We start from the raw sequence: 128,082 nt of genomic DNA, 5'->3' as shown, positions 1-128,082 counted from the left end.
ACTGTCTTTGCAAGTCGGAACAGGTTCATCACAAGGGAGGCCAGTATAACGGACTTGCCAGACCCGAGTTTGCCCGTCACCCATAACGTACGGGAGGCTGAGGACTCTTGCCATTGTATGTACTCGTCCGTCTGCAGCATCCACGTTGAGGTACCCTTTTCACAATAGTACCTTAGATCGAGCGTGTGCTTGATATCGCCTTTGCTAATCGCCTTTGCCACTTTGTGCTTCCACAGATCCCGACTCCCCTTTGTAGTGACCAGGTCCATGTCCTTGAGTCGACACATTATCTGCCCCAATTTGCTTTTGGTATCCCTATGTCCTTCTTGGCTGAGACCAATGGCCTGGGTGTTGGCGGCTTCGCTGATGGCGGACGCGATGGACTGCAGATCCTTCTCCAGAGGCCCGAACCTGGTATCGAACGTCGAGCCGAGCGCAGACATCAACTGCGAGGGCGCCGACTTGTGGGCGTACCGGATGACTTCGGTGCAGATGGCAATCAAGCCAGACAGGTATTGGAAAACGAGAGCCTTGAGTCGTGGGTCTGCGGGGAATAGCACATGGTAACTGTCGTTGGCATGGGTGAAGCGCCCAATCCGCGACAGCATCTCGGAGAGTTTATCGTAGAAGAACATCAAGGTCAATGATACCTCGCGCAGTCAGTACATCTTCCGTGAAAGGGCCCAGCAGTTGCACACTCACATCGATAGCAATCCGAAGTGCCCCCCATGCACCGCTCACGGCCATGTTCTGCGCGCCGCCGACGAAGACATCGCCTACAGAGGCAAAGTCCTTGATCCGCTCGAGACATTGACCGCAGCGGCGCGCCCACTGATACGAGTTGACCGGCTGTTTCCTGGCGATGCTGTGCGCAACTTCTTGAATCGCCGCGTGGATGTCGGCCGCGTCGAGCCACCCGTCGCGGTGCAGGCCTGCTCAAAGTCGCGGTGCAGGTTCTCATTGTACTTTCGCAGCACGCTGCTGAAGCCCTCCAGAGCCTGTTGGTAGCCCTCGCGAGCTGCGTCGACCTCCAGCTGTACTCTGGCCGCGGTGCTGGACAAGGCGAATATCCGAGGGGCGCCCACGCGGGTCACAGCAGAACTCGACGCCATGATGGCACGCGAGGCGAGCGACGATGAAAGTGGTTGCGTAGACCATCATGGCCGATGAACAGTTGGCACGGAAGATGGAGGGCGGGGAAATGCGCCTCAGCTGAGGTCGAGGCATTCTGCACATTGAGGTGCATGAGGGTGGCGCAAGGCTCAAGCCGGGGGAAGGCACGGTATATGAGGGTCTTTCCTCGGGGATGTTCACGTGAACCTGGGAGCAAATCACCGCAGCATTCATCTACCCAAGAACTGACTATGCTCGACAGACAACATTGAAGCTCATCAACAGGAAACCCTTCTATGACTTCTTCCCAGGCTTTTCCACGGGGTATTTCTCCAACGCCTCATACCAAAGCAGCGCACTGCCGACGAAGAAGGCAGCGGACGCCCAAAGCAGCGTGAGCTCGCCCTGATATTCGCACCAGCTCGCGGTGCAGTATCCAAACGATGCCGACAGCGTCCAGCCGACGGAGCCGATCATGTTCCAAAGGCCAATGTGCCATCCGAGGACGTGCGGCGCCGGGGTGTACCAGTTGGGCTGCGTCTCGAGCATGTAGAGGGCGGAGGAGAAGATGAACAGAACGCCACCGACGAGGTACGTCAGCCAGTATACACCCCTGGCCACGCCGACACTCATGTTTTCGTATATACCTGGCAGTGCGCAGATGCCGGAGACGTAGAAGATGGTGGCGCCAAGGGAGAGGGATGTCGAGGCGACGAAGCCAATTTCGCGAATGTAGTGCGTCTTGAGCTCGTACCAGGACGGCCACCACCTCCAGCGCCATTTCGACGGAGATTCATTCACGGAGCTTTTGGGTCCACGGCGGCGCTGGTGATGGTGATGGCACCCGACAGGATCTTCTTGGGCCAGCATCATGCCACGGTGAGGGGTGCTGTGTTCATCCCAGCCCATTTCGTGGAGCGCCTGATGGAGGGCCCAGCCAAAGCAGCCAGTCTTGTCCTCATTGCAGGCTTCGAAGACGAGGAGGACAGCCCCGATCTGGAAAAGGGTGGCACCGACAAAAGCCGTTACGCCGCCCGCAACCGTTGATTCCCCAGGGAACTCGTAGCGGGAATCGACCAGAGGGAGCCAGTAGAAGAGTCCGCAGGCAATGAAGATGAGGCAGCCAACTGTGAAGGAGACGGCGACGAGGTACGAGACATCCCAGTACGGGCACTCGGTGGCCATGCGACGCAGGCCTCGGAGGACGGCTCGCAGCGTAGCCGTGTGAGCAGCGCCGCCCTTCTGCTCCTTGCGATCGATGAGGAGGGCATGTCGTCCTGTGGAGGCCGGAAGGATACAATGTCAGCTTGTTCTGCCAGGCTCAAGGAGATGTCGACGACTCTTGCGCATCACAAACCTTTTCTGTTGTCTCGTGAGCGCCAGCGGATTTCGGTACCGGGGATGAAGATATCGGCGCCTGGGGCAGCCTCTTCAGCTGTGGGCTTCCAGTCCTTCTGGGCGGACTTTTTGACGCGAAAACGGGCGTCGGTCGGATTGAAGAAGGGAAGGGGACCGTTGATGGTTCGGTCGTCAATCTCGAGGTTCGCGTCGCTCGAGAAGGGAGTCGGGCGACCAGGCGAGGCGAAGGCCTTGTTCCGCGGCATGCTGCAGCAGAAGCGATTGCGATCGCAGAATTGACGGTACGATAGAAGAATCAAATGAGACGGACAAGTGGAAATGTCTTCTACTCGCGTTTGCCGATTGTCTTCACGTGAAACAGTGGCTCATGACGGTTGGTTTGTCTGGGACTCTGGGTGATTCTCGCGCACTTTTTGTCGTTCCAGCATGGTCAGCGCAGTAGATTGCCAGGGAATAATACTGCTGCTGGCCCAGTCACGGTTTTCATCGTAAAGAAGTATTCTCGATCATGCATGACCATAAAGGACGTCAAAAGGTTTAGGAAAGGTTGAGGCCTCACACACGTCATAATCGGAAATACGGCACGCTGCCGCGTCGCGGAGTCAGACCCGACTCGTGGCCATGATCCATCACGAACAGTTATCTATCCGTAATGACGTAAATTTCACCAAATCAATCATTCACGTCGGCACGACGTGGAATATCCAATGGGAGGAATAAGTATAATTGTCAACTACGTAGTGGGAAGCAATAGAGTGGCTGCGAAGGGAGTCGTCACTTCAGCACGGTATGAGCGCGACGGGACAATGACCTGGACCACGACGCGCCCCTAGTACTCGTTGGTTGATGAATATACTACGAACTACTAGTCCGGGGAGTGCGCGACGGCGTGGATTTACTTTGACTAGCTTATACCCATTTCGTAGTCGCACTACTCTATGATAGGTCTATAATAGGTCACAATCTTCTCCTGAGTAGCACATGGCTCCGGAGAAGCAAGTCTGGCGTTTCATCTTCAAAGACACGTCTATCAAATGGTTTGAAAAGTCCGGGTACAAAAGGCGATGCTCACCACCCAGCTCAGGGCGCCTGGCTCTCCGCCCACGCCGCGCGTTTGCGGTAGATGTCGTGTCGAAACGTCTGCTTCAGCTCCGCGATCGCCTGCCCATCTACCGGCAACTTGGCCTGCAGCGCGCCTACGCCGCACAAGTCATTCTTACGGTCGATAAACCACGCAAACGTGAGCCCGCCACCCCAGGTCAGCGTGCGCTCGCCGTACCAACCCTCGACATCCTCCAGCGTGAGCAGCCCGCTGAGGCCGTAGCCTGCCTTGGCATCGAGCGCGGTGCCGACTCGGATAAAGGGGCCCAGCGGTGTGGAGGACACGGCTCCGAAGGACGCGGCAGAAGCGGGCGAGAGGTGGTTCTCAAACATGTCGTCGACTGTGGATGGTTTGAGGAGTTTGCCATCGTTGGCGAGGATCGACTGCAGGATCTTGAGATAACCGGGCACCGTCATGAACAGCCCATGCCCCCCGAAATCCCCCTTGGACCACCTGTTCATATCACCGCCGCCACCGAGGACCGCTCGCCCTAGACAGCCCGGATCATCGGGATTCAAGTCAACAAGGCGCTCGCGCAGCCTCTCATCTAAAACAGGGTAGAACTGGGCGTCCGTGATATCCAGAGGCGCAAACATGCGCTCGTGCATACGTTCACACAGCGTCTTGCCCGTGGCCCTCTCCACGATGCGACCAGCCCAGTCCAGCCCGGGCCCGTACATCCACCCCTCGCCAGGCTGGTATCTTAACGGATACGAAAATGTCTCCTCGACACGCAGCTTTGCGTCTTCCCCGGGATCAGTGGGCCTCGAGACAAACTTGGCGTGCCATCGAGCGAGATCAGCATCGGCGAAGTGGTAGTTGAGGCCCGCGCTGTGCGTCAGCAGCATCTCCAAAGTGATGGATTTCTTCTGGGGTTCCATCACAGGCTGGTCGTCGTCAGACCATCCGGTGAGAACCTCCTTGTTTGCAAGCTCAGGCGCCAAGGCAGATACATCGCCCCGGAGTGTGAGCAGCCCATCCTCGACGCACTGCAGCGCGGCAATGGCCGTCAAGAACTTGGTCGCGGATGCGAGGTACACCACGTCGTCCGATTGGTGTGGGCGCTTCTCGCCCGAGAGAAGCGTGCGCTCGCCAAATAGCTTCTCGTAGACGAAGCGGCCTTGGGCATCAGTGGCACTCAATAGCGCACCGTTGAGTTTGCCTGCTTCGATTGCCGCCGGAATGCTAGTGTCGATGCTATCAGCGGCCATGGTGAAGGTGAATTGTGAGCTAAATTGTAACGAGATGTTGAATGAGCTGCCGCCTTAATGATCAGACAGATTGAAATCCATGAGAAGGTAAGCATTGCAGGCGATGGGATTTTTATTTGTCCGACGTAGATACGTCGGCGGAGAGTTGCTAGGATTGATCATGATTCCCGCCGTCGCGGACTCAACTCGGGGCATTTATTCAGGTAGTCTGCCACGAAACCCTTAGCACCGCCGCTCTTGCTCAGGCTTTGATCGTCCTTGCTTACTGAGCGTCACTTTTGATCACCTTTGCACCTTAACCTCGCCTATCCCTCCCGCGGGCTGCACGCCAACCTATCACCTCTTACCCACGCGATATTGAATTTGCACTGTATCATCTGGAATTTGCGCGACCTTTGCTATAGCTTAGGATCCGGTTGGACGCGCTAGGGGCAAGGTGTAGGCAGAGCTTGCGATGAGCCTGGTTTTTAGCGACCCTCTTTATTCTCTTGAAACTTGGATTGCGGACCTGAGTATTCACTGTATAAAGGCTTAGGATCTCTGCCTCTTAGATAATACACTTGGAGTGGAGAGCTAGTATTCTTAAAGAACCTTTTTTCAAGAGCATGTCCTTGAGATATACCCATGGAAGCATAGAAATAGCTATAGTGCTTAGCAAGAGGCTTTGCGCTCTTAGCTTTTATGCTGGGTGTGCCTGCTCGCTGACTATTCACGACTTTAGAGCTGAGGGCCTGTATTAGATTAGTATGTATATTCTTATTCTCTTCGCTTGACCTTAATCTATAGCTTTACTAACGATTCCCTAGACTAGCTCTACTCTGTGGCTTAGACGATAAGCATGCGGGCTAAAGAGATACTAAGACATATCATAACTATTATATGCCTAATAATAGCGGTACATGTATTTAAGGTAGCTACTTTAGCACAGAAGTGCGCACCGTTATTAATAACCTTTTTTGTGGCTTATTTATTATTTAAAACCTATATCTAGCGTAGTCTTTTCTAATAAAGGAAAAGGACGCATTATACACCAGCCCTAAGTTTATGGCTATTAAAGAAGAGCTAATAAGCCTGCGAGGGCAAGAAAGTAAGAAGTAAACCTTCTGCTATAAAAAGCTTTATCTAGAGAAACAAAAGCTAGTAGATTAAGAATCCCGGGAACGGCGGAAGACTTAGCTATATCGACTTGTCACAGCCTTTATTAAGAAGTTCCGTTTATGCTATTACTAAAGTATATTTAATTGTGTTAGATTCCTTATGCTAGAGCAGGACTTTCTTATACAGAATCTGTTCTTGACTAGCACCTTGTGAAGCTTGACTGGACTTTAGATACTCTGCGATATAATTGCTCTATGCGAAATAGATACTGAAGTGAAGTTTCGCCTAGAACTGGAACCAGACCTGTGCTAATGTGGCAAATTAATACACGGACGAAAACTACCTGAATCTGCTTACGCTGCTAAAGAACTAAAGTCTACTAGCAAGAGTTAATAACAAAGCTGCCAGTCTACATGTGTGGTTCCAGCGGACGGTAAGGGTGAGGGAAGTTGTCATCTTCCTCCTTGCACATCTCCTCCTTGATGACAATGCCCTCAGTGATGAAGAAGGACTCAAGGGCAAGACGCAGCCAAAGGACTCCTGTTGGAAGACAAATGGCTCACGGTGCTCAGATCCCGGGCGTTTGGCAGACAAGTGTGCGAACCACATTGCACATGCAATTGCCTTTTGACACGTCAGACGGACGCCTTGGTCTAGGACCCTCACTATTACTTAAGCGTGGGACTTACTAAGCCTCGCTCAACACTTTCCAGGATTCTCTCACCGCAGCTGACTCTCCAACTCTGCCTATGTCATCCGCGAGCCCTGCGCAATAAGTCACATGAGATGTTCCTGGCACTTCCTAGAATATCTATGGAAGATGCCCGCTAACACGTTGGAATAGATGTTCGAACTTCAGCAATGTTCTCGATCTATCGCCATGGAATGGCTGATCCGCAGATGATCTCTACCTTTCTTAACTGTGCATCACCCTCATCAGTGTAGATCTCTTCCATTATTTTGTGTTACAACGGGTACATTGGCTGGTATAGTTATTATACAACACGCTGGACAAGAAGCTGTCTGATGCGCAATGTGGCTCTTTCAAACACTCTTCCTGAGAACGAGCTTGAAGGCATAGATGATGCCACGAAAGAGTCCCGAGGGATTGAGCATTTCCAAGAAAGCACGCCACCCGAGAAAGCCGCCTTGATAATGGGGGACTGCGCTGTTTGACTCATCATCTGCTCTGCGAGACTTGGAGTATGTACCCCAGTGGTAAGCCCAGACAAAGAATAAGGAGAGAGGCACCATCTCCAGGCATGGAAGCATGTTGGGGATGCCAATGTGAAAATCGGCCCATGTCATAGTTGATGAAGGGTTCATAACATCGGTATGATCTTCCAGGATCCAAAAGATGATCTACGATACGGTCAGTTCTTTGGGATATCATGGTGAGAGTCGGTGACTTGAAGTCATAATTGACACTCACCGACTGAACAACTGTCAGGAAGATTATAATCTTGAACGCAATGAACTTAAGCATCGCGTTGTGGACAGCGAGCTCAGGCTTGAGGTGCTTGAAAACCTGGAGGAGCGTCAAGAACACGAGAACTAGTGATATCATGTTGAAGAGATGCAGCCAGAATTTGGCGAAGTGGATGCCTCCAGAAAATATGCAGTAAACACCAGCCGCCTGGGTGATGTCCGTCAAGATGGCGATGAGGAATGCGACAACCGGGTATTGGAAGACGAGGATCCATCGAACCTGTGGAGAACATCTGTCACTTTACTTGTCCGTCGCTACAATTGTCAAAGATGGGCGTAAGATTGGCGTACCTGGAACCATTTATGCCCCCGCATGGTGCCCTTCTTCTTGGGGATGTTCTTTGCAGCAAGGTAGGCGTCTCTCTCCCTCTGATTCGGTGCCAGATATTCAGAGAGCAGGAGGAAGAATGAGCAGAGACTCCAAGCTTCGAAAACGTGAACCCAAGGTTTGATGTACGGATACACTACCGGGAAGGCCAACGAGAGCCAGCTGATGAGAACATAGATCGGAATGAACAGCGAGACTCTCATGATGCTGTTCACGAGGAAGGTCAGCCAAAATACAGCATTTCTGTACATCAATGCTTGCACATGATGGTGCTGACACTTACTTTCCCTGGTGCTTTGGGTTAGAGAAGTGAGTCACATGCATCATCATGAATGCCAAAATGACAAGAATGACAAAGGCGGCTGCTGCACCGGATATGATCATGTTGAACGTATAGAAGGACATGCCGCCGACGGCAGGCTCCTGGGCCTGCTCTGAGAGGTCTTGCGTAGGACAGCTGTGCGCCCCGTCACCGCCTTTCTTGTTGAAGAGGCCCATTGTGAGATGGTTATGGTTGTGATGGAACGATGATGCACGAGAACGAGGGTCTCAGGAGGGGCAGGCGTGTCTGGCACTGCAATAAAGAGTGGTAAAATAGTTGCCTCGTTCGCTTCAAATGAGGCCGGATTTTTGAATAGAAAAAAGGTTCAAGAAACGGGGACGGTGGCTTATACGTGATGACCACGCCGCGCTCGATTTCGAGGGACTTGACTTGGTGATCGTTCCAAGATGAGGGTTGAGGGTCTGAGCGCCTATGCCTGGGTCAAACTTGCAGACTAGGATCGTTCTAGGAGTGTCGGAACTGGGAAGAAGCCAGGAACCTTGGCTTAAGCTCGCGCAGCCCGATCAGACCTCCTGACCATCGCCATACGTGCTGCGCCATTCGTAACGAATCGCCGGAAACGGGCTATTGCTGAGTTGATAGTTCCTTTCGCACAGCATCACAGGGTCCAGCATCCGTGCTTCATGTGGCCCGAACGGGCACGGGCATGCCGTAAGGTTCACTACTTGTCAAGCCACTCTCTTGGCACCAAAACATCAATGCTTCAGGATCGGCGAGGTCGCGCCCCCGTCTTGACACAAAATCGAGAGATGGTGATCTTTCAAGTCTAAGTCCTTACTGCTTACTGACCGTTCACCAACACGGTCCTCTCGATATATCCGCGACGTTCGAAGAAACGAGACGACGTTCTAGACATAGACTGAAACTGCAGCCTTTTCGAGACGGGGGTGCTGATCCGAGTAACGACCGGGGGCCTTTTAGAGTCCCTGTGGCGCTTGTGGGACCAAACGAAAGCGAAAAGGTTGCACGTGCAGTATGTGATCTCTAGGCCAACTCTCAAAGACGGGACAGATATCTAGGACTCAGCCAGTGGCGCCTTAATTAGACGGAGCCTCAGCCGCAGAAAAGCTATCCCGCATCTTGGGACTCACGGCATTCCATCGACCCCTAATCTGGCTTCGGCGCATTCCAGTGCCACTGGCACACAGGAATTCGGGTGGGGATTCTGGGGAACCTTGTCAATTAGCCTCGAACGACTAGGCATCATGTGAGATATGCTGAAAGTTAAGCCTATCCATTGATTCATTGCGTGGCACAGTCGCACTTGAGCATGTTCGCCAGCATTCCTCAGTAAATCCGCCTCGAACATCTCATGGCCTTCCAGGACAGAGCTTACTTATATGAATGAATGCGTTCCTACCTTGGCTGTAACCCAAATCCCGCAGTCAACTTAACCAACTGAAAGACGCACCACTTTCATCACGACTTTCTGCCTTGTACCTGTTGCAACTGCTCTTCTGAGACTTTGCGACTGGTGGCCTGTCCTCCCTCTTTGCAGTCTTCCAAGGCCATGAGCGAACGCATCCCGGGTCCCAAGGGCCTGCCATTGGTCGGTAACCTCTTGGATATACAAGATGAGGTACCTTTACACGCCATTGAGCGCATCTCCGATATATATGGTCCTCTGTACACTCTGAATTTCCCCGGCGGCGGGCAGAGATACTTCTGTACAGGATTCGAGCTCTTCAACGAGCTATGCGATGAGACTCGCTTCTACAAGCTCGCCCCGAAAACCTTGCAAGACCTGGGCAAGTCAGGGAGCCAGGGCTTGTTCACGTCTGTATCAGAGCATGATATAGACTGGCAAGTTGCGCATCGAATTCTCTTACCGGCTTTCGGACCGCTTGCCATTGAGAGCATGTTCGACGGTACGCCAACCCTCCTGCTATCTCGGTCTCAAATACTCCTGATTTGCACGAAACTGACATGAAAGACCAGGCATGTACGATATCGCATGCCAATTGACCCTGAAATGGGCACGTCTGGGGTCTGAAGTAGTCATTGGTGCCACCAGTGACTTCACCAGGCTCACGTTAGATACGATTGCCCTCTGCGCCATGGACTACCGCTTCAATTCCTTCTACCAAGAAGGCTTGCACCCTTTTGTCGCAGCCATGACTCGTGTCCTGAGGGCCGGATCGGAGGCAAGCCAATTGACAGGAATCCTTAAGAGCATGATGCCCTCACATGCAGTTGCTCTGCAGAAGGACAGAGACATACAGAAGCGAATAGCCATGGAAATTGTGCAGAAACGAAAGGACAACCCCGTCGATACAAAGGACCTGCTCAACGCAATGATTTATAATAAGGATCCGAAGACAAATCAGACGATGAGTGACGACCTGATTGCTGCGAACATGCAGACATTCCTCATTGCCGGTAAGTCCATAGCCTTAGAGCTCTACTCCCATCTTTTCCCATACCCCCAAATGCTTCGTGCCCACACAGCATTGAGATGACTGAATCTGACATGTATGAATGAAGGACACGAAACGACCTCTGGACTTCTCTCATTTGCCTTTGCCCTTTTACTCAAGAACCCCGCTACCCTGTTCAAAGCGCAGCAGGAAATTGATAAAGTCGTTGGCACAAGCAAGATTACCGTCAAGCATCTCAGCCAGCTTCCCTACATCACGGCCGTACTGCGTGAGACACTACGTCTCTATCCCACGGCCCCAGCCTTCAATCGCGGGCAGCGTCCTGAGAACAAGGCGAAGGAGCCGATCCCTACTATTGGAGGCGGCAGGTTTAAGGTGCCTGAGGAGGGCATCACCTGTCTCATGTCTAAAATCCACCGCGACTTCACTGTTTGGGGTGCGGACGCTAACGACTTCAATCCTGATCGAATGACTGACGGCAAGTTTGAGAAGTTGCCCCGAAACGCATGGATGGTACGTTCTTCCTCTATCTACCTCGACTTCCTTCACCTGTTCTTGAAGTGCAGCAAGCGTGGCCCAATCTCGTTGCTGACGATGCTGCAGCCTTTTGGTACTGGATCCCGATCATGTATCGGTCGGTCGTTTGCCTGGCAGGAAGCCATGCTGGTTCTGATTATGATCCTCCAGAACTTCGACGTTCGACTCAAGGATCCCCAATACGAGATCAAGGTTGATCAAAATCTCACCATCAAGCCCAGAGACTTTGAGATCCGCGCCGCTCTACGTGCAGGGCTCACTGCTTCGAATCTTCAGAATCTTCAGAATCGTCTCTACTCAAATGGTCCGTCAAATGGCGACACCTCCAATGACACTCATGGCTCGCATCAATCTGATAGTAACGGAAAAAAAGGGAAGCCTGTTCAGATCATGTTTGGTACGACTACGGGCACGACTCAGCACCTGGCAACCAAGCTTGCAGCCACCCTTTCAGGCCACGGATGGGCTCCCAAGGTTTTGGACATGGACGAAGCCGTCAAGAAGATCAACAAAGACGCCTTGCAAATCTTCATAAGCAGCTCGTATGAGGGTATGCCTCCCGACAATGCGAACCTATTTGTATCTTGGCTGCAGTCCATCGAAGACTCACAACTGTTCGACGGTGTCGAATATTCAGTCTTTGGGTGTGGCCACAGCGATTGGAAGCATACGTTTCAGCGCATTCCTACGATCATTGATGATGCCATGGCGGCGGCTGGAGCTAGGCGCGTAGTAGACCGAGGGTCATCAGACGCAGCCAAAGGTGACATTACTGGTCAATTTGATGACTGGGCAGACAACCAGCTCCTACCGGCTGTTGTATCGTCTGGCCCTCACTCGTCTGCTTCAAGTGGTCAACAGGTACCCACTGTCGCTCTGACCTCCGCTGTGGCAATGGAGCTTAAAGAACAGGGTCGTGCGGCTCATCTTCAGCAAAAGGTCGACTGGGCAGTGATCAAGGCAGCTGGATGTCTCACGCCACCAGGAGAGCCTGAGAAGAGACATCTGGAGATCAAGTTGCCTGAGGGTGTCTCCTACAGTGTTGGCGATTACCTTATGGTTCTCCCTCGCAATTCCGAGAGCCAGATTCGCCGCGTCATCCGAAGGTTCTCTGTCCCTTCTGACTCTGTCATCACTATCTCGGACGGAGGCTCGACAACTCTTCCCGTCAACGTGCCACTCCCCGTCTCTGAGCTACTTATGGGATATGTCGAGTTGACGCAGCCTGCGACTAAAAAGGACATTGCCACACTATCATCTCACACCAAGCCTGGACAACAGAAGGAATATCTACAGTCGCTCACAGCAACCGAGGACACATACACTTCCGAAGTGTCTGACAAGCGAATCAGTTCACTTGACCTATTGGAGCGATGTAATGATATCGAAATCCCGTTCGCGGGCTTCCTTGCGTTACTGCCTCCGCTTAAGACTCGGCTATACTCCATCTCAAGCTCACCACTAGCGAGTCCGAACACGTGCAGCATGACCTACACTGTCATTAATGCACCTCATCTCTCTTCGCGAGCATCTGACTCGCAGTCCATTGAGGATCGCGAGCTGTTCCATGGCGTGACCGGAACTTATCTGCGTGACCTCAAGGCAGGTGATCAGATCCAGGTCGCGATCCGGTCCTCCAACAAATATTTCCGGCCGCCGGTTGATATGACGGCGGTGCCGATGGTCATGATTTGCGCAGGAACTGGCTTAGCTCCATTCCGGGGCTTCGTTGAGGAACGCGCTGTTATGATCAAAGATGGGCACCGTGACCTGGCTCCCGCTATCCTGTTCGTTGGCTGTCGAGCTCCAAGCAATGACCAGCTCTACAAGGACGAGTTCGATGAATGGGAGCGCATTGGAGCTGTCAAAGTACGATATGCTTTTAGTCGTGCTCCTGATGCCAGTGATGGATGCAAATATGTACAGGACCGCGTCTGGCACAACCGCGAGGAGGTATCTGAAGCATGGCAATCTGGTGCAAAGTTCTACGTCTGTGGAAGCAAAGAGATGGCAAAGAGCCTTGGTGAGGTCGCCCAGATGATAGTGGCTGAACGCCAGGCAGGTCAGCATGATGTGAGTAAGGCAGATACGGAGGCGTGGTTGGATCAGATGAGGAATCAGCGGTTTGTTAGTGATATCTTTACTTAGGAGTTCGAACTCGAGCCGGTTAAAGAAGGATTGCAATGCTTATAGGCAGTTCGTCCGTATGTATACCCCTAGAGATACCACGTATCTCTCGAGCCCCTTTACCTGAACTCGACTAGGCTGTGACTTGTACGGGATGATGACAACATTTTAGCTGAGTTTATGGTCTCTAACGTCACTAACACCGTCGTAGCTTCACAGCGTAGTAAAGACTTCACGCGCTTTGACTCTATGCCTTGTTGCTGCGCTTTCCGCAAGTCATACAGAGTCGAAACACAAGACCCATGCACTGTCGCAACCTGCACGAGTAGGTTTAGTATATTGGGCTTAAGTAGGTCATGCAATGTATTCACCTTAAGCTTACTAATTATATGGAGCTGTTGTACAAGTTAGCCCTGATGCTCTGAGCGTGGACGGCGCGGATGTCGCCCTGACGGTTTACAGCGGTGGCTTCGAGAAGGATCCGTGGAATCACGCCTTTAATGATTACAGGTGAGCATCTCTTGAAAGGTTTAACTGAATTAATACTAGATCTAAGAATAGGGTAACTTGCATGTTCTCTGCATAAGGTTCTTGTGGACACTCCGCACAAAAATAGATACTCGTTTATGTTTACTTAAAGTTATTTATCCAGACATCTAATATTGCAAGGGCGCAAGCTCACGACATTATTTATGATAAACTGCTTTCAGCTCTTTATAACTCTTTATTAGCAGCATGAGAGCCTAACAGCCTTTATATTTACTCTCTCTTCTTAGAAACTACTACAGACTTTATTATAGCTTATGTCTTTAGCTTAGGAGGCAGTATAAACTTGATTAAAGAAAAGGGATACTAACAGCATTAGCTGCATCTCTAGAACAGCTACAACGATCATTATTTCTGGTCCCAGGAGCTGCCCTGGCTTACTAGTGTGCTGAAACGCATTAGCACGTAGCTCAATAGAGCGAACCATGTCGTCAGCCGCGCTTGTTTCAACCCGCGCCATTTAAGAGGTCGACCTTAACAGCCTGCTGAGATTGGTCTCATTTTAACGGGTTCTTAGATGACCTGTCGTTGTAAGCGATCTAGCTAATCTCGATTATGTTGTGTGTCGCCAATGCCAAGATCCCAGGATTCAGGAAATAGTTATATACTTGCTCTTAAGCTTCTTTAGATAGAGATTCTAAAGTCTTAATTAAAAAGATATAGAAGACAGAAATGAAGGTATTAGAGTGAATATCTTAAAGTTCTTATATATTGGACTAAGAAAGATCTATAAACTGCGAAAGCTAGTACGATTATAGCTATAGTATATGCACCTACCCAACCCCTAGATTTCTTACACAAACGATATAACTATAAATTCTAGCTCTTCTAATATCTAAACGCTAATAGAATATTCTAAGTAGTTTAATTAATTAAATTTAATATAAAGTTAATTTATTTACTTTAATATTTTACTTATTTACTATTTGTATCTCTTAAAGGAAGTAACTTTACTAGGAAAATCATGCGTGGTAGAATAGGTTCGAGTACTATGTGATAATAAGCTAGCTAATCCTAACGGTTACCTATATATAACTAACTTGAAATCCTAGCGAATTTAGTTCAAAAGATCAGACACTAGTACGATCTCACTTAGAGCAAGAACAAATCCTAGCTCTAAGTTATTACCGCGCATCCTTTGGATATAGGCTTATTCAGAATAACCGCGCCGCTAGACAGTTAGATCTAAGCACTCAGGGAAGGCTTTTTAAATACAGAGCCAGTATAGCGGCAACGCGCCTTTGTACGTGGTTCGAAAGACCTATTAGCACGCAAAATATCCCAGGAATCTGCCCAGGAATCTGGGAACATATCTGATGTGCAGATTGCTTTATTAAAGAGAATGTTTAATAACAGGTAAGAGAATTGTTCTCTCTAAACGTGTTCCCACTGGTACACAATGTGTCGCTCTCCAAGTACCGACTTTAGCACTAACAGCAGATCATCAACTGCGGTTAAGAACTTGAGGTGCCAGATCATAGCAACGCAGTAACGTCGATGGTGTCCATCGCCAATATGCATCTTGGGGGCGATAGCAGCCCTCAACTTCGTGGCGGCATACGACTCGACGGCTCGAGCGATCAATGGGGTAGGTAGCCTTTCGGGGAGGGGAGATCCTGTTCTGAGTGCCTGTTCAATGATTGCCAGTACGGCCATGATATCTCCTATCGCTCGATCATCCTTGATGCCAGTTGCATCAGTCAGGACTTCCTGAATCTCCAACGGGAGCTCTGCTGCGAGCTCTAGGAGGCCTCCAAGTGCCTGGTTGATGTTCTGACATTGCTCCTGAGCTTGCTTGAGGGTATTCTGGTTGAACGGGCTAGAGCTGAGCTCCAATTTGAGGTTGGCGATGGTTGGGTCTAACGCCAGCAGTCTGCTAGCCACCTTCAAGGTGATCTGGCCAGAAACAACAGCTAAAGCATGAGTATTCTTATCTGACCGCCCCCAGTGCGATACCAGAAGTGCGTAGTGATCTGAAAGGGTACGGATTGAGTTTGCAAGAGTTTTGCAGGCATGTCTCGTGGCTGAGGGTGGTCTAGGGATTACCTGAACAATTGAGGCCGCCAAGAATCCAATGAGCACGGTCACAACGCGCTTCCAAAAACACTCGTAGCCTGTTCCTGGAAGCCCGTATTGCTGAAGGTGGCCTTCGTCCCAGCTGAAACCTATGACAAGGCCAAAGGTAGCTGAGCCCATGATGATTGCCGTGGTAAATGCCGGAGGCATGTACAGTCGGCACCATACTATAGGCAAAAGCATTGCTCCAGTGATGGCTGCCATTCCATAAGGGTTTCCAGGACCATTGCCGGCGCCAATGTACCATGCCACCATTCCCAAGGCGCCGCCAAAGATAGTTCCCAGCGTACGTGTGACGAGTGAGAAGGTGAAGTCGGACATGTAGACAAGCAGCACAAGCTGAGCGCTTATAACAGCCCATATACCTTTTTCGCGATAAAAAAAACCAGCTGTAGCAGGGAGCGTAGCAGGGATAGTCAAGGCGATTGTCACGATCACCATGCGCAGGGAATACATCCCAGCTGGATTCGTGAGCCATCTGTAGGAAGCGCTGACTGTACGACTGAACTTGTTGCGTCGAGCTGAGGAGCCTTTGAGTCCCCGAGTGGTCTCAAGTCTTCGGCGAATCTCTTCAGTGTGTTCCAAGACCTCATCGGGGTCTTTGTCCATCCCGGCGCTGCTCTCGCCTGCTGCAGCCCCTTCGGGTACAGCAACCCCTCCGTGACGTACCCAGCTGAAGGCGTACTGTAATCGTGATGGAAACCATACTCGGGGAGTTTGGCGACTCGAGCAAAGTCGTTCAAGGTGGTCTAGCAACTGCTTGGTCGCTGTTGCAAAGCTGTTGATGCGCTCTTCGAGGACCATGGCAATAACCATACTAGGCAGCAACGGACTCTTGTTGTCCACGACCTTGAGCATACCCTCCTCGTCAAACAGTTCTCTGTGTGCTTCCTTGACACGGTTCACTGTCATCTTGATGCTCTCCTCCTGCAACACCTGAAGCTGTTCTCGCTTGTTGCGCAGTTGGACTACAAGAGAGTCGAATCGAGCTGGCTCCGGCTTTCTGAACCATCTGCAAGAATTCCCGGTATGGATGCAACCAGCAGCAAGCTCGACGGCCTCAGAACTTATTTGAAGTATGTGTTCGGTCGACTCCTGCATGGCACGGCGCGTCTCTACTTGTATGTCGTGCTGCTCGGGACGCTGCAATGCAAGCAGGATATCCTTAGATTCTTGCCGATGACGTTGGCCGATTTGATATGTATTTGAAGTGATGTTCGTGTCGTGAGCATCCTCGCTCTGCAGCTCATCCTTTTCCTTCAGCATCTCAGCTGCGTTGAGCCTAGCGATATGGAAGTCGATCAGGTACAAAGAAGAGAACATGAGCTTCCTGACATGCCTCTGGAGGCTTTGAATGTCATCTGCGTTCCATACGCCGCGTGAAACGTCGAGAGGTAGGAAAGCCATGTGAGGCTGCACTGCTTTGAGTGTTGCAATCATTTGTCCTCTTAGCCTCTTCGCTTCGACAATAGTGACTTGGCGATCGTGCAGCCGTGCTAGGGTGACTTGAAGCGCGCTTTTCGATAGGCGTGTCAGGTTTTCTGCCATCGTAAGGGCAATGTGCGACGTTGATCGAGGCCAGATCAAAAGGCTGGAGACCGCCCCGAGGCCAATGCCAATAGCTGCTGGCTTGACCAAGACGGATGGTATGGTTCCATTGAAGCTCGGTAATGACGTTCCAAACTCCATGAAAATGTCGGTAACAATGATGCCGAAAACCTGAGTCAGGGTGAATTTCGGGTTCGCACATCGCAGCCGAGACACAGCGTAGATGAAGATGCATCCCATCACGTAGAAGATGATCGTGACTCGAGTGTCCAGCATGAACCCATCGTAGACCATAACTTGTGCCTCCCAGGCTACCGACTCACCCGTCTGATTTGCCGTTGCGACAGCCTGTTGTTGCAGCTCTGCTAGCTTAGCATTGGTTGTTGAGTCTGGTCTCGCTGCCAACGCAGCTTTCATTGTGACAAGTCCCCATGCCCACGCAAGGCACATGCCCAATAGCAGAGACAATGTTGCAAGCAGATAGATGAGGACGGTACTAGCTGGGGGTACAATAAAAAGCACCATAGTCGCCAGGAATGCAGCGAGGCCAATGTGATTGAGAGCAGGCTGAATGAAGATGAGCAGCATCGACACCCATACTGCCACCCAACATCTTGCAAAGACTTTGAGGTCAGCCGCATTGAAGTGATTCAACCACTGAGGCAGGCGATGTCTCTGTTTTTGTGGAGAGGGATGCTCTCCGTTCTGGTGTCTGTGCATTGCGACTTCGAGCTAGACGCAGCATTGATCGTTGCAGCTCCTCACTCAATCATGCATGAGTTTCAAGACCATCTGAGGCGAGGGATGGAGTGTTCATTTAATCTGATCCTTGTGGAATTGGCTTTCTTCTTAAGTGAAGTGAATGATGGCATCCGCTTTGCGCGTAGTCGCGAACCTTAAGCAGTTGCCCGCCTTTTAAAGCTGGATCGGCTAAGCCAAGTCCGGAGCTTTGGAAAGAGCGGCCGAATTAACCTGCATAGCCTTGTGCCATCACTGCCATGTGCGCGTGAGCCGCGTGACACCCACCACAGATGCCAAGGAGCCTGGAGCCTGGAGCTAGCCCGAGCCGGGGTCATGGCACACAGTATTGCATGCCAGTAACTGTGTGTAGGGGCCAGAGGCAGGGGCTAGTCACTCAGCTCAGGGTTTGATCACCTCCAGATGTCCTTGATCACCTCTGCTCAGGGTAAAGCAGCGGCAGCTCAGGCTTGGCGCCGAAAACGGACTAGGAAAGCAAGGTCTGTCGGGGATGACTATAAAGGTTGTTGGGTTTTACCAATGGCGAGTTGGAGAGCAAGGATTGCGAGGCGATTGATAAATCTATATGCAATGAAGCTGAAAGGGATATCTAGCGTCGGGATTTTATATTCTACCGTGGCCTGAATATGGCTCACAGTTCCAGAACCTGCAATGTCAGCCTCCAGACGCAATCGAGATTGGTGCAATGTCAAGGTCACTCACCATGTCGTACCAGCCGCCGCCTCCGAAGTTGCATGGGCTGGGGCCGAGGTTTATAAAGCCAACGCTCTCATAGAATTGCAAAAGGTGGTCGTGTGCGATGATGGCGACGCACTCGGCCTTTTGGTCCAAGTTTCTCAGGTACTCAATGTACTTGTTCAGCAGAGATCGACCGAGGCCTTTCTTCTGGTGCTCCGCGACGATGACCAGACCGTGGACGCCGATACCACTCCCATTCGCGTCGTTGCCAATCACCAGGCCGTCATCAGCTTTGACGACTTTCCGCGAGCCGTCCCAGTCCTGAGGCATTTCCATAGAGTCATCGGTGACCCGGTCCGATGTGATCCTGGTGGCTATCACGTGCCCTATGAGCTCATCATGGCCCTCTTCGTTAATGAAAAGCCCGAGACAGAGTTCAGGAGACACAGTGAGGCGGTATTTGAACTACAGAGAGCGAGTGTGAGTGCTTCTCGGGTCACGACGGCTCACGCCTCGGGCAGATATCAAACTAACTTTCTCCTCAGAGCATCGCTCTGGCTCTGGGAAGGTGGACTCGACACGAACGCAAGCATCCACGTCCCCGACGGTCAGGGGCCTGACAAAGGCCGTTTTGCCGCTGAGGCCAGGAAAATTGACAGTCTCCATGGCTTGGGGCCTGTTGCTGAGCGAGCCAGCAAGATCGGTGCTTTGGAGGTTGACTGGCGCGCTTTGCTAATTTGTCGAGGACTAGAAGTTCCAGTCCCTTCTCTGAAACGTTACGATGCAGGTGGACGTCCTGTGGGAGAACGGATGTCATATGTTGAAAAAGTACGACAAAACAAAAGCGCGTACCTCTTTTGATGTTCGCGAAGTGGCAGAGACATGCCTACCCTATATCTTTCAAGACCCCTCAAACAAGCAGCCCCTCTTCCGATCACGTGTCCACCCACTTGCGTTACACCGTGATAGCTTGCCTTGGACAAAGTGGCCCAGCTGCTCTCTTCCAAAATATTGGGGGTTGAATTCAAAAAATCAGTCCCCTTCCGAGATCGAAACGAATTGTGGCGGAGGACATACCTGGCTTGCGGGACCCAGGAATGGATAATGCAGATGTCCCCAAAGACCCCAACTCAGGAATATACGCTGTGTCGCGCTCGCGTGGCAAGCAGCCAGGCGAATCTCGTCTCACTGCTAGAATCAGGGAAAGGAGAAAGGCCGATGGGAAAGCTCGCTCTTCGGATGAGTCAGAGGCTGAGGATGAGCTTGCCTCAGGTTGGTCCGCAGGGAGCGTTGATTCTGTGTCATAACGTCCGTTTAGCTAACGAGTAGGCGCTGTGGTACTGCACAAATTATTCAACCGCAGTGTCGTTCTATATCCCAACAACACTGTCATCAAATCAGGGCATCGCATAGTGCTCGGAGAAGCAGAGGCGCTGAAGACGGCCGCGCGCGCTGGGGTCCTGGTGCCTACTGTCCACAAGGCATACACAGCGCCAGATGGACGAGTGAACTTATGCATGGATTACGTCCCAGGGGAATCCCTCGACAAGCTATGGCCAGTCATTTCTGATAACGAAAAGATCAACATTGCGCACCAGCTACGGGCAATTCTTGAAAGAATGAGATCCGTGGACCCGCCTCGTGATCTCATCAGTGCCTGTGACGGGACCGAGATCCGAGACTCGCGTGTGTACTTTACGTACCATGCGCCCGCTTGTCGTGGCGAGCATGCTTTCAACGAGTATTTGTTGTCATCCTTAGAAGCGCCCACGCCGCCACTCGTGCGAGAAGCGCTCTCTCGAGGACTACGGACGGACCATCGGATTGTTCTATCCCACTGCGATCTTGCGCCACGGAACATCATTGTGCAAGACGGGAAGATCACCGGGCTGGTGGACTGGGAGGACAGCGGGTGGTACCCTGAGTACTGGGAATACGTCAAGTTCTTTCAACGCCCGTCAACCCACGAGTGGAAGCGGTACGCCGAGCACATATTCCCAGAGTTCTACCATGACGAACTGATACAGTACTTTGCCATGGCGAGGTGGCAGAGCTCTTAGCCAGCGTTTTCTTGGATACGAGTGAGATAATTTCAAGGTTCTCTTACCTATGCAGATTTCCATATTTTCTTTGCAATTCGCAGCTGTTCTCGTGTATCGTGACAACGCCTATTGCGAGACGCTGCACTGGCCAAGTGATCAGTTCGCGGGGTCGAAGTACATGTATGCGGAGAACGCTCTGATTCCCACAGTGGAGTCATTTTTCTCTCATTCCCTTGGGCAAATGTTAGAGAGCCCAAATCACTTCAAGAGACCGTCCGCGACGGGATCCAGAAGTGGCAGTTGACTTTGTGATCTCGCGACTGATTAATGCCGTCTGAGTCGTGGCCATGACGGCATGTGTGTGGGGTTCGGGGTCTTGGGGAAGTGGGGGGATGCTTCGGGTGATCGACACGATGAACGATAGGATCCCAGGAAACTTAAACTGCAACTGTGGAAGAAACAATCTCCCCCTTCCCAGACGAAAAAAAATCCCCATTGTACTATCGGAGAGGCCCTTGTATAGACCAGAATCAGAAACTTACGAATAGTAGCGCAATGTTCCGATATCTACCAGGCTCTGATCTCGTCATGTCTGTCCCTGCCAAGCTTTGTGAGTGTGGGGTATAGCTTGCTACGATGCAGGAGGGGATGGACAACATTTCGCATGAATAGCGATGATCCATCTTCCTCTTGAGGCACGATAATTAACCTCAGACCCCAAAATTCAATTCTGCACATGCACAGTTGGCCACGTCACATGGGAATTCCCGAATATCGAGGGCAGAAATCCAGGAACCAGAGAACGATGACGGCATGGCTGGCGGTTCTCGAACATTCAAGCGCGCGGAGCATCTGGTCCGCCATCGCTGATTCGCCAATGGCACAAACTACCGAAAACGGCAGGCACGTCATCCATGCGTACCTGTAGCTCGGCTACCGTCGTCATCAGCTCACCTTGGACTTGGTCTGGGCTACAATTTTTATTTATTTCCTCTCCCTTTTCTTGAACCGTACTCCCACCTCCCACACTCACTCCAACACACCTCATCACACCACCACAACAAGACCACCTCCATCACCATGATTTCCTCTAGAGTCGCTGCTCGCACCGCCCGCCAGACGGCGGTGCGGTCGACGCGCCTGCCCTACCGCCAACCCGTTCGCTTCCAGTCGACCGCCTCTTCCTCCTCCTCAGGCGGCTCCTCCTCCAGCGGACACCTCGCAGCTGGTCTGGCCGGTGGTGTCATTGGCGCTGGCGTTTTCTACTCCCTCTACACCTTCACCCCCGCCGGACGCACTGCGTCCACCATCAACAAGACCGCCATGGAGGCGAACAAGAAGTACAAGGAGGCTGCCCAGAAGCTGCAGGAGAAGACCCCCAACGCCGACCAGGCCGTCGACTCGATCAAGCAGTTTGCCTACTCCTACGTTGCCTGGATCCCCGGAGGCCGCGCCTACGTGGATACCGCCTTTGACGACTGGGAGAAGGTCCGCCAGAACCACAAGGAAGAGGCGGACAAGCTTGTCAGCGATGCGTACAAGCAGTTCCAGGACGTGGCCAAGTCGGGCCTGAGCCTCGAGACGGCGTCCAAGGCCTACGAGGTCCTGGCCGACCTCGCCAAGAAGGTCGCCGACCTCTCAGGTGATGCCTTTGCCGACATCCTCGACAACCACCCCCAGGTCAAGGAGAAGCTCGGCAGCAATGTCGACCAGCTCAAGCGCATGGGTGAGGAGTACGGCCCCGAGGCCAAGAAGCAGGTGGACGAGACCTGGAAGCAGCTCAAGGACATTGTCGCTGGTGGCGTTAGTGTCAGCAGCCTCAACAAGGCACGCCAGCTGATCGACGACAAGGTCAAGCAGGTCAAGAAGCTGGGCGACGAAGCCTGGAACAAGGCCTACGAGCAGGCCAAGCCTGTTCTGGACAAGAACCCCAAGGTCAAGGAGATTATCGAGAACAACGCCGATGCGCTGAAGCAGGGCAACGCCAAGGAGCTCTTTGAGAAGGCCAAGTCATCCATTGACTCGGGCAACGTCGACGACCTCAAAAAGTACGTCGACAGCGCCGTCAGCAAAGCCAAGGACAAGGCCTCGTCCGGCTCGGGCGGTGGCATCTGGGGCGAGGTGGAGAAGTACGTCCAGATGATCCCGCAGGCCGACGAGATCTTCCCCAAGCTCAAGCAGCTCAGCGAGGTGGCCGAGAACCACAAGGAGGAGGGCGAGAAGCTGCTGCGCGAGACGGCCGAGGACCTCAAGAAGCTTCTCGAGGAGAAGTCGAAGAAGGGGGAGGAGATTGTCGAGAAGGCCAAGAAGGACGCTAAATGAGCGCTCCCTGAAGATTAGACTACTGTACTCTACAAATAAGCATCGGCCGGCGTTGGTGGAATGCAAACTGTTATTTTGTCAAAATTAGAGGTTCATCGATGTTCCCCTCTTGGCTTTGAATCTTAAGTTGATATGTACAAAGACAGAGAATGCAGCAACCCCTTTCCAACGCCCACAATCCTTAGTTACCAAGGTTGATATAAATGTCGCCACCATTATCCCACCCGTAGCACCCTCCCTCAGGGTTACCATTCACCCAGCCCGTCCCGGAATCGGGGTTGACGTCCGGCGTGCACCTGAGCAGGTCATAGGAGCCCGACTCACCACACTCACTCAGACCATTCTTACACTGAAACGAGCACCACTCCATATCCGCCAGACATCCTGCCACGCGAACTGACTGTGGGTTTCCATTCATGTTGACAAGTCGACTGACGTCGATCGTCGCCGACCCCGGCCAGCCATTGCCTGTAGTAGCCTCGCCCCAGGTGTTGAAGATCTGACCCCAGCGCGAGAGCGTCGTCTGGCGGTTATTAAGCGTAGCGTAGCCGAGCGAGATGCCACTGCCGACAGAGATGGTGACAGAGCTGCCAGAGCTGGGTAGGGAGTAGGAGATCTTGGGGCGGCGGACGTTCATAAAGGAGGATTGGTAGTCGCCGTCGGCAAAGTCCCACAGGATGAGAGTCCTGGGCACGCCACCCGTGTTGGTGAACCGGAACCTGTTGGATCCGTCGTCGCCGATCCAGATGTAGCCGTTGTTCCAAAAGGGGTTGTCGCCCATGCCGGCCATGCCAATGTTGTTCATGTGCAGGCAGTCCTCAAAGGACAGGCCGGCCACGGGGGCGTTGCAATCGGCTGCTTGTAGGGAGATGGTGTCGTTTCTAGAGGTGGTGTCGTTTCTAGAGGTGGTGTCAGTGAAGCACGGGATGGACATAGAGATGCTGTTCTATCGTACTTGGAAGTTGTAGAAACCGGTGCAGTAGCAGCTAAGCCTGCCAGCACGGCCAGAAATAGGAGACCAGAGAGCAACATTGTAATGAGTGAGGGGCGACGGAAAGTAAAGAGTGACAGTCAATGAAGCATGAATCAGAAGTTCAAAACGTTGGTAACAGGCTTGCCAGAGCACATGGCTCTCCAGCAGCTGTTACAGCATCAAGCCTCTGGTTATTTATACACTCCCCTGGGGCACGTAGTTACTGCTGAATATTCTGATGATCATACACGAGCGAGTGCCCCTGTCTCGTACATACCTCTGTTGCCTTTCGCGCCGAGCTTCCTTCCAATAATTCGGCAAGGGCCCTAGTCCTGAGGAAACGTTACCATGTTACTTACGTGAAGCCTACATCCAGACTCTACATCAGTCAGAACCCTTGAGACATGCTTGAAAGTATTGGGAAGCCTACAACAACCTTTATTGAGTGACTATGCGCGGGGACTGCAGGCAGGGACGGCGGTAATTTCCGAGTGGTAAGGGGTCGATTCCTTCGACGCTGTCAGGTCCATACAACAAGCTCAGCTGTGGCACGCCCAGCCGAGGAAATTATGCACTATAAGAGCTGACGACCTAAAAGGGCCGGAGCTCGGCAGCCTGCCGACCGTGGGAGGGGCCAAGAAATACACTGAACCCTGCCAGGGGTCGAATCTGACAGGACAAACTGGCTCACGATCTACCGTATTCGGCTGCTACCGAGAAGCAGCGCCAACTGCGTGTAAGTGGCATGGCTAGAGAAGATGTATGAAATCAAAGTTCATAAAATCATATACACGTATGTTTAGAGAGCCTCGTTGATCGCCCAAGTACTGGTTACAACCATCTTCTCAGCCTTGACGTCCAAAACGGTATCAAGGCCGGATCACAACGCTCCTCTGCAGTCTCGACTCAAAAAACAGAAAGATGTGGCCCAACAGGAATATTGACAGGGGCCGAATGAAGAGGGTGGTTACCTTGGGATGCTTAGTATGGCCGAGTGCCAAGGGTTTCGGGTCGTCTGATTACATGCCATTGTCGCATGGCTCGCAAAGCCTCCCAGGAACCTTCAGGTTGATGGTCTTCTCTGGCTGATAACGAGGCATAAAATTTTACTATAAAGTTATTCTTGATGCCTCGCCTTAAGGGGCATCTTGACTACTAAGACCACGGCCTTCTCCTTTCTCCTTGCACCCCGACTTGACTGCCCATCTCCAGCCCACTTGCACCCTGTCTTCCTCACCATGGTCAATATTCCCCTCTCTTCTGTCATTGTGGTGGCCATGCTCACCCCCGGAGCCTTGTCTAACCTGATGATCAACAATTGGTGCGGAGCCGGTGTCAGCATGGTCAAGTCCAAGTATGGCAACTGTGACCATGGTCCCGACGGCCGTTGCATCAGGGACGGCGGAGTTCCATGGTATATACCCCCAGGATCTGGTCAGTCCATCCTCAGCCACGCCTGGGACGGCGAAACGGTCAGCCTGAAGCTGTCCAAGGACGGTAGCCCCCCCGGTGTACTCCAGTTCGAGTACTCGCAGACCTTTGGCGAGTGGGGAGGTATCTGGTGGGATCTGAGCGACCTCGACGGGAGCGGCAATGGTCTGGTCGGTACCCCTTTCCGGAACGACAATGTGGGCGTTACGCCGACGGGCAGCGGCTCTGGTCAGGGGACGTGCGTCAAGATCCGCTGTGGTGCTGGCAGCGTCTGCCTCGACAGCTACCAGCATCCAGACGACCCCAACACCAAGTACTGTCCTCTCGACACGGGCGACATGTGGCTTGATCTGTGCATGCCGCCGGATCTGTTCTACCAGCAGAGTCTGGTGGTTCTGGATGAGAAGGACAAGAAGAACTTGACGGATACCAAGCCGCCGCCGAGTTTGGAATATCGGGTCAGGCCAGGCAGTGATCATGCCCGTCGGGGTGGCGGTCACAGGATGTATTTTGAGTCTTAGATGCGTCCAAGGGTACAGTTCGCACACTTTTTAGCTTGGAACTTGGATGTATTCTCTCATATACTTTGAGACAGACTCCCGGTCCCATCCTTGAAGTCGCAGTCCAAGAAACATGCACTGAAGCACCAGCTGTGCAAAATGACCAGCGTGAAACCGAAAAACACAAAATGCCTAGTCGATTGGCTCGAGGATATACCTATTGATCTCCTCTCCTCACATTTGCTACTCCATGGCATGAGTGCGCGCCTCTCTTCATTCTTGGGGGGGCTCCAAGTGATCATGATAGTGATTCGCCGGCTTCTCAGGAGCGACACACTACATTCAATGTAGTGTGGGATATCTAGAGGAGCAAGCGCCACGCTAGATAGAACATGGACATGGGCCTGTCCCCTGAACTGACACAACATCAAGATGTCCATCTTCCCTTGCGTTTTCTCTCTTCTTTCAAGCCCACTTTCCTGCACGCCTTGTCGTTTGGCGGAAAGTGATGTGCTCCCAGACTCTGGGCTCATCATCATCGCCGAGTCCTGGGCAGCCAATACTGGTTCGCGGACATGCCCAGCTACCGGAAGTCACCGACGGTTGGACATGAATAATTGCGCCATCGGCAGTTCATTCACGAGACTGCAAGGGACCTTTGACTCGCAATCTAACTAGGTGTGTCAAAGGGCCCAGACGGTAGTTCCTCGTCATCTTTGCCAGTCTTGATGATTTCTGCCAATGCCGTACTTCAGCTCGTCGCGGCTGTGTGGTTGGTGAACACTGCCGAGGCTCTCACCAGTTAGCACTCGAGCTCATTTCCGTGAGATGGCGTGTCAGTTGGAGCAGATTCCCTAGGGGATGTCCTTTTTCTCCTGCTCTCTGATGTAATCTGGCAGTGTGTGTGTCTTGCCTACCCTGGTCCCATGCCGAGGCGGCTTGTCAAGCACAGAGCTGCTTGCTCTAGCTTGCAGTCGAAAGGTCCGATCGAGGGCAGGCTCTATCATTGTCAATGTGCACGAAGAGCCGAAGACGGGAGCAGAGTGCTCGTCTCCGAGAGCCTGGAATTGGCGTGGACCAGGGATCGTAATGCCTGATTCATAAGGACAGATAGACTCGTCAAGGCCGTGGACTATGATTACCTACTAGGACCGACTCGGATCCGCGACTCCGTGTACCTAGTCGTGAAGGCGCAAAAAGCCGCAGATTCAAACCAGCCTAGTCGAGCCGTCTTCTGACTTATCAGTATGCCAGCGTTCCGGGACCAATCAGTGGCCGTACAGCTCCCATGGATCTATGGAGAATGATGACGAAATGGCATCGCGGGCGGCGCTCGAGAACTTTTCTGTCTTGGACACTTTTGAGTTTGGACGCGGATGTGGGTATCGTTGACATCAACCACTTTTCCACGACCCGTCCCCGGTCTCCATTCGATCCATGCCTGCCAGTCAAGTCGTCCATGATGCAGGTGGATTACTTCGTCTCCCACGAGCCGGCAGTCTAGCGCCGTCTCTTCCTCGTGGCGTTAGCGGACCTAACGCGAACAGACGCTGACCTCCCTCCGCGACTCCGATGGCGAGGCAGATGCAATGACGCCAGCGCTCGATGATGTGGACGGCTGGCGGCCTGCGAGGCGGGAGGGAGATATAAGTGTCAATGGTGGCCCATCGTTCAGTCTACTGGTCTCCATCACTTCACAAACCGGTTCGAATAGTCTACCAAAACATCTAATCATCATCATCCACCACCACCATGGCCGAAAACACCAACTACGAGTTCAAGGGATGGGTCGGCGAGGACCCCTCGGCGGCCGAGGGCAAGATGCAGTGGAAGACCTTTGAGCCCAAGCCCTGGGAGGAGACAGACGTCGATATCAAGATCACACACTCTGGCATCTGCGGCTCAGACATCCACACCATCAGCTCCGGATGGGTACGCCTCTCTCTCCTCCTCTCTGACAGACGCGACCACGACTAACACAGACAGGGCCCCGCTGACTACCCGTGCGTCGTCGGCCACGAGATTGTCGGCGTCGCCGTTCGCGTCGGGTCCCAGGCTGAGGGCGGCATCAAGGTAGGCGACGTCGTCGGCGTCGGCGCGCAGAACGACTCGTGCCTGGGCCGCGACGGACCCTGCGACGCCTGCGCCAACGGCTCCGAGCAGTACTGCAACAGCAACGTCGGCACCTACAACTCCAAGCACCGCAACGGCGGCAAGTCCATGGGCGGCTACGCCCTCTACCACCGCTGCCCCTCGCACTTTGTCATCAAGATCCCCGACGGCCTCGCACCCGAGAGCGCCGCCCCCATGCTCTGCGGCGGCGTCACCGTGTACTCCCCCCTCAAGCACTTTGGCTGTGGGCCCGGCAAGAAGGTTGGCGTCGTCGGCGTCGGTGGTCTCGGTCACTTTGCCGTCCTCTTCGCCAAGGCCCTCGGCGCCGACGAGGTCGTGGGTATCTCGCGCAAGGCCGACAAGAAGGACGACGCTCTCGCCCTCGGCTGCGACGACTACATTGCCACCGCGGAAGACAAGGATTGGGAGACCAAGAACAAGAGCCGCTTCGACCTCATCATCTCCACCGTCTCCTCCCCCAAGGTCCCCTTCAAGGAGTACATTGACATGCTCCGCATGGACGGCACCATGGTCCAGGTGGGCGCCCCCGAGGAGGCCCTGCCTCTGCACGCCTTCTCCCTCATCCCCAAGCGCAAGCGTCTCGCCGGCTCCATGATTGGCAGCCCCTCGGACATTCGCGCCATGTTCCAGCTCGCCGCCGACAAGAACGTCAAGCCCTGGGTCGAGAAGCGGCCCATGAGCGAGGCCAACCAGGCCATCATCGACTTCAACGCCGGCAAGCCGCGCTTCCGCTACGTTCTCGTCAACTAAGGGGGGCAGGGAACAGAAGAGAAATGTAGTACATACTTGCATATAGATGAGTCAATGAGAGATGAATGTTCATAGAGAAAATTGCTCCTGTCCTGCTGCATCGGCACTCACTCACGTTATCAAGTTGGCCAGCTTCATCTTCCGCCTCGACGCCTCCACCGCAATGTCCTCAAACACCTTCTCCATCTTCCGCAGCTCCTCGCTTCGCAGCGCTGCTTCATCACCGCCTGCTCCGCCATCCACGTTTGCCCTGCTCTCGGGTGCCTTTGTCTGTTGTCCCTCTTTCTCCTCCGACTTCTCTGCTCCCTCATCCTTATCCCGTTGTTGTTGGTCCAGCACCATCTGACGGTTGCACCATGATTCCACACACTCACGAAACACGGCAATGACACGCCAGCCAGGCCGGCGGAAGAATTTTGGCCGCAGCAGCCCGTCGATATGGTTGAGGACATAGTCCCTCTTGGCCGGGTTCATCCGCCGCTCCTGGTGCAGCAGCTGCAGCGCCTCGGCGAAGCGCCAGCGGAGGTTGGTGCGGGTCATCGGGTCGTCCGGGTGCTCCCAGCTGAAGGAGCGGATGATGTTGTACACGTCCGACGATACCTTGTCCCGGTTGTCTGGGTCCCGATTCCGCGAGATCATCGTTGGTGCGCCGGGCCACATCTTGATCGGTTAGGTGACATGGGAGGAGAGACCGAGAGGAACGGCGCGTCCCGTCGCCTCTCTTTATACAGCCGCTGCGATTCGTGACGGTATGCCGGATGGTCCCTCCCCCCATCACAGGAGGAGGGCCGCAGACGGTGCCAGTCAATCACCTGTGCCACGTAGGATCTGTGTAGCTACCACATGCAGCCCGGGCCAGCATATGATGGAGGCAGAACGCGCCGACATCGCCCTGGTTTGTAGAGGAGCAAATCAACGTGAAGAGGTATGCCCGCTGATAAACTGGATTTCTATTATCGTTGTCTTCCCCCCATCTGGTGCCGCCCTTGCGCATTCTGCGCTCTCTCCCATCATGGCCCCCTAACGTTAGGCACCGTTCCTCCGCCGCCCGCCTCTCGTGCTCTTCTCCACGTGCGCCTTGAGCACCTTGCGCGTCTCCACCAGACTTCGCTTCTGCTTGCTCTTGGCCTTGCCCAGCGTCATGAGGAAGTTCTTCTTGCGCGCCTTCTCCTTGTTGCTCGTGCTCTTGCCCGCCGCCTCCTTCTTCGACTTGTTGATGGCCTGCGTCGACTTGTGCTCGTTCCGGTCCGGACGGCCCTCCTTGGCCAGCGCCACACGCTCCTCCTTGGTCAGCTTCCGCAGCTTCGCCGGCGCCTCAATCTGCTCCGCCGTGAGGCCGTCGTCTTGGTGCCGACTCGCGTTCGCGTCGTCCTTCTTGCGGTTGCGGCCCATGGCTCTGTCGATCGCGGCCGCCGCCCGGAGCTCCTGGAGCTTGGCAAGATCGGCGGGCGTGAGGATCGTCGTCGTGGCCAGCTTGGACAGCCGCTGCTCCTCGGCCTTGTCCTCTTCCTTTTGATCGCCATTCTCTTGATCATCGACATCCTTCTCTCCAGCTTTGCGCTTCTTGGGCACAGGCGCCTCTTCCTCGTCATCGCTCACATTGATCCAGCCACCCGAGTCACTGCTGTCGTCCGAGTCGACCTCCCACCCGTCATCTTCGCTGGCCACATCCTCCTCGTCACTGGCCGCGTCCTCGGGCAAGCCCCTCTCGACTCGTTTCCGCTTCTTCTCCTCCTCCTTCCACTTCTCCAAGAGGTCGAGACCTTCAATCTCGCCCGTGTCCTCATGACCAAATTTCCGGATGAGCAGTGACCCGTCCTTGAGACCAATGGTGGCATCCTTGCCACGGTCCTTCTTCTTCAGCAGCTCCGGGTCCACCTCACGGAACAGCGACAGCAGACCCTTGGCCGCCATCATCACACCCTTGTCCTTGCTCTTGCGGTACTGTATCAGATCTTGGAGCAGTGTCTCAGTCATGGCCAGTGGTTGTCGCGCGCAGATCTCGCGGATCGAGTTGAGACCCGCCGCGGCCACCTCGTTCGCGGCCGCTTCCGACACGAACTCGTTGGCAATCTTCTGGATCAGCGGCTCGAGCGCGTCGGGCGGTACGAGGTTGTGTGTGCCCTGCGCCAGCGACGCCAGGAACGATGTGACGGACTGCTGCCTCGGCGTGAGGAACTTGATGAACCACGAGTACAGCGCCACCACGGTCAGCTTGTGCAGGCCGATCAGGCGGGTCACCAGCTGCAGGACCAGCAGTTTGGTGTCAAGGCTGAGCTTGTTCTTGGTGCTTTGCAGATGTCTCGAGAACAGCTCCTCGGCAAAGGTCTGGGGGTCGTGCAGCAGGTGGAGCGCGGAGAAGTTGAGGGGATGCGGCTTGTGCTTCTTCTGCTCCTGCTTGTGGAGCTTGTCGACGGCCTTGCTATACTGCTTCTTTTGCTTCCTGCTCTTCTTGTTGATCGTCATCTGATGCTTGATCTTGGACAGGTCGACGTCGTCGTCGCTCTCCTCGTCCTCGAGCTCCTCGCGCTCCTTGTCGCCGCCGAGGAAGAAGCGGACGCCGCCGACGACCACCTTTTCGTTCTCGGACAGACACGCCTCCTTCATCACATCCACGGGCTTGGCGTCTGTCCAGATCTGGCGCTTCCATAGCTCACGCGTCAGTTTGATGGCCCAGATGGCACGCGGTGACGACCGGTCCGCGGTCACGAGGTTGTAGAGGACGGTCTGGATCGTGCGGTTGAGGGGGTGGTTGATGGAGCGCGCGTTGGAGTTGCGCATGTCGTTGAGGATCTTGGAGAAGAGCTGTGCACGGAAGGTCTTGCTCGGCGAGGAGACGAGGATGGGGAAGAGGCAGGTGAGGACGTTAGCTGTGTCGATGATCTCCTTGCGTCGCAGGATGATCAGGCTCCCCACCAGCTTCTCCCGCAGCTCAGAGCCCAGGACGGCGTGGTGTAGCGAGAGCATCGTCTTCAGATCATCGGGAAAGGTAGCCGTCGCCTCGGGGTAGCAGTCGGCAACGTGCGCAATCAGGTTGACCAGGTTCTCGAAGTGCTCCGTCGCTTCGGCCGTCGCCGTGGTCGGCGCGACGAGAAAGATCTCGCGCTGTGACTCGTACTGGTCCCATTGTCGTCGAAAGTCGTCCACGTACGACTTGGGATCGCGACGGATCTTGTTCTGCAGACTCGGGCTGCAAAAGTGTCAGTGGTGAGCCGTTCAGGGGAGCGGTGTTTCGTCGTCGCAAGACTTACAAATCCGCATCAATCTTTTCGAGCGCCGCAACCTTGCGCTTCGGCATGCTGGGCAAGAGGTGAAATGGAATTGTACGACTTCTGGAGAGCCGTGAATGGGGATGTTGATGGCGGGGAGCGCAATGGGAAGGAAGCACCCAGGTGGTGGAGGTTGGGATTTTTTTAGCGGGGCTGATAAGATACGGCAATCGATAGTGCCGTGGGATTCTCCCATTCCCTTCTCGAAATTCGAGTTCCGGTTCCCTCTTGAAGGCTGAAGCTCACCCTAGACCATTGGTCATGGGTAATTGATTGCAACGGACGCAGCAGCGTTGATGATAACTGATAAACGGAAATATGGAGGATTTGAGAGCCACCCCTCCAGACCACTGAAAACAGCGATCGCGGATCATATTTCCTCAATGAATATGATACGTTTATTACGGCGATGGACCCTATTTGCTAGCATGATAGCCGGCAGACATGGTGCTATCAATGGTGGTTTATGGACAGAGCAAGACAAGGCGGATTGATGTGATGAACAGGACCCTGGACAACCCACAGTGGACGAGATCCGCCTTCTAAGCACGTCAACCAATCAGAGAACCAAGAACCCGACCCTGCGAATGACGGCCATCCAACATCGATACGGAACCCTCTCTCGTCAGCAGCTTCAGCTCCAATTCAACGACTTGCGCATGATGCTTCCCAGTGCCATCTCGACGCCCGAGCTCTCACCCCACTCGCCAGGATGACTCGGGCGATATCGTTGCTCTCAACACATGCACATTGCAGCCTGTGCCTGAACCGCTTTCAGTCACCAGCATCGCAGCAACTCAAGCGAACATGGCCGAAGCAGCTGGTCCAACGATGACCAAGGCCAGAGTCGGGCGCTCGGGCCCAAAAGTCAAGTCTGGATGTCGCACATGCAAGTCTGTCCACGCCAACACAAAGGACCACAAACCGCGTCCACTGACCAGTACCACAGGATCCGCCGGGTGAAATGCGACGAAGGCCGCCCTGCGTGCCGGAAGTGCGTCTCAACGGGCAGAAAATGCGATGGCTACGGTATCTGGGGCGGTGGGAGCAGCACCCACACCCACCACACGGATGGTCGCCTGGCCCTGAAGCGTAACCCGTTCCCCCTCTTTGTCGACGCCCCCGGCGAGGATGAGCACTGCTGCTTCGAGTGGTTCCGTTCGCGCACCGCCAAGAAGCTCCCGGGGCCCTTTGAACCTGTTTTCTGGGAGACCGTCGTCCTGGGCGCTAGCTTTGAGGAGCCTGCCGTGCTTCACGCGGTCCTGGCTCTTGGTTTGGCCCACAAGAAGGAGAGCCTCGAAGGGGACTGCCAGGACGTCGCAATGGACGCCCCGGACGAGGAAGAGCAGTTCATCCTGCGCCACTATAGCGAGTCCATCCGTCAGCTTGCGCCGCATTTTGTCAACAAGAGCAGGTCGTCGATACGCGTCGCGCTCATCGCATGCATGGTCTTTGTCTGTCTCGAGTTCATCCGTGGCAGGTATCGGACGGGCAACGAGCACTTGAATAATGGTATGCGACTCTTGGGGCAGCTCGCAGGGCAAGGAAGCACCATTGACCTGAAGGCGTCTCGTGACCCGGTCGACACCTGGCTCCTGGAGACTTTTGCCAAACTCAACCTGCAGTCCAACCTGTTGGGTCAGGGCACCCGCTTCCTCTATCAAGCCCGGCAAGGTCTCGATATGTATCCTCTACCCGTATTGTTCAAGACGATGGGCGATGCAAGGAAACGCCTGGACTGGCTGCAACATGAGATTGGACAAATGGCTGGCGAGCGGGAACATTGCTCAGCGGCCAGCCCCCAGCCTCTCCAAGTCATGTCATGTAGACAGCAGCTTCTTGTGACCCAGCTCATAGCTTGGAAACGTGTCTGCGATGTGTCCAGGTCGACCTTGTTGGCCTCCATGGGACCAATCGGTCGCATCATGTACACCATTTTGCACCTGTACTATCACATGGCATTCATCATGGCCAGCACCTGTCTGGCTGACACTGAGGATGTTTACGATCAGCACACAGAAGATTTTCTGGAGATTGTCAACGAAGCAATTGCGTTGCACCAGTGCATCGCGTCAGACGGTCTGGGCGCCTCCCCCTTTGCGCATAGACCAGATGTAGCCCCTTTTACCTCGGACAAGGGCTGGATACCGCCTTTGTACTTTACAGCAATCAAGTGTCGCGCTCACCGGGTCAGGCTGCATGCTGTTCGCTTGCTCAGCACTATACCAAGCAAAGAGGGGATTTGGGATGCCAAATTGGCGGCCACGATAGGGGCTGAGGTCATGCGGCTTGAAGAACAGGGCCTGGATCCAAATTTGAAGAACAAGGACAACTTTGCGCCTCATTCGGCGCCCTCTGCTGATGAAGCCAGGAGCTGCTTTGCCCCGTGCGAGTCGAGGTTGAGGCATGTGCAGGTCACGCTGCCCAACGGTCGTCACGACAAGACCGCCATCAGATGCATCCCTGTAACCCGCTATGCGGTAAACGATGCTATCTTGCGAGAATACGATCCCGTTCAGAACGTATGGCAAGATGCTCCGGAGTCTGTCAATGTCCCCATCGGGTAGCCGGCGTCGCATTTGCTGGCACTCTATTGGTTCGGTCCGGCCCGGGGATCCAGGGAATACTGCGAGGTGTAAGACGCTTTATACGCTGGATATCCACTCGTTACGCAAATGGGAGCTTCAGATTTGCGAAGTACACCTCCATTTGTGGAATAGATCATACTAAGCAGCGGTATTTCGGTCCGCAACGGGCTCTCAGGTGATGATGCCGCGTCTCTCAAGGGCCTATAAGGAGGAGGCTCAGCCCTGGATACACAAGCGTCGGGGTTTGTCACAATAGGACCAGTCACCTACAATCTCACCATGTCTATTACATTCGACCCTTCCGTCGACATTCCTGCCCTCAATGGCAACGTCATTCTCATCACAGGCGCCAACGCTGGCCTCGGCAAGCAGGCTGCAATGGACCTAGCGAAGCACAGCCCAGCTCTCATCATCATGACCTCGCGCGACGAGTCCCGTGGACAGGATGCTCTAGAGCAAGTGAAAGCTGCTGCGAAAGAGGGTACGAAAGTATCCTTGGTGCTCCTCGATCTGGCAAGCTTCGCATCCATCAAGCAAGCTGCCCAAACTGTCATGTCACAGACAGACAGGCTGGATGTTCTGAACCTGAATGCCGGCATTCTAGGGGCGCCTGCTGGCCTAACAGAAGAAGGCTATGAAATTACCATGGGCGTGAACCACATCGGCCATGCCCTTTTCCTCAAGCTTCTTGCACCCTTGCTTGAAGCGACCAGCAAGTCCACCGGGACACCCTCTCGAGTCCTGAGCATCAGCTCCGTCGGGTGGAAATATCTCGAGCAGCCGACCATCAATTTCGACGCGCTCAATACGCCCGACGCCGGCCTCGCAAGTATGCAGCGCTACATGCAGAGCAAACTGGCCAACGTCTTGTACGCCCGCGAATTCGCCAAGCGCCATCCCTCCGTCAAGACTGTGTCCCTGCACCCTGGAGAGGTGGACACCGAACTGTACTCGCGCGAGCCTGGCGACGACTTTGTCGTGTACCTGCAGAAAGAAGTGGCGCCGAAGCGCGTGGTACCAGTGAACGAGGGAGTCAAGCACGAGCTGTGGGCCATGACTGTGGCGGACGAGGAGCTTGACAATGGGGCTTACTACGAACCTATTGGCATAAAGGGACGCCTGGAGAAGGGGGCGGCGGACAATGAGCTCGCTTCCAAGCTCTGGGACTGGACGGACAAGGAGCTCGAGGGGCATGGTGTATAATCATCGTCAGCTTTGCGGGGATTTGTCACAGATTCATGCTATTCTGCGAGGCTTGACGGCAGGCCAGTGACGCTGAACTTTGCCATATAAGTAGCTTGTTTGTTCAGACAATTGATTCCTATTCTTAAACTGCACTTGGGCTTTGACGTGTTCTTTGTCACTTTGTCCTCATCATAGCAGAATGTGCAAACAAAAGATCTCAGAGCCGTGCCTCAAAGCCAAAAGGATGCCTCAGAACACTGGAAGCTACCAGTTCACGAACAACAATTGACAGAGAATGGCAGATGTATGGGCTAACTTCTTGACTATGAATCATTCGAGACTTAAATTGTTACATGACGAAGATTATCTCCCACGGATCTCTTGACATCACCAAGCCATTACACCGTAGACAGGCCTATTACCATGCCCAAACGATCAACGTCAGAGGAGCCATACTACCTCTCCGAGCCACCGTCCGTTCCATCCAGAGGCTGGCGCTGGCAGTGTAAATGCAGCGCCACCTACGCCTTTGGCATCACCCTCTACTGCCTGCAGTGCGGGAGACCCTACCGCGGCCGGCCTGCCAGGAAGATGCGAGCTTCCGCAACACAATTTGACTATGTCGCATGGGCAAGGCGCAACAAATGGCGTCGTCTCCAAGCTATCCAGGCCATTGAGCCTGGCGTGGTACACCCAGAGATGGAGACGTACAGCATCAGCGCCCGCATCGGTGGCAGGACGTCAAGTCCTCCGCCCCTACGACGTGTGCTGGAGGCTGCTGAGCAGGCTCGACTGCGCAATCTTGCTAGAGGCTCGCATCACTGCGAACAGGACTGCGATTACCCCAGTCAATGCAGTGTGCTAGCTGCGGAACACGCCCAGGAAGCAAAAAAACGCGAAAGCGAGAGGACTTGCGCCGCATACCCAAGTCCTGATAGCAGCGACTAGTCCAGAGGTTAAGAAGCTACCGGATCACTGAGAATGCGTCTTTCTTCAACTGCCTTGTTCGTTAGACAAAAGATAAGGAAGGAAACAGAATGCAAGCCACAACCATTCGCATTACTATACTTTGCATCATACTTGAACTTGAACATGGATTACCACGTGACCAGGAGTGTCGGTCGACACAAATCCAGATGTCCCCGCGGTGGATGACGCCCGCGCAAAATCTCCCTGCGGTCACTCGTTGCTCGCAACTCCCATCCCATCTGGCAAGGAATACCTCGTCTTCACAGCCGTCCCACACAAGTAACAGAACCAAAACGCGCGCCCCTTTCAACCCTTACAATAATCAAAGCAAATCGAGAAAAGCAAAAGTGCCTCGATTATTCCTCGTTGAGCTTCGCCTTCTTCTTCTGCTCGACCTTGAGTAGTAGCGCACGGTTGATGTGTGGCAGGACACCACCGTGGGCGATGGTGGCGCGGATGAGGGTATCGAGTTCTTCGTCGCCGCGAATAGCCAGCTGGAGGTGGCGAGGCGTGATACGCTTGACCTTGAGATCCTTGGCGGCATTCTAGGAGCACACGTGTTAGCGCTTGAAAGAAGGGGAGGTGGGCCGTGAACGCCCTCCGGAACGACTTACGCCTGCCAACTCGAGAACCTCAGCTGTCAGGTACTCCAGAACGGCGGTAACGTAGACAGCAGCCTTGGCGCCAACGCGCATTTTGCTCTGGGTGTTCTGCTTGAGGAAACGCTTGACACGACCGCAGGGGAACTAGACGTCCATGTTAGTGGGACTGGTACAGTCTGGCGCGTGAGATGTGCCCAAGGATGGGTCGCCCTCGCCCCGACACTTGGGGTGGGATAGGGAGCGAGTTGGCGCGTCATTGAGCACCGTGTGCCAGAGTGTGAACGCCGCGCTGTCCACTTGATGGACCCCACCCCGCGCTCGCCAAAGGACAACCGTCGCCGCCGAGGCCTGCGTTAGGTGACTCAGAGCGAGGACGCGAGACTCGAGTTTTTCCCGTCGCTGTCCTCCACGTCGACATTATCGAAGCGGGCGGGACGCAAGGCCTGTGATCGGGGACGTGGTGCCGGCAGCAAATAGGTCGACCTGACTCACCTGCAAACCAGCGCGCTGGGAATGGCTCATCTGCTTCTTGGAACCCTCGGCCCCGGTCTTGCCACCAGAGCTCTTGCCGCCCGAGGACTTGCCCTTACCGCCAGGCATGTTGATGAATTCGTCGAGGATGGAGTGGGGAAAAATTCGGGTTGATCGACTCGTTACGTGATCTACGGCGCGACGCAGATGATAAACGCGATAAATCTGTTGGAGCGCGAGGAGTTGGTGGTTTTCGAGTTCGCGTCGTGCAGATACTGTGTGGTGATGTTGGTGGCGGGTTGGGTGTTTTGTTTGCGATGCAATGGAATGGGAGAAAAGCCTTCCAAAGTTGCGCTGGGCAGGCTGGGCTGGGCTGCACCTCCAGCAGGCAGGGCCCTCAGGCAGTTGCAGCAACCCGGAACGGTCGCCTGATTTGTTGTTGTTTGCTGGAATCGCGCTAGTTCCGCATTCGAGCTAGCGTATTCTGACGTTGAACCTGCGCGTTAGACGTGTCCATCATATGATTAGGTAAGCTCCCCTCGTTGTGTGACGAAGGCAGGTATCAGAAGGTCCAGAGTGACGAAGGGCATCATGGCAGTGCACCAGTCCATCTCTCTCAGACTTCTGAAAGACTCTGATGGACTGTACTGAGATAGACTCAGTCAGTAAATGCAATCTGCCAAGCTCAAGACTTCTTGCGCCAGGACCATACTGACCTGACTATCGCCACCTCAACCGGGTGGACGCATCAGACTGTGCAAGGGATGCTGTGCAACGAAATTGAGAGAGAAAAAAAGATTGAGGCATGTCCTTTTGCATGCTTCTGCTGCAATGCCATGACTTGGGAACTTCATTCAGACTCTGGCGTGGTTGACTTGCTGCGACCATATCATCGTGTCGTCTGAGTTTGAGGTCCCTCTGCAACACAATTTACCATCACGTCACGTGCGCTTCAGCCACTGCCCATCGTCAAGCCACAGATGAAGGCCCTCGGTGATGCACGGCGCCAGACCACCGTCAACAACAGCTCCCAAGGACGGACATGATGACTTCGCTAATCACGCAGATATGTTGGTGGGCTCTGCATCACAGCCCTTTGCTCTTTCTCTTCCGCTTACTTTGTTGTCACTCACGCACGTTCGCTCATTGTGAGCACACTTTCGCGATGGATGGCCAGAACAGCACGTTCGCTCCTCGAGCAGTCTCCGACAAGATCTACGCAATGTCCTCGAAGGAACAATGGAAGGCCACCACACTTTCGTGCTCTATAGCCCGTTTCCCTTTGCGCGAGATTCCTTGTCCGGCCTTGCTATTGTGAGCAACAAAAACTGGTCGCTTCAGCTTGGAACCGGCGAAAAAGTCCGTCCTTGTTCGCAGTGTCGGTCTTTGTTGAGATGGCTGTCCAAGAGAGATGGACGTCTGCCGTCCGTGTTCTATAAGAAACGCGGCTGCTGGCTCGATTGCGCGCTCTTGGACTTCAATACCGTCCTCGCAATACCTGTGGCTAATTCAACTAGACCGACTGTACCATTTTGTGATATTGCACAGTACGTTGCATCTGAAATGGCAACCACAAACATACCCACTCGACGCCAAACACCAGCCCTCCGTGGACGTGTGTACGGAAATGGACTTGGTCATTTCCATGATCTGCAGGAGAATCTCGCTGATGATCCTGAGCAGCTGCCACAATTCCTTCCGCGCACTCAATGGCCCCAAGATCACGACGCCGGGGGCCTGTATCGTCATGAGAACCGTTTCCACAAGCGTCGAATCCATTGGTGGCCACGCGCAAATCACCCTATTAACGATGAAGGAGCCGCCATTCGTGACAAGGTGCGACGCGCATATCCCCAACTAAAGCCCATGCCTCCCTTTCAAAATGAGAGGACCCGAGACCCCAATGATCCTCGCAACGACAACTTGCACAAATATGAGGATTCCGTGTGGTTAGACCACGTCGCCATCCTACATGGCATCCTCATGTACACTATTGGCGATCGACGGCGTCCTCATTACCTGGACAACGCGGAGATTCACCAGCTCCTCACCACCATTTCATACGGCATGCATCAGAGCATGGCTTGGCTTGAGGCCTGGTCAATCTCTGGCCATCCTGCCCCCCGCACAATCAAGCATGAGTCTCGGGCCAGCCATCATTTCGTAAAGCAATGGGTGCCCGCGTTTGACATGGAGATGTATGAGGGCGCGTTCTCGTTTGGCTCCACGGAACCTGGCTGGGAGCATCAGATGCGTACCCGCATCCACGGAAACCGCTACATTGTGGTTCCCATCTGTCAGTTTGAGATGCACTGGATGATGACCATCTTCGACCGCAAGGCTGGACATTTGTACATCTTTGACGCTGTCAAAGCAGATCGAGAGACTCGTGTCGAGGCTGCCGTGCATAGATGGGCTCAGTTTTGGGATCGTCTGGGATTTCCCTACCACTTTCAGTACTTTGCGCCCGCCGTCAGCGTTCAGGCTGGCTCCTGGGAGTGCGGTTTGATTGGTATTCATTGGGTGACCAACACCTTGCGGCACCGCGTAGGTGGAACGGAGTACCGTGCTGACGATGACACTATCGCTGTCAAGGACTTTAATCTTCGCGACCACGACCATGCGAATTACCCCCTGGAGACGGCCTCCATCCCAGTTCATGACTGGGTCCCTACCGATGTGGCTGTGCTCGATGCCCTGCCACCTGGCACGGGGCTGTCTCTCGCCAAGTCCGTGGAGTGGATTTGTCTATATTGGAAGATTATCTGTGCAAATGAGCTTGGCATTTGGGAGGCCAGGAGGGTACTGGAGCCGCATGCCACTTCGAGCCCAGTCCCGCGAAGTGTGACCGCCAATCCCCTCGAACGATCCGACTCCGTCGTTCCTCCAATGCCCAAGAAGGCTAGTCACAAGAGAGACAGGCTGTGTGCAAAGCTGAGCAAGTTGATCACTGGCTTCGGTGGTAAAACTTTTGCCCATCCTCCAACTGCCGCTGCGCTTGCCATGGTCAACGCCAAACATTGGGAAACATGCGTTAGTAGCAATGCCTTCCCGCTGGAGGCAGGTATGGTCACGACGTACACCATGTGCGGCGTCAATGAACAAGGGGCCCTTGAGATTCGGCATATACTTGACGTCGAAGTCGACGAAGAGAGTTCGCAAATCTCCACGCCCACTCTGTCTGCGGCATTCTCCAACTGGGTAGCCAAGGTGGCGCAGGACAACCCTGCCGCTGTGGACGCTCAAGTCCATCGGGGCCAAGGGGATAGATTCCCTCCCGCGAGAACGTGCAAGCGCACGCGTGATCACGGTGATGCCGCTGGAGTTGATAGTTCAAGCGCACACCGGCCTGCCAAGCGGCCTTGCCGAAAAACTGTCAAAGCCTAAAGGCCGTTGGCTAAGTTCAGGGAGTGAACGCTCAAGAAGTCTTGGGTGGTTGAGTATAGGTAGCTTCGTGGTGCCTCGGGTCAAGTGCCAACGATATGACACCAAGGTGAGTAAGTTGTGGTCATGGATGGGGAATCAGTGTTTCATGATTCTACTACTCTTGTATTAATCTACGTTACAAATCTAATATTTTACCGTTTCCCGCCTTTTCCTGTTTTCACACTGATACTGTTGTCACGCTTGTTGTTGGATGGAATTCCACGCCCTCTGCGCATTCCATGCGCATTCCTGGCTGGCCTGAGCCACATCACTGTGACACAAGGACCAGATCAGACATTGTTCCGACTGCCTTTATTCGATCATCCGCTGACACAAAATCGCACATAATACCTAACTTACCTCTGGCGGCCACATCATGTCGCCTCACAACCGAACTGGTGTGATCGCGCCGCCCACCGCTCTCCTCGAGCCACTAGCCATACCTTTCTCTGCAAGAAACCAGTCGACCGTCCTATCAAGGCCCTCCTCGAGCTCGACTTTCGGGGCCCAGCCCAGCACCCTCTTTGCCAATCCAATATCAGGTTGTCGCTGCGTCGGGTCATCTTCCCGCTGCGGCAGAAACGTCACGTCGACGCAGTTTGCTTGTCCCATTTTCTCCGCGACCACTCGGGCGACCATGTCCGCAATCAGACCAATTGGCATCTCGACGTCACTACCAATGTTCACCGGGGAGTCGTGGTCGCTGTTCATGAGTCGATGCAAGCCCTCGACACAGTCCGAGGCGTACTGAAAACACCTCGTGGCATTCCCGTCACCATACACAACGATCGACTGGCCCTCCATAGCAGAAGCGATGAAGTTGGGCACGGCCCTTCCGTCGTGGAGCTGCATCTGCGGTCCGTACGCGTTGAATATTCGCGCAATACGAACTTGGAGTCCGTGCTTGTGATGGTAAGCGTAAGCCAAAGACTCCGCGATGCGTTTCCCTTCGTCGTAGCATGATCGTGGCCCGAAGCAGTTCACGTTGCCTCGATACTGCTCTGACTGAGGGCTTGTCAACGGATCTCCGTACGTTTCTACACGTGACTCAGTAAAATGGCCTTGTTACGACGTCTTTGCTTCTGGTAACTACCTGATGTGCTTGCGATGAGCACGCGAGCGCCACGTTTGACGCCTAGATCGAAGATGTTCTTGGTGCCCTGGAAGCAGGTCTCCAATATCTCCACAGGACTCTCCTCGAAGCGATCCGGGCTTGCTGGGCAGGCTAGGTGGTAGATTTGCTCGATGTGCCCGACATCTGGCAGTCGTTCTCTAATGTCGCAACTTTTCCATTGTTAGTCCTGGAACTTTTCCCATTCATGGAACATCATCGACGACAGTCGACTTACTGTTTGAATGTGAAGCTGGGATGCTTCTCGAAGTAACGGACATTTTTCGCCGAACCCGTCCACAGGTTATCGAATACGATGACTTCCTTGCCCTCGTCTAGCAGCAGCTTGACGAGGTGGTGTCCGAGAAATCCTGCACCCTATATGCACACTTTTGTCAACTCTAGCGGATGGCTCGTGTCTGGTGGTGATACTAACCCCGGTCACGAGAACAGCCATTATACTTGGTAACTAGTCCAAAGTGATGCCAGACAGGTATACATTGTTCTCTCTTTCGCAAATGCGTCTCCCACGGCATTGTTATATAGCGTCAGGTCCGTCTGAGCCCCCTCAACGGTTCTGCATTCCAGATCCCCGACAGACATCCCCTGGTGCCGTCATCAGCTCTGAATCAGACTCACATCCATCATTTACGGTTTAAGCTGATCCTATCCTGGCAGCGATCGCCGCGCCTGGCTTTGCTAGCTCTGAGCTGAGTTGATAATGCCGAGCCCACACAGCTGCCATGATCTGCGCCAAGACCTGCCATCGCGCCATGTCTAACATCTTCATCGCCTGTATAGGCACGGCGCAAACGAATAGGTTTATGGTCTCGAGTATTTCTAGGTCTTCAATATGACGCTATGTTATTTCGAGATGGTAAAGTATCGCAACTGTATAGTGCGATTGCAGATGATTGAAAGGCCAAGGCTTTGCAAACACTGTAGGGACATGCAAGTCTCGTAGGGCAAGAGGGCTCTCTGTGAGTCCTATGTCATTGTCTCACGCAGGCCTTGGACAGAAGTCTTTGAAGGTCTTGGATTATGGGCAGCATGTGGCTCGGACGTCCCTACAAGGGAGCACGATTGGCCCCTGACTGCAGATGGGATATGCAGCTTGCTTCTTCTGACCTTGACCGCATTTCGAACATCGGCTCGGGACTTGCCGATGCTTTTTGAAGGTCCAATCTACGACGCTTGTACAATTAGCAAACAAGCGTTTTCTGCTGTGCTGTTGACGATCTAATCATTGTGCGAACGTTGTCGGTTCTACGCACTTTGCAGTCTTCAAGACCAGCAGCGCGAAATGTGGCCCGCCTTTGCTAGAAAAATCTTAACGACTAGTGTTCGTCACTATGACTATATCTTGTTTGCTTCTCAAAGCCATTAGGCTGATCCAGCATCTCTAAACCATCACACGAGACTGGTCAACATCGCCGGGGATGAGTTTAGGGTAGGTAGTAACCGCATCGCACAGTGGCATGAGATGGCATAAGTACTCCTACGTTAGTAACAGCTCAATACCACATCTCGGGTGGGGGGAAATTAGCGTGACTGACAATCTCGCTTCGCGTAGTCAATAGACGAATGTTTGAATGTCAGTCTAGGTCTTTTGACTTGTGAGTCTGTGACCACGTGCAGATAGCATCGAGCCGTCTTGCAAGTTGCAACCCCCCACCCCTGTGCGGCTACCGTGACCTTCGACGCCTCGAGACATGCGCCACGTGGTGCTAATCTGATGACTGGACTAGGTTCCATTCAGCTGAGACTGGTTGAGGTCGACTCCGTGTCTTTTGGCGAAGCGAGTGGTCAAGTGTTCATCCCAAGTTCCCAACCGTTATCGCGGGCAGAGAATCGTCGGTGCACACGATCAACGGTCGATCAGGGGCTTACCGTGACGCATTGCCCCGGCGACGATCCCAAGGTTTGTGACTACCGTGGTGCTAGCTGATTACAGCAGACTAACCCCTCCGCGGCCGGGCCGTCGCCGGCCGCGACTGGCGTTGGGACGATGGAGGACACCAGTTGACTAGCGGGAGGAACTGCCGCAGCAAACACGGACACGGTGATACCATGGGATGAGCACTGTCGATTATTGTTAAAGATCATTGGTAGATTTTCAAAGCGGTAACCCGAAGCGACTGGAATGTGCAACGCTACCTTGCGATCTGCTGGAGAGCTGGAGCAGATCAGGCACCATTTCGCCACATGCGTTTGCTTGCCAGTAAGCGATTTGCTGTAACCGAGCATCAGAGTTCTGGACGTGATTGCGAGCGACGAACCCTTTTTACATATTCCAGGCAATGCGTGCATAATCATGGCCCGTGTAGGACCTCGGAACGTGGAATTCTTTTCCGTAGCACACCAGGTACCGTGGGACGCTCGCTGCACGCATGACGATGTCACCAGTTGACTTTGAGAGTTTCTTATTGTTTCAGCTCAAGACGCTGAAGTGATAATTAGGTGACGGAAGTTTTATTTCAAAACATTTGTGCGTAATTAACCCTGTGAGCATCTCAAGCACGTTAGACAGAGTCACGGCTGGAGATGCCAAAGGGTTCTCGTTCAATGTTCCATAATGCTGGTGTTTGCGTTGTGCGACACGTTCAGGAACAGGACAATGAGGGTACAAGCGCCGATGAAACTTATGAATTCCGCAAGCTCCTTTACGACATGCTCACGGAAGGCTCAGAGTATAATTAATTATTACCCATGTTTGCTCGCCGTAGGTAATATACTACGTAATGTGACGAAGCAGCAACGTGGACCGTGAGGCCCCTGAAGATGGAGGCCCATCAGGTACTCGGCGGTGCCCTCGGCACTGTGCAGAGCACTGAGAGCCCCCACTTCTCCTGCCCCTCGACCCCGAAAGTTCAAGGTGGTGAGGGCAGTCTCCTCTGGCGATCCAGCCCAGCAAGCTGCCTTCGGAGCCTTCGACGACAGACTGTGAAGAACTATCAGAAGCTCAGCGGAATCGATTGCTCGGATACTGGGCGGATTGTGCGTCGAACCGGGATCTGATGCATCGATATGCGACCGCATATGCAGGCTTGATCTCGCTGGATGATGTGCGGTTTCGCGTGTTTGATGGACCGTGCATTCAGGTGCACTCGCACACTGTCCCGTCATCCCGTTCATCAGCAGCAAGTTGAGATCCACGGACAGTACCTTATTGCTTTACCGCACAGCTCGTCAGGTGAGCAACTTGCGCTCGTAATAAGAGTCGTCATCCGCGCACGTCTGATGAGGCCCAATCATTTAATTATTGTCATCTGATTGAACCGATGGCTGGACGCTTTGCAGCGGACCAGTGCACACGTCTGGCGACTGGACAGTGGACAGGCGCTTTGGCCAGCCACTTGCAGCTGAACCCCTAATTCGCAACTTTTGGGTGGCACCTTATTTTGCATCCGGGCCTGACTGGCACCTGACTAAAGTCCAGCCCGGTGCGTGTCTCCCCTGTAGGCGGACCTGCCGCCCGGGGTCGTGGCAGGCGGATGCCACTGAAATCTGCGCCCAACTGAAAGTGCCCCCACCGTAATTAGTGCAGTCCCCTTTCCTTCCTGGACCCCCGAAGCCAATCACAGGGCCCGTCTCCAGTCGTCTCCTCCCCTCTCCTCGCCAGCCCAGCTCAAGTTTGGAGCTATACGTAGTATGATTTATCCCAGGCCTGGCTGGCTGGCAGGCAGTGGAGGAGGGCCCCAGCGCCTCAATTTTCCCAACGCCAGGCTTGTCCCGTCCAGTCCATCCCTTTCCTCATCGCTCGCCTGCCAGTCAGTCCCCTTCTCTTTTCTCTTCATCACGAACCGCTCCCCCATCCTCCTCCCTTCCGCCCACCCTCTCCTCAACCGACTCTCACGACACACGAGTCGGGTGCGACCTTTGCAGACGGACAGAACACGCAGAGGATTCCACGTGACGACGAACACCAGGGCTCTCCCCTCTCCCGCCCGTCCATCCACACCTACTAGATCCTGATACCCTTCCTGCTCCTCAAGGGGCTCGACCTGATTTGCCAGACTAGTCACCGCACCGCCACAGGCTTTGACATCTCCAACAACCGCAAGCCGTCCGCCAAAACAACCAGCCAACCAACCATTCGCACACCAGCAGCAACTTGGCCGTCGACGTGACCTGCCTCACCCGTGCCACTGCTGCCGTTGCCGCCCGCTTGCGACTGTGTCGTGACTTGATCGCAAGAGCTGGACTGCGTCTGGCATCTTGCAACGACTTTGAAGCTCTGGCTTTTGACTCACGCTTCCCACCATTCGACCACCGTACCGATCGCGCGACATTTGTGGAGTACACAGCTATATCGATTTAGTTTGACGCCGCGGTCTACACTTTGACTTTGAAGAAAAAGTTGGAGCACGGCTATACTGCTCTGCTCGTCACACAAGTACGATTTTGGATCATCGCTTGACGACTTAGCTACTACTACGTATTGCTCGGACGTCTCTGCGGCATCGTACACCGCTCCAGCTGTGGAAACTCTGCCACTGTCCATGTGGTGGACCGGCCCGAGCGACTCCATTTACCATTTTTGATCCGCCCGCGCGATATTCCTACGTACCCTCAAAGCCACCTCTTCCTCCAGCTATCTCGACCAACCGGCCACAAATCTCGTCCTGCAGCGATGGCACAACCACCTCAGGATCTCGGCTACCTCGACTACGGTACGCCTGCAAACCGTTCACCCGGCACGCGCCAGAACTTTGGCCCCTTTGCCGGCCACTCGCTATCTCGTCAGACACAGCGACCTTTTGAAGCGCCTTTGGGATCATCTGCCTTGTACGGCGCGCCCGACAGGAATGGCTCCTTCCACCGCGGTGGCATGGAGACGATGTCTGGCAACATCCCAAGCTATCTCCTCGATAGCCACAGCCCGCAACCGGGATGGAACTACAACGGTGGCGGCGTCGCGACCGTCAACGGCGCTGTGAATGGGCCTAGCAGACAGCGCAGCGTCAATCGACGGGCTGCTCTTCCCCAGGTGCGTCTTGTCATGCTCAAGCCCCTTTTTCTCTTGACCTTGCTGACCCAGATTGTAGACTTGGACAGATCAAAACATGGGACCCTCTGGCAACATGCAGGGCTTTCCCACTGGCCTGCCCAACAGCCCGATGATGAACAACGGCCTCAGAATCGACCATCTCAACTCGCACGCTTCGCAAAACGACCTCCGATCCTCCCCATCTGACCCCGAGTCGCTGATTCCGACGGCCATTGTGATCAAGAACATTCCCTTCGCCGTGCGAAAGGAGACTCTGGCCTCGATTATGCTCGAAATGCAACTGCCGCAGCCATATGCTTTCAACTATCACTTCGACAACGGTGTTTTCCGCGGTCTTGCATTTGCTAACTTCCAATCGGCCGAGGACACGCGGGCGGTGATTGAGGCCCTGAATGGCATGGATGTGCACGGTCGGAAGCTGCGCGTGGAATACAAGAAGATGTTGCCCGAAGCGGAGCGTGAGCGCATCGAGCGCGAGAAGAGGGAAAGACGTGGTCAACTCGAGGAGCAACACCGCGCTCCCATGCTGCACCAACAGAGCTCGATCCAGTCGTTGGGCGCGCTGTCACAGAGCCAAGGGCGAGCGGGATCGCACATTGGCAGGCCTTCCTCTCGTCGCGACATTAGCGGCCCCAACCAGGTGGGCGATGTGGACCTCAACGACCCCCAGACCCTCGATTTCTACACCGAGCTGGCCATGTTCAAGCGGGATGAGACACGCGAGGTGCTCGTCTTCCCCACGGGCATGGCCCCCGAGCACCGCCGCTCGATCCACATCCTTGCACACCACATGGGTCTCGAGCATCAGTCCATGGGCGAAGCAGACTCCCGTCAGCTTACGGTGCTGAAGCGTCAGCCTTCGCCCACGATCAATGCTCCCATGGCAGCCAACCCTCTCGACATCCACAAACGTGGTCTCAGCCGCGCGGCCACGTTCGACTTTGCCGCCGACCGCGAGCACCGGGGCGCCAGCAACAACTATTCTCACATGATGGGCCGCCAGAACCCGACGTTGGAAATACCTGACAGCCCAGACGCCACGGCCATCCCCAACAACCTACGTGCGGCCAAGAGTTTCGCTGATCTCAGGTCGTTCACGCCAAGCCCTTCGCAGGCCTCTTCCAGCTACTTGGCTCCGGGCGCCAGCCTTGGAGGTGGCTCAGCCCGCTTCGGTGACTACATGAGCGCTGGTGGTCACCCTGGCCACGCAGGAACCCCCAGTGGTCGGGAGAATGGCAATTCGTTGATTGGCGGTCTCAACAGCCTCAACCTCGGAGGCTTTGACGGAAACAGCCTCCAAGCCCAGGCACGGAACACAGCCGGTGCTATTGGTAGCCAGCGCCCTGGCGCAAGCGGAACCAACAACGCGAAGAATGCCCCCGACAGGCAGCCACGCAACCCCGAGTGGGAGAATTCGGCAGGCTTTGGAGCTCGTCGAGCCAACGGCCACATGGCTCGCGGTAGCGGTATGTGTCACTTTGACTTGCCTGTTTGCAGATTGACTAACTCGTTTCTAGATTCGTCCGACAGCGGCGCCCGCATCGGTGCTACTTCAACCGGCTCGTCGAGGTACCACTAGGCACCACGTTGCACACGCCTTGATTTCCTTTTTTTTGTGCCATTTGACGCATTCTTGCATCTGTACAATTGTTTATGGCGACCGCATGCAAGGCTCACGGGCCGCTCATCTCGCCAGCGGAGAGGCGCCACGCTCTGCCTGCGGTCAGGCCCTTGTTTGACGACGATGACGACGCTACATGGATGAGATGAAGGGCCTGAGGAGAGCGCGGACCGCGTTCTCGTCGGCCTGGGGTAGAGAGACATCTGCCCGAATACCCCTTATTTGGAGAAGAAGTATGGGACAAAGCAATTTTTTGAAACGCCATATCCTTTGACGATGAACGACGCTTTCACGACCTTACGTCTAGACAACAGCGACACCGGCTATACTACTTGTATCCCACACCTGTGGCGGCCAGGAGGGGGCAAAACAACACACCGCGTCTGACCAGGACGACGACGACAGATTACCGTCTTGCCATCTTTGTTAATAGCGGCAACGCGGGATGGCTATGGATTGGGGCAGCGGCCCGACAGCGGATGGATCGCATTGATATCCTTTTTCTGACATTTTGCTGCGGGGAGGAGGGAGCTAGAAGCGAGGTGATGATGGGTGGCGCCAGCAGTGCTGCTGTGAAGATGGTGTGCTTGGAATCAGAAGAGAAGGAAGAAGAAGATGAAGATGAAGAAAGAAGAAAACGAACCGAAAAGTGTTGCAATGTTTGGGCTGCATCATTTCTGCCATCAGTCACACCGTGGAGAGACTGGCCAGGGTCTCTGACGGGGCTGATGTAGATTTACCCAGTGGGAAAGCTGGGTGGCGTTGGTTGGGAGGTCAGCATATGCTTGGTTGGACTGCTTTTATTTCCTTTGCTATTTTATTTTACCTGGGGCGAGGGGGAAAAGACCATGGTAGAACCGTTGTGGTTGGACTATGACTAGCTTGAATATGCACAGTAATTGATCTTGAGCCTGGGTTGGAAGTTGGAGTGCGTCTTGTCACGAATACGGATAGATATGTTGGCTTACGATTCCTTCGGACATTATCAAGTACGTATATCTTCACTCCTCCCCCGTCAATAGTGATACTGACCAGGCAGCTCATGCCTCTCCGAGGCCCGTACACTACCTTGCATCTCATGCGGACGGTCCTCCACCACCATCTCGTGCTGACCAGGCACCACCACCGCCGGATACACTGTCTGGGTAGGAAAGGGATGGATCTGCTGCCCAGCAAGCTCTCTCCGGATCCCCTGGCCCGCGAGCTCCAGCTTGTCCTGCTGCGTCTCGACAACCTTGTGCACCGACGCAGTCTTCTTGCCTGTCCCACCCGCCGCCGGCACGACGTCGACCTGCGAGTAGGAGGGCGGTCGTTGTTGCTCCTCCTCTGAAGCCACCTGCTTGCGCCGCCGCTGACGCATGCAAAGCCAGATACCCGCACCGACGAGCGCGAGCACCAACGGCACACCAACCCCAAGACCGGCCCCGAGAGCAGTGGTGTTGACACCACCTCCGCCGTCCTCTTCTTGTCTGGCGTCGGGCTCGGCCGTGTTGTCGACCCACAAGATGGACGTGCGGCTGACGATGACTATGGGACACAGAAGAGGATGAGCCAAATGTACCATTTCACTTCTTGCTACGCCTACAAAAGCTGCAGAGCAATCGCCACCAGGGGCAAGGCGAGCAGCAGGGACAACTCACCCCTGGAGATGGACGCGCTGTCATCCTCATCCTCCGGTTCGCGCGTCTGCGTGGCCACCGTCGTGTCCGTGGACGTCTCCACGACCTGCCCCTCCTCGCTCTCGCTCACCTTCTCTGTCTCCTCGACCGCTGTCGTCTTGGTGGACTTATCCTCGTCCGTGGTGGTCGTGGTCGCCTCTGTCGCCTCGGGCCCCGTGGCCGCTGTGTACCACCCCTCGATGAAGTCCTGCGTGTACCCCTTGCCGCGGCAGTAGCTGGCGTATAAGCTGCGCATGCTGCTCACGTCCTTGGTGAGGTCGCCGGCCGAACAGCTCGTGGATGCGCAGTTGTTAATGTGCTCGCTGACGAGGGTGAGGGAGTCGTCCTCGGTGGCGCAGTAGCAGTCCTCCTCGTAGGGGTCGCCGCACTGGAGGGCGACGCCAATGTCGGTGCCTACGCCAAAGGGGTGCTGGACGCAGTACTTGACGCAGCGGTGGGCTGCGTAGGGGACGTCATCGCCGACGGTGACGGTCTGGCCGAGGGCGGCGTGCAGCAGGGCCAGGAGAAGGGGTACGTAGACGGTGTTGGAGGGCATCTTGGGTATGTGGGTGGACACTGGGGATTGATCTGTTTGCGTGAAGCAGCCTGCGATCATGGCAGGCAGCCAGCAGCGGCAGCAGATACATATAACATAGGATTGGGAGCTACTCCAGCGACGAGGGAAGGGATCGATTCCGCCCTCCGTGTCTGCAGCCAACCTCCCATTTCCGCAACAAGCTCGTTATCCCACGTTTCTAACCTGAAAGAAAACCAAAGCGCTTGTGACCCCTACCAGCTGAAATGCACCTAGACCGCCCTCGCGGCAAGAGAGTAACTGCCGTTGGACGGGCGGGTTCAGCCGCACGCGTGGCGTGTTGCATCGACCCAGGGTTGATGCAAGCTTGTTTTATTGTCTAATTCTATTCTAGACTGAACGGCTACGTAGATACCTTGATCACAACCTTGCCAAAGTGCTGCCCGTCCCGGACAAAGGCAAAGGCGTCCTTGGCCTCGTCAAAGGTAAACGTCTTGCTCACGACGGGCTTGATGCCCTTTTTCGCGTAGAAGTCCAGCATCTCCTCGAACCGCTCCCGGGGCCCGTTGAGCATGCCCTTGAGGGTGACGTTTCTTCGGAGCGCGAGGACGTTGATGTTGAGCCGGTTCACCTCGTCGCTGCCGTCCTCCTTGCCGGAGAGGTAGCCAATGCAGGAGATGAGGCCGCCAAAGGCGATGCAGTCAAACGACTTGCGCAGCGTCTTGGCGCCGCCCGTCTCGAAGATGATGTCCGCGCCCGCGCCGTCGGTGGCCTTCATCACGGCCTCCTGCCACTCCCAGTGCGTGCGGTAGTTGACTGTCGTGCCCGCGCCGAGGTCCTTGGTCGCGCGCGCGAGCTTCTCGTCGGACGAGGAGGTGACAATGGTGTTGAGCCCCGCCGCGCGAGCAATCTGCAGACCGGCGACGGACACGCCACCCGTGCCCTGGACGAGGAGCGTCGGCTTCTTGGTGTCCGAAGAAGCGGACACGTCGAGGTACTGCCCGAGGGGGTTGAAGGTGTTGATCGACATCCACGCTGTCACCGCCGCAATGGGCAACGTGCTGGCCTCCTCGTCGCTGAGGTAGTCGGGGCACTTGACCAGGCCCTCGCCGTCGAAGACGCGGTACTCGGCCAGGACGCCGCTCAGGGGAAAGCCCAGGCCCGAGGCCATGTCAGACTCCTTGACCTGGCCCTTGATGTGCGTCTGGTTGAAGATGGAGAGGACGCGGTCGCCTTCCTGGAACCGGGACGACTTGGACGAGACGATGACGCCCGCCATGTCGGAGCAGGGGACCAGAGAGGAGGACTGCGTCAGAGACTGGTGGTGGGCATAGTCGCCCGAGACGACTGCATTAATCAATGTCAGAATGAGGCCCCCTACAGAGAGAGCACAGAGTAGACTCACCCTCAATGTCGCGGTAGTTGAGGCTCACAGCGCGGATCTTGACGAGCACCTCGCCCTGCTGGAGGTCGCCCGGCATGGGGGCCTCGCCCATCTTCAGCTTGTCCACGCCATCGAGTTCCGTCGTCCACTGCTTGTAGGTAGGCGCCATGGTGAAGAATCAATTCAAGGTGTGCATGTGGTGTCTTTTCCCAAGTCGCTGGGAGGGGCCGTTTATGATGGATGCGATATGTAAAGAGTGACGTCTATGATAGATCCACTCCGGTGGGTTCGACTAGCAAAGGTTCTCCACGTTGTCCTGGATCGCAAATGCCGAGGGACGGAAAAGCGCGATTGAATTTGCAGTCAATGGTGGTGAATGTGGGTGCGAGGTGTCGAGACCATCGGCGAGGAAATCCCGACGAGGCAAGATTTGGCCCGGAATCTGTACGTAGTATCGCAAGGTGCTTGTTGGCCTGCCAGATCACGCTGCACCAACCCTTGTTATCTTGACAGCTGGCTGGGTCTCTGATGAATTCTCCATCCTCAGATCATCACTCATTCTGAGACTGTTCCTGAAAGAAAATGTCCGCAGACTATTCTTATGCCACTGTCTATCCCAAGTCTAAAAGCTCTGCCATGGTCAAGATCAGTCCCACCCCACATTAATAATACTCGTACATCCGACTCTTCCTAGTCCATTCTCCCCTTCCCACTCTCCATCCCCTTGCCGCCGGGCACAGCCCTTGCGCGCTCCTCCTCGGCACCCGCCACGCCCATCCTCCTGGCAATCGGCCCAAAGACCCAGTTCTGCACCACGGCCAGCTCCCCAACCATCCACTCCAGGCGCCACCCGACCAGCGGCACGCACGCGCCCACCATGGCGTCCATGAGGAAGTGGTTCGCCGTCGTGACAATGGTCAGCAGCATCATGGCCGGCCAGAGGGGCGCCAGCACCCGCACCACCGCGTGTGGCGCGAATCGGTACAGCGAGACGGCGAAGAAGAGCGCCGTGCCAAAGTGCAGGCTCGGCATGGCCGCAATCGTCAGCTGGAACCGGTTGTTCTGCCACGGGTTGTCGTTTGGGTTGACCTTGGGGTGCAGAATGTCCACGAAGCCGTACTCCTCCGGCAGCAGGCGCGGCGGGCTGCACCGCCAGAGGGTGACGATGACGAACGCAACCGCATTGTCCATGGCAATCGTCCGGCGGATGCGCTGGTAGGTCGGGAACGGAAGGTAGGTGTACGTGTATACGAGGAACGCGATGCCGACGCAAATGTGCGAGTGGTAGATGTTGCCGAGCACGGACATCCAGTCGGGGTAGTTGTTGAGGAAGAAGCGCTGCACGCTGAGCTCGACGTCGATGCCGAGTAGCTGCTCGATCGAGAGGACAGTCAGGGCGTGCTGCTTCGCACGCTCGAACACGGAGGCATTGTCGGCAATCAGTCGTGCGGACACAGCTCGTAGCCCTTGGTACACCCTGTTCTCTGGTCAGCATCTGTTGGTTGGCTGGGGCCGTGCACAGAACGCACCAGTATGTCAAGTTCCAGTACCAGATCTCTGGCAAAAAGGGGTATTTCCTCCAGAACCTGCGCAGCAGTTCCCACACAATGTTTCGCTGGTGGCTGTCATCCACCGCGCTCAGCGACGGGGACGAGGAGAGACTGCTCGACTGCGTGGACGGGTCGCCATTTTCGCGCACCAGCGGACGGTTCTCGACATCGATCGGGGAGCGGCTGTCACGACGTCGGTTGATGAGGCACCCTGCGGTGAAAAGACAGACAATGACTGTGCGTGTCAGCTTGTTGGCGATTCGAGTCCAGCGTCCTCGACCGGGGCGTCTATGTGCATACCTATAGGCTCAAGGACCGTCTTGCTCAGGACGGACATGGTGAGCGCGGAAAGGAGCGAAATGAACTCAGCAACAAAAGGGTCGCGTGAGTAGTAGTACAGGATTGGGTATGAAGATGAAGAAAAAGGCAATAATTAAAGTAAAAAGCAAAGGATGGTCCGGAATGTGGAGAAGGGGGAGGACGAGGGTACCTAGGCACGCGAGCAGCAGTTCATTATTAGCGACCAACAACTGCGCCAGGGACGGGGCATTGCCAGCCAGCCAGATCCGCCCAGCGCAAAGGCTAATGCTACCGACAAATCCAGGGCGAGGCGATCGATCTTCTTGGCTACCATTCTAGTCATGTGCTGTGCCTGGTCATGCATCGCGTTGCAGGGCCGACGTAGCCGAGTGCGTGAACAAAATTCGATGCTGTATATCTTTTGACGACCGGACTCGACAAGTACATAAGTAGAAATTATGATGGCGGCTCCGCTAGCGACCAGCCATCAATCGGTCATCGGGGATTTCAACCATGCCGACGCGTCCAACTCTAACGTTAAATGGTGCCGCCGGAGGAGAGCACTAGCACTTGCCACTAGCAGAATCAACCATGTAATTAGAGGCAGGAGGTCGCGTGTCTGCCTCCCGGACAGTGGCTGAGGCTCCCCTCCCGCTCAGCCGCTAGTTGGGTGGACCCGGCTTACCTCATCACCTCCATCGGTTTAGCACACCTGAACAGCCGGGCAGCCCCCACTGTCCACATCATCGTCACAGCCACAAGTCGACAACCACCAGCCTACACTGCATGGTGACACTTCATCAAGCATCAGACAGACATCTCTCTTTCATTCGCTACTACACGTATCAAACACAGCTCACATCCCCCCTCACTTCTCCAATCCTCGTACGAGGCCAAGAATCTCTCCAACTTGTGACACCCTTCTCTGCTGTCGAAAAACAAAACATGGACCCAAAGCGAAGGGGGAGGCTCTCTCCCGTGCGTCCCCCCACACGGGCCGGAAAAAGAATGCAGAACAAGACAAGAGCGCGCGCCATGCCATGTGAACCCTCTCGCGTGCTAACAAACAGCCAATACTATGTGCGTGAGTGGTATGATATACATCATTTAGTCATCGACCCCATGCTGGTCGGGGGATCATGTCCCCTCCGTAGTGAAAACAGCGGCAGAAACAAATCAAGTCGCCGTACGCCGGCTCATATATGTATGTCGTAGGAAACCAAGCCGCGATGCAACGGTCACATCGTCATTATGCTCCAGATCATTCGTAGTGACCCATGGCCGCAAATTTGTGCAGGATGTTGTCCGACGTCCGCACAATCCAGTCCAGTTTGTTCTTGTCCACATTCGCCAGGAACGGGTCGATCGGGTACCCGGGCTGGATCCCGCTGCTCAGCGCCTGCATGCGCGTCACGAGCAGCTGCATCGTCTGCTTGCCGCTGCGGGCCACGTCGCGGTACGGTTGCGCGTTCCAGTCCTGTCTGCCTGTTAGATGACTTTGTGTCCGCCAGTCAGGAGCACCGCAGAGACTTACGTGATTGTGAATGTCATTGTCAAACGACCGGATGGCCATCTCGATCCAGTCCACTTCCTCCTTCAGGAGCGCGTTGGGCTTGATGTCCTTGGAGATTGTAGCAATCATGACGAGAAGCATCAGCGGTGGCAGGTTCTCAAACTTGGAGGGCGGGTAGCGAGACATGGTCCGCTTGAAGATGAGATCCTCGTGCCCGCTCTGGATCCATTGGATCACGGCGTCCTGTAGCCGATCCTCCTGGATGAGCTGGTCGATGCGCCGGCTGCGCTGCTGGAGGTCCTGGTCGGCTTGCGCCTCGGGCCGGTTCAGCTGGCTGGCCAGGGTGCTCGCAATCGCCGACACGCTGTGCTGAGAGCCGGCCAGCTGCTCAGACTGCGCGTGAGAGCCGGGAGGGCTGGTCACAAATTGTCCGCCACGGGCGTACTGGGGGCTGCCAGCGTAGGTGTGCGCGTGGCTTGGGGCCTGGCTGGGAGCATAGCTGGATTGCTGACTGGGCAGCATCGGCCCCGGCTGGCCGTGAACGCCACCGCCGTAGCTCTGTTGAGGACCCGCCATGCCAGGATGGCCCTGCGGCCCTGGGAGACCCGGAAGCTCGTGTACGGGGGTTTGCTTAAGCTTCACAATTTCAGCCTGCAGCGCCGACTGCGACGATGCCATCTGCGAGATCATATCCGCCATCTGCTGCACGTGCGTCTGCAGCTGATCAATCTTGTGCGAGTCAGCAGCACGCTGCGCCTTGAGATGCTCATATTGCTCGTGGTACTGCTGGCGCAGGTCGGTCGACATCTGCTGGGTCGATTGCGTGACGGCGTTGGTGAGCGTCGGCGCGAGGCGCTGCGTGAGCGAGGCCACCACCTCCTGCTGCACAGCCTGCGCAACATGCGGGCCAATGCGATCGGTCACGCTCTGCACAAAGTCGTTTGCGCGCAGAGACCGGTTGACGGCTTGCGGCAGGGTGTTCTGAATCTCCTTGTGCACAGCCTTGGCGACATTGGGCTGGAGCTTGTGGTCCAGCAGCTCCGTCACAGCCCTGCCAGCAGTCTCGCCAATCGCTGGGATGACCTGCTCCGTGAACTGGTGGTGAATGAGTGCCTGCAGCACCTTTTGGGTGTTGTCGTTCAGAACCTCGGACACCATATCCAGTAGCTTGCGCTGGTGATCATTGAAGATCACGTCGCGCTCGCGAGCACTGTCGTCGATCTGCGTCTGCAGGCCCTTGAGGGAGCCCTTGAGAGCATCGGCCAAGCCCGCCGTAATGCGCGTCTCCATGCTGGCGACGGCGCTATTGAGTGCTTCGTTGGACATGCCTGAGCCGTTCCCACCCTTGCCTGCATTGGAACCACTCGATGCTCCGTTCGTCGTGGCATCCCCCTGGTTGTTCGCGGCAGCCGCGGCAGCAGCAGCAGCACCCTTCTTCTTACGAGGCTTGCGCTCTGGCTTCTCGGGCTGGTTCTCCTTGGCCGGGGGCGCCACGGGCGCCTCCACCTCCTTGGGCTCCGGCTTGTTCTTGGTCGAGTTGTCGGGGTCAACGGAAACGTCGACGGATGGGACGGGGGCAGCCGTCGTGTCCTTGGCCCCACGGTTGCCGTTGCGAATGGGGACAGGCGTCTCCTTGACTTCGGCTTCCATGGCCTGGGGTGTCTTCAGCTTGGAGACGGTGACGATGCCTTCACTGACCGCATCGACAGGGGCGAGCACCTTGTTGTCCTTGGACCAGCCGAGATCGCGTTGCTTGATCAACAGGCAGGCAACTCCCTTGGAGTGCATGGCGTACAGCTCGAACAAGGCGGCCTCGTCAGTGTCCTGCGCTATCGCGGGCTGCGGCAGGATATCGAGACTGCGGAGGACTCCCCGGTTCTCAAAGGAGTACTCGCGGACTCCACTAATGACAGCAGTACTATCCGGCTGGGGGATGGAGGAGTCTTGCGCCACAAGGCGCTCAATGTATTCCGCCTGCGACATGCTCTTGAGGTTGTACTTGGGGGCCGACAGGTGGGCAAAGTAGACCGAGTTGCGGGTCGGGTGGCCGATGACAATCATGCCAGAGGCGGCGTGGTACATGACACTGCACACCGCGTCCGACTCCTTGCTGTGCGGCAGGTTGAACTCTTGCACTGGTTTACCCAGCGCGAGATCCCACAGCTGCAGTGTGTGGTTCTGCTTCATGCCGACAATCATGTAACGCAGAGCGCAACGCTTCTGGTAAGGGCGCTGCTTGTCAAGCAACAGGACCGAGGTCGGCCACGCCTTCTCACCCTCGGGTGTGCTGCCCAGCGTCATCAGCGGGTCCCGGACCTCCATGGACGTGTGCTCGGGCACGGGGTGGCGAGGGTCGCTGCCGCTCTTCGTCGCGGTCAAGTCACGAACATCCCAGAACTTGACTCGGCCGGACTTGTCCAGCGAGACGACCACGGAATCATCCTGACTGAAGGTGAAGTCCTTGCCGGCCTTACCGGTGTTGATCTTGAGCGAGCACTGCGACAGCAGCTTCTCCGTGTCGACAACGCGGTCGTGGCCTGGCTTGAAGAGATTGTTCTGCATGATGTAGGAGGGCCAGACAAAGTTGATGGTCTTGCCACGGCCAACGGCGAAGAAGCCAGGGTGGCTGGTAGAGGCGCGCGCGCGCGTCTTGAGCACGCCGCCGGGGGTGTCACCCTCCGACGAGCTCATGGGCGGCAAGGCAAAGCCGTACTGCTCGAGATGGGCATCCTCGGTGTGGTCCTTCTCCCCGTCTCTAATCTGCACCCAATAGACGGTGCCACTGATACCAGTGCCAATGATGGCTTCGCGATAGGGGCCCTCGTAGTCAGCGGGTGTCACCGACATGGCCACGTTGAAGATGCGGTCCTTTGTGTCGGTGAAGACCTTGGCGTCCTTGCCATCCTCCTGACGGATGATGCGGAGACCGCCCTGCTTGGACATGCCATAGGTCATGTAATTGGGCGACGCAGTGTACAGGTTGCGGTCGATCTGGTCAAACTCCTTCTTAAGACGCGCGACATCCATAACAGCTTCATAGCGAAACTCTGGACGGGGTTCGGCAGTGCCCGCCAGGAGGCTGACCGAGATCCATGGCTTCATGGGGAAGTTGAAGACCTTGACAGGTGGCTCCTCTCTCTCCTCGATGACCACAATCTCCTCCTGGTCTGCACTCTCCCAGCTGTCCGCCACACCTTGGGCCGCCTCGTCGACAATCTCACGAACAGTGTCGGCCACCTCACGGGGCAGCGCCTGGTCAAGGACGCCCTCGTTCTCGCTCTTGTCGAGCTCATCCTGCAGGTCGCGAGCTACGTTGCGGGCGTTGCGGTTGAACTCGGCATCAGAGTCGGCGTTGAGCATTCTGTCGAGCTCGTCGGCAATTTCAGCCTCGGTACGCTCATGCTCAGCCTTGTCCAACGCCTCGCGAGCGTCGCGGTCCGCCTTGGGGCCAAGATCAGTGACAGCGTCCGAGACAGTTTCCTTGTGCTCGGGCGCGCCATGACGCTCGAATTCCATCGACGTCGGAGTTGGCTTGGAGACGGACGCAGACTGGTGAGAGTGAAGTGACGAGGTGCGGTTCACCTTGTGACGGTGAAGGTCTTGGGGGCTCATGGCAGGGCTTCGGTAATCGTGGTGGCTCTCATTTGCTCCACGCTGAGAACCATGATGCTGGGAGCCAGCCGGGGAGGAGTGGTCCTTCTTGAGGACTTGGAAAGGCTGGCCAGCCGCAGAGGCGGACGCAGAGTGAGCGGCAGCACTGCCGTGGGGAGACGACTTTTGTGCCAGTGTTCCCATCAGCTGCTGGTAGAGCTCGACATTGGCAGGGTCATCAGACTTCTGTTGCTGCAGAGTGTGATTTTGCTCGTTGCCATAGCCTTGGCCGTACGTCTGGGCTTGGTACTGCTTGGCAGCAGCGTATGCATCGACCGAAGTTTGCTGGGAGAATTGAGACAAGAACTCGCGAGTGTGCTCGCCTAGATCGGGAGACTGCGGGGTGTCGTTGTTCGATCGTGACGTCTCGGCCATCAGCGGCTGTTCATTCTGGCTTGGCTTGGGGCGATTGAGCAGATTGAGGAGATACGACCTCGTCTCAGGCGGCGGCGAGCCTCCACTGCCAAAGGGGTTGGCTTGGGATTGCTGTTGCGGCTGCTGCTGTTGCTGCTGAGGAGGCGACTGGACATGCTGCTGCTGATCCTGCTGCGAGCGTTGCTGCTCGTGAGGTCGGGGAGCAGGCGACTCAGAGTCATGAGCACCACGCATCAGCGCCGCGAGCAAGCCTGTCGGGTCAGCCGCTGCAGGTGCAGGCTGATGAATGCGGTGCTGGTACTCAGCATGCGATTCGTGAGCCTGCTGTGGCTGCATCTGGTATTGATGCGATTGCGGTTGTTGCTGCTGATACCCTAGGTAGTGCTGGTTCTGATTCTGATTATGGTTTAAGTTTTGCTGGTAGCTCTGCTGATACCCTTGCTGGGGCGGCGACAATGGAGCATGATGCTGGTGGTGGTGCGGCTGGTGCTCGACAACAGGCGACTGCTGCTGCGACGACTGGGCCGGCTGGGACCCAATGGGCGGCTGCTGCTGTTGCTGTGTCTGCGATGGCTGCTGGGCCTGTTGATCACGGGCACCAGAACCGCTGAACTTGAGAAGGTTCAGCAAGTTCGATGTGCGATCGGCGCCGTTGGACGCCATGTTGCTGTGTTGGTTGTTGTTTACGGGCGGCGTCGGCGCCGGCGGCAAATGGTCCATCGCAGGGACGGCCGCTACAATTTAATGAGAAGCAGTTTCTCGGGGAGATGGGGGAACTGCTTCAAGGAAGTGCTTTGTGCAAAGATGGAGGAAGGGATGAGGTTGGGAGAGACTGGAGAGGTAAGGCAAGGTAAGGTAAGGTGGAAGGAAGGAAAAGTCGGTGGTGGGTGCAGCGACTGGAGGCCAGGCCGCAAGCTGCAGCGCGCTGGTCAGTGGAGGAGGCGCTGGCAGTTCAGAAAAGCGTAGCAGCCCAACTCGAAACTCAAGTGGAGAAGTGCCTGTGATGTGGCGCCCGATCAGCCAGTCATGACGCATCTGATTGGGTGGAGCCCCAGAGCTGCTGCAGTGCCAGCGTGAACATGAACGCAAAGCGGTCACAGAAAAGTTGATGGATGCTGACGTTGACTGAGTGCGAACGGAGATTGAAGACTCGGGTATGAGTTCGCCATGGACTACTACTGGGCGATGAGGAGAAGATCCTGCTCAAGACCTTCTCGTGATGCCTGTGCCAACAGCTTCAAGGCAAGGTCCATGCAACTATTGATGGAAACTTGGCGGTATCGATAAGGTTCAGTATCATGCAGCCCTGTTCCTTATCTTAGCGCAGCCGTCCTTGTCACTCGACCCCACCCCCAATGGGGCAGGCGGTGAAAGCTCCCAGCACTCGTCTGCCATCATGATGTCTCAGTCCGTAATTTGGGGGACCCTGCGAACGATATCCTGCATCTTCACACGCGCGCGCAACGTCCATCCATGCATGTCCAACGTTTGGACTGACGGGTCACTTTTAACATTCTGTTTCTCTAGAAACGTGTTTGGGTGTACACTCACACCAGAATATCAACATGTTTTGCCTTCGGAGGTACAGTAGCACCCCGCGCACGCTGTTCATGCACAGCGTACCCAGATCTCCCCGTTCTTCTTTGCCTCTCTATGAACATTGTACTGACTATTCTTGCTTGCTTCAGTTGGCTCCCGCTCCTCTTCATCCCGACAAACGCATCCCCCGCATTTATCCTGCTCTTCTTCATCGGAACGTACTTCCTCAACCGCCCATGCGTCTACTGCTCGCTGCTCCTCCTCATCCTCTTCTGCACGTCCTGCGTCTGGTCGGACCAATGCCTTTTTGACCGCGATACATCACAGTGGTTCCATCCACGACCGGGCAGCAACGCCGACATGGGCGCGTCGATTCCGTACCTTGGACACGAGACCATCCTGCCTGCCGTGGTTGGCGGCGCGCTGCGCAAGATGCAGGCCGAGCGCGCGGCAAGGTGGACGGGTCTGGGAGCAGAGTGGTTGAGAAATTTACTGGGAAAGAGAGAATGGACCGTCGATTGCATGGGACTCAGCATACAGCTATGACGCGGGGGCGTGGTGTTTACGAAGAAAGGACCTATGAAGGACTGAATGAGCAGCGTCATGATTATTCACGAGCGGAAACTTGCAAAATGACAGTGTCATAAAACTGTGTTCAATTTTGGCTGGCAACAGTCTAATTACTGGTTCATTGACTCATCCATATAGTGCCCAATCAACGCCAAAGATCCCATTTCGATATGCGGAAAGAAAAAACACGCTCATAGCTCAACCTCCGGCTTCTCTTCCTCTTCCTGTTCCCCGTCGACATACGGATCAGCTTCGTCCATGACCGGCTCGGGGGCTTGACTCAAATCAGCCTCTGGTACGACAGACGCGCCAGCAACGTCGACGACTTCCTCACCCTCCTCAACACCAATATCCGAAGTATCCACAACTGCTGTTTCCTCCAGGGCCAAAGCTTGAGTTGTCGTTACAGTACTCGTTTCGAAGGCAGTCTCGGTAACGGTCTCGTATACCTTGACGATCTCCTGGGTCGATACAGTCTTGACCTCCTCGTGCACCCGCGACTCAACGCTTGCCTGAGTCGCAGCAGCTGTCTGGGTCACCGTCACGGTAGCCATTGTGGCGCTATCCAGCATATTTTGTGTAGCGGCTGCTGTGACTGTCACTGTAGCTGGGCCTTGGTTGACAGGTCGCTCAGGCATGACGACAGCCGGCATCTCCCTCTTCGCCATGACAGGGAAGTTGTCGAAGCCAGCCGCGCTGCTTCCACCCCTCAAGGCGAGGACGAGAACCAGAACACTCATCATCAGGATGGCCACATTCTTCGAGTCACGGAGCATGACCTTGGTCGCCTCCAGGATCAGCTCCGGCAAAGAGTCATCCCGGCTAGCCGATTGCCTGCGGTCTCGGTAGCGAGTGTACTCGTCCGCTACCGGTGGTGGTGGCGGTGATGGTGTCTGGTGATGATGGTGATGGTGCTGCTGCTGGTGACGGTCATGGCGTTGCATGTACTCAGGCGAGGGCGGAGGTGGCTCGACCACAACGACGGGCTGGGCAACAGGCTGTGGCGAGTGTCCATAGATCTCTCTCAGACGCTCGTCGTGCTGCCTCTGTTGTTCATCCGCGCTTGGCGGCGCAGGGCTTTCCGTAACCCTGATCTCCGGCACAGGCGAAGACGGAACTTCGTGGTGTACCTCTGTTGGTTCCTCGACATACTCGTGAAGCTCTTCTTCAACGTGCTCCTCGGGTATGTCCTCCGGCTCCGGCTCCGCTTGGATCTCGGCCTCGGCCTCGACCTCGACCTCCTCCTCCTCTTCTTCTTCAAGCTGCTCCTGATGCAGCTCCAGAGCCTGCTGCTGCTCGTCATCCAGGCGTGCCATCTCCTCTTGGATGTCGCTCTCGACAATCGGCTCAATCTCCACATCAACCCGCTCCATTTCTTTCCAGCAAGCCTCCCACGCACCAGCTTTGACAAGCCCGTTGCTCGCGTATACTTTGACGCGGAACACCTTACCAGCACCAAGAGCATCAAAGCGAATCTCGGAACGACAAGTGTTGCACCAGTGCTTCTTCTCCATGGAGCTGCGAGATTGTCGGTGTGAGTCGTCAAAGACAGCTTCGTCGTCCTCTTCCTCCGAGCTCTCCTCCAGGATTGTCGTTTCGTTTGCAGGCCCAAGGTAATGACCACACTCGAGGATGCGTGCCCTTCTCCTAAGAGGCAGCTCGAGCGCTTCGAGTAGTCGTTCCTCGAGGATCTCAAAGTCATTCTGTGGGTGCGGCAGAAGAATGCCACGCTCACAGGTAGTGTCGCCCATGCGATCCTGGAGCTGTCGCCATGCTTGCTTGAGACGCTTGCTGCCCTCACTCAGCTGTTCGCTGGACGCCTGCTCGAGCACGTCACCCCAGCCCCAACGCAGCGGCAAAAGGGTGACATGCAAGAGGACCAGAGGCGGCGTGGCCCGTCTGAACCTTGGAGGCGTCCTCTTGGGGGAGTACTGCGCACTTGGCGAACCAAGTCTCGAGCCCGAGGGGATGGGGGTCCTGCGGTTGGAGCGACTTGAGCCGATCACGCTCTGTGCTGGCGAGGACATCTGTATTGCTTTGACAGACGATGGAGATCGGAACGGTGGACGGGGCGTCCCCCTCACCGTTGGGATGAAAATCTCATCTTGGTCGTCCGTCTCGTAGTGGGAGAAGTCAGACATGCGATGCGTGCGTGTCCGATGCGTGACATTTTCGCTGATCTCGCGATGCTGGCGATGATCCTCCCCTGAGGTAGAGCCGACTGAGCTTCGTGGGCTGTGGTCGCTGAAGACGTCGTCCTCGTGTTCGTTGTGGGAGCTGTCAGCATTCTCTTCGGGTACATGCTCGTCGTCGTTCTCGATAGACTGAATCACCGAATCGCCGCATTGACTGGCTGAGCGATCCATGATTGAGCTTTCGTGATCCTCGAAATGATCGGGGTTTTGTTGGCTTGCCGCATCCAACTCCCGTTCGCCCTCAGCGTCGGCTGTGAGGGGAGCCTCAGGTGCTTGATCAACGACAAAGTCTGTTGATACAGCATTTTCCGTTACGGCAGCCTGCTCGGGTTGCTCATCTGGGATAGGGATATCGGCGTCCGAACTTGTATCAACTGAGGCAGTGAGATTATCACCGTCGTCCTCAATGGCTGAAGCAGTAGGCTCCTCGGCTGGCATCGCGTTGCTGTCTTCCGCCGACGCAGCGATGGACTCGGCAGCTTTCTCAGTGTCTTCCTCTACAACTTCAGGGGCGATCTCAACGACGGCCTCTGACTCCTCCTCATTGGAGGCGACCTGAACAGATTCCGTCGTTTCTTCCGATGTAGGCTCTGCCGTCAGCTCTGCCACAGGCTCCTCGACAGCTTCAGGTAGAGGCTCTTCGTGCTGTGCGACCTCAGCAGAAGGCTCGGAGAGCTCCGCTTCTTCATGAGCTGGCTCATTGACCGAGACGTCTGTTTCTACCGGAGACTCGTCAGAGTTGCTGGCAGGCTCAGGGATATGTTCCTCAATGGGCTCATGCACTGATGCATCAGCTTCGAGCTCTACCTCCTTGGGAACATCAGCCTCCTCCGCCTCCTTAGGAGCGTCGGTGTCCTCCGTCTCTTTGGGAATCGCAGTATCCACCACCTCATCCTCTACACAGCTTGGCACATCGTCATTCGCAGCCGCCGAAATGTCGAGTGTTTCCATCGCCGCTTCGTCAGCGGGGACCTCGACGACGTCGACGACGGGCGAAGGGACGCTCTCAACAATATGCGCTTCAGCCTCCTTGGCTTCTTGGGCCGATCGCCTGGCAGCTTTTTCTTCCGGCCCTTCGACGAGTGCGGCCCAAGAATCTTCAAAATCGTCCTCTGCTTGCTCGTGAACCTCGATCTCAGACACAAGCTCGGGGGAGGGCCCATCGGCGTCGTCAACGACACTCTCGGCATTGTCAGTCAGGTCCTCGCGCACGAGGGAGTGTGCGACTGATACCCTAGGACTAGCCGTCATGGCGTCCTCTTCGTCATCGGAGGGCGGGGGCGGAGATCGTCTGCTAGGACCATTGCTCACGTAGCACAATGCATCTGAAGGACGAACGCCCATATCTCGAGCCCCAGGTACATACGGCACTCTGGCGTAATTTTGGCTCGAGGTTCTGCTGTTGGAGATGTAGCTCTCCGTGTAGTCAGACTCATCGTCATCGCTGCGATGGATCTGGTCGACGATGTTGCGGGCTGCAGCATGGATCAGAGCTTCAGTTCGGCCCGAGGCTCGTCGGTGGAGAGAGGAGGATGAATGGTCTGAGGTTGTGGAATGGTCGCCTAGGACACTGTCATCGAGTGCCGACTGGTCTTGAGACTCTGAGTACCCTGACTCTCTGCGGCTGGAATAGGTGCCGATGGAGTCCCGTCGAGAGTACGAGTCGTCAGTGGCGTCGTAGGAGGCGCCTGATTCTCTTCTGGAAACGTTGTCCTCTGTGTAGTCTGTCTCGTGCAGGCTGTCTCTGCTCTTCTTCAAAGAGTCAAATGAGTCTCTGCGCGAGTCTAGTGACTCTCGTCTCGAGCTCGGTGCACTTATGTTCTTCTTGTCCCCCAACTCCTCCAGCATGCTGTCCAAGCGAGCTTCGACGCTCTTCTCGTCATTCTCGACGCTCGCGTCCTCGTTAACGAGGGTGCTAGCCTTGGTCAGGTTCGATTCGGTAGCGCCGTTTGCAAAGTCTCGAGTGTCGCTGTCGTCAATGGGTGTAGGCTGGTCTTCGTGGATCGTGAAGTCGTTGGCGGCAGCCGCTGCGGCCCTGCCTCGCTTGTTGCGGCGGGCCATTGTAAGACTTGTCTGTGGAGATGAATATCAAAGGGTATCAACGCGGGGAAAGGAATGCTGAAGCAGAATAACAATGCTGGCGGATTTTTCTTGTTGGAATGTGACATTTGCATGCCTTCGTGGCACTGCATGGTTGGGCGGTGGAGGAGAGTCCTTTGTTTTCGTCGTTGTCAGGGCAACGGCAATCTCCTCGTCCTCCGGGATCAGGGGTGACGAATGACGACAGAGGTATCACGTAGGCCAGCGTCTACCGAGACTGTTTTGTAGCAATCTTGTTGATCGTCGTCAATTGTTGCTACTAATTAGTGGCAGCTATCGATGCTTCGGTTCTCTCGTCAGCGTGTGGTTTCCTTGGTCAGCAATGCCACCATCACCGTCGCTTGTTCATTCATCGCCGGTGTTCGCCTCATTGGACGCAGCAGGCTACCCTACGCTCCGTCACACGAGTAATCTCAATCACCTTCATGAGTCGCTCCCTCGCTGCAAACTGGAATGGCTCGGTTTCTATGGTGTTGTTTCAATCATGCAATAGTTTTGGGATCGTATGCTGGTGGAGTTGAATGTTGGACGTGATGAAGGAACCAAATGTGGCTCAATTGATTGAAAGACTACAGTCACGAAATTTGCTCCAGATCACTTCAATACTGAGGTGTGCTTGTTACGAGACACGGCGCAAATTTCATTTGGTTCTGTTTCAATGTCCTGAATAAACATATTCGTCGCCACAACTGAGCAGCAAGTCTGTACCCTCGACTCGAGCACAGAGGCAAGGTAACAAGCGCTCACTGTCCGTCTGGTAGCACTGGTCAGAACCACTGTCAAGGGCAGTCGGTAACACTGTGAACATTTGTACAATTATTGTATGGTCGGATGCAAGGTGTCAATCGACTATCTCGAGTCGTCTTCTACTTCATACTATGGTGATCTGCACCGGAAGAACCTGGTAGCATTCTTCAAAGCCCGGTGCCGTGAGCCGACCAGAGTGGATAGGCTGTTTCTTGGTGTGAACTTTCATATTATGCATAACACGTCCGTGGATCCAACGTGTTAAGGCAACCGAAAGCGTGGGAGAAGCATGCTGTTCAAGAATACTAGTGCGTGAATGGCATCCCGTCAACTGTGAAGAACCCGTCGTGGGTTGGAAGGCATGGTTGCGGCACAATTTATTTTAACTTACAACTGGAATGGAGCATCAATTGATGGCGGCGGGCGATGCCGTGAAACATTGATCTACAGGGACCGACTGGAATGCAGACCCGAGACACACATGGGGCGATCGATGCCACCTTGTCGATCGACACGACATGAACAAGAAGATTACAGGGCACAAAATAGCAAAGAAAAGGTAGCAGTACTTGGTAGGTAATATGTATTTCATTTCCCTCATGTCCCATATACACACTGGTCATTTCCTTTCTATGTTCATCATCACGGGTCCGACACCACACATGGGGGGACGTTTACAAGTCCTCGCAGTAGTCGACGGTGGTGGTGACAGTCTTGGTCTCAGTAGGCGTGGGAGCCGTGGTGACGGCCGAGGTGATGCCCCAGCACGAGCAGACGGAGGAGTACTCGGGAGGGTCGTCGCAGGACGAGGCGTAGGCGGGGATGTCGGTGGGCAGGACGGTCTCAGCGCGGTACTCGAGGGCAGCGGCCTCACGCTTGAACTTGGCGGGCTCGTCGGCGTCGACGGTGACGGTGACGGTGGTGGTCCTGTGGGTTATGCTGTTAGCGTCTTCTTTCAGCCAGCGGCGGGACGGCACGGAGGAGCGTACTCAGCATCGGGCATGACGGTGGCGGTCATGAAGCTGGAGCAGTCGGCCTTGCGGGACTCGATGGGGGTGAGACCGGCACGGGTACCAGTGACCTGACGAGCGCAGTTGTTGGCGTTGCAGCCACGCTTCTCGACAAGGCCAGCCATGGCGGCGGCGACGAAAGACAGGACAACGGCGGCCTTCATCTTGACAGACAGTGTAGGGATCCTTGAAGTTGGATGGAGTGGGAAGCTGGAGGAGTGACTGTGAGATGGTAACAAGGTCGACGAGTGAAGAGGAGGAAGAGGGAAAGGGGGGCTGGAAGGGCTGCAGGCTGCAACGTCGCTACTTATACAACATGGAACGATATTCACCACTGCCCTGCCGTCCAGGAACAGCTGGGAGCAGGATGGGATGGGGTAGCGCTCTCGGCGTCCGTCTGCCATTCACGCAAGAAGGCACGCAGTGCTGGCGAACGCTGCCATTGCCCGTATTAGCCCATTGTACCTCGCGCAGGCCCTGCCGTGCCCGGCCCGCCGGGCAATAAAGATCTCAGCCAAAGCAGCAAACGGTGGTGCGTCCACCTATCATGTTGGCCATTTGCCGCATGAGGCAGGCCAAGGGTCCTGCGCAGGTCGGCGTGGCCAAGAGACGCCGGCTGGGGAGGAGAGGGGGGGGCGACGGGGGGCGTTTTTGCCAGGTCCTCTGCGTCTCTCCAGCGACTGCGCGCAGCGAGCGAGGATCAGAACAGGCGACGGAAGCGAAGTGCAAAGGGGACCGACCGACCGATTGCGACTCGCGAGAAATCCTAGTCCTTACCCCTGTCTATCTGGCGGGGACTTTGGTACGTAGTGGAACCTTGGTCTTGCGCTCCATCCCTGCTGCTTGCAACTCGAATTTAGCCTAGGCCAGAGGAACGATGGACATCCAGGACAACGTGCTCGCCGTGTCGTCGATTGAATGGTCTGCTGGCTGGCTGGCTGGCTGGCTGGCTGGCTGGAGGGGACGTCGATGGTATGGTCGATGGATGCTGGTATTGTGTTGCTTGTGGTCCCCTTTAGAGTGGCTCTGTCAGTCGATAACCTTAATGGGGGTTTGTCTAATCAGGCAGGACCTTGCTCTCCTCGGATTTGGAATGAGGAAAAACGTGGCTGCGGATAGCCTGCTAGCTCCAGTCTCTCGCTGTCCGCCACAGCCCGCAGCGTCTACGGAGTATTATTACAGCAGCATCGGCCCTGGCTGTCTGGCTACCACTATTAGGAGAACCTCCCTTTTGCCTGCAAGGCGGGGAAACAATCGTTCACGGCTCTTGTCAACACGGGAGAAGCTTAATTCCTCAAGACCTCGTTGACTCCCGGCGCCGGTTATTTCGCCCAGGTACAGATATTATTGAAGCCAACAAATTCAGGCGCGATGAACAGCGAGGACCACTGTCTACAGGCTGCTGAGTGGGAACAGTGAGCCCACCCGGCCGAGCTCCCGTGCCCAGAGATCCCATGGCCTTGAGAAATGATAGACAACCTGGTAACGCTTGTCGTTCTTGGCCGCATTGGGCGCCTTGGCTGGCGAGATTAGCCTCTACGTAGAATCCCAGCCCGGCCTTCGCTATGAGGAGCGTCAATGGCTGAATTGATCCGTCCATCAACCCGTCTCGATTGTCGATTCGTGGGGCGAATGGGAACAGTTCATTCACTGCTCGAACCATGGCTGACGAGTGCTCCTGTGCTCGGGCTCGGATTCGAGGTTCTACCAGGACGGACTGTCTATCCAGTGCGCCAGTGGAGCGACAGGCGGGCAAGATCTAGAACAGGCGCTCACCGACTCCACCGCGAACCGCCCAGCGCATCCATCACCAAATCGGGCAGGCTGTAATCGTCGCGGTCCGCCGCCGAGGACGGGCTTATTCTTAATTAATATTTTAGTTGGCTGACCAACAGGTGGTGGGTACCCGAGCGACCGACCAGCTTGCACGTGGCCCTGGGCGACGTCCTCTGGTTCCGCGCGCTGGTGCTGCTGCTCGTGCCCAGAGACGAGGGCCTTTTGCTGGCTAACCACCTGCTCTCTTGGGGGAGTCCTCGCCGCCACTATTTGCGTGTTGCAGGTTGTTCAAGAGCAATGCGGATGGTTCGAATCAGGTGACAATTGCCAGGTCTTCGGTGAGAGCCGTCTTCTCCACGCGATGGATCATTATTAACAGATGTATTGGCGATTTAGAGTTGCACTGCTTGAAGATCCAGCGAGATGCCAGCCCAGGTCCCATTTTGCCGGCGGAAATTGACGACTGCGTCCTAGGCTCTAGTTCTAGCAGGACGCCACACAGACGGCTTCAAGCCTTCAACGAGGAACGGCTCGGGCACTAATTAATTAATTAACTGGACCTCCCGTCTTGCCTGTCGACGACATCTTGCCATGAATGTTGCCAGTACGTAGCGAGAAGTTCCCCTGGGCCTCAACCAGCGGCCCAGCTGCACTCAACTCTAAGCGCTCATCCGCAATTGGCCCTGTCGCCAGCGATCGTCGTCAATACTTGTACCAAGCTCGGGGAAACGCGACGCAACGCATCCGCATCGATTCGCAGGACACCGCCACCCACCACAAGCTCTCCCCCCTCATGCGCGGCGCATCGCAGAGGCGTATTTATCCAGGAACAAACGACAGGCAGAGAGACAATTACCGGCTCCCCCGCACTTTAGACAATGCTGCTGTCGGCTTAATTGCGCCCGATTCCTGATTTCCCCGTGGGGTTTTATCCTTCTTGGACGGCGCGCCCGTCCTCGTCCTTTGTCTTGCCAATTGTCGACGCCGTTCGTGCCAAAGCAAACCGACGACGACAGACCTGTTCAAGTCTTGAGTCCTGACGACCCCAGGGAAACGGGCGGGTGGGTTGCGATGGCTGGGATCGTCCGGCCAAGAAGCCGGATCGGCGGTGATAAGCTCAGGCGCGTCTGACCTTCCAGATCGAGAGAGGCTTTTTGGAACTTGACGAGCAAAGATATAAACCCAGCACACAAACCGCTATCTGGTATCGCCTGGCGGCTGGCGCTCTGGACTACCCCTCGATTGTCGCGTGAGCATTATAAACCATATCTGGTTCCATTGTGCTCTCAATCTTGGGGGACGGACTCTTTGTTCATCTGCTCCGATGTGTCCTCCACCCCTGCCCTTCACTTCCTCATCTTCAAGCTCATCGGTGTCCTTGATCTGACACTCCACTCTTGGGGAAACTTGGAATAAATGTGAGTGGATGCCACATTGGCCACGAGGTGGCTTGACCCCAATGTCATGGCGAGGACGAGCCGAACAAGTGGTCAAGTTCAGCATGGCAGCCCGTCATAACGTGTTCGCCCTGTAAAGAGCATGCGGCCAGAGCTGTAGTCTCCGAGACTACTTGCTGGCAATCGATCACTGCCACAGAGGTCCAAGGGACTACTGGTTAGAATGCATTTCTCGGGGCCCAGGAGGATAGTTGCCATCCTGGTCGGACCGACGAGATACAACAGTCTGGGGTCAGACTATCTGTCGTCCGGGGTTGGGGATCCCCAAGATTCCAAAATTCTCTTTGCGATCTGATGGCTGGCCGTGGAAAGCCTGTATGACCATGCCAATTGTCAAAAGAGAAGCAGGAGGAATACGTAGATGTGGTCGATTTACGGACAGTCGACCCGATGTGCAGAAGTCAGGACAGCTTCTCATCTTCATCATCCTTCGTTCACATAATTAAGGTGTGTTCAATTGATCGCTTGACGAGCGTAAAAGAAAGCACGACAGAGCCAAGACGGCGATGGTCGAACAATCGGTCCTTTAGATTGGCGCTTGTTTGTCCTGAGATCGGATGCGAGGTAGTCCTTGTTGTCAGCTGAGCTCGTACCGAGCTTGCACGCCTTGCACGTATCCTTGACCACTGTCGCAAGCCAAATGTATGGAAATTCCGGGGTTGAATCAGGTTGATCAAGCGCACTGAGCAGCAATGCATCAGGTAGTAATAATAATTAGTGAGTTGGGTTTGTGTTTTAGTCGAGTGGTGAGCGGAAGGTCATACCTAATAAATCAGGCATAAGGGACCCAGGATCCAGTCGCTCTGTAAAGTAGTTCTTGCCGTAGTTTTTGCCTTGCCTTCTTCTCCCATCAGTCTCACATCGTCAGCTGAGCACATCCATCTCCCCAGCCAGCTTCAAATGAAGGCCAATGGAGCGACACAGTCCGCCCTTTAGTCCTGTGGTGTTTTATTGAAAGTGCATCAGCACGCCGCGGCCAGTAGGAATGCATATGCAAACACGCGCTTCCCCCGCAACGAGAATCGAGACGCCCGCCGCCCATCTTCCGCCATTCTGATCAAGCAAGCGACGGGCCCTTTCAGAAGCGAACCTCATTAAATCAGGGCTGGGCAAGCACTTGTGGTACCAGCTCTGATTCGGTCCAAGAGACTGTTCTCCTGTCTCAGCGTGTGGCACTTAGCTCACCTTGCGGCCCGAGCCTTGCCACCACAATCTATCTCTATTGTCTATTGATAGATATAGCAGAGCCTCTGCACATAATGGCAGTGCCGGCTGGGTCGTGCTTACTGCTGGCAGACGGCGACATTTGTTTCTGAGACATACCAGTGCCAGCGCGATGTTGCTACGTACCTGACGATGGATATATCGGTGGTTGACCATCTGCTGCGCCCCGCCCAGAAAGTCTGACATGGTCGCATCAAGCATGTTGCTGATGCGTGGGAAAAGCAGCCCGTCCTGCACGACGCACGCATCATGGCCCCCAGGCGCTCACCTGCGCTCATGCTGACAAGTGGTGGTCTGTGTGCTGGCGAGGCCGTGTCAACTATTTTCCCATCACCTGGCGTGAATCTCCATCATGCTCGTTCGTGACACATAGACTAGCTGTCCAGCTGGCGACAAGAAACTCGAAAGTCAAACCAAACAGCTCCCATCAAGAGGTTAGCCTTAAGTCGAGTTGCGGTACACTGCAGCTAGCCATCCATTCAGCTCAGCAGCATCTTGACGGGAACCCCTCTTTGGCACATTGCGATCGCGAAAAGTCGCGGCTTCCTGCATCTCCCAGCTGTCGACACTTCCGATACGACGACAAGGAAACCGAACACAGCCGACACGAACAATGAGGCTAATAGGGGGCTTCATCGTTGCCCTCACATGTAGCTTGGGCACGACATCGGCCGCCGAGATTAGACATCTCGACGGCATCCACCGTGTCGAGAAGAAGGCGGAAATCACAGCACGAGCACACCTCCCCTCCGCCGATGCTGTCATCGACAAGCGTGCTAAAGACAATGGCGAAGCTGTCTGCGGAACAAGCATGAAGCTGTGCCCCGAGGCCTTGAAAGGCGGCTGTTGTCCAGAGGACTACTCGTGCGGCGTGTCGAGCTGCTATGTCACGACCAAGGGGCCTTCGACATGCGGCACGCTGGTGGGATGGTATGCTTGCGACCAGGTCTACGGTGGAGGGTGCTGTCCTGACGGGTACCTCTGTCAGACGGCGGACAATTGCATTCCGCCGTCCGGGTCGGCATATACTCTGGGCTGTCCCGCGAGCCACTACTTGTGCCCGGAGAGTATGAGCTACGGGTGTTGTCCTGATGGTATGGGCTGCGCCGTCAACCAATGCTACTCGACCGAGTCGACCACGGTCACAGAGGTAGTCACAGTGACGACAACGGAGGATGGGGAGAGACGGGTGTTCACGACGCGACAGACAACGGTGGAGACCCCAACGGTCCCAACGAGGTTGCCCGAGGTGGACGCCGGCGATGGCGGCGAGCAGTTCATCCTCAAGGTCTTCCCATCTGTCATCGCCAAGCAGACGGCCGCACCGCATGAAGACGACAACGACAGTGATGACAATAGCGGTGGCGGCCTCACGCAAGGCCAGCTCGCCGGCATTGTGACAGGCGCCGTCGTCTTCCTCATCGTCGTCATCGTCGTCATCGTCGTCGCCTTCATCATCATCCGTCACCTCAACAAGGTGGTCGCGGCCGTCGCATCCTCCGGCTCCCACCCATCCAACCCACGACCCGTGATGAAGCAGTTCCGCCCGACCGACTCGGAGATTGACGCCCTCAGCGTCGATCCGCTCATACTGTCCCCCCGCGTCGCCGCCGCCAAGAACGCAGCCACCTCCTGGTCGCCGGACGCGCTGAGCTCCACGGACCTGACTCCCAGCTCCTTCAACGGCGCCTACGTGCCCGTGAGCACGAGCCAGAGCCGGCACACGAGCTTTGATAGCCAGGGCAACGTGAGCTCGTACTTTGACACCATCCCAGGCAGGAATACGCGGTTCAGCACGCAGACTTGGAATCCGCAGCAGCCCGCGGGCGCAAAGGCTCCATTGTCGAGCAGGAATAGGGCCAGTGGCGATTCCTCGGGGACGTATTCGCATGTGCGGCACTGGTCCAATGCTTCCGAGGAGGAGGACGTGTCCGATGCGCGCAACGTCTACGCAATGGCGGGAACATCAGGGGTACCAGCAGCACCGGCGCCGCCGTCACTGCTCACCGAGCTCGAGGCCAAATCAGTGGTGCCCGAGCTCGTGGGCTCCCCAACAGGAGAATACAGGCGACGCAGCAGTGGGAGCAACGTGTCCATCTCGGGCATGCTGTCCCGACACTCCTCGTCGAATCATCAGCAGCTCCGCAGTGAAAGCACGGCTGTCACGACAGCGACGGGAGGTCTGGACGTCGTGGATGAGGAGAATAATTCGCCGACGAACAGTGCGCGACAGCAGCAGCCACAGGAGCAGGCTGTGCACGAAGTTCGACGGCCAGGGTCAGCGGCAAGCTGGCAGCAGGGCGACGATCAGGGCCATGCGCGGTCCGGCTAACTATCACGGCGGGAGGAGAGAGTGTAGTATGGCAAGCCGGAGTTTTGGATCAGATACCCCTAGTCTTTGTTTGGGGTTGGGCAGCATACGCAACACACACACGGCGTTGGGCATTGGTCGCTGGTTCACGCAGGATTCATTCAGGATGGTGCTTGCAAACAGTTTCTGTATCATTTGAAAGGCAACTAACTATCTGAATGGCTAGTTTTACCGTCGCTTCTAGCAGGATGCGAATTTTGTGAATCTCGCTGTCACGTAGTCAGTCGTGTCTCACTCCACAAGGATGAGCGCCTCCGTTTTGCTGCCGCCGACATTAGACTGCATCCTCCAAACAGAACTGATCGCTATCTCCGCTGTTGGCAGAGAGCGCGGCGCGTGTTGGGTACTGTTCCCGCTCGTGATGATGGCCTCCCGGTAGGCGTGCACGGGTGCACAACGGGAGGCGCAACGTGTGCCTAGCAAAAGCCATGGACTAGATCTCCTCTCTAGAGTCAAGACGCATACGCAACGCGGCGCACGATCAGTCTCGACTCCTCCATTAAGCCAGCCCCCTCAGCCAAACACAATCGCCATGCCCATGTCGCGGCTCACCCGCCTCCACAGGTCGCCGCCGCGCTTCTCCTTCATCATCTCCTCCTGCTGCAGTATGATGGCCTCTATCTCCTGCTCGTCCGCGCGCCGCCAGACCTCCTGGACAATGCACCAGGCCCGCTGAATGTTCGTCATGCCCTGGACCCTGTCAATCGCGGTAAAGGTCTGTCGAGCAAGATCCCGATCGTCGGGGTCTGTGGCCTCGCAGGCTGCGACGAAGAGTGGCCACAGCAGCGCGCTCATGGGGCCGTCGCCCGTGACCGTGCCGATACAGTGCGTCAAACTCAGGTGGGCGTGGTGCTGCACGAGGGCGTGGGAGCGGGGGTGCTCGTAAATGGTGCGGTAGAGGTAGACAAAGGCCGAGTGACGGTAGGCGAGGGCGTTGTTGAGGATGCTCTGCAGACGGGCCCTTTCAGAGGGGGAGTTGGACTCGGGCGGAGGCGCGGGCTGCCAGTGCTTGAGGGCGACCTGGATGGCGGAGCCTGTTGTCTCGAGCTCGGTGCGGAGGACGGCCGCCTTGGACAGTTGGCCTTGGGCCTGCGCGGCGTCGAGCTCGTCCTTGAGGCTGCCGAGGTTGGAGAGGCGATGGATGATGGGCCAGAGCGTCGTGGCCATGCCGAGCAGGGTGTCGACGGAGCCGACGGGGCTCGTTGCGCCGTTGGAGTCGAGAGGGGGCAAGGGGGACAGGGACCCGCGACCCGGTGCCGTGGATAGGGGCGCTGTGCCAAAGGACAGGGCGGCAATGACGTCGTAGAACTTGAACGCCCTCTCTAGGAAGACGCCTGTTGGGTCGGTGCTGGCCTCGCGGTTGTTGATGATGGTCATGGCGCCCTTGAGGTGGCCGTCCACAATGTTCGATCTCTCCTTCTGGACGAGCTGTGAATGTCAGTCGGAATTCCATCGCCGCACGGCGTGTCTTTGAGAGAAGCACTCACAACTTCATAGTAGACAAGGAGCATGATGGCCGCCAGCAGCTCATTCTTGTTCTTACCACCCCCGTTCTCAATCAACCGCGCCAGCTCCTGGATGGCCCTCCCGTGGAAATAGGCACTCCTCTCCTCGTTCGCCACGCCCCTGAACTCTAAATGTGCACTCGCCAGGGCATATATCGCGTCCATCACCGCCGGGCTGCCGTGGCTGAGGGGCAGAACAAGCTGCTGGAAGGGGTTCCCATTCTCCTCTCTGAAAACGATCAGGTGCGAGAGGACGTTGCAGAAGTGATCCACCAGCTGGCGTCGGTTCTTGCGCTGAGAAAAGTCGGCAAAGGGGGCGCAGAATTCAAGACGAGGCGAGGGATACGGATCCCGCTGGTGCCTGTTCGTCGGAGTCATGGTAGTGGGAAAGGAGTGTCGCCGCACGATTTCCTCCACGTCCTCGTCGTCAAACGTCGCGGTCGTCATGGGCGAGAAGACGGCGGTATCCGTCGGGGTCCATGGGAAGATGCCCAGCGAGCTCAGGCTCGTCTCGTCCGCCGCCTCGGCCTCCCACTTTGGCAACTCCGGCGGGGACTGTTGCCATGGGGTCAAGGCCAAGTCATTCTGCGACAGCTCGTCGCATGCCGTGTCAATCGACAGTGTCTGCTCGCGCTTCCTTCGCTGACGCGGGCGGACTGGTTCGTAGACGCATGCCTCGCCGCGTTCGTCGCAGCGTGAGCAATTCGGTCGGATCTCGTCACACTTCTTCTTTTTCTCTTTGCAATAGTTACATCCTGGAGTAGTGTTACTCTTTGCTGCTGCCTGGGACTCGATTGTGCGTGTTGGGGGCTTGTGAAGAAAATTGGGGGTTGCCGAGGGAAAGAGTGGTGGGGGGTTGTTCCTTCCCGAGCAACAAACGTACCTGCTCGTGAGCGTTTCTTGGGCACCTTGGGGGGCGCAACGCGTGTGTAGAGCAACATGATGTGGTCGCTGGGCGCCCGTGGTGGTTTCTCTCGTTTAACGTGGCCAGGCTTGTCTTGTTTGGTGTCTCGAGTCGTCTTGGCCTTAGCCGAATGGCGGTATTTGATTGGTATCGTCGAGGTCGCGAGTCGGTCGATCAGTCGGTGCAGGCCTGTCGCGGTGTAGAGGAAGAGATGATGATGCCAATATGGTAAATCCAAGATGATGTGAGACGTGGAACAAAATGAGAAGGCCCTTTCGATGAAAACGGCGGTCGAGTCCCCTTTGGTCGTTGGCTCCGAATATACATCAAACGGGCAGCCATGGGGGGGGAGGGGGCGTCATGCCTTGACCTCCAGTCTCCGTCTCCAGGTTCCAGTCCCATTTCCCCATCCCATGAGCCCATCGTGACCCTCCCAGTCCTTCTGCCTCTCCACTGCCCTAATGCTTGAGCCCCAGTCGCTAGGCTAGTCTAGCCCAAACAGCGCTCCAGTCCAGTCTCTGTGCCGACACGAGACCACAGGTTAGGACACCAAGGACCGGCAATCGCGTAGACGGCGGGCCTGGACGAGCGTCCATTCGTTCCCCAAGTCAGCCGTAAGATCGCCACGCCCCAGCTTCTCTGACTCGCGAATCGAAGCGTTCGCGCAGGTTCTCCTCCCCAGCTTAGCCTAGTCTAGTAGATATTGCGGGGTCAGTCCTGTAACGATTAAGCCACGGCGAACGTGAACCTGCAATAGAAAACTCTCCGTATTAATTAGTCTAGTCTAGTGGCTTCAGCGGAAAATTGCTGGAACTTTGGGTCGTCTTCTAGCACGCTTCAGCGCGCACATGGCCTCCAATGCCTACAAGCGCGCCAATCAGAGCCCGCGAGCAAAGCTGGGGATGACATCAAATTAGGCCATCGGTATGCAAGAATCTTGTGATTCCGTCCCTTGGTCTCCTACGCCCCAAATTTGGCGGCGCGTACCTTTCACTGATGCTGAACATCTGCACCAAATTCAGGAACCATGTGACGGTTCGGGCATGATCGTCGACCTGTGCTCAGCCGCCTGTTTAGACCATTTTCAGGGTCTCGGAGTTATCGAAGCTTTTGGCCGCCAGATCAAATGCAATGAGCGACGAACAGTCTGACACTGACAGATGGGTCGAAGGCGGTGGATGCGCGCCTGGCAGGCAGTGGCTTGCCGCTCCCTACCTTGGGGCCTGGGCGCACGCAGCCATCGGGAAATGTTCCGACGGTCGACAAGCCTCGGCTCACGATCGTGACTCGACTCAAACTCAACGGTCCTGTACAACTTTCTGCATGAGACCTGGGGCAATTAACGCACGTCGCAGCATGCCCCACACGCTGGATGCTGCACATGTGCTTATGCTTCTCTGTGCTATAATAGTTCGCACGCACCGCTCGTTCGGTCATCCAAATGATACCGGCACCGCCATCATCCATGCGGCCGCACGCTCCTGTTTTCCCTGTTTCGCCATGCAGGTCTCGCCGACTCGGCTAGACAACCTTGCTGGAAAACCTGGGGAAAGTGGGGATCCCCAGCTCCGTCTGTTTCTGCGATTGCGGGCGGCAGGTGTCAAGCTGCTCAAGCACGGTCTAGATTTCTTGGTATGCGGTGTGATGATGTCAAGCACCGAGAACGACGTAGAGGTGCTGTTTTTCTCGTTGAGGGCCTCGGCGACCGTGGTCTACATGTATCTCGCTCCCTCGAGACGTATGCTGTTTAACGACTTGCTTTCTCGTTAATTTTGGCTGAGCTGGTATCAATATGTTGTCCATGCGCTGGACTAAAAGAATAAAAAAGGATGATCTGATCCACGCTGTGGCCGCAAAGAAAAGGGCCGTCAAGTACTACCATGTGGCAGGGACATGTCCATTGCATACAAGTACGTACGTTATCGTACGTACGTAATGGACATGATGACGCCGCTGTCCCGGGTAGTCGGGTGCGACCATCTCCAGACGAGCGGAACTAGCGTCTAACTGCACTTTGTTCGAGCTGGTGATCGCATGGCAAATGAAGGGCTACCATCTTGAGTCCTGCCAAATACAAGTCTAGCCGACTGCTGGGGGTGCAACACGGTCGTAGGTGAGTACAAGCTGTACTAATGATTGTGTAAGCGCAGCCCTGCCTGCAAATCCTGACGTGTCCGGGTAATTAAAACACAAGAAGCAATGATTGATGAGAAAGTGTGATTTGGCGACTCAGAAAGAAGAAGCCAGCCCAATCGACTGTGAAAGAGACCAACGCAATTACAAGCTCGAGCCGGACAACATGGACCAACAAGTCCTGAGCTACTAGTCCAGCAATTATTGACAGATGGTGATGGCTGGGCAATGTGCGCCCGGACGCAATGGAGCATGATGTGGGCGGCGACCGGACCGGCCCCCCAATCTCCATTCGCTGTTGGTCCTCCCTCGAGTCCCTTTGCCTCTCCGGCTTTTTGCGCCACCCACCTCCACTGCCTCCAGTCGAGTTGCGTGCGACCACCGCCTGGCCTTTGTTGTCAGCATCCCAGGTGTTTGGGGGGACCCTCAGCTGTGTTCTCGGTCAATGTAGTTCCTTCGCAACCACTCGCTCGAAGAGTGCTTTCAAACGTTGCTCTCATATTAGATCGACGACGGCGCATTCCATCCGTGGTCTCGAGCGACATAGCAGCCAGCCCTTGCTTGACGGTCTGAACGCCCAACCCACCCCACACACGCCATTGCCTTGCCTCCCGTAATAAACAACCTACCTTGGGAGGTACTCCAAACTTGACTCGCGGACAATCCGAGGCCATGATCAAGTCATGGCTACATCGAACCTACACGCAGACAAGTCCGACAACCTCAGCCCCAGCGCGCCGCCCCTGCCGAAACAAATCCGCTTCGTCAACACCCAGGGCCAGCCGGCCAACAAGCGCAGGCGCATCAACGCCGCCTGCCGCACCTGCCACCGCCGCAAGACGAGATGCCTTGGCGAACGACCGACCTGCTCGACATGCGCCAAGTCAGGACACAAATGCCAGGGCTACCCAGAAGAGGGCAAGGCGCCCGATTTCAAGGGCGACTTGAGCGATGAAGACGCAGAAGAAGGTGGCAAGGCCGATGTCAAGGTCGTGAAAAAGGCAAAGGGCGCGATCGCCACCAGGGCAGCCGCCTCGACCACGACGCCCACGACGACGGCGGCCAAGAGCAGCAGGTCATCGACAGCAGCATCAGCAGCCTCCAGATCCAGCCAGAAACCAGCTGTTGCAAAACCAGCCCCCGTTCCAAGTGCGACCGTCGCGTCCGACGCCAACGCGAAACCTGACCGCCCAACAACCACCCATCGTGCCAACGTCAGCGTCAATGTCAACAGCAACGGGCTCACCTCCCCAGCTCCAAAGGGGCTGACGAGTCCCAATACAACGGGGCGAGCCCAGACTGTCCTGTCGCACACGCCCGACCCCGACTCGCCCACCATGCGGCGCAATCCGCAGGCCAACAGCCATCGCGTGCCGTACTTTCGCTACTTTGGTCCCACAGCTATCGTACCCGGGTTCAAGCAGATGGTGGTCTCTGTCAAGGACCGGCGCCGCTCTACAAACGGATCGCATTCCATCAGCTCGCCATTATCGCAACCTAGCGGCATCCTGGGAAGCGCCGTCGCCGACAGCGATGTCATCGTCGAAGATGCACCGGTGTACGACCCCAACGACCCAGCCCCCGTGCACGCCCTCATACTCAACCTGACCAAGCTCTTCTTTGTCCACCTCGGATGCAATTATCCATTCTTAAAACAGAGCAAATTCCTCAACCTGGTCAAGGACAAGAGGGCCGAGCCCATCCTCGTGGACGCGGTGTGTGCCTTGGCTGCTAGGTTCTCGGATTCACCTATCTTGACAGGCGGGAATGACAAGATGCCTCGAACCGAGAGAGGACACGTCTTTGCTCAGCGAGCCAAGCAAGCCACCGTGGACACCTTCCCTTGTCCGACGGTGGCGGCCGTGCAGGCCTGCCTGCTCATGGCTTACGAAGGGTTCGGTGCGAACCAGGATAGCGCGCTATGGATGTATCTCGGGCTCGCCATCCGGATGGCTGTAGATCTGGGCCTGCAGAAACGGATAGGAATCCTCTACCAAGGCGAGAATGACCCGTGGAACGTGCAGCGGAGGGCTACCGAGTCGGCAAGCCCCGAGCTCACCATGGCGCAACCTGACACGCCGTCGCACGAGGAGCAGCGCGAGCTGGAACAGGAGCGCATCGACACATTCTGGGCCGTCTTCTTTCTGGACCGCGTCATCTCCTCCGGCACGGGACGGCCCGTCACTCTGCGGGATGAAGACTTCGAGCTCGCCTTCCCCAAGCTGAAGCTACATCCCGATGTCCGGTGGCCCAGTCCGTTTCCGACGCTGATTGAGATTGTTCACCTCTACGGCCGGGTGTCCGACGTCTTGAACAACATCCATGACGCGTCCGATCTGACGCAAGACAAGTGGCAGAAGCTCATGGCCATGGAGAGCCGGCTCACCAAGGTGTACAAGGGCTGGGACGCGCGGCTGCAGTTCAACGTGGGCAACTTCAAGGCATACCTGGGCATCGGGCAAGGCACGACGTTCATCCTGCTGCATTTCTGGTTTCACGCCCTGTTCATCATCCTGCATCAGCCGACCCTGCTCACGCCCTTTGGCGAACTGCGGAGCGAGCTGCAGCTTCTGCGAGATAGCCGCGAGCTCAGCATGAGCAGCGCCAAGACGATCTGTGACATTTTGTCTTTTGCCGACTTAATCGACCCAAAGAGCTTCATCGGGAACCCATTCACAAGCCAGCCCATGTACATAGCCGCCTGCGCGTTCCTCATGGAATCGAGCGCCACCGCATCACAAGCACCATCGCCCGTGCGGGAGTCGTCACCGCCTGAGCCTGCGCAGGCGCCGCCGTCGGGCAAGACGCAACGACAGCACAGCCGCGACAATGGCAAAAAGTCGAGACATTCCCTCCTGGCGTCGGCAGCGAACCAGAACTACCAGCGATGCTACCAGTCCCTCGAGAACCTGCACACGTACTGGGGCGGTGTCAAGTACATACTCACGGCGCTCGACCAGAAAGCCAAGGGGATATGGGACTGCGAGACCTACACCACGGAGGAGTTTGAGAGCACGAAACCAAAACAAGGGGGCTTTGAGGTTGGGCAACTCCCGTTCGAGGACCCGTCCTCCCCTAGTCGAACGGGCCCGCCCATTGGGTGGGCGCTGGCTGGCACGGCCAACTCGCCCAACTCAAGCTTGACGCTGATGTATCAGAACACTCATCCGCACTCGGGCGCGTTGGAAGATGGGCGTTCCGGGGCCATGTACCCGCCCGCCATACCTCAGAGCACAACGTCCGCGGTACGGTCATCGCCTCGAAATCACCCTTCGTCCATGCGACAGTCGAATCTGCATACCCTTCTGGAGGCCGCGCACACTACCGCATACATTGGACCCAATCAACCGTCCAGCTCCTTTGAGTATGGTGCCTCGCCCTCGGTGGCCGATGTCGCCGCCCGCCAGGCGTATTACCAAGACGCTGCGACGCATACTAGTCATAATCACGGCAGCAGCGGCAGCAGCAGCAACAATGTGTACTGGGGTGGCGCATCGGGAAACATGGACGCCATCACCTTTAACAGCCAGGACATTGACATTGGCGCCCTGGGCCTGCAGCAGCCCGACCTGATGGGGGGATGGCTGGACTATATCCCCGGGGATGTGCTCGGGCTATTCGATAACCAGGATATGGAGCATGGACCGGCTCCCTGAAGCTTTGATGTTTAACGAGTTTGACTGTGTCGCACTGCATGGCGTTTGGGACGGTAAAAGATATACAAGCCGGGAACACGGAATGCTTGGTTGGAAAGAAACGGCGTATCAAATAGACCGCGCATGACGGAGCTGGAACTACACATATAGGAGGAACCAGCACTTATAATCAAAGACATGACTTGACATTGCTGACTTTTTCGAGCTTTCTTCCTACTCTACTCGCTACTGCTGCATACTCCGCCCCATCTGCCTCGAGTGCTGTAGCATGACGGCGTCGGCCACGGTCAACGCAGCCATGGCCTCGACGATGGGCACGGCCCTGGGCACGACGCACGGGTCATGTCGCCCCTTGGCGGCCAGCACACCCTCGCCCGTCCCGTCGTACTTGGCCGTCGTCTGGTCTTGCGAGATGGTAGCCGGGGGCTTGAAGGCGACGCGGAAGACAATGGGCATGCCGTTGGAGATGCCGCCCTGAATACCACCCGAGTGGTTCGTCCTGGTCTGGAGCTTGGACTTGGGCAACCCGCCGGTTAACCGCGACGTCTCCTCGGCCGAGAGCGTCTCGGGGACGAAGAAGGGATCATTGTGGACGGAGCCCTTCATGGCGGCGCCGGCGAAGCCCGAGCCAATCTCGAAGCCCTTGACGGCGGGGATGGACATGATGGCGTGGGCGAGGGTGGCCTCGAGCTTGTCGAAACAGGGCTCGCCCAGGCCGCTCGGGGCGTTGCGGATGATGCAGGTGACGGTGCCGCCGGTCGAGTCGTGGGCGTCGCGCAGCTCGGCGATGCGGTCCTCCATCTTGCGGGCGATGTCTGGGTGGGGGCAGCGGACGGGGAGGAACTCGTCGACGCGGTCACGGGTCAGGGTGGGCTCGAGGGCGAGGAAGGAGGGGTCGGAGGAGAGGGCGTCGGCGGGGGAGTCAAAGAGGTTGATGTTGCCGACGGAGGAGACAAAGGCGACAATCTCGACGCCGTAGGTCTGGCGGAGCCACTTCTCGGCCACGGTGCCGGCGGCGACGCGGGCAATGGTCTCGCGGGCGGAGCTGCGGCCGCCGCCCGAGCTGGCCTTGATGCCGTACTTTTCGAGGTAGGTCCAGTCGGCGTGGCTGGGGCGGGGGAAGAGGTCGATGGTCTTGTCACCGTAGTCCTTGGGGCGCTGGTCCTCGTTGGGCACGGTGAGGAGGATCGGGGTGCCGAGCGTGCGGCCGTTCTCGGTACCCGAGTGAATGGTCACGCGGTCCTTCTCATCGCGGGGTGTTGTGATGCTCGACTGCCCGGGGCGGCGGCGGTTGAGCTGGGGCTGGATGTCCTCCTCGACGAGGGGCAGGTTGGGCGGGCAGTTTTCGATGATGACCGACACGGACTTGCCGTGAGACTCGCCGGCCCTGGGGTGGTCAGTGATCAATGATTCGGGATCTGGTCAGAGTAGAACTCACGTGGTGACCTTGAAGATGTGGCCAAAAGACGACATGGCGGCGATTGGCGCGGGGATGACTGTTGCAAAGGTGAGGAAAGTGATGATGCCGATGTCGCGCGAGAATTTTGGTGGGGGAGGGGCACCACTTAATGTACGGCACTTACTCCTTCTGGTGAGGCAACTTGCAGGGTAAACATATAGCCACGAGCATCTGGGGACAATCTATCTGACTACTTACGTATACATGATACTTATACATGGATCTACTGTATGAGCACGCTCAGCATGGTCCTTGGAGCGAGCAGCCATAATTGATCCTCCTTCGCCGTCAGAGAACAACCCGACGTAGGGTCTGCGCTTCGGCGGGCGGAAGACGCAGACAGCGACCACGTACCTTAGTTTAATTAATGCCAAAATAGTCGCCTCGGCTCCCGGAGCAGGGATTCAAAAGCTCACTTGCCCGAATTTATCGGAACAATTGATGTTGATTGACGTCAAGAGTTAAGCTTCCCAGCATGAGATACTACCAGGTAAGATGCGCCGGGTGTGGCTCTGCACTTCAATGTGTGGCTGAAACAAACTGTGGCTGACGATGCAAGGCTGAGACTCAAATTTCCGATTCATGTTCTCAAGATCACAAACAACTCAGTGTATTATCTATCCCACTTCGCCAGAGGATCCGTCATTCGTTAGCGTTCTGTTGTATCTGTACTCATAATTGTAATAATGTTTGCGTTCTCAACTCGCGCCTCTCGCACGCTTCGCTATGCTGGCCTCTCCATCAAGCGCACCATCTTCACCTCAGCAACACCATCCTCGCCCTCAAGCAAAGTGCAGATATACACTCTCTTGTCCCCATCTGCAACATACAACCTATCAGTGGAGAACCACCTCATGAAGACGACGCCCCCCGACTCGACCATCCTGATCCTCTTCATCAATCGACCTAGCATCGTCATTGGCCGGAATCAGAATCCCTGGCTGGAGACCAACCTCAACGAACTGCACCACGCCCCAAGCAATGTCCAGCTGGTTAGAAGACGGAGTGGAGGTGGTGCCGTATTCCACGACCTAGGCAACGTGAATTGGAGCGTCATACACCCACCCAAGCACTTTGACCGGAACAAGCACGCAGAGATGGTGGTGCGGGCGCTGCACGCCCTGGGGAAGACATCGGCTCGGGTCAACGAGCGACATGATATTGTCATTGATGCACCCCACCACAGCCAGAACAAGACATTCAAGATCTCCGGGAGTGCCTACAAGCTCACGCGCCTGCGCGCCATCCATCACGGGACCTGCCTGGTCAACTCACCCCACCTCGCGCGGATTGGACCTTTCCTGCGCTCACCAGCGGAAAAGTACATTCAAGCACTTGGCTCTGCCAGCGTGCGGAGCCCAATCACCAATGTTGATGTCTCCATCGAGCCATTTCTCGCGGCGGTCAAAGATGAGTTTACCAAGATGTACGGTCTGCCGGATGTCGCCTTTACGGACCGAGCCGAAGAGGGAATGGCCGTGGCAGAGGTACAGAAATCATGGGAAGAGCTAGAGTCGCCTGAATGGACTTTTGGTCAGACACCCAAGTTTACTTTCTCGACACATCCCACGGAGAACGACCCCCGGCCCAGGGATGGCGTGCCAGGCAACACGAAGATATGGTTCATGGCGAATAAGGGCGTCATTGAGCAGTTTGAGATGGACGATGTGGAGCAAGCAGCGTTCAAGGGGATCAGACTCTACGAACCCTCGCGTTCTTCGTGGGCAGAGAGGCTTCATCAGGCTGGCCTAGACGCGCTAGAGGCGCATGTCACGGGCGACTGGCTCAAGAGCATGTTGGGAGGTGGCGTCTTTGAGAGGCTGAGCCCACCAAAATCCGAACATTCGCCTTGACCTGACAGAGCACGACACAAGGAAATCAACGAGCCCGAGCCACTAGTCTTGTAGTTCAGCTGATCATTATCGCTACATGTACTTGGTTGCGCAGACAATGCGTCCTGAGCGAGGCATGGAAAGGGTGGCTGAGGCCTGGGCACAGTGCGGTGCAACCTGGTCTCACTTGAGGTGTGCCATTTGAGACAAAGCCCCTTTTCGAGAAGTGGTGGCATGCAGCCACCTGATAGGTCAGCCTTTTCTGCGGGAGGCGTGTTGGAGGAGAGGCAGGCTGAGTGTCTCTGCACAAGGAATGGGTGTACAATCGTCTCTGCACTCGTTCACAGCTGATGACCAGTGGACTTGTGGTCGGCCACTTGTGAGTTGCCCTTGTGGGTGGACAACTGCAACAGAGCTTGTCAAAGCTACGATAGGGGTCCGTCTGGCTGGATGTTGTGGCTAGACACACAATGGCCATGCTGAATACCATTGCGATCCATGAACAGCTTGGCTCCGCAAAGACCGGGAAGGTTCTCTCAATGTATCCTTAAAATTGAGAATCCGTATCGACCGATCACTTCTTCGGACGACGGGGTTGACGACGTCTCTTCAATACGTGCAGCAACTTCTACAATTCCCACCCCAAAGATCGTCTTTTCTCTCATCTAGTCAGATGTCTAGTCTTCGCACAGTCCCTCGGAAGTAACCGATCCTGAACAAAGCCACTGGCCAAGTCCTTGTATTATCATACCCATCAAGCCACCCTCTAGGCAATGCCTCCAAATTGTCCGACGACGCGGATTCCGCCGCCAGAAAGCCAGAACGTTGTCTGCGAAAAGTCAACGGTGAAGCGCGCCATCCTCGAGCCACGCTACTAGGACAAGGTTCAGAACATCAGGTGTAGCAGCCTATACTCGCACTACGCACGTAGTATATACACACGAATAGTTTCCCACTAGACGCGTATCCCAGGTTCACACAGCTTCAGATAGGCTTGTCGAATCCCTTCGGCGAGCAGCTTCTTTTGCTTTCTTGGGATTATTTCTGGCATATGGGCGACGTGGACCACATCACCCTCTTACACTATGCAAAGAGCGCACTTGCGCTTCAAGTTACTCGCCTGCGCCGCAAACATGGTGGCACAATTTGTGAGGAGAATGGATCCTATGCAAAGGCATTGTATGCCAAGGCAATGTTGTTCCCAGGAAGCCATCGTGGTGATCGCTAGAGCAAGGTCATATGAGCTACTCGTCGTGACTCTTGTGCCAGAGGTGTACGGCAAGTAGGTTTGTATCGAACATAGTCGGGCTCCTCGAATATTGACGCATACGCGCGACCATATTGTCTTGCTGTATTTTCTAAGGTTTAAACCACGGAGACAAGCTACTAGTTACCATGGCCCTTGGCGACTGCCACCCAAAGGCCACTGACATACAGATAGTGCTGGCTGACTACCTGGGAAGCATGTGCAAAAGATAACCACGAGAATAAAAATGAAACCCGAGGACTTGCGGTAGATTGCGAGACGCTCGCGTGCCGACTTTCATGGCTAAAGGACCTCTGTGATATCGCGCCTTGTCGAGATATTTAACTTCAGTACTAGTCCAATAGTTTTCCAGCGCACAAAAATAGCGCCATAGCGCAAGCCAGGCAGAGAACAGCGAAACTTTGAAAACGCTAACTTTGATTTCAGTTGCCTGTATCTCATCGCTCATCAAATGTCGTACGTATGTGCCTTGGGTTTTGAAGCATGGGAACCCAACTCCTGAAGTTCTGACGGGGATACGTACGCTGCGCGTCGACAGAACAGGCTGCGGAGGACATATTAAGCCCCAGAACTGTGCAGCTGCAGTGAAATCAAGCCAATCAGAGAAGCTGCCGTGCCACACAAAACCACAGCTTGACCCGCCACCTTCCGTCAATCAACCCGTCACCTCGTAGCTGACTGGCGGCTGGACTGGACTGGACGTTGATAATTGATAATGGCTTATCGGCCATTGTTCGATAATGCCGCAGCATGAATACCCAAGGCTAGATGGTTGGGAACCTCAGGTACGCTTAAAGAGCTCTTGTGAGCGGTTCAACAATATGCACGGCACGAATCAAGTGGTCTTCCGACGACAAATGTCTCATGCACCGAGCAGACGTCCATCAACGATTCAACAGTCTAATTATTTACTACACGCAGATAGCTGCACGAGTTCATGTCTACGTGCTTGTCGCTGTTGGAGATCCACTCCAATGCAGCGACGGTCGATGTTGAGACAAAGCAGGCGCGCGATTGGCTTTAGGGATCTGCAGCGGAGCCCGAACACAGTGTCAGCACTGTCCATTCGCTCGCCTGGGCCTTCAATCCACTGCTGGGCTGCGCAGCCGGCCAAGCCAAGCCAGCCAAGCGCCTGGCGCCAAGACACGGTCCACCATCACTTATCCGTTGCGTCGCAATGACGCTATCGCTGCTGCACTGCACAGGCAAGGTCCAGTCGAGACTGTACCGCGGTGGCTTGCAAGCATCGTCGACACATGAGCTGATGTAGGCGAGCGGATATCATGCACGTCGATTGAGCTCAAGGCGTTTGTTGTCGGGCAGCTGTTCAAAGTTCTCTTGGGACAATTAAATACTTGTACTGAACAGACTGGCTGGACCAGTCTAGGTCTCCACTGGCAGTCGTCCCGCATGCTGGGGTGAGAGGCAGGTACCGCTGCCGAGCCTGGACCTGCCCGCCAGGTCTACTCGCTCATTGGCCAGACGACGCACTGTACAGCACCTACCTGCGGAAATCGCTCTGCACCGGCTAGCTAATTACGTCGCTCCAGTGTCCGTCCCGCCGCCGCCCGCCTGTTCCCCTCCAGTGTGCGGCTGGTCTTCCCACCACCACCCACTACCATCCATCGTCCGACTTGTATCACGCACGATTCAACCACCTCCCATCGCCGATACCCCGTCCCTCGTCTCCAGACAAACAGCTCGCCGTCGCATCTTCCACTCACCATCCTCCCCCGTTCTCACCAACACAGACGAACCTCATGATGGCCGCCTGAACACCCCATCGCCCCGCCTGACTGGCTTTTGACAAAACACCGTTGGATTGTCGCGTCATCGTCACTTGCAGCATGTCGAACCACAACGCAACACTCTCTACCATAGAATCGCAGTTGCGCCTCCAATCCTCCCAATCATGGAACCGCCCCAGCATCATCGGCAAGCCTCACCGCCGCCGGCCTCATCGCCCGCGAACTCTACCACCACAATGCAGCAGCCAAAGCCCAACAACCCTGCCCCGCATAACCGCCCGCTCTTCGCACACATTCCATCCTCAGCTGTGCTACCCTCGCGGACGAACCACAGCACGCCCATCACGTCGCCTGGCTTGTTCAGTCCTACAATGACCAGGCACAATACACAGCCGCCGACGTCGTGGTCCGAATCGAATTCGCCGGGTCCGGGCGCCGACCCCATCGCTCCTTATCTGCATCCGCTGCAGACCTACAAAGTGAGAGAGTAAGTTTGGGCGTCTCGTGTAGAATACCATCAGCTGACCAAGGAAGAACGACCAAAGCGCTCATCGAGTCCGACAACATCACCGGCCGCAAGCTCATCAACCAATATGAGGTCATCGAAGAGATCGGCCGCGGCATGCACGGCAAAGTCAAGTTGGCACGCAACATTGAAACGGGCGAGAATGTTGCGATCAAGATCATCCCGCGCTTCTCTAAGAAACGTCGTCTCGGTAAAGTCACCGCCATGTCGCCGCAGGACAAGACCAAGAAGGAGATTGCCATTCTCAAGAAAATCCGACACCCCAACGTCGTCGCCCTTCTTGAGGTCATTGACGACCCCGAGCTGAAGAAGATATACATGGTCCTCGAGCATGCCGAGCTCGGAGAAGTCGTTTGGAGAAAGAAGGGGCTGCCTCACATCTGCCAATACGAACGTCGGCGCGCAGAGAGGGAGGCTCGCGGCGACACCCGCACCGTCGAGGAGGAGAGATACGATCAGATTTTGGAGCAGCGGCAGGTACTCAAAGAGTACAAGCGCGCACGGATGGCTCAGCACTACAGTGGACCGACCGACTACTGGAGCAACGAGTACGGTGCCGCGGACGAACCCAGCAGCAGTTTTGGCCAAGCTTCGCGCATCATGTCCCGGGAAGACTTTGCTGTCAGCGATGGTCCTCCGTCCCAGCCTGGCTCGCGCCAACCCTCGAGAGGCCCGTCACGTTCCCACTCTCTTGCCTCTGTCGCTCGACCCCCCTCCGAACTCGACGAGGAAGTTGACTGGGAGGAGAACATGGAGACCCCCGGGCCGATTCGCTCCAACCCCAATTCCCATACGGCTCTCGATGGCATGATGTACGCGCCACAGCTTGAGGAGCATCACTTTCGTGGTCGCTCGCCGAGCATGGCCGACTCCATCATCTCCCACATGTCGTCTGTTGACATGTTCCAGCCCACGCATGATGCCTTTGCCGACGATTTCTCCTATGTTCCTTGTTTCACCATGGATCTAGCACGGTCCGCGTTCCGTGACACGCTCCTGGGCCTCGAATATCTGCACTACCAAGGCGTAGTGCACCGCGACATCAAGCCAGCCAATCTGCTCTGGAGCAAGGACCACCGTGTCAAGATTTCCGACTTTGGTGTCTCCTACTTTGGCCGACCAATCCGAGATGGCGAATTGGATGAGCCAGTGTCAGAGTCGGAGGCCAAAGACTTTGACGACGATGTCGAACTGTCAAAGACTGTCGGCACCCCTGCCTTCTTTGCGCCCGAGCTGTGCTACACCGACGAAGGCAGAGATCATCAGCCCAAGGTCTCGGAGCAAATTGATGTCTGGTCACTTGGCGTCACACTGTATTGCTTGATCTTCGCTCGCATCCCCTTTCTCGCCGAGGATGAGTTTCAAATGTTTCGCAAAATCGCCACGGAGGAAGTGTATATACCTCATCGCAGACTAAAGCCCGTCGACCCTTCAACGTCACCCGTTGGGACTTCACTGTACAAGAGACACAATGTCCACCCGTATCGCAACGACAACGACCTGGACTATGAGCAAGTCGATCCCCTCTTATGGGACCTTCTCCGCCGCATGCTCACAAAGAACCCCGAGCAGCGCATCAAGCTGAGAGACATCAAACGGCACCAGTGGGTGATGCAGGGCATTGAGAACCCTGTGGGGTGGCTCGACGACACTGATCCGGGTCGTCCCTCGTCAGGCCGAAAGATTGAGATTAACGACCAGGACGTGTCGGACGCCGTTGTCCCTCTCACCTTCTTGGAGCGATTGTCACGCAAGGCTGGTAACATTGGCAAGGCTGTGACAAAAGCCATCCATCCGTTGGTCGATCGCAGTGACAGCAAGTCACGTCGTCGGGCCACCAGTAGCGTTGCCAGCTCGGCCGGAGATAGCATGGTGAATGGACCGCCCACGCAGCATCCTGGTTCAGACCGTCGCCGAAGTGTGCTGCCCGACGACTATTTTTTAGGCGCCGCCGCAAGGGAGCTCTATCCTGGCGCAGAGCCCGTTGATTACGATCCGATGGCTACTGTGCTGCCTCCCCTGGAAAAGGCAAACGCTGTGCATGCGGTTCCCGCAGCCCTTCAGGACACACCCCGGACGATGCTACGGCATGCACGGTCACTGAGCAAACCAAGCGAACAGGTCAAGGACCGGCGATCAAGGATTTTAGAGCCTCACACCACACCCTCGACACCACTACGCGGCAGCGGAGGGCTCGATGAAGCTTCCGACTATTTGGCAGGGGAGCTACGCTGGCCACGCACGCTCAGCATCGAAGACGAAGATAATTCCCGTTCTCGTTCTGTTGACAGGGGTCTCTTTGGAGCTGTTGACAAACGCGGCTCCGCGCAAGTCGGTGTGTCACAAGCAGTGGCGTCTGGCGATATCCAGCGCCCCGCTGTCCACGGCCATCCGCGACAGATGCGCTCTGTGGACCTGACCAAAGCGCGCAATCGCCTCAGTCTCGCTTCGCCTCTGTCGTCAGCCATGTACACGGATGAGATTACTGAGCCGGATCTGGACAGTGAGCCCGCAAGGTCGCCCTGCAAACCACCGCTACATCGCAAGCACACAAACTCGAATCCCGAATCATTCGTGAACTCGCAAGGGTTCTTCCATCTGGGACATGAGGACGATATGCAGCAGTCCACGGGCACGCTGAAGCACATTGACCCCGCAAGCGTGCCGCACACGCCCTCGCCAGACAGCGGTGGCTGGGATCATCATCATTCTGCCATTGGGGGCGACATGACCAAGGACATGAAGTCATCCAGCACAGACTCCATGGCTTGCGTGGGGACACCGTGCACCGTGCTGAGCGAAGTGGCGAGCCCGGTTTCGGGAGGGCCCGCACACCAGAAGCGCAATTCCGAGCACTTTCAGTCGGACCCGTCCTTGCCAGCCTTGCTTAGTGGCGCGAGCTCCGTGTCGGCGGATATGGAGGCAGAGCTGCTCGGCCGGCCGGGGGTTGTCAGCAACAGACCGTCTCTGTTGGAGACAACCGATTCCTTGGCACCGCCTGTGGAGGGGAAAGAGGGTGATGAGTTTCCTTTGAGTCATGTCTTTGGGCACCCACCCGCCATGGCCAGTGGCTCTCTGACGCTACGTCTTGAGCCAGCAGCTGACGAGAGTCACCACGACGATTACGATCATGAACGAGATGATGACGGCAGTGGGAGCGACGACGGGATCCTACTTATGGCGTCACGAAAGAAGCCAGCCCCTGCTTCCACTGGCACGGTGTCGCGGCGGCTGCCCGCGGAGCCGAAACGGCGCGATACCAACATCAGCACGACGAGCGTCGAGACGGCACGTCCGCCGCCCACCACGAATGACGAACACGCAGCAGACGGCGCATGAGTGTTCGGAGGGAGGACGATCCACGACCACATGACGAGTTGAACGAAACGCATACATCTCTCCACTGCCCTGAGAATTCACTGCACAATGTATATAATATCTAGACCTCGGCGAGGGTCCATATGGGAGGTGATCTGCTTTTCCGTCGCTACTGGAGTCGCACGCATAGCATGGACGTTTGGACGTTGTGGGGGGTGTTTTATCTGGTAGATGTTGTCTACCATGGAGAGGCATTTTGTATCCGATGTTGTTTTCTTCTTTTTTGCACAAGCACGACCAGCACGGTGTGTAATGGAGCAGCGGGGGGAGAGGGGAGGGAGGGTTTCCAACTTCCCATAGCAACATGAAGACGATTTGACAGGCAATACATATGCATTGTCATTCCTTTTCCATTGATATCTCTACCTTGCTTTACCCCTTGATGAGAGAGGCGACGTCCTTCCACGCCCATACGACTCGGTCCTTGGCCACGATGTAGCCCTTGGCCCCACCAATCCCAATGATGAAAGCAATGAGAACAACGACGGCATTGAGGGCCATGTTCAAGAGCGCAGACGCAACAGGCTTGCCCTTTTCCATGTCGGCGATGATGCCATCGAGCGTCTCGGCCATGCTGTCCCTGGAGAAGACCTCGCGCACGCGGCTCAGGCCCTGCTCGCCCATGGTCTTGAGCAGGCCGTCGTTCTGGCCGTCGAGGGCGGTGGCCATGACATCCGTCCAGGCGGCCACGTCGGTCGTGGGGCGCAACCAGCCCGTCTTACCGTCTACCACCGACTCGCGCGGTCCACCGGTCGTGGCGGCCAGGACGGGGAGTTTGGCCTTCATGGCCTCGAGGGGGACGATGCCAAAGTGCTCGCTGGCGGGCGTGTAGAGGAGCAGCCTGGCGTGGCGCAGCAGGGACGTCTTGGTGTCGGAGGGCACGGAGGGGAGGAAGAGGACGGGGGCGTCGTCGACGGGGGGTGCCTGTGCGAGGGATTCTGTGGCCGTGACGGTGGCGTGGCCGAGTGAGAGGCTGTCGCAGAGGGAGCGCAGCTCGGACAGGTACTGTACATTCTCGTCGATTCGAGGGTCGTAGCCGCCGGCGAGGACGAGGCGGACGTTTTTGCGCTGGGCCAGCCCGGCAAAGGCCTTGATGGCGAGGGCAATGTCCTTTTTGCGCTCGAAGCGGTTGATGCTCAGCAGGAGCTTTTCGCCGTCGAGGGCATTGCGCACCGCCTTGTTGCTTGTGGAGGAGGAGGAGGAGGTCGGAGACAGGTCGACGCAGGGGTAGACGGTGCGGAGGGTCGTGCTGGCGGCGAGCGTGGGCCATGTCTGTGTGACAATGGACTTTGTAAACTCGGAGTTGACGGCGGTGCTGGCGGCGAACTGCATGGTCCACGCCTCGAGCTTGTCAAAGGGGACGCGGTACAGGCGCTTGAGGGCACTGGTGTCGCGGCCAGAGGCGAGGAGGAGGTCGGGGAAGTGGCAGTAGAAGAGGATCGGGGCGGCGGGGCAGAGGTAGGTGAGCAGGGGCAGGCCGGCGGAGAGCTGGTCGACGATGAGGGCGCGGGGCGCGAGGCGGACGAGCTCGCCGGTCAGGGCGATCTGGACGAGGAGAAGCATATGGCGGAGGATGGCGCAGAGGATGGTGAGGCGGGAGAAGACGGACATGGGGATGAGGCGGGAGGCGCGCACGCGGACGTCGAGGGTGCCTGGGTGCAGTTAGTACGAGCGAGACAGGGTTGGGCGTCGTGAGAGAGGAGTGGTCCGTACCATCGCGACACTCGTCGAAGCAGTGGCCTGGGTCGCAATGGTTGGTGAAGATGACGACCTTGTGGCCTCGCGCCTGCAGGCCGACGGCGGCGTCGACGACGAGACGCTCTGCGCCGCCAATGCCCAAATCCGGGTGGAAGAAGACGATGGTGCCCTGTTCCTGGTTCGAATCGGAGCCAGCCGCCTGGGCTGGAGCTGGGACTCGGGTGAGGGTGGCGGATGGATTCGACGCCCGCCCCCGGGGCTGCTTGCGGGCCATAATGGCTGGCGGTGGTGGGGGAAGGGCTGCAAAGGGGTGAAGAGGGTGAGGATGGTGGAGGGAGGTTGTTGTTGATGTTGGAGATTGGAGTTGGGGCTAAGCATGCAGTCCCTAGATTGGGAGGTCCTCAGCTCAGGCTTTACAAGTAGCTTATGCGGGGCGGAGGTGGGCTGGAGCTGATACGTAAGGTGAAACTCTCACCACTCTAGCTCTTAAAGAATAGTAAATCATTTGTTGAATTTTTGATATGAAAAGACTTTAGTATCCTCTCCATCATACATCCGTTCGTGGGCTGCATGCATGGCTTCACCACCTCAGCCGTGCAGCGACGAGAGTGTATAGTAGGGTATAGGGTAGTTTATTTTTGGCTACTCCTCACCTCGAGAAAAGCGCGTCTTGATTTATTATCGTCATCCTCACTTTCACTTCACCTGCATGCTGCTCTTCGCCTTCATCATGGCGACACGAACCATCCATCAGTCTTCCACATCGCACGTCGCACAGTCGTCGCCGCATCCGTACTGATCCTTCCCCACACTGATCGCAATGCAATTGTCCGGATCTTCCTCCACATCGCAGTCTGTGGGCTCACAGAAGCACGAGTCCTCGAACGTGGGACTGTACACGGGGTTAGAGTTGAGCTAGCAACAAACACACGAGAGCAATAAAGGGCCATCATAGCTCACCTCGCCTTGCAGGACCAATTGGGGTTTGGCGTATCCGTCGGAGGGTCAGAATCGCCGCCCTCAAGGTCAATCTTGCACCCAGAGCAGTCGTCTTGGCAGCCATCCTCACCCTTGTTGGCGACGACGCCCACGCACGATGATCCGTCGCTCTCGTCGCAGTCCTTGGGTTCGCAGAAGCATTGCTCCTCGCTCGTAGGGCTTGGCTTGTCAGTACCGGCGCAGCAGCAGTCATTGTGGTCATCAGGGGAGACATACCTGGGGTAGCAATCCCAATCATCCTGCCCACCGCTATCACTATCGCCGTCGTCGTCGTTTCCACCATCGTTGTCGTCGTTGTCGCCATCATCGCCGCCGTTGTCGCCGTCATCGCCGCCATTGTCGCCGCCATCATCGTCATCATTATCATTATCGTCCTCGCTGTCGAACACGGGCCCCAGAAACTCGAGCACACTCTCCTCCATGGCGCCCAGGTTGCCCTGGATGGCATCCACATCCGGCACCTCCTGTCGATCCTCATAGTTCTCAAACGTGGCCAGCGGCGCAGGCATATCCGTCGCCTCGGTGACGGTCTTTGTCGTGGCCGTCACGTCGCAGCCAATGACGCCGGCGCAGGTTGTCTCGCACGCCGTGGGTGGTTGCGTCTGGGTGCAGACGACGTTGCAGTTGGAGACGGTGCTCGGCTCCGTGCAGTCCTCTTGATCTGGGTCGTCTGGGTCGTTGGGGTCGCCGCCACCACCACCACCACCGCCTCCTCCTCCGCCTCCACCACCACCGCAGGGTCCAACGCAGTTGCCTCCACCGCCGGAGCAGAAGCCTATGCAAGGGATCTTGATTGGGGGCGGAAAGTCGATGCCGGGCGTATCGCAGAATGCGTCGCAGACGTCGCCGCATCCCGACTCGCAGGTTGGCTTGGGCCTGCCGGAGCGAGCTGGGTGGGACGATTCGGCGAGCGTCGGATCGGGTGTCTCCTCGGGCGCCGTGCGGCTGGCACGGGGCCAGGGACCATACTCGTAGGACCAGATGGCCGTCTCGGTGCCTGAGCTGATGGTGCTGTACACGGGGCGGGGCTCGATGCTGGTGTAGAACCAGATGACCGTCTCGTCGTCGTCGTCGTCGTTATCGCCCGTCTGCGTCGTCCACGGGATGTTGGAGAAGTGGATGATGCTGGTCGTGATAGCCGGCACGGTGATGACCACCGTCGTCGTGATGGTCGTGTAGACCGCGGTGCCGTCCTCTGTCGAGACGGGCCAGACCTCCTGCACACTCTCCGTCACGGGCGGCAGGGAGATGGTGGTAAAAGACTCGAGCACGAGGGGCGGCAGCACAAAGGTGCAGGGCGGGAAACACTGCATCGGCTGGTCCGGGTCCTCGTGGATCGACGGGTCGATGTAGACATAGTTATAGTCTCCGCCCTGGCAGTCGCCGTTCTGGCAGCCCGAGCCGCAAAAGTCGTCGCCCTGCCCACAGATGCCGTCCTCGGAGCAGCAGCTGCCTTTGGGGCAGGTGTTGTGGTTGTTGTCGGCGCCGCACTTGTCGCCGTCCTCGACAGGGCATCCGCTCTGGCATCCCGTGCCGCAGTGCGCGTCCGAGTCGCCGCAGTAGCCCGCCGGGGAGCAGCACGAGCCCTTGGCCCAGTCGCCGCAGAACGTGTCCGAGCCCTGGATGCCGCAGGTGCCGTCAATCGTCTCGCCGCCGGACTTGCAGCTCCCACTCTGGCAGCCATTCCCGCAGTGCGCGATGGTAGAACCGCACCATCCAGACGAGGAGCAGCAGTCACCGTTCGCCCAGTCGCCGCAGACCGTGCCGCCGTTCTGATACCCGCATGTGCCGTTTGTGGTCACGGGCGGTGCGTCGCCACTCCCCTCGGCGTCCGAGGCAAAGTCGATCGACCAGACCATGGTGCCGCCGAAGCACTGTCCCTCGGCCCAGGCGACCTTCATGGCAATGGTCTCCTCGTCGTCGTAGCCGACCCAGTTGTCGCCCCAGACGATCTGCTTCATCATGGCGTCCTCGAGCAGCTTGGGCGTGATGCCCTCGGATTCAATCTTGCCTTCGATCTCGCGGAGGGACAGCACGCCGCCAAAGTTGGTGCACGGGCCCGGGTCGCTCGATCCGGAAAAGGGGCACAGGAGGTCGGTGCAGCTGGCGTCGGCGAGCTTGTAGCCACGGCCGTAGTAGGCGGTGCCAAAGTTGATCTTGGCCGGATCGAGGCCCGCGAACCACAGTGGCTTGGTGTTGTTGGCGATCTCGCGAATGTCCGTCTGGCCGCGCACGAGGGCGCCCAGCGTGTCGACGTCCGAGTCCCAGGGCCCGTGCAGGTCGTACGACATGAAGCCGTAAAAGTCGAGGCTGGACTCCATGGCGGCCGCGTCGAAGCCGCGGAGGTACCAGTAGTCGGGGGCCAGCGCCATGGACAGGCCATACTTGCTCCCAAAGGCGGCACGCATCTCCTTGACGAGGTGGACGAGGTTCTCCGTGTCGGCTCTCTCACCGCCGCGTTTGGGGGCGGCAGGGTACTCCCAGTCAATGTCGGCACCCTGGAAGCCATACTTGTCCATCCAGCTGATCAAGGACGCGATGAAAGCAGCGCGGTTGCTGGACGTGGATGCCATGTCACTCCATGCCGTGCGCGTGGGCCCGGGGTCCGAAAAGTCGTACCCGCCAATGGCCACCCAGGTTTCGAGGCCGCGCGACTGGAGGCCGGTGAACTCGTCGACAATATCTACATCACTTGCGTCCTCAAACTGGAGCTCAAAGGTTTGCGGGTCGAACCGGGCAAAGGACCAGAAGAGATGGGTGAAGCCCTCTGTCTTAAGCTGGCTGGGGCGGACCTTGTTGCACAGCCTGTTCCTCACGTTGGACACCTGGTAGTAGCCAACCTTGCGGCCGGCTGTTGTGCCGCTGCCGACGCCGCACGAAGGGTTGGGGATGATCTCGCAGCCGCCGTAGTCTTCCTGGCAGGGCAGCTGGCCGTTGGGGTCAGGATTGCCACAGTGTCCCTCGGTGGTCTGCAACAGTTAGCCAGGGGCGCTCATACAGACAAGTTGGACGGTTGACTCACACCACACCAGCCTGTCGCCGAGCAGCAGAGGTTCATGCCACACGACCAGTCGGCATTCTCGCTATAGATGCCACACATGGCGGTGGCGCCGCAGTTTGACGTGCAGTTCCCCGAGCCACAGAATCGGGGACCATAGCCGCAGATGCCTTCAATGCCGCAACAGCTCTCATCCGGACACGGATCTCCTGGACCACAGAGGAGGGCTTGCCTCTTGAAGAGCGAGGCACCAAATGCGTCCTCGTCGGCACTTTTGGCCGCCGTCGCATTGGAATCCAGCACGGGCATGGCCGGTGCGGCCAGTGGGTTCTGGTGTGTTGGAGGAGCAACGTGTCGATTCACGCCGACCGTGTCGTTGGCGACAATGGCTTCGAAGCACTGTCAGCAATGTCCAGCGTTTGTCGGTCGACATGACTTACTTGTGGTAACGGCATGGGCTGCCCCGAGCAGGGCAGCGCCATGACACGCTCGTGAGAACCTCATGGCTAGACTGATGCACTTGCAGAAAGCTCCAAGCCCGTCCTGTCCTGTCCGGGCAGCTCAGTGCCCAAGGTGAGCGGTCCGTATATAAGGGCCGTGAGGATTCTCACGGCAGTCTTCATCGAGCTCCGCCCCGGATCCCTGCGTCCCTGCCAAGGATCCTTCATGCGGCCCGGCGGTCACGGACCGTCGCAAACGTCCGCCTCGCGTGGAGCACGTGTGGGACCACTGTCAGGGCAGAATAGGAGATGCGAGCCATTGAGAGTACGAGGGAGATGGTGCCCCGATATTGGCGCCGAAACATAATATGATGTATTATGTTGTTTTTCAGGGAACGGTTGTATTTATAAATTGCCACAGGGGCCGAGACCATTAGGCTTCCACAATGGGCATTCCGTCTCACACCGCCAAGGACGCATCACGGCATGTCTTGCGACTTGATGCTGGACCATGGCAGAGATTTTCCTGGGATTTCATCCTACATAGGGAAAGGGATACGGGAGAACCCCGAGCGCGTCCGAGAAGAAGGCAACGAGGCCGCAGGAGGGAGCTTGTAAATGCGAGGTTGTCCTCCCTCTCAGCTCTGATCCACGACTCGACTCGACGCACGCCTGGACTCCATACCTGCTCCTCACAACACGGCTTCAGCCAGCTCGACCTTGCTCATCATGGTCTCTCTACTCCGCGTGGCGCTCGTCTGGGCCACCGTACTGTCCGTGTCGCTGGCATGGACGATTCCGCACGCCAGTGTCATCCGCAGCCTCTCCAAGCGTGCCATCAGCCTCTGGCACAACGTGTCGCCCCCGAGCCCGGCGGCCTTTTCGCAGGATGAGGTCGACGAGCTGAACGACTGGCTGTCCGACTCGATCACCATGGCCAGGACGGCGCGTCGCATGCTGGATCGGTACAGCAGCGACCGCGTGGTGGCGGCGACGCTGGGAACCTTTCTGGGCGTGGAGCCGATAGATGATAACGGCCAGTTCACCCCCAAGGACCCAGCCCAGCTGCAAAACTTTAAAGGTATGGCGGGAGAGACATGAAGTCCCCAAGACGAAGGCGTGCTGACAGGTCCAGACTGGCTGGGCGATGTGGTGGCCTATGCCGAGGGTGGCTTCGCATCCTTTGGCTACAGCGAGGCCTGGCTGATGAAGGGCGACAGCTTCCAGCAGCGCAAGACGCTCGACGACTGGGTCCAGCAGGACGACGGCAGCGTGGCCAAGTTTGAGCAGAACGGGGTGGAGCAGCCCATCTCTCTGCGTCAGGTGGCTGACTTTGCCGGCGAGATTGCCAAGGGACGCTGGATCTGGTGGATTCCCGGCATGGGCTCGTACCTCTCGCTCGGCGCAGGCGACTTTACGCCCGGCGTCCCCGGTGTCTCGCCCGGCTCGCAGTGCACGGGCGCGGGTGCCTTTACGGGGACGACCAGGGGGCTGCAGGGCGTGCGCAAGTCTCTCATCACCATCTGCAAGCCGGGCGCGCAAGGCGACGGGACGCCCGTCGACCACTTCAGCGCCATCCCCTACAAGATGTTTGCCGACGTGCCCGTCACAAAGGACGCGGTTGTCGAGAAGCACTTTTCCCGCAGCACGATCCTGCTGCACGAGATGATGCACGCTGTCCGGCAGGGCAAGTCGCCCGACCTCGTGAGTGAGTCTGCCCCGTCATGAAGAAGAGAGAGAGGGCTCGTACTGACTGTGACCAAGACGGCTCAGACCAGTGCTTTGCAAAGAGGAAGACGGGGGCCTCTGCGGTGAGCCCAGCCTGTGTGACGGCCATGGTCGTGGCCATGAACTTTCTGGACCGGGGCTTGACGGCGGGCCAGGACCCGTGGTCGTTCTGGACGGGCCGTGCGAGGGCGGCGAGCGAGGCGTACGAGTGGTTCGTCAACCAGAAGAAGGACCAGCAGTCTTGAGATGTCTGGCAAGCATAGACGAGTTGTGCATGGTCACTGGGACACGCTGGGAGTGGTTAGGAGTGAGACATGGTTGTTATCGACGATTAACAGCCGTATTTATATATCTATGAGTACAACTCGATGGAATACGATGCCTCCAATTCGTGGAAATCATAGTGTGAACCCTGATTGTCGTGGCCAAAGCATCTCAACGCCGTGCCGAGGCATCGCGCATCTTCCCCACAGGCGAGTCGGAGAGACACATGTAATCCATCGCACCTCGCATCAAATACATTGCCTGCCTCATCTATTCTATACAACAAACCTCTTCACTCACCCTCACCCCCAGCATGTCCCTCTTCACCATCCCCATCCCCCCGCTGGGCACCGCATATCCCGGCGGCGCCATCACATGCACGACGCCCGCGCCCAAGGTCTACCTGCTCACCTTTTCCTCGCCGCCCGACAACCGCCTGACGACGCCCGTCCTCAAAGCCCTCCTGTCCGCGCTCGACGTCCTCGAGTTTGGCGGCTACGCGCCCGGCGTCGTCGTCACCACGAGCGGCATCCAAAAGTTCTACTCCAACGGCCTGGATCTCGCCCACGCCGTCGAGACCGAGGGCTACTGGGCGCTGCTCTACTCGGTCTGGGCGCGCTTTCTGACGTTCCCCATGACCACCGTCGCCTGGATGAACGGCCATGCCTTTGCGGGTGGCCTCATGCTGGCCACGAGCCACGACTATCGCCTCGCGCCCTCGCCACGCGGCTTTCTCTGCCTCAACGAGCTGCTCTTTGGCGCGCCCCTCAGGCCCGCCATGGCCGCCATCTTTCGCCACAAGCTCCCGTCGGACACGTACAGGACCCTCGTGCTCGAGGCAAAGCGCTTCAATGCCGACGAGGCGCTGGCCGCTGGCATCGTCGACGGCGTCGCGACGGGGCTGGACGACGTGCTGGGCTTTATTGCGCAGAAGGAGTTGACGGAGAAACCCAAGTCAGGTGTCTACGGTACCCTCAAGGGTGAGATGTACAAGGATCTCCTGCAGATGCTCTCGGGGCCAGGCTTGGAGGCAGAGGAGGCGCGGTTCGATGCCGATCAGGCCCGCAACGCGGAGAGAAAGGAGTTTGGCAGGGTCTGGTATGAGCAGTGGAAGAAGGAGGACAAGGCCAAGTTGTGATGCTGTCTGTCTGTCTGTCTGTCTGTTTGTCTGTATTGATAACTTGAATTCACATGGGGTATCATGGTATCCTAACCCACTACTCCTACACTGAGAAATGTATCACCAGCATGGTCAGCCGTCCATGGGCCGTAGCGCTTGGACACTGAGCTCGCTTCGCTCTGCCAGGCTCTCCCTCTCGGCGTCGAGGACAGCCCTCCTCTTGGCCTCAATGTCCTCCCGCTTGACCACCCGTCGGAGGCCCTCGCTCGCCTGCAGGAGGCCGTCAATACTAATAGCGTGCTCCGTCATGTGGTGCCCAATATACGTGTACGCCGCCGCCGCCGTCTGGCACTGGACGAGGTTGCCCTCGTTGAGCTTGAGCAGCGCCAGCGCCACCTGGAAGAGGAACGTGCTGCCGTCCTGCGTGCACAGCACCACGTCCCACACCCGGAACAGCGCCTCGGCGCAGAGGCAGTCGGTAAAGACGGACAGGAACCACTGAAAGGTCATCGTCTCGAGTTCCACCCCGAGCGACTCGAGGTGCGCCGACAGACGCGGCAGCACCACGCCCACGTACTGCCGCAGCACCTGCTGGTCCGCCCGCGACGACGCGAGCGACTGGTCGTAGTACCCCGGCGGCAGGATGTTCTCTACAATCGTCGCCAGCACCCAGAACGCGTCCTCCGCCGACGGCATCACCAGCAGCAGGTTCGCCGTGATCAGGTTCATCCCCTGGCAGTAACCCACCTGCTTGTTGCGTCGCGCGTACGCCACCAGCACCTCCTTGAGCTTCGGCACCCCAGGCCCGACCCGGAAGAAGATGTTGTCCGTCAGCGTCCGGTAAATGTCCATGCCAATCTGGCTCACCACCGTCGGGTCGTCCCCCGACCGGTCCTGCGCCACCAGATCCTCATAGTACCCCGGGATCCGCAGCGCCGTCGCCCCAGAGCACTCGGACCAGATCTTGGGCCGGTACGCCACTGGTATCCCCCCCAGCACGAGGCCCTTGAACTCGTTCCACTTGTTGCGTCCAATCTTGCCCTTGTTGCCCAGGTCCGAGATGCCAATCATCTCCCCGTCCGCCACGCGCGTCTCCGGGAGGATCACCGCAGGGCGCTCGTACCGCGCCTCGGCGGCCGCGTGGGCGGCGGCCACGGCTGCCTCGCCCTCTCGCTTGCGCTCCGCCCGCACCTTGCGCAGAAAGTCGTTCCACAGCGGCGTCTTCTTCTGCTGCGTCGCGTCGTGCAGGTCGTTGAGCTGCTGCAGCAGGTGCCGCACCGGTTCGCGGTCCTCTTTGAGCTCGTCCTGACCCGCGTCGCTCGCGTCGGGCGGCGGCGGCAGCGTCACCTGGCTACTGACCGCCACCGTCGTGTTGGCCGACGGCAGCAGGCCATAGTCCGTCGGCGTGATAGACGGTGACCTGGCCGTGTCCGCCTGCGACTCGCTGGGCGTCTCGGGGGCTTCCAGCACTTCCAGGTTCGGCGCGCCCACGCTGGGGGTATGACTGAGCAGCTCCGTGGGGAACGTGGCGATCTTGAGGTAATCCTGCCACCGTTTCGAGCGAGCCTCGGCGGGCTTGTCCTTGTCCTCTGCACTCACGGGGCTGGCCGGTCGCCCCTCGCTCGATACGCTTCCCTTGGGGCTGGGCAGACCTTCGTCCAGCATGTTGGGCGAGATGCCATTTCGTCCGCTGAGCAGCATCTCCGTGCGACTGTCTGCGCGCGTGTGTCGCGCTGCCTCTCGCTGTCGCTTCTTCCGCCGTTGATCGTAGATGAAGCCAAATCGGTCGGTTGGTACGTCTTTGCTGCCATACAGGTTGTACAGCGTCGCCAGCGCCGGTGGCTGGGATTCTGGTGGGAGGATAGCGTCCATCTCGACAGGCCCGTAGCTCTCCTGTCGCCCAGAAGAGGGCGGGCTGTTAACCATGGTCTCCCACATCTCCTGAGCCGGGGTCTTGGTCGTCGCTTGCGGCTGCGCTGACGGGACAGGCGTCGAGCGTCGCATCGCCATTAGCGCCTTAGGCCCTCCGGCAACAGAAGGGGATCGATGGGAGGGCGATGGACGCGCCGTGGCCGCCACCGGTCGCGTCGATGCCTCTCTGGTCCCTGCGCTGACCGCTCTCCCCCTCGTCTCTGCTTCACGACCACTGATGGCGCCGCCAGCAACGAGCCGCAGGGCAAGGCTGGCCAGTGACCCCGACGCCTTCCGGTCCGGTAGATTGGCTGAATGTATACTGGACGGTCGTGACGTCGAGCTCGAGGTGGCCTTGGCCGTAGGTGGCGTGAACAAGTCGTCGGCAAGGCCGGGCCTTCGATCCAGACTCGAGGCCGACCGTACACCACCCACCGTCTGTGACCCTTCGCTCGGCAAGATGCTGTTTCCTCGACTCTTCTTGGCTGTATTCGTGCCCCACAGGAAATCTTTCCATCCCTTGGCCGTCCCCCGGCTATCGTTCCTATCGTTCGATGCTCGTATTGTAGAATCGCCAGCCAACCGCGTTTCTCGATGCCCATCCGACGTCATGGTATCGTGCATGGCATCGCTCATCATGCTGCTGAGGCCGCTATCCACCCTGCTCCTTGATTTATCGTCATTCTTGGCATGGTCCTCCATCACGCGCAGCCTCGTCTCCAACTCGAGGTTGGACAGCCCGCATTCCCGGATGATGCGTCGCAGTGCCTTTTCGCGATCGTCGGCACGTCGCCGCAGCGCGGTGATCTGCGCGTCGCGCTGGGCTAGGTCCTCGGCGATCTGACGCACAAGACTAACCGCCCCTTGCCGCGCAATGAGCCGCTCAATGTGTCCATCGTCGGCCTGGTGCAGTGCACCCGGTACCCTTGTCACCGGCTCCTCTTCAAAGAGATCTCTTCGTCTTGAATTGCTCGACAGACCTCCCGTCAAGCTGTCCACGATACTTTCGCTTCTCGCGCCTCGATTCTCCTGCGTCGCCGTCTTGAGCCTCTCTTCTTCCTGTTCCCGCGCCTCCTCCTGATCGTTTCCTGCATCGAAGCTGTCTGTACTGTGATCCTTGACCGTATTGTAAACCGACAGCGCGGGCGTCGACCCTTGAAATCGGCTGGCACCCGGCGACTCCGGCGAGAAGCTCGGGAAGCTCGTCAGAGACTTGTCGCTGGGCGCAATGCTGCTCGCCGAGGACGACGGCTGCCGTGACGTGAGGCGCGCGCGGCTGATCTGGCGCCCTTGACGGACGGTCGCGGACCGGTGGGAGCGGAGGGACGTCGTGCTATGGGTCGAGGTTGATCGCTCGAGCTGCCCGAGGGGGTCCATGGCAGCTGTTCCGACCTCTCGTGGCACAGCGTTGCGGCGGACGCAGCGATAGCGTGATGGTCGGATAATTAATTCAGTAAGCAGCACGTATACTTAGCTGGCGAGCTGCTGGTCTGGACTGGACCTTGAAGGGCGGAGCTGGGTTGGTGGCTGAAGCTTCTGCCTGTCGATGACGGAGACGCTGTGGCGTATATGTGGCGCGACCCTGCCCACCGCACCTTTTGCTCCGGAGGTATACTTGCGGTACGTATGAGGATCGCAGCACTTAACAAAGTACGGAGAGTAGCTGAGGTTTATTCCAAACGGAGGAAATCATGTCGTTGGGTACATGTACGAAAAGTCCAAAATCATCAGGGGAGCGCTAACGTAGCGCATGAACAAGCTAATTACAACGGCCAATGATCATACGCGGTGAGGGAGGGAGGCAGCTACATGGTGTCCATTCCAACGTTCGAGGCTGGATGAAGGCTTGGAATGCATCACATGAGCGAGCCCCTTTTTGGACTCCCGTCGTTCATGGTTGATTGAAAATTCAAAATTGGCAGAAACGCCATGCTGCAGAGCTCATGTATGTACAAATCACTTCTAATGACCACGCTTGTTGACGTCCATAGTACCTTCAACGCCACCTTGTTCCCCGATTGCCCAATCCATTCATCTTCTCATGTCGTACATTAATTCTCCTCGCCCCCAAGTAGGGGCACAATGTCAGCCTCCATCAGCTTGCGCAGAATATCGTCCTGCGCCAATGCCTTCTTGGTGGACATCTCCAGGCCGTCCAACATTCTGAGCTTCTTGCACCTAGCAGCAAACGCAATGTGGTGCACCCTCCGCCTCATCTTCATCTCCATAATCAGGCGACCCGCAAAGGCAGCATCCTTCTGTGCGTCTGCCTCGGGCAAGACAAACGGGTCGTGCCGGCCTTCCGAGGAGAGCGAGCACAGGGGCACATAGAATCCCTGGGTGAACGGGTTGTCTCGGGTGTCCACCTGCGTCAGGTGCGGGAACATGGAGACCAGCTCTTCCATGACTCTTGCATCCTTGATCTGATTCCCGGCCACCAGTAGCTTCTTGAGCCTCGGGATGAAGGCGAGGCACTGAATGTCGGGGATCGAGTTGAAGTTCAGATTCACGCTCCTCAGGTTCGGCATCAGCTGGCCCAGGTTGTCCGGCAGGAACTGCAGCCCGCAGCTAGCCAGCTCCAAGAGCTGAAGGTTGAGCATGTCGACCCGCGGCGCAAAGGCACCTATAAAGTTGCCAGACAGGTAGAGCTTCCGAACTTCGTTGGCAGCCGTCAGGAAGCTCATGTCAATTGGCTGCTCTCCTTGCTGTTCCCGGAGCGAGAGGCTGTCCAGTCTCCGCGTGACGTCGCAGCCCCGAATGTCACCGAACCGGTTGCTATCGGCATGGAAAAGCGTGAGATTCGGCACGTTCGTCAAGTCAATGGAAGCGACCTGGTTGTGGCTGATGTCAAGGTGCTTCAAGGCCGGGACGACGCTCTTGAACTCCAACTGACACAGGCGGTTCCTGGTCAGCTTGATGTGAGCTAGCGCAGGGGCGCAGTGCAAGTTGCGCGCCCAAGTGATGCTGTTCCCTTCAAGATCGACCTCGGTGACCCGTGCGAGCTGGCACCGCGCAAAATCGGCTTCTTCAATCTCATTGTCCCGGGCTCGAAGAGACAGCAAGCCTGCGTGCTTATCGAGGTCGTTGATGCTCTTGAGGTGATTCTTGTCGGCTTTGATGCTGCGCAGGTGATGCAGATTGCGGAGTCCAGACAGGCTTCGGAGATCATTTTGGGAGCAGTCAACATACTGCAGGTTGGGAAGATGATCCCAGCTCGTCAGTTCCGTCAGCCGATTGCCGCAAACCTTGAGCTCCCTCACCGTGCCCGGGATCCCGTCAAGGTTTGAGAGTGCATTCTGGGAAACGTCTAGCTTTACGAGCCTGGGGCAGAATTCGTCCAGCTGGTGTAGGCTTGCGAGATCCATGCCGCTCAAGTCTAGCTCAGTCAGCTCCTCCCAGTACGACTCTTGCGGCTCGGCTTGTGCAAGCTTCTCAACAAGTGTCCTGAGGCTGATTGACATGGTCGGCTGTGCATCATTGCCCGTCTTGAAGTGGCGGTCGCCCATCACATAGCTGACCTCGAATCCGAACGACTGGTCATTCTTATGATGGAAGGTAAAATCGGATAGAGGACTCAGCGAGAGTTTGCCAACGTTGCTTCCAATGATCGCCTCGTCCTCTCGCCTGAGGGACAATGCGTTGTGGCGCACCCTGTCGAGGCCACTCCCATGAATAGGCGTTTGGTTCAGGACAAGACTGACATTGGCATGGCCGCCGTCAGGCGTAGGGTAATGATGGCTGACGAGACTCTGCTCCGCAACGAGGCTAAGCTGCTGATTTGGAAGTCGGACTTCCGATTGGTGATGGGGAAGTTCCACGGTGCTATCTTCGTCATGCTCATCGATTCGCGACACTGGCCGGAAGGTGACCTTGGGCCGTGCTGGCGTAGAGCTGTCGGGTGCTCGAAGCGGCTCCATGTCTGCAAGGGTGCTTTCCTTGCGTGGCGAGGCCAGATTGAGATGGTCCAACTCGCGCACTGCGTCCACTGACAGGTCGGGGATACTGGCGAACGGATCGTCCTCGCTATCGCTCTGCGGTACCGGAGTGCATGTCTCTTGAACAAAGCCCTTCTCCTTGACCCACACATTGTTTCCCTTGTCCAGACGCATGCTCCCAACTCTGTCACCTATGAGGTGTGAGACGCTTTCAGGCACAATGGTTTTCCTGGTGTCAGAACCGCGCGAGGAGCCTGTTCGATAAGAGCCGTTGCTGTGGAGGTCGGAGCCAAACGAGTTGTACGACTGCGACGAGTAGCGAGTATTGGGGTTGGTCGAGATACGCACATTCGGTATGTCGCTAATGATCGCATCCGCTAACGACGGCACCATTGGTAGACCATATGCTCCGTAGCTGTCCTGCTCATGGCCAGATCCCTGGCTCCGTGGACTCAGCAGCTCGCGTGAAGCAGGGGACGATGGCTCGTTCGACACGAGCTCATCCATGTCACTGGTCGCCTCCTTGTAGCGTCTCAACCGGGCGGCGATTTCAGGTGTTTGTTCAGCAAAGACATTGCGCCTCGATGGCAGTGGTTCACCTCGACTGGGCGGGCGGGAGAATGGCTCTTGTTCCGACTCTGAGCCCGACTCCGAAGCCACGCTCTCGTTGCCATGCACTTGGTTCCTAATGGCAGCCATGATCCTTGTGGCTTCGTCGAGGAAGTCCTGCGTTCTCTCCTGATGCGTCCGTCTCCTCTTGGGAGTGGACACCTTTTCAGGAGATGTGCGCGGTCGTTTACCCCCAAACTCCACATTGGATTGGCTTGACAGCGTCTCGGCACGCTCTCGCCGACGTCGAACGAAGATCCCTGATCCTTCGCTTGATGATGAACCTGGGCGCGTGAGATGCACTTGTTTCCGCATATGCCCGTGTGATAAACCATGGCCGGTCGGCTTGTGGGCTGAAGACTGCTGGTCTAGCATAGGGGACCGGAGCGAGGTCGTGAACTTGTAGCCATCCAGCTTGCCCGACCCAAAGTCCTCGGGACTCGAGCTATCGCGCATCTCTGGGTGAGCCTGCCGTGCCGGTGTCCGGATGTGAGCCGACTGTTTCACTGGTTCGATCCCCTCGTCAACATCGGACGGTTCGTGCGCGGAAGATGTGTACGGTGTTCCCTCCTCAAATTGGCTAATACGCCGGAGTAAGGTCTGGTTGGTATAGGTGTCGTAAGGCCCAAAGAGCTTCAAGGGGCTCCCGGGCGCTCTGTAGTGAATCGGACTAAGACCATGTGATATATCGACTGGTTGGTGCTGTTCATGGTCACCAGTGTCGGGCAGCTCTTCGTGCTCGGGGGGCATCGTGTGTTCTCCTTGGCCCAGTTGACCCCCCTCATTATAAGATACAGAATCACGGGGCTGAAGTGAACCAGAATCTTCGGTTTGCGGCTGGTCCCCGTAGGACACCCCACTGTCGAATGTGAAGCTGTCACCGTTGTTTTCCATCTCTGGATGTTGTCGACTTTTGCAGGACATGGTAAACTTGCTCAGCGGCGTCGAGTTCATGATAATGTTGGAGTCGTTGGGGTCAAAGTGGGAGGATTGGTTTTCGAACTGTAGAGACTGGTTGGGGGCTGAAGTTGTGCCTTGATCAGTGTTGGCAGAGGATCCGGCGCCCAGCTCAGAGACATCTTCAGCAATGGTCACCCCGCGTTTTGTGCGTGCGTCGTCGTCGTGGTGCTTGAGAATGCCTGCCGAAAAACCCCTGGCAGATCTCCGATTTTCCTTGAACAATGCGCTGTCCTGGTTGAGGCGGAGTCTTTCCAGCCTTTGTGTGAGGTCATGATGCCCCAGTGTCTGCAAGGAACTGGCCAAGCGCCGAGGTGGGTGGCTGGGCCTAGATGTGAATCTAGGTTTGGAACCAGGTAGGACACGAGGGGTGAATTGCAATTGACCTGTCGCGTCCTTCTCCATGCCCAGTTTTATCTCGCTGAAGCTCTCATTGCTGTCGTTGTAGCCACTCTTATTGGCACGCACGTTCCTACCAGCAGACGATGCAGTGAAGCAGCTCGCGTCCCTGTAAATCCTGACCTCGGGCCCCATGGCCTTTGTACGTCCTGCGGCGAGGCTCAAGGACGGCGAGTGCGTATGCCCGTGGTGGGAACTGCCGGGGCGCGAAGCATTCTGTCGCTTCGGCCGTCGAGGACTGGGACTTGGTGAAGCGAGGCGGTCAAAACCGGGACTTTCGCATTCCTCCTGCTCCATCTTCGAAACTTCCTCTGCGAGATCATAGCTGGCTCGACGATCTTCGAAAGTGGCGGGACTTGTCTCTGGTTCCACAGCGGCTGGGCTCACTGCAATGTCCTCGTCGTTGTCGTCCGCAGAGTCAGCAGAGTCAGCAGGCGGGGGGTTGAACATGTCCTGCAAGCCGTTGGCTGCCGATGAGAACAGATCACGCTGCTCGCCATATTGCAAGCCGCCCAGGACCAAGCGACGCTTCCACTCCGGTGTTTGGCTTGACGCTGCACCAACACGCTCCTCCCCAAGGCCTGGATGGCGGACCACTGATCCATCGGAGGTCGAAGAGTCGCGGCGACTGCCTCTTCTCACGCTGCCGCCAAAACTCCTCTGACTCCCTCGAGAAGAGAATGTAGGTGACTTGTTGTTCGTCATGAGTATACTGCTGCGCCTGTTCGAGTCATTGGCGCTCTCTTCTCTGAGCACGTGGTCGTCAGAGTCCAAGTCAGCCCCAGCCGTGTCCTTGGCCTTGTTCGCATCGAAGAATCGGACGGAACCCGCTGCCTTGTCATGTTGAGAGTTCCTTAAACTGTGTCGCGATTCGAGCTTTGTGCGCCCGGAGACGCCTAGTGGCGCATCTCGGCCATCTCTGGTTGGGCTATCGAGGTTTTCGTGATTGGAGGGCAATTCTCCATTGGAAAGAGGCGATGAAGGCCAATCCTCGTCAAGGGATTCGAGCCAGGCAGCATGCGAGGCGCTGGGAAGTGTTGCTATCATATCGACTGCGTTGTTTCGGTTTGACGCCTTGGTGAATGGGGCGCTTTGGCTCGTCGGCGTGCTCGTGCGACGCGGTATTCTGGTAGAGGATTTGACGCGACTGCCCTCTCAGCTAGGGTTGTATGTGATAAGGTCGAATCAGAGTCCCATCAGAAAGGGAACGACGGTCGAATCGGGTCGCTCGCGGCGCGATGTTGGCTCGTGGACTGTCGGCTCATATGGTGATCGCAGTGCAATCGCTATACATTGTGTTGCTCCTGATGCTGCGTAACGAGATAATCACGGACAATGTGAAGTCGATCCTTCAGGACCAAAAGATACTTGCGGCTGGGAGTTAATTCAGGTGAAGGAAAGTCTTCAATGTGCAAGCAGATCTTGTTGACAATGACTGTGGTGACGCGATGGGATGGCTTGCCAAATGCGCCTGTATTGACGTGGATTATCAGTGCGCTGCGGCTATCCTGGCGGGGCTTCCCTAGTACTGCACCATAACAAATGCAAAACAGTTCGGCGCGTCGTCCTGCCAACCGCGATAGTGGGGTGTCGCAATCGCAAGGTACGTACTATCGAGACTCCCAGGCTACCCTGCACACGAACCAGTTTGAGCTGTGTGATCACTCTGAAGCTTACTATTGCGTGCCTGAAGGCCAGATACATTTATCCAAGAAACAGTATGCACTCGCGGTGGTACTTGAGAAGCTTTGTAGGTTGGCATGAATAGCTGTGGATCTTAGTGGTAATAAAAAATGGAAGTTGCCGTGATTGTTAGCACGTACTTCCACAAACTCTCGTTCAGCTTGAATGTCAGGCCACAAAGCTCCATATTCTGTTCGGCCGAGAGTCCCTATAAGACTCTATAGCATATGGATTTTAGCTCGTCGAAGAATGGCGTACTGTATGTTCGAGTGTCATGATTATTAGGTCAAATCTTAGTATCACGTTGTGACAAGCTACAAAGATCCATGCACCTACGTAGTAATTCCTAATATATGAAAAGACGGTAAAAGCAATCCCCAACAATCAAGGCTTGTCTAGATCATGTCGCTGTCGCTCTCCGCATAGTAATGTCTGCCGTTGTTTCGTTGAATCGAAAGCAACAATGTAGCCATGAGCCATGATACTGGACGGCTACTGGACAGGCTCAGCGTCTCCACACCCCGGCCACTGGACCACTAAGACCCCGCAAACCGGCCTTGTGGACGTTGATGTGGCTGTTGTGCAACAATGACAGCACCACCGGTAGGTCCTTACGTACTGGACAGCAAATACCGCCAGCCCCCAGGGCACTGGCAGTGGACATGTGGCACTCCCAGTGATCGGGACTAGTTGCTGCTCCACCTGCAAGGGCCGAGTCTAGTTGCTGTTAAGCCATTTGGTGCTCGCGACCGCACGTGCCTTAGCACACGCACAGACCGCCTCCCTCACCGACTGCTGCATGAGCCACTGATCAAAGTTGATCGTTGAGCTTGCATCTGCTAGCTGGGGGGATCCCACCTTCCCAACTTTCCTTCATCTTCCTCCACTCACCTTCAAAATACTGCCCACCTGCATCTCCCCACGAATCAATCCAAGCTGGTCTCCCACGCACACTTCAGTCCAGACTGTCTACCAGATGTGCTGCTCACCTCATGTCCAGCTCGAATCACGTTCCTGAAAATGACGCACACGCTGTATCGTTGACCCGCGCACGTTCCGCTGATAGTGCCACTGCGTCCGAGGGTACGGATAGTGATGCTCCATTGGCGGACCAGTATGCCGCACCATGCCCACGTCTCGGTGCCCCTGAGGATCTCCCACCCCAAGACTCCGATTCTGGATCAGAGCCTGTGTCCTTGCCTGCAAAGGGCGATAAGACTGTCCGTCCTGTCGCTGCCTCTCGGCCCTCTGGTCCGTCGCTACTAACTCAGGCCCTGGCCACCGCCCGCGGGATACCCAAACCACAACCACAACCCTCGCACCCTGTAGAGAACGGGGGAGGCGGAAGCGCAGACGTTTCGAAGGATAGTGCCGACATAGCGAGATCTCACCCCACCAACGGCTCGACCGATAAGCTCAGCGACGCGGGCGCATCGCAACATGGCGATAAGGACAATCTTAAACCCCGCCCTTCCCAAATAACGCCTGCTTTGACCATGGCGACACAGACCGCAGCGCCTGCGACGGTGACCATTCCTGGTCGTGATGCTGCGAGCGTACCCTCAACCATGGGTCTGCCGGCAATGTTGTCGGGTTCCGAGTTCGCTGACATGCTGTCGGAGACGCGCAGAGCCGTTGACCAGGGCCGTCGCAGATGCTCGACATCTCTCGACGTCGATCGCAAAGGTTCTGACCTGGACCGAACGTCCATTTTCCCACACCCGACAAGCGCGGACATGTCTACGACCCCGACCAGGACCAGCTACTTGACAAGCGATCATGTGGCACAGCGGCCGCCAGTGTCCGAACACCGACATACGGTTGGCCCGGAGAAGACAGAGAAGATATGGTCCATCGGTACCGGCGAGGACTCAGAAGAGGGCGGATTGGTCGAGAAATCGGTCGCTGAGGCGATGGCGGGCGTGGAGCACAACGCGCGCAGCAGAAAGGCTAGCTACAGTCTTCGATTTTTCAAGGAAGGTTTGCCGCCAGGTGATAAGATTCGACGCCGCGATACCAAGAGCAGCACCAGAGAGAAGCTAGCTTCCACCTCGGAGGAGAGCCCGCAGAAACAGCAACCACCTCGATCGCCTTACGAACATCACCGTCCACCACAAACGCCACACAATCTCGACGAGCCGCCCCTGTCCGCGTCGGCCTCGATGCCGCAGACGGCAGCCTCTTCCAGCCTGACAGACTATTTCAGTCTTGGATCTCAACAGCCGCCAACTGTGTGCGAAGACTACGAGACTGCAGCGACTACAGACCCGCTACAAGCAAAGAGACACCCGACTGAAGAGGGAACATTAGCAAAGGCTCCTTCATCGTTGGCCGGGGAAAGGATCCCGGAACATACTGCTGATTCGGAAACCTGTCATCAGGAAGAATCAGATCGGGATCCAGATGCAGACGAATCTGGCGAAGAGAAGATTTCGTCTGCTGTTTTCGTACCGCACCATGACAAGCCACGTCCTAGCGATGTTGACAGCTCGAAAGGGGTCTATCCCAAGTCAAGGTCGTTGTCTCAAGACGAGACTCACCCCTGGTTGGTGAAAGCCGATGAACCGGAACCAGAGCTTGTTGATAAGGATGAGGTGTCGAGCCACATCTCCAAATATCGGTCCCGTGAGAGTCTTGTGTCGAACCGCGACGACATCTCATCGATTCTGTCCGAGGATGTAGCTGTTGAAGGCGATCACGAAATGTCCAATCAGCTGGCGCAGGCTTTCGCACGGACCGGGCTCGTTCCGCATGATGATACCAACAATCGTCCCTCCCATGGACCCCAGCCACTCGAAGCCATTGAACTGATTCCTTACAAACACCAAGTTGGAGGGCACACTACACTGTGGCGCTTTTCGCGTAGAGCTGTATGCAAGCAATTGAACAATCGCGAGAATGAGTTCTACGAAATCATCGAGCGTTACCATCGTGACCTACTACCCTTCCTGCCTCGGTATGCCACGCACTGCAAATGTGTGTTTTTTGTTACTGACATTGGTCCAGGTATATCGGTGTGTTGAACGTGACGCTTCAGAAACAACCACGACGCAGGAGCACGACTAAAAAGGAAGAGGCCTCTGTCGCTGAGCGCAAGAAAACCAAGGAGACCATCAACGAGAATGGGGCTTCACAAGCCAAAGCTCCGACTGAAGAGGGCAAACCGCCAGAGAGGACGGCGCGGGTTATCAGCCACTCGATGGGCCGTAGCAGCAGCATGCAGATACCGACAGTGTCATTCGACAACAACCGGCATATTCTTCCTCGCAACCTCCTGCAACCTGAAGTAAGCGGCGAAGCATATCGGCGACGCAGCATCTCCACAACGAGGGCTGCAAGCGCGACCCCTGAACTCACGCTGCATGCCCCCACGACTCGGCCGCCCATGGACGAGCGCCCGAACAGCTGGGGCGCGACGACCGTCAACAAGCGGTTGCGGAACGAAGTATTCAATGACGCCTTTCTGAAAGAGCCTGTTGAGGTGCACAGGCACAGGCCACCGCACCAACGATCCATTCCTCGCACAACTTTGCAGCGCCTACTTCGATCGAGCAATTCCGATCCCAATCTGGCACAGGAAAGAACGACATCACCTGCTCCTCAAGCCGAGCAGCAAACAGAGCACAATGGTACCCATCAAAACGGTCTGCACCCGCCGCAAACACCGCCTAGCCTGCACGGATACACGCACAGCGATCTCGGGCCCCGCCATAATCTTTTCGCCGATGGATACAGCGCGGCTGGTGTCGAGGTGAAAGACTTGAGCGGGACTAGTGCGCCGGAGTCTGAAGCCTTCAAATGCAGCCCCTTGGCAGTGAAACGGAAACGCAGATACTCGGCGGGAGGATTGAGACGGAAGCCGCAGGATGTGCAGGAATCTCGGGGCAACTTGAAGTACTTTCAAGAAGCTGATGACGCGGGGCACAAGCTCGAAGAAGAGGGCATGACTTGGGAAGATTTGGAGAAATCGAATGAAGCGACAGGCGACGTCATCGCCACCATCGACCAGATCGCCGAGTCCGGGCCATTGGAAGAAAGGTCAGGGCTTGACGACATGACAGCCGCAGAGGAAGTCATCGAGAGAGTTCCCAGGCCGGTCAACCCCAAGGAAGCAAAGTGTCAACGTGATCGAGTGGAATACTTCCTGTTACTAGAAGACCTCACGGCTGGTATGAAGCGTCCATGCATGATGGATCTCAAAATGGGCACACGGCAATACGGTGTCGATGCCTCACCAAAGAAGCAACAATCACAACGGGAAAAATGCCGTACTACGACGTCAGGAGAACTGGGTGTACGGATATGCGGCCTTCAAGTGTGGAACGCGCAAACCGAATCCTACGACTTTCAAGACAAGTACTTTGGGCGTCGTCTCAAGGTCGGCGATGAGTTCCAGGCAGCGCTTCAGAAGTTCCTATACAATGGTGTTGACCTGCACAGTGTGCTGAGACACATTCCCGTGATTCTGAAGAAGTTGGCGCGCCTGGAACAAGTCGTCAAAGGCATACGGGGGTACCGCTTCTACGCGGCCAGTTTACTAATGTTTTACGACGGGGATGTCGCCTCGGACGATGCGACGGATTACGACACTGCTTACGACTCCATGACCGATGCGGCGACGGATACGGAGGAGACGTCGCGACACAAGAAGCGAAATAAGCGGGAGATTGATTTCAAAGTTGCAGACTTTGCCAACAGCCTGACGCCCTTTGACCAAGCCAAGGAGATGAAGTGCCCACCGAGGAACCCAAATGAACCGGACGTGGGATTTTTGAAAGGACTCAGGAGTTTGAGGATTTATTTTCTACGGATTCAGCGTGACGTACGGGCAGAGCTCGGGCTTGGTCTGCTGCGGAGGACTGATTCTAGCTTGCCCGAGGGTGCGGACATGCTAGACGACGACTTTGACGACGGACTTGCCAGCGACTGAGCACTCAGCGAAAACAAAATTTCTCCCACCGGCGAATAGCGGCGGGTAAGCCGCCATGACCATGTTTTATTGGATGGAGTCTGGCTTTTCTCACGGGATCTGCACGAGATAAAACGAACAGATGGATGAAGTACGGGGAACATTCGGGACCTGGAGTTATACGGCGCTGGCGCAAGCATACAGCTGTGCTGGATCAGTATGGCAATGCCCTCATACCCGGTGACTGGCGTTCAGGAAGGAAGGATTGATTCATGCGAATTTTATGATGAGTTTGGACCTTATCTAGACAATTAGAACCCTAAGCGTGTCGTTTGCCACAGTTTCGACCAATACCTAAGTGTAATATCCTCATTATTAAACAAGCAATGTCAAACTCGACATCTGATCCTGCTAGAGGAAGTGAGCTATTGCATGGGGCCGAGGTAAGATCAAAGTGATAAGCCCCGTCCCATATTCGAGACCAGCCTCACTTGTATGTGGTCAGTTACTCCGAACCTCACTCTCCCTTCTACAACCAGAGGCCTTCAGCATCTTGCTGACAACATGGCTCATTCTCGCGAGAACAGTAGCTCCATCGAGAGCTGGAGGCATCTTGTGCCTTCTGAGGACGAGCGAACAGATCCGTTTAGCGAGCTCGAATCCCTCCGACCGGCCACAAGACTTGTAGGGTGACACGCATTGACAGCAATCGCTGCTGACTGACGACTACAGACACACCACCGCGACTTCAGCAGCGGGGATCACGAGCATAGCCATCATGCCACCATCGCTTCGTTGCACCAGGATGCTTCATCCATACAGAGTCGACCCCCCTCTCGTATCTCCTCGACCATCCGCCGAGTAGTGACCCCCGTCTTTGGGAAGTCTGCCGTCAAGCGCGCGGCGACTGTCCTGGGCACGATTCGCGAGCATGGCGAGCACGGCACGCGTAAACGAGACGTGCTCAGGGGGCTTCTCCGTGGGAACAAGAGGAAGAGAAGCGAGAGTCCTGACGAAGAAGTGTTGAGTGGACAGTTCACAAAAGGATTATCTCTTGCGCAAGACGGCCAGCGAAGAAGAATCAATGTGTTGTTTGTGGGCGGGAAGACCGTTGGCCAAACAAGCCTATTGTTGTGAGTTGGACACTCTCTTCCTCACTCAATCTGTCCTCGATTCGGATGCTAAAAGTTGACAGCCGAGCTCGCTACGGCTATTTTCCAGATGTATGTTGATTCTCAAGCCGTTGCCGGGGACTGCTGACATTGACGAACTGTAGGCCAACGCCATCACGCGAACTTGCTACGAGGTCTACGCAGCTGACAGAGCATACAATGACAGACCCGTCACGTTGGAGATGTAGGATACCTCTGGCGCACCAGATCTGAACACTGTGCGACGATTGAGCTACATGGCCTGGGACGCGGTCGTTCTGTGCTTCGACGTGGCAGACAAGATTGGACTGTATAGTATCGTCAGCTGGGTAAGTGAAGAACATCCTTCTGGTGCAGCAGGTCTCGAGACTGATGCGGATCTTCCTGTCCAGTGGCGGTGTGCCGTGAACGAGGGCTTCACCTCCTCAAGCCGATACCCTCCGCTGCTGCACCTTGTGGGGATGAAATGCGACAAGCGTAGCGTCGAGGAGGGCTTGTTTGATACTGGCCCGGCCAATCTGGCCGCCTTTCCCACGTGTTGCGTGGAGGTGGAAGAAGCAACATGGCAAGCTCGACGGATCGGGGCGGATCGCTACCTGGAGTGCTCGGCACTGACGGGCGAGGGTGTGAAGAGTGTCGTGGATGAGCTCGGCAGGGAAGTAGTGAGAAGAGACTCCGAGCGGGATGAGACAAATGGTCTTGTTGTGAAGAAGAAGAGGAGGTTGTAAGGCGCATGTATCCCCAAGGTACTCCGTAGTTTGAGTGACCGAAATTGTGGGCGTGTAACTCACAGGCGGGGGCACCAACCAGCAACTACTCCGTATTCAGTCCTCTTCATCACCTACATCTTGATAAAAGTGTAAAAGTGTGTAGCTACGGTCCCTTAGTCCACGTCCAGAGAATGCCACCCTATGCACGCGTGTGGGACAAGGAGTGAGAAATATCTCAGGTCTTCAGCACTGCACAATCACCAAACCAGTGACCCGCGCTGCTCTTCAACCACGTTTACGATCCGCGCGCTGCTTTGTCGGCTTCACACATCCCAATGAGCTAATAGCTCTCCGATTATTTCAATTGCGACGATCAATCAATCTAGGACCATCTGGACGGACAAAGGACCAACCGCGCGCGAGGCCGGGTATCTCTAAAGCAAGTACCAGAATGACTTCACGACGCGGCATCGCGCTGGCCGCCATCGGGCTTGGAGTCGCAGCCGTATCAATTCAGTTCACCACGTCGAAGCACGTCCATGTATCTCATGTGCTGCTCCAGATCCTGGCTGTCCTCATGGCCACCGCACCTGTGGTGAGAACACCTTCAACACAAGGCTAGATTTGACTAACAGCATCAGATTCGCCATTTTGCTGTCTCTCGCCACAGGGCGCGCACGACCATTGACTGGAAAAGAGCAGCTCGTCAGCGCGTCGGCGACGAGTACTATCTGTTTGTTCTTGGCTCAGGCGGCCATACCAAGGAGATGCTCATGATGATGGACGACGGACAAGCCAGCTTTGCCGGAATCCACAGACGGTACATGGTCTCCCGTGGCGATGACATGTCACTGCATCACTTGGAAGAGTTCGAGAGTCGCATAGGGCTCGAGTACGACGCTGCAGAGACGGGCACATACGATGTTCGCACCGTGACCAGAGCACGCAGGGTACACCAGCCTCTTATCACAACCCCCTTCTCTGCATTGCTGAGCCTGTGCAATATCATCTTTGGAGTCTTGCTTTCGTCGCCGTCAGCAGGAACGCAGAGATACCCGACAATCATCTTTTCAAACGGCCCGGCAAATGGCCTCTTTGTGGCTCTGGCGGTCCATCTCCTGAAGATGGCACACGTCATTCCCGAGGGCAAATGCGCCTTTGTGTACATCGAGTCGTGGGCGAGGATATCAACGCTCAGTTTGACGGGGAAGCTGTTGCATTATACAGGAATGGCCGATGGATTCGCGGTGCAACACCAGCCGGTCGCGCTGCGCTATGGGGTGACCAACGTCGGTCCTTTGGTGTTCAACTGCCGCCGCGAAGTGTAACGGCCTTCTTTTATACATGATTATCATACAAGCTCTGTACAGTGTCCGTCTACGCGCCTTGGGGCACCTGCGCTGGGGTGTCCACGGCAGCATCCGCCTCCAACTCTGGCGCTCCGCGATCGTCCGCATCTTCCATCCCGTTATCCTCCAACATGTCGTCCTTGGAACTCGCCCTGAGCTCGGCCTGCTTGGCAGCCCAGACCTTCCAGTTCTCAAACTCGTTGTTTTCCAGCTTCATGGCAATGTCTCTCCTGTCAAGACCAAAGTACGCACCGACGTGCCGCGCTTCCTCGAGGGTAACACGGCGCGCAATCTCTTCCTCTTGGCGCAGACGGTAGAATTCCCGCCTCGTCACATCATAGGCCTTTTCCTGGGTCATCCCCTCCACATCGATTCGATATAGCATTCGCTGAACGACAGACTCTCCCGACAGCGGAATACCAGGCTGCCGTAAGCCTTTGCTCCAATCCGTCTTTTGATAGTCCTTGCCGTCCAACTCGACGATCATCCTTGGCCGTGCTAGCTCCCATGGGTGGTCTTTGTAGAATAGCTTTCGTAGCGCGTCCTCGGGATACACAATCTCTTGGGGTTTGTAGTATTGCTTGTTGCTCGTGCTGTCGACCACATGACGGGGACGGACTGTGCGGACAAGTGTCTCGGACGGAGGTGTCGAGCGAAGGACATCGTACCAAGGAGGTCGGACTGCGCCCTTGTCGGTGCTGAGCAGGTTGGTTTTCAGCAGGTCGTTCTTTGTGCGCCAGACATTGGCTGGGCGGAGTTGACGGGCGCCCATGACCCCGGTGTTTGGATTGATCGAGGAAAGGTGTAGGGCGGGATCAGCGTAGGCGCGCAGTTCGCGTCGTTGAGTGTTGCGGCGAACCAAGAACTCGAAGCCGTGGATGGAAATTTGGCGTTGAAGGGACTTTGGAGATTTGATTGGAGCATAACAGCCTTTCGGTGGACCAAGCGCGGTCTGTCGACGCAGGGTAGGCATATCCGCGCCTAGTGATTAAGCACGCGCCAAACCTCACCAAGAAATTTCCCTATTCTGCACCAGCTCTCTCCAAACCGTCACTCGCCAGTGGGAAGCCAAGCTCGAGAACAGCACGCCTGCCGCCAACCCCGAGACGGCCTTGCAGAAGATGACCAAAGACTCATGAAAGTCTCCGGTCGAGTGGATGGCACCGTCTGCAGCGCCGTGCTGTCCAGAAACCGCTCGGCCGCCGCCAACGCCGTTGCGAGCTTGACTGGCGAAAGAATATCGTCCCCGAGCATCGACCGACGCCCATTCTGCACAGCGCACGGTGCCAGCGTGTCAAAGCGAGCATGCCAAGGGAGCGCAAAGCCTGGGCCGAACTTCTTCTGCTCGAAAACAGCCCAATGGCTGCACTCGACTTTCATTCCCTACGACAGCGTTCAGACCTCGTCCCAGCCGCGGAAACGAAAACCGTACAGCACTGCTGCTGCCTCGCAAACTACCACACCCGCCCCTTACAATGGGGCATACCTCCCCGTGCGCGACAAAGCCGTACTCCAGTCATATGTCCCCTCCGAAGACACAGGCCCCGTCGACCAATACTTCGACTATTATCGCGATCCCTACCGCCGAGGCTACGCTCAGCCTGATGGACCCAAGTTACGCATCTCCGAGTCGAAGCACGATGTATCCTATCCTGGGAGAGAGGACATCTGCAGCCCCTCTGACGGCACCGCGACACAGTTGGAACACCTCTGCAAGGCTATCCGCCTCCAGATGCGCCACCCCAGCCGCAACACACACGCCGCCATACACAAAGCCTACAGCCAGCTCCCGGAGCCTCGAATGCTGAACTTCACTGGCCAATGGCGGGCGCGTCTCCTCAAAGTCATGGGCACGCCACGCAGGCGCGATATGGAGTCCATGCTACGCTACTTTGGACTCATAGCCGATATCAAGTCTGCCGGCCTGACCCTCCGTCGCTCGCAATGGAACTATGCCCTATCCTTTGCGACAAAGTACACATCAAAAGCTGGAAAGAGAGAGATGGACAGCGCGCTGAGGATGTGGAGGGAGATGGAGCGCGACGCCCAGATACCGGGCAATGAGGTCACGTTTAACATCCTCTTTGACGTGGCAGCCAAGGCGGGCAACTTCCTTCTGGCTGAGATGGTCTACGCCGAGATGGACAAGCGAGGCCTGGAGTTCAATAGGTATCACCACGTCAGCCTCATCTTCTACTTTGGCCTCAAGCTCGACTCCTACGGCATTAGAGCAGCCTACAGGGACATGGTGGAGTCTGGAGAAATGATCGACACCATCGCGCTGAATGCAGTCATCTCGGGTCTGCTACGCTGTGGGGAAGAGGCGGCGGCGGAGGAGACATACCAGAGGATGAAGAGCGGCAACACGCCCGCCGCCGCCGAAATGCCGCCTCGAGACTACATGATGGACAAGGTCGTCACCAAGGTCCTCATGATGTTCTCCAAGTTGGGCAAGCACCATCCCCCGCTACGCAAGTCGTTGCAGACGAATGTGCAGTTGGCGCCGAATCTCCGCACATATCGGCTCTTTGTCGAGCATTACGCCATCAAAGTGGGCGATCTGCGGAAAGTGGCGCAATTCCTCGACGAGATGAAGTTTCTCAAGATCCCGATACACCCGACAGTGTTCCTGGCCTTGTTCAAGGGGTTCTTCGTTCATGGGGGCTTTGAGGGGTCGGATTGGAGCGAGAAGCGTCTCCAAAACGTCCTGTCTGCTCTGTACACGGCCAGCGACGACAATGCACGGAGCTTCCGCATAGACCAGTGGCTGGTAATATGGGCGCTCCGCGCGGTGAAGAAATGCTGTTCGAATGTCGAAGCAGTGGAGACGACCTACGCTGAGCTCGAGTCGCGCTGGGCGGTGCCCCCGGAGCGCATCAACTTCATGCAGTCCTTTGCGGAGAGCGTTGTGGAAGGGCGAGATTTGCAGTCCCAGGACGCAGAAGTTGAGAGCAGTCTCCACAGAGGATTCCATCGTCAAAGCCCGGAGTTGTCTGAGTAGCCATGTGGCGGGAACCCGTATCTGTTGCGAGCAAGCGTGCTTTGCGTGTATCGATAGGACTATTGTAACACATTGTGTAAATATACCCTCTGTATATATGCTTTTGAGAATACACGTCATTGTGACAATCGAGAACAATGGAGGCACTGTGGGCACGAGGTTCGAGGCACAAATGAAATTGTAAAGGCAGCTGCCCTGGTCTATTTGTTTGGAGTACATGTCCAGATCCTATAGCTTCGTGGCCGACCCGTCGCTTAAGCCTTGTAGCTCTGGTAGACTGCGAATCCGTTAGCATTTTCCCCTTGTTGACAATGGGACATCAAGCAATCCAGGCCTATGGTTCCGAACATCGAGCGAGGTCGAGCGAAAGACCTCGAGACCGTGGGGAGGTGCATGCGGAAAGACGTACCGGCAATGCCGAATGGGGCGAAGAAGCCAGTGGCCATGAACGACCAGTATCCCAGGCCGAACCACTTGCTCTTGGGGTTGAAGGGAATGTTGGTGTAGGGGCCCTCGGGATAATGGTAGGGCGAGGACATGCGGGCGCGCGTGGCGTGGAAGCCGCGGCGGGATACGAGGGACGTGGTCGTCCTGGTGGCGGCGCGAGACAGCATCTGGTGTTGGTCAGTCAATGCGTCAGGGAACTATTGCGAGAGATGCATAGAGTCGCTGAACATACTTTGACGGTTGTGGAAATGGCGCTGGTGGTGATTTGACAGCTGGGAACCGAAGTTTGGAGTGGTGATGGCCTCAGCCGATTTCTCGGGTGAAGTCGAACGGGAGGACTGCCACGTGACCTATATTCAGCTGGGCGATGCTTAGTAAGATTGACTTCACGCTAAGGACGAGGCTGTGACGTCGGGTAATTGGAGCAGAGCACTGACCGCTTTAGTCGAAGCACTGGAGCTGCAGTAACTTTTTTTTTCTGCCGCTGTGCGTCTGCAAGGCAGCCCACTTGTTGCTGGCTGGCTCTCGATTCTTAGCATCGTGATCGCTCTACATATCCTTCCAGATCGGCCACCAGAGGCGCCATTACTGCACACAACCTCCATGTGCGCTGTGCCCATGCGACGTGCGTGAATTCATCTGCTAAGACGGAACCTTTCACCCCCTGTCAAAGCCGAACGCGCACTCAACGAAGCCTCTACCAAGCCATCGTGTTGACGTTGCGATGGACGACTTGTTCGACGTTTTCGAAGGCAAAACCGATGCCCACAGCGCGAGCGAAGATGAATTACCCAAACCTTCCAACCATCGCAACCGCGCCGGCAGTAAGAAGCGAAAAATGGACGAAGCAATGAACTCTGCTGTCGAAAAGACCAAGGCAAATCCAACAAAGGGTAGCACAGCGACCGACACAGAAATGGCGGATGGGACAGAAGCCGACGAGGAGGATGAAGACGACGACGAGCAAGAGGATTCCTCGCAAGACGCCGAGGAGGAGGAGGAAGACGGCGCAGATAGCCAGCAGGATAAGAAGCGGCGCAAAAAGGAAGACGCGCAAGGGCCAGTGTTGACAGACACTTTCAATACCGCGCAGTCTCGAGAGGTCGCAGGTGCGGCCACGCTGCTGGCCCAGGACTCGTCTCTGGTACTCTCACACAACATTCAGCATCAAGTGGCGTTGCCGCCCGACCTGGACTACGAGTACGTCCCGCTGTCTGAGCACAAGAGCCCCGAAGAGCCAGCGCGCACGTGGAACTTCAAGTTGGATCCGTTCCAGAGCTTGTCCGTCGCATCGATAGAACGGGACGAAAGTGTTCTCGTCTCCGCGCACACGTCTGCTGGTAAAACCGTGGTGGCGGAATACGCCGTGGCCCAGTGCCTCAAGCGCAACCAGCGAGTCATCTACACCAGCCCGATCAAAGCGCTGAGCAACCAGAAATACCGCGACTTTGAGGCAATCTTTGGCGATGTGGGCCTGATGACTGGTGACGTGACCATCAACCCCACGGCATCCTGCCTCGTCATGACCACAGAGATTCTGCGCTCCATGCTGTACCGTGGCTCTGAGATCATGCGCGAGGTTGCTTGGGTGGTGTTTGATGAGATCCACTACATGCGAGACAAGACGCGTGGTGTTGTCTGGGAGGAGACGATCATTATGCTGCCCGACAAGGTGCGCTACGTATTCCTCTCAGCGACGATTCCCAACGCCTTCCAATTCGCCGAATGGATCGCCAAGATACACCACCAGGCTTGCCATGTCGTCTACACGGATTTCCGACCGACACCGCTCCAGAATTACTTCTTCCCCATGGGTGGCGCGGGCGCGAGAATGGTTGTTGACGAAAAGGGCAACTTCAACGAGAGCAACTTCAACACCGTCATGAAGGAGGTCGAAGAGAAGAAGGGCGCTGAATCGAATGATGCCAATGCCAAGTTGAAGGGCAAGGGCAAGAACAAGAAGACGAGCAAAGGCGGTAAAGACGATGGTACGGACATCAATCGCCTCATCAAGATGACGATCCGGAAAGAGATGAATCCTGTCATCGTGTTCAACTTCAGCAAGCGTGAGTGTGAAGATCTCGCGCTCAAGGTCTCCAAGATGGGCTTCAACGATGACTCGGAGAAGGGCATGGTACGCAAAGTGTTCAGCAGCGCCATTGACAGCTTGTCGGAGCAGGATCGCGAGCTGCCACAAATCTCAAACCTCTTGCCGCTGCTGGAGCGTGGTATCGGCGTGCATCACTCCGGACTCCTCCCCATCCTCAAAGAGACCATTGAGATTCTCTTCCAGGAGTCGCTGATCAAGGTCCTGTTCGCCACCGAGACCTTTTCCATCGGACTCAACATGCCGGCCAAGACCGTCGTATTCTCTCAGGTCACCAAGTGGGACGGCGTTAAGCGCAGGCCGATCACTTGCTCCGAGTACATTCAGATGGCAGGGCGCGCAGGTCGTCGTGGTCTCGACGCTCGTGGTCTGGTCATCATGATGATCGGCGACAAGCTCGAGCCCGACACCGCCAAGGAGATTGTGACAGGGCAACAGGACCGCTTGAACTCCGCGTTCTACCTGGGCTACAACATGATTCTCAACCTCCTCCGTATCGAGGCCATCTCGCCCGAGTACATGCTCGAGCGGTGTTTCCATCAGTTCCAGAACGCGGCGAGCGTACCGTCCTTGGAAAAGGAGCTCATGGCGCTGCAGCAGGAGAGGGATGCGCTGGTGATTCCGGATGAGACAACCATCAAGGACTACTACCAAATCCGCAACCAGTTGAATCAGTTCACCGAGGACATGCGGCACGTCATCCAACACCCCCACCATTGCATGGACTTCTTGCAGCCTGGTCGCCTCGTCAAGATCTACAACCCCAAAACATCAACCGGGGGAGTATTGGGCGGCGTGGACTTTGGCTGGGGCGTTGTGGTGAACACTACCGAACGCAAAGACCCAAAGATGGGCGAACCCGCCTACCCGCCGCAGGAGAGCCGCATCGTTGACGTGCTTTTGGGTGTGTCGAAAAGCAGCTCACCGGTCTCCGAAGGCGAGCAGCCAGGCCCCGATGGTCTGCCCGTCAATTTGGTGCCCAGCGCGAACGACGACGACGTCAAGTACGAGGTGGTGCCCTGCCTGCTCACCTGCCTTCAGTCCATCGGGCAGATTCGCATCTTCATGCCCAAGGATGGCCTGCGCTCCAACGCAAACAAGGAGGAGGTGCGCAAGTCCCTGCTGGAGGTCCGCCGCCGGTTCGAGGGCGACGGCGTCCCGACCCTCGATCCGCTCGAGAACATGGAAATTGTAGACGAGTCCTTCCGCAAGCTCCTGCGCAAGATCGAGGTCCTCGAGTCGCGTCTCTTGGCCAACCCACTGCATCTGTCCCCTGCCCTGCCATCGCTGTGGGACCAGTATAGCGAAAAGGTCGCCCTTTCGGAGAAGATCAAGGAGAAGAAGAAGGCCATTGTCAAGGCCCACAGCATTGCCCAAATGGACGAGCTCAAGTCCCGAAAACGCGTCCTTCGCCGACTTGGCTTCATCAACGACGCGGAAGTTGTTCAGCTCAAGGCCCGAGTCGCCTGTGAGATTTCATCTACCGAGGGCCACGAGCTTCTGCTCTCTGAGCTCCTGTTCGACCGCTTCTTCAACGAGCTCACCCCGGAGCACTGCGCCGCCGTCCTGAGCTGCTTCATCTTCGATGAGAAGCTCGAGACGGCCTCCCTCAAGGAGGAGCTGCAGAAACCCTACCGGGAGATTCAAGCCAAGGCCCGTCTGGTGGCCAAGGTCAGCCAGGAGTGCAAGCTGGACGTCAATGAAGAGGACTACGCTGCGAGTCTCAAGTGGCAGCTCATGGAGACTGTGAATGCGTGGGCCCAAGGCCGGCCATTCGCCGAGATCTGGTAAGTGCTGTCCATTCACACCGACATCTAATCGAGTTTGTAGCTGACAAATGTCTAGTAAAATGGCCAATGTGTACGAGGGGTCACTGATCCGCCTGTTCCGTCGCCTTGAAGAGTTGCTTCGCCAGATGGGTGAGGCCGCCAAGGTGATGGGCAACGATGACCTGACCAAGAAGTTCGAGGAGAGCTTGAACAAGGTCCGGAGGGACATTGTCGCCGCGCAGAGTCTGTATCTTTAGCAGCGTGTATTTCATTGATGCCCGCTCGTGCGTTTGTCATTGCCGGCGTTGGGATGGATCAGGCAGGATATGGCCACTGGTATATAATATGTGTGATGCGCTGTGGAGAAGGTTGTTCAAGTGCCTTGTATTATTACAAAAGAGATAGCCGTTGAGGCTCTATTTATGCGTTCTTGATCGCAT

General features: G+C 56.3%; 46 protein-coding genes across 46 annotated transcripts in view; 22 read left to right on the top strand and 24 right to left on the bottom strand.

Moving 5' to 3' along the window:
• Positions 1 to 956, bottom strand: part of F5Z01DRAFT_498610 (uncharacterized protein) — a 3,768-nt gene extending 2,812 nt beyond the window's left edge. Inside the window, exons 1-2 of the mRNA XM_046260268.1 lie at positions 703 to 956; positions 1 to 650 (exon numbers count right to left, since the gene is read on the bottom strand). The exon at positions 1 to 650 is cut by the window's left edge and continues 2,812 nt beyond it. Of these exons, the coding sequence (XP_046120134.1) occupies positions 1 to 650; positions 703 to 747 (695 nt within the window). The 5' untranslated portion in view covers positions 748 to 956. The remainder of the gene's footprint in view (positions 651 to 702) is intronic.
• A 370-nt stretch (positions 957 to 1,326) lies between these two features.
• Positions 1,327 to 2,809, bottom strand: F5Z01DRAFT_498792 (uncharacterized protein). The gene is made up of 2 exons (XM_046260270.1): positions 2,471 to 2,809; positions 1,327 to 2,390 (listed from the first exon to the last, which is right to left on the bottom strand). The coding sequence occupies exons 1-2, from the start codon at positions 2,715 to 2,717 to the stop codon at positions 1,408 to 1,410; spliced, it is 1,230 nt and encodes a 409-aa protein (XP_046120133.1). The 5' UTR covers positions 2,718 to 2,809; the 3' UTR covers positions 1,327 to 1,407.
• A 319-nt stretch (positions 2,810 to 3,128) lies between these two features.
• Positions 3,129 to 5,018, bottom strand: F5Z01DRAFT_498533 (beta-lactamase/transpeptidase-like protein). Its single transcript, XM_046260267.1, has 2 exons — positions 3,545 to 5,018; positions 3,129 to 3,485 (listed from the first exon to the last, which is right to left on the bottom strand). Exon 1 carries the CDS (start codon positions 4,783 to 4,785, stop codon positions 3,553 to 3,555), a length of 1,233 nt encoding a protein of 410 aa, XP_046120132.1. The 5' UTR covers positions 4,786 to 5,018; the 3' UTR covers positions 3,129 to 3,485; positions 3,545 to 3,552.
• Positions 5,019 to 6,927: 1,909 nt separating this feature from the next.
• On the bottom strand, positions 6,928 to 8,197 carry F5Z01DRAFT_634536 (organic solute transporter Ostalpha-domain-containing protein; the record flags this gene model as incomplete). The annotated part of the gene is made up of 4 exons (XM_046262069.1): positions 6,928 to 7,245; positions 7,316 to 7,591; positions 7,663 to 7,906; positions 7,983 to 8,197. 4 exons carry the CDS (start codon positions 8,195 to 8,197, stop codon positions 6,928 to 6,930), a joined length of 1,053 nt encoding a protein of 350 aa, XP_046120131.1.
• Positions 8,198 to 9,552: 1,355 nt separating this feature from the next.
• On the top strand, positions 9,553 to 13,961 carry F5Z01DRAFT_672201 (NADPH--cytochrome P450 reductase-like protein; the record flags this gene model as incomplete). The annotated part of the gene is made up of 6 exons (XM_046264788.1): positions 9,553 to 9,910; positions 9,981 to 10,421; positions 10,527 to 10,933; positions 11,024 to 12,826; positions 12,884 to 13,030; positions 13,950 to 13,961. 6 exons carry the CDS (start codon positions 9,553 to 9,555, stop codon positions 13,959 to 13,961), a joined length of 3,168 nt encoding a protein of 1,055 aa, XP_046120130.1.
• A 1,043-nt stretch (positions 13,962 to 15,004) lies between these two features.
• F5Z01DRAFT_720236 (uncharacterized protein) lies at positions 15,005 to 17,980 on the bottom strand (the record flags this gene model as incomplete). The annotated part of the gene is made up of 1 exon (XM_046266575.1): positions 15,005 to 17,980. The coding sequence occupies exon 1, from the start codon at positions 17,972 to 17,974 to the stop codon at positions 15,005 to 15,007; it is 2,970 nt and encodes a 989-aa protein (XP_046120129.1). The 5' UTR covers positions 17,975 to 17,980.
• Positions 17,981 to 18,487: 507 nt separating this feature from the next.
• F5Z01DRAFT_498496 (acyl-CoA N-acyltransferase) lies at positions 18,488 to 19,545 on the bottom strand. Its single transcript, XM_046260266.1, has 3 exons — positions 19,226 to 19,545; positions 18,716 to 19,156; positions 18,488 to 18,659 (listed from the first exon to the last, which is right to left on the bottom strand). The coding sequence occupies exons 1-3, from the start codon at positions 19,355 to 19,357 to the stop codon at positions 18,645 to 18,647; spliced, it is 588 nt and encodes a 195-aa protein (XP_046120128.1). The 5' UTR covers positions 19,358 to 19,545; the 3' UTR covers positions 18,488 to 18,644.
• Positions 19,546 to 19,598: 53 nt separating this feature from the next.
• F5Z01DRAFT_649453 (kinase-like domain-containing protein) lies at positions 19,599 to 21,086 on the top strand. The gene is made up of 2 exons (XM_046263093.1): positions 19,599 to 19,963; positions 20,021 to 21,086. Exons 1-2 carry the CDS (start codon positions 19,789 to 19,791, stop codon positions 20,749 to 20,751), a joined length of 906 nt encoding a protein of 301 aa, XP_046120127.1. The 5' UTR covers positions 19,599 to 19,788; the 3' UTR covers positions 20,752 to 21,086.
• A 468-nt stretch (positions 21,087 to 21,554) lies between these two features.
• Positions 21,555 to 23,145, top strand: F5Z01DRAFT_498461 (uncharacterized protein). The gene has a single exon (XM_046260265.1). The coding sequence runs from the start codon at positions 21,814 to 21,816 to the stop codon at positions 23,053 to 23,055; it is 1,242 nt and encodes a 413-aa protein (XP_046120126.1). The 5' UTR covers positions 21,555 to 21,813; the 3' UTR covers positions 23,056 to 23,145.
• Positions 23,146 to 24,159, bottom strand: F5Z01DRAFT_498460 (uncharacterized protein). The gene is made up of 2 exons (XM_046260264.1): positions 24,011 to 24,159; positions 23,146 to 23,954 (listed from the first exon to the last, which is right to left on the bottom strand). Exons 1-2 carry the CDS (start codon positions 24,085 to 24,087, stop codon positions 23,237 to 23,239), a joined length of 795 nt encoding a protein of 264 aa, XP_046120125.1. The 5' UTR covers positions 24,088 to 24,159; the 3' UTR covers positions 23,146 to 23,236.
• Positions 24,160 to 25,266: 1,107 nt separating this feature from the next.
• F5Z01DRAFT_634529 (uncharacterized protein) lies at positions 25,267 to 25,980 on the top strand (the record flags this gene model as incomplete). The annotated part of the gene is made up of 1 exon (XM_046262068.1): positions 25,267 to 25,980. One exon carries the CDS (start codon positions 25,267 to 25,269, stop codon positions 25,978 to 25,980), a length of 714 nt encoding a protein of 237 aa, XP_046120124.1.
• A 1,586-nt stretch (positions 25,981 to 27,566) lies between these two features.
• On the top strand, positions 27,567 to 28,898 carry F5Z01DRAFT_497827 (putative zinc-binding alcohol dehydrogenase). Its single transcript, XM_046260263.1, has 2 exons — positions 27,567 to 27,891; positions 27,946 to 28,898. The coding sequence occupies exons 1-2, from the start codon at positions 27,712 to 27,714 to the stop codon at positions 28,840 to 28,842; spliced, it is 1,077 nt and encodes a 358-aa protein (XP_046120123.1). The 5' UTR covers positions 27,567 to 27,711; the 3' UTR covers positions 28,843 to 28,898.
• A 787-nt stretch (positions 28,899 to 29,685) lies between these two features.
• F5Z01DRAFT_497605 (SDA1-domain-containing protein) lies at positions 29,686 to 32,318 on the bottom strand. Its single transcript, XM_046260262.1, has 2 exons — positions 32,094 to 32,318; positions 29,686 to 32,032 (listed from the first exon to the last, which is right to left on the bottom strand). The coding sequence occupies exons 1-2, from the start codon at positions 32,138 to 32,140 to the stop codon at positions 29,869 to 29,871; spliced, it is 2,211 nt and encodes a 736-aa protein (XP_046120122.1). The 5' UTR covers positions 32,141 to 32,318; the 3' UTR covers positions 29,686 to 29,868.
• Positions 32,319 to 32,725: 407 nt separating this feature from the next.
• On the top strand, positions 32,726 to 34,828 carry F5Z01DRAFT_497552 (uncharacterized protein). The gene is made up of 2 exons (XM_046260260.1): positions 32,726 to 33,004; positions 33,061 to 34,828. Exons 1-2 carry the CDS (start codon positions 32,919 to 32,921, stop codon positions 34,676 to 34,678), a joined length of 1,704 nt encoding a protein of 567 aa, XP_046120121.1. The 5' UTR covers positions 32,726 to 32,918; the 3' UTR covers positions 34,679 to 34,828.
• Positions 34,829 to 36,086, top strand: F5Z01DRAFT_497553 (uncharacterized protein). The gene has a single exon (XM_046260261.1). It carries the CDS (start codon positions 34,979 to 34,981, stop codon positions 35,900 to 35,902), a length of 924 nt encoding a protein of 307 aa, XP_046120120.1. The 5' UTR covers positions 34,829 to 34,978; the 3' UTR covers positions 35,903 to 36,086.
• Positions 36,087 to 37,236: 1,150 nt separating this feature from the next.
• On the bottom strand, positions 37,237 to 38,049 carry F5Z01DRAFT_609379 (histone-fold-containing protein; the record flags this gene model as incomplete). The annotated part of the gene is made up of 3 exons (XM_046260776.1): positions 37,237 to 37,398; positions 37,468 to 37,599; positions 37,948 to 38,049. Coding segments are annotated over 3 exons (396 nt in total), but the record flags the coding sequence as incomplete, so codon positions are not given.
• A 787-nt stretch (positions 38,050 to 38,836) lies between these two features.
• Positions 38,837 to 41,466, top strand: F5Z01DRAFT_649436 (uncharacterized protein). The gene has a single exon (XM_046263092.1). The coding sequence runs from the start codon at positions 39,166 to 39,168 to the stop codon at positions 41,311 to 41,313; it is 2,148 nt and encodes a 715-aa protein (XP_046120118.1). The 5' UTR covers positions 38,837 to 39,165; the 3' UTR covers positions 41,314 to 41,466.
• On the bottom strand, positions 41,467 to 43,134 carry F5Z01DRAFT_649433 (uncharacterized protein). The gene is made up of 4 exons (XM_046263091.1): positions 42,900 to 43,134; positions 42,702 to 42,841; positions 42,446 to 42,636; positions 41,467 to 42,389 (listed from the first exon to the last, which is right to left on the bottom strand). The coding sequence occupies exons 1-4, from the start codon at positions 42,918 to 42,920 to the stop codon at positions 41,737 to 41,739; spliced, it is 1,005 nt and encodes a 334-aa protein (XP_046120117.1). The 5' UTR covers positions 42,921 to 43,134; the 3' UTR covers positions 41,467 to 41,736.
• Positions 43,135 to 46,687: 3,553 nt separating this feature from the next.
• Positions 46,688 to 49,100, top strand: F5Z01DRAFT_497370 (uncharacterized protein). Its single transcript, XM_046260259.1, has 3 exons — positions 46,688 to 47,453; positions 47,512 to 48,940; positions 48,992 to 49,100. Exons 1-3 carry the CDS (start codon positions 47,097 to 47,099, stop codon positions 49,051 to 49,053), a joined length of 1,848 nt encoding a protein of 615 aa, XP_046120116.1. The 5' UTR covers positions 46,688 to 47,096; the 3' UTR covers positions 49,054 to 49,100.
• Positions 49,101 to 50,110: 1,010 nt separating this feature from the next.
• F5Z01DRAFT_672185 (uncharacterized protein) lies at positions 50,111 to 51,309 on the bottom strand (the record flags this gene model as incomplete). The annotated part of the gene is made up of 2 exons (XM_046264787.1): positions 50,111 to 50,622; positions 50,736 to 51,309. 2 exons carry the CDS (start codon positions 51,307 to 51,309, stop codon positions 50,111 to 50,113), a joined length of 1,086 nt encoding a protein of 361 aa, XP_046120115.1.
• Positions 51,310 to 51,530: 221 nt separating this feature from the next.
• Positions 51,531 to 53,101, bottom strand: F5Z01DRAFT_497320 (uncharacterized protein). Its single transcript, XM_046260257.1, has 2 exons — positions 52,694 to 53,101; positions 51,531 to 52,635 (listed from the first exon to the last, which is right to left on the bottom strand). Exons 1-2 carry the CDS (start codon positions 52,839 to 52,841, stop codon positions 51,692 to 51,694), a joined length of 1,092 nt encoding a protein of 363 aa, XP_046120114.1. The 5' UTR covers positions 52,842 to 53,101; the 3' UTR covers positions 51,531 to 51,691.
• On the bottom strand, positions 53,102 to 54,933 carry F5Z01DRAFT_497319 (PAP2 superfamily-domain-containing protein). Its single transcript, XM_046260256.1, has 3 exons — positions 54,523 to 54,933; positions 54,202 to 54,457; positions 53,102 to 54,149 (listed from the first exon to the last, which is right to left on the bottom strand). Exons 1-3 carry the CDS (start codon positions 54,557 to 54,559, stop codon positions 53,363 to 53,365), a joined length of 1,080 nt encoding a protein of 359 aa, XP_046120113.1. The 5' UTR covers positions 54,560 to 54,933; the 3' UTR covers positions 53,102 to 53,362.
• An 827-nt stretch (positions 54,934 to 55,760) lies between these two features.
• On the bottom strand, positions 55,761 to 60,968 carry F5Z01DRAFT_497356 (uncharacterized protein). The gene is made up of 2 exons (XM_046260258.1): positions 56,057 to 60,968; positions 55,761 to 55,999 (listed from the first exon to the last, which is right to left on the bottom strand). Exons 1-2 carry the CDS (start codon positions 60,779 to 60,781, stop codon positions 55,784 to 55,786), a joined length of 4,941 nt encoding a protein of 1,646 aa, XP_046120112.1. The 5' UTR covers positions 60,782 to 60,968; the 3' UTR covers positions 55,761 to 55,783.
• Positions 60,969 to 61,472: 504 nt separating this feature from the next.
• Positions 61,473 to 62,233, top strand: F5Z01DRAFT_649428 (bladder cancer-related protein BC10-domain-containing protein). The gene is made up of 2 exons (XM_046263090.1): positions 61,473 to 61,643; positions 61,750 to 62,233. The coding sequence occupies exons 1-2, from the start codon at positions 61,627 to 61,629 to the stop codon at positions 62,144 to 62,146; spliced, it is 414 nt and encodes a 137-aa protein (XP_046120111.1). The 5' UTR covers positions 61,473 to 61,626; the 3' UTR covers positions 62,147 to 62,233.
• Positions 62,234 to 62,361: 128 nt separating this feature from the next.
• Positions 62,362 to 66,426, bottom strand: F5Z01DRAFT_634515 (uncharacterized protein; the record flags this gene model as incomplete). Its single annotated transcript, XM_046262067.1, has 1 exon — positions 62,362 to 66,426. One exon carries the CDS (start codon positions 66,424 to 66,426, stop codon positions 62,362 to 62,364), a length of 4,065 nt encoding a protein of 1,354 aa, XP_046120110.1.
• Positions 66,427 to 67,886: 1,460 nt separating this feature from the next.
• F5Z01DRAFT_672180 (uncharacterized protein) lies at positions 67,887 to 68,386 on the bottom strand (the record flags this gene model as incomplete). Its single annotated transcript, XM_046264786.1, has 2 exons — positions 67,887 to 68,139; positions 68,202 to 68,386. 2 exons carry the CDS (start codon positions 68,384 to 68,386, stop codon positions 67,887 to 67,889), a joined length of 438 nt encoding a protein of 145 aa, XP_046120109.1.
• A 761-nt stretch (positions 68,387 to 69,147) lies between these two features.
• Positions 69,148 to 69,557, top strand: F5Z01DRAFT_649422 (uncharacterized protein). The gene has a single exon (XM_046263089.1). The coding sequence runs from the start codon at positions 69,208 to 69,210 to the stop codon at positions 69,529 to 69,531; it is 324 nt and encodes a 107-aa protein (XP_046120108.1). The 5' UTR covers positions 69,148 to 69,207; the 3' UTR covers positions 69,532 to 69,557.
• A 6,006-nt stretch (positions 69,558 to 75,563) lies between these two features.
• Positions 75,564 to 77,496, bottom strand: F5Z01DRAFT_618766 (fungal-specific transcription factor domain-containing protein; the record flags this gene model as incomplete). The annotated part of the gene is made up of 3 exons (XM_046261053.1): positions 75,564 to 76,478; positions 76,538 to 77,310; positions 77,439 to 77,496. The coding sequence occupies 3 exons, from the start codon at positions 77,494 to 77,496 to the stop codon at positions 75,564 to 75,566; spliced, it is 1,746 nt and encodes a 581-aa protein (XP_046120107.1).
• A 943-nt stretch (positions 77,497 to 78,439) lies between these two features.
• F5Z01DRAFT_497007 (uncharacterized protein) lies at positions 78,440 to 79,409 on the top strand. Its single transcript, XM_046260254.1, has one exon. The coding sequence runs from the start codon at positions 78,591 to 78,593 to the stop codon at positions 79,227 to 79,229; it is 639 nt and encodes a 212-aa protein (XP_046120106.1). The 5' UTR covers positions 78,440 to 78,590; the 3' UTR covers positions 79,230 to 79,409.
• An 866-nt stretch (positions 79,410 to 80,275) lies between these two features.
• Positions 80,276 to 83,410, top strand: F5Z01DRAFT_720202 (putative pathway-specific nitrogen regulator; the record flags this gene model as incomplete). Its single annotated transcript, XM_046266574.1, has 2 exons — positions 80,276 to 80,818; positions 80,891 to 83,410. 2 exons carry the CDS (start codon positions 80,276 to 80,278, stop codon positions 83,246 to 83,248), a joined length of 2,901 nt encoding a protein of 966 aa, XP_046120105.1. The 3' UTR covers positions 83,249 to 83,410.
• F5Z01DRAFT_649416 (chorismate synthase) lies at positions 83,411 to 84,928 on the bottom strand. The gene is made up of 2 exons (XM_046263088.1): positions 84,687 to 84,928; positions 83,411 to 84,635 (listed from the first exon to the last, which is right to left on the bottom strand). Exons 1-2 carry the CDS (start codon positions 84,719 to 84,721, stop codon positions 83,474 to 83,476), a joined length of 1,197 nt encoding a protein of 398 aa, XP_046120104.1. The 5' UTR covers positions 84,722 to 84,928; the 3' UTR covers positions 83,411 to 83,473.
• A 365-nt stretch (positions 84,929 to 85,293) lies between these two features.
• On the top strand, positions 85,294 to 86,588 carry F5Z01DRAFT_496971 (uncharacterized protein). The gene has a single exon (XM_046260253.1). It carries the CDS (start codon positions 85,394 to 85,396, stop codon positions 86,558 to 86,560), a length of 1,167 nt encoding a protein of 388 aa, XP_046120103.1. The 5' UTR covers positions 85,294 to 85,393; the 3' UTR covers positions 86,561 to 86,588.
• Positions 86,589 to 89,790: 3,202 nt separating this feature from the next.
• F5Z01DRAFT_697952 (putative serine/threonine protein kinase) lies at positions 89,791 to 93,651 on the top strand (the record flags this gene model as incomplete). The annotated part of the gene is made up of 2 exons (XM_046266342.1): positions 89,791 to 90,041; positions 90,089 to 93,651. 2 exons carry the CDS (start codon positions 89,791 to 89,793, stop codon positions 93,417 to 93,419), a joined length of 3,582 nt encoding a protein of 1,193 aa, XP_046120102.1. The 3' UTR covers positions 93,420 to 93,651.
• A 139-nt stretch (positions 93,652 to 93,790) lies between these two features.
• F5Z01DRAFT_649410 (uncharacterized protein) lies at positions 93,791 to 95,553 on the bottom strand. The gene is made up of 2 exons (XM_046263087.1): positions 95,172 to 95,553; positions 93,791 to 95,110 (listed from the first exon to the last, which is right to left on the bottom strand). The coding sequence occupies exons 1-2, from the start codon at positions 95,428 to 95,430 to the stop codon at positions 93,831 to 93,833; spliced, it is 1,539 nt and encodes a 512-aa protein (XP_046120101.1). The 5' UTR covers positions 95,431 to 95,553; the 3' UTR covers positions 93,791 to 93,830.
• A 2,404-nt stretch (positions 95,554 to 97,957) lies between these two features.
• F5Z01DRAFT_618849 (glycoside hydrolase superfamily) lies at positions 97,958 to 99,462 on the bottom strand (the record flags this gene model as incomplete). The annotated part of the gene is made up of 2 exons (XM_046261059.1): positions 97,958 to 99,124; positions 99,154 to 99,462. Coding segments are annotated over 2 exons (1,476 nt in total), but the record flags the coding sequence as incomplete, so codon positions are not given.
• An 860-nt stretch (positions 99,463 to 100,322) lies between these two features.
• F5Z01DRAFT_634504 (uncharacterized protein) lies at positions 100,323 to 101,566 on the top strand (the record flags this gene model as incomplete). Its single annotated transcript, XM_046262066.1, has 3 exons — positions 100,323 to 100,674; positions 100,723 to 101,301; positions 101,358 to 101,566. The coding sequence occupies 3 exons, from the start codon at positions 100,323 to 100,325 to the stop codon at positions 101,564 to 101,566; spliced, it is 1,140 nt and encodes a 379-aa protein (XP_046120099.1).
• Positions 101,567 to 101,898: 332 nt separating this feature from the next.
• F5Z01DRAFT_634503 (ClpP/crotonase-like domain-containing protein) lies at positions 101,899 to 102,723 on the top strand (the record flags this gene model as incomplete). The annotated part of the gene is made up of 1 exon (XM_046262065.1): positions 101,899 to 102,723. The coding sequence occupies one exon, from the start codon at positions 101,899 to 101,901 to the stop codon at positions 102,721 to 102,723; it is 825 nt and encodes a 274-aa protein (XP_046120098.1).
• On the bottom strand, positions 102,696 to 105,966 carry F5Z01DRAFT_697916 (TBC domain protein; the record flags this gene model as incomplete). The annotated part of the gene is made up of 2 exons (XM_046266341.1): positions 102,696 to 105,675; positions 105,751 to 105,966. Coding segments are annotated over 2 exons (3,054 nt in total), but the record flags the coding sequence as incomplete, so codon positions are not given.
• A 701-nt stretch (positions 105,967 to 106,667) lies between these two features.
• F5Z01DRAFT_720181 (uncharacterized protein) lies at positions 106,668 to 111,990 on the bottom strand (the record flags this gene model as incomplete). Its single annotated transcript, XM_046266573.1, has 3 exons — positions 110,481 to 111,990; positions 110,042 to 110,405; positions 106,668 to 109,852 (listed from the first exon to the last, which is right to left on the bottom strand). Exons 1-3 carry the CDS (start codon positions 111,561 to 111,563, stop codon positions 106,668 to 106,670), a joined length of 4,632 nt encoding a protein of 1,543 aa, XP_046120096.1. The 5' UTR covers positions 111,564 to 111,990.
• A 1,201-nt stretch (positions 111,991 to 113,191) lies between these two features.
• On the top strand, positions 113,192 to 117,129 carry F5Z01DRAFT_634500 (uncharacterized protein; the record flags this gene model as incomplete). Its single annotated transcript, XM_046262064.1, has 2 exons — positions 113,192 to 115,155; positions 115,206 to 117,129. The coding sequence occupies 2 exons, from the start codon at positions 113,192 to 113,194 to the stop codon at positions 117,127 to 117,129; spliced, it is 3,888 nt and encodes a 1,295-aa protein (XP_046120095.1).
• A 543-nt stretch (positions 117,130 to 117,672) lies between these two features.
• On the top strand, positions 117,673 to 118,987 carry F5Z01DRAFT_672166 (P-loop containing nucleoside triphosphate hydrolase protein; the record flags this gene model as incomplete). Its single annotated transcript, XM_046264785.1, has 6 exons — positions 117,673 to 117,792; positions 117,841 to 118,241; positions 118,304 to 118,331; positions 118,385 to 118,464; positions 118,513 to 118,588; positions 118,652 to 118,987. 6 exons carry the CDS (start codon positions 117,673 to 117,675, stop codon positions 118,985 to 118,987), a joined length of 1,041 nt encoding a protein of 346 aa, XP_046120094.1.
• Positions 118,988 to 119,420: 433 nt separating this feature from the next.
• On the top strand, positions 119,421 to 120,297 carry F5Z01DRAFT_672165 (oligosaccharide biosynthesis protein Alg14 like-domain-containing protein; the record flags this gene model as incomplete). Its single annotated transcript, XM_046264784.1, has 2 exons — positions 119,421 to 119,564; positions 119,611 to 120,297. The coding sequence occupies 2 exons, from the start codon at positions 119,421 to 119,423 to the stop codon at positions 120,295 to 120,297; spliced, it is 831 nt and encodes a 276-aa protein (XP_046120093.1).
• Positions 120,298 to 120,346: 49 nt separating this feature from the next.
• On the bottom strand, positions 120,347 to 121,090 carry F5Z01DRAFT_618671 (37S ribosomal protein Rsm25; the record flags this gene model as incomplete). Its single annotated transcript, XM_046261046.1, has 1 exon — positions 120,347 to 121,090. One exon carries the CDS (start codon positions 121,088 to 121,090, stop codon positions 120,347 to 120,349), a length of 744 nt encoding a protein of 247 aa, XP_046120092.1.
• Positions 121,091 to 121,300: 210 nt separating this feature from the next.
• Positions 121,301 to 123,474, top strand: F5Z01DRAFT_496583 (pentatricopeptide repeat-containing protein). Its single transcript, XM_046260252.1, has one exon. It carries the CDS (start codon positions 121,454 to 121,456, stop codon positions 123,317 to 123,319), a length of 1,866 nt encoding a protein of 621 aa, XP_046120091.1. The 5' UTR covers positions 121,301 to 121,453; the 3' UTR covers positions 123,320 to 123,474.
• Positions 123,475 to 123,573: 99 nt separating this feature from the next.
• F5Z01DRAFT_672162 (cytochrome-c oxidase chain VIIc-like protein) lies at positions 123,574 to 124,352 on the bottom strand (the record flags this gene model as incomplete). Its single annotated transcript, XM_046264783.1, has 3 exons — positions 123,574 to 123,596; positions 123,729 to 123,933; positions 124,320 to 124,352. 3 exons carry the CDS (start codon positions 124,350 to 124,352, stop codon positions 123,574 to 123,576), a joined length of 261 nt encoding a protein of 86 aa, XP_046120090.1.
• F5Z01DRAFT_649388 (ATP-dependent RNA helicase DOB1) lies at positions 124,212 to 128,070 on the top strand. The gene is made up of 2 exons (XM_046263086.1): positions 124,212 to 127,660; positions 127,719 to 128,070. The coding sequence occupies exons 1-2, from the start codon at positions 124,491 to 124,493 to the stop codon at positions 127,897 to 127,899; spliced, it is 3,351 nt and encodes a 1,116-aa protein (XP_046120089.1). The 5' UTR covers positions 124,212 to 124,490; the 3' UTR covers positions 127,900 to 128,070.
• The last annotated feature ends 12 nt before the right edge of the window (positions 128,071 to 128,082 follow it).

Source organism: Emericellopsis atlantica (genome assembly GCF_019669845.1).
Source record: "Emericellopsis atlantica unplaced genomic scaffold F5Z01scaffold_7, whole genome shotgun sequence".
Taxonomy (NCBI): Eukaryota; Fungi; Ascomycota; class Sordariomycetes; order Hypocreales; family Bionectriaceae; genus Emericellopsis; species Emericellopsis atlantica.
The sequence above is the reverse complement of the archived record's forward strand: the minus strand, read 5'-3'. Positions and strand labels throughout refer to the sequence as shown.

Coding starts and splice junctions, on each gene's coding strand:
- F5Z01DRAFT_497605 (XM_046260262.1), bottom strand. CDS start 32,140: ATGCCGAAGCGCAAGGTTGCGGCGCTCGAAAAGATTGATGCGGATTT. Junction 32,033..32,093: donor GAAAAGATTGATGCGGATTT/GTAAGTCTTGCG, acceptor ACACTTTTGCAG/CCCGAGTCTGCAGAACAAGA.
- F5Z01DRAFT_498461 (XM_046260265.1), top strand. CDS start 21,814: ATGATTTCCTCTAGAGTCGCTGCTCGCACCGCCCGCCAGACGGCGGTG.
- F5Z01DRAFT_497553 (XM_046260261.1), top strand. CDS start 34,979: ATGTCTATTACATTCGACCCTTCCGTCGACATTCCTGCCCTCAATGGC.
- F5Z01DRAFT_498496 (XM_046260266.1), bottom strand. CDS start 19,357: ATGGAGACTGTCAATTTTCCTGGCCTCAGCGGCAAAACGGCCTTTGTC. Junction 19,157..19,225: donor AGCGATGCTCTGAGGAGAAA/GTTAGTTTGATA, acceptor CGCTCTCTGTAG/TTCAAATACCGCCTCACTGT.
- F5Z01DRAFT_497356 (XM_046260258.1), bottom strand. CDS start 60,781: ATGGACCATTTGCCGCCGGCGCCGACGCCGCCCGTAAACAACAACCAA. Junction 56,000..56,056: donor ACAATGACATTCACAATCAC/GTAAGTCTCTGC, acceptor ACAGGCAGACAG/GACTGGAACGCGCAACCGTA.
- F5Z01DRAFT_496583 (XM_046260252.1), top strand. CDS start 121,454: ATGAAAGTCTCCGGTCGAGTGGATGGCACCGTCTGCAGCGCCGTGCTG.
- F5Z01DRAFT_649388 (XM_046263086.1), top strand. CDS start 124,491: ATGGACGACTTGTTCGACGTTTTCGAAGGCAAAACCGATGCCCACAGC. Junction 127,661..127,718: donor CGGCCATTCGCCGAGATCTG/GTAAGTGCTGTC, acceptor ACAAATGTCTAG/TAAAATGGCCAATGTGTACG.
- F5Z01DRAFT_649436 (XM_046263092.1), top strand. CDS start 39,166: ATGGAAGGCCACCACACTTTCGTGCTCTATAGCCCGTTTCCCTTTGCG.
- F5Z01DRAFT_498533 (XM_046260267.1), bottom strand. CDS start 4,785: ATGGCCGCTGATAGCATCGACACTAGCATTCCGGCGGCAATCGAAGCA.
- F5Z01DRAFT_649410 (XM_046263087.1), bottom strand. CDS start 95,430: ATGGCCCGCAAGCAGCCCCGGGGGCGGGCGTCGAATCCATCCGCCACC. Junction 95,111..95,171: donor CTTCGACGAGTGTCGCGATG/GTACGGACCACT, acceptor AACTGCACCCAG/GCACCCTCGACGTCCGCGTG.
- F5Z01DRAFT_649433 (XM_046263091.1), bottom strand. CDS start 42,920: ATGGCTGTTCTCGTGACCGGG. Junction 42,842..42,899: donor TGGCTGTTCTCGTGACCGGG/GTTAGTATCACC, acceptor GTGTGCATATAG/GGTGCAGGATTTCTCGGACA. Junction 42,637..42,701: donor CCCAGCTTCACATTCAAACA/GTAAGTCGACTG, acceptor ACAATGGAAAAG/TTGCGACATTAGAGAACGAC.
- F5Z01DRAFT_497370 (XM_046260259.1), top strand. CDS start 47,097: ATGGCACAACCACCTCAGGATCTCGGCTACCTCGACTACGGTACGCCT. Junction 47,454..47,511: donor GACGGGCTGCTCTTCCCCAG/GTGCGTCTTGTC, acceptor CCCAGATTGTAG/ACTTGGACAGATCAAAACAT. Junction 48,941..48,991: donor CCACATGGCTCGCGGTAGCG/GTATGTGTCACT, acceptor ACTCGTTTCTAG/ATTCGTCCGACAGCGGCGCC.
- F5Z01DRAFT_496971 (XM_046260253.1), top strand. CDS start 85,394: ATGTTTGCGTTCTCAACTCGCGCCTCTCGCACGCTTCGCTATGCTGGC.
- F5Z01DRAFT_497827 (XM_046260263.1), top strand. CDS start 27,712: ATGGCCGAAAACACCAACTACGAGTTCAAGGGATGGGTCGGCGAGGAC. Junction 27,892..27,945: donor ACACCATCAGCTCCGGATGG/GTACGCCTCTCT, acceptor TAACACAGACAG/GGCCCCGCTGACTACCCGTG.
- F5Z01DRAFT_497319 (XM_046260256.1), bottom strand. CDS start 54,559: ATGTCCGTCCTGAGCAAGACGGTCCTTGAGCCTATAG. Junction 54,458..54,522: donor GACGGTCCTTGAGCCTATAG/GTATGCACATAG, acceptor TGACACGCACAG/TCATTGTCTGTCTTTTCACC. Junction 54,150..54,201: donor TACTGGAACTTGACATACTG/GTGCGTTCTGTG, acceptor ACCAGAGAACAG/GGTGTACCAAGGGCTACGAG.
- F5Z01DRAFT_498792 (XM_046260270.1), bottom strand. CDS start 2,717: ATGCCGCGGAACAAGGCCTTCGCCTCGCCTGGTCGCCCGACTCCCTTC. Junction 2,391..2,470: donor CTCACGAGACAACAGAAAAG/GTTTGTGATGCG, acceptor CGGCCTCCACAG/GACGACATGCCCTCCTCATC.
- F5Z01DRAFT_498460 (XM_046260264.1), bottom strand. CDS start 24,087: ATGTTGCTCTCTGGTCTCCTATTTCTGGCCGTGCTGGCAGGCTTAGCT. Junction 23,955..24,010: donor CCGGTTTCTACAACTTCCAA/GTACGATAGAAC, acceptor CACCACCTCTAG/AAACGACACCACCTCTAGAA.
- F5Z01DRAFT_649422 (XM_046263089.1), top strand. CDS start 69,208: ATGCTGGTATTGTGTTGCTTGTGGTCCCCTTTAGAGTGGCTCTGTCAG.
- F5Z01DRAFT_497007 (XM_046260254.1), top strand. CDS start 78,591: ATGAGCGACGAACAGTCTGACACTGACAGATGGGTCGAAGGCGGTGGA.
- F5Z01DRAFT_649453 (XM_046263093.1), top strand. CDS start 19,789: ATGGATAATGCAGATGTCCCCAAAGACCCCAACTCAGGAATATACGCT. Junction 19,964..20,020: donor TGAGGATGAGCTTGCCTCAG/GTTGGTCCGCAG, acceptor GCTAACGAGTAG/GCGCTGTGGTACTGCACAAA.
- F5Z01DRAFT_497320 (XM_046260257.1), bottom strand. CDS start 52,841: ATGGCGCCTACCTACAAGCAGTGGACGACGGAACTCGATGGCGTGGAC. Junction 52,636..52,693: donor CAACTACCGCGACATTGAGG/GTGAGTCTACTC, acceptor TGATTAATGCAG/TCGTCTCGGGCGACTATGCC.
- F5Z01DRAFT_649416 (XM_046263088.1), bottom strand. CDS start 84,721: ATGTCGTCTTTTGGCCACATCTTCAAGGTCACCAC. Junction 84,636..84,686: donor CACATCTTCAAGGTCACCAC/GTGAGTTCTACT, acceptor TGACCACCCCAG/GGCCGGCGAGTCTCACGGCA.
- F5Z01DRAFT_497552 (XM_046260260.1), top strand. CDS start 32,919: ATGGCCGAAGCAGCTGGTCCAACGATGACCAAGGCCAGAGTCGGGCGC. Junction 33,005..33,060: donor TCTGGATGTCGCACATGCAA/GTCTGTCCACGC, acceptor CCAGTACCACAG/GATCCGCCGGGTGAAATGCG.